This window comes from Enoplosus armatus, chromosome 6 (genome assembly GCF_043641665.1).
Source record: "Enoplosus armatus isolate fEnoArm2 chromosome 6, fEnoArm2.hap1, whole genome shotgun sequence".
NCBI classification, from domain to species: Eukaryota; Metazoa; Chordata; class Actinopteri; order Centrarchiformes; family Enoplosidae; genus Enoplosus; species Enoplosus armatus.
The window spans coordinates 27,278,256-27,422,434 of NC_092185.1; the positions used below are offsets into that span (position 1 = coordinate 27,278,256).

Below are 144,179 nucleotides of genomic sequence, written 5' to 3' on the forward strand. Positions count from 1 at the left end.
AAAATATTTTATTATAAATATCAAAATCTTACAGTTTGCCATGACATTTATTGATGATACATTTCCTCCAACCTCAACCTCAGGACCAAACTGCCCATTTATATCACCTGTTTTGTCAGCTCCATCCATGTTATCCACAATTGTCCCCACTTTTCCCTACTATTTTTCTGGTTCTGATAGAGGAAGATGAGGTCCTCAAAGCTCTGATTGGTTGAAACAGCCGTCAGTCAGAACAGTAGCAGTCCTCTTTGAATCACTGAAAACAGCTGAGATATGGGCAGCAATTCAGAGGTCTGGAACCAGGCTAGGCCTTCCTGCGAGTGACAAACTTTACGTATTAGCCCACTACTGGTTACTACTACACTGCGTGCACAATTATTAGGCAAGTTGTATTCCTGAGGATTAATTTTATTTTTGAACAAATACAGGGCTCTCCAGTCAGTCCAAAATGTTAATAAACCTGAAACCTGAGTATTTAACAAAGGAAAAGTGAGTTTTGGCTTTCTCAGGAGAATATCTATGTGTGCACAATTATTAGGCAACTAAATGAAAAACTAAACATTTCCCATCTCACTTGTTTATTTTCATATATTGGAGTAAGAATAACAAATAAACAACTCAAAATTTACAAATAAACACATTTCAACAAATATTCAGTGACCAACATAGCCACCCTTCTTTTCAATAACTGTCATGAGCAGTGGAATACTTGGATGCATGTGATGGAGCATTGTCCTGCATAAAAATCATGGCCTTCTTGAATGATGTAGACTTTTTCCTGTACCACTGCTTGAAGAAAGTATCTTCTAAAAACTGGCAGTAGGTTTGGGAGTTGATTTTAAGTCCTTCTTCAACCTGAAAAGGTCCAACTAGCTCTTCCTTAATAATAGCAGCCCATACCAGTACCCCACCTCCACCTTGCTGGCGTCTGACTCGAAGTGGAGCTCTGTGCCCATTAGTGATCCAGCCACAGGCCCATCCATCTGGTCCGTCAAGAGTCACTCTCATTTCATCCGTCCATAAAACCTTTGAAAAATCTGTCTTCAGATATCTCTTGGCCAAGTCTTGACGTTTCAACTTATGGGTCTTGTTCAGTGGTGGTCGTGTTTCAGCCTTCCTTACCTGGGCCATGTATCTGAGCACCGAACACCTTGTACTTCTGGACACTCCAGGTAGGTTGCATTTCTGGAATATGGCAGCACTGGGAGATTAATAGGTTCCTGGTAGCTTCACGTTTAATTCTTCTCAAGTCTTTAGCAGTTAATTTGCGTCTTTATTTCTACACACGTTTCTCGCGACCCTGTTGACTATTTGCAACAAAACGTTTGATTGTTTGGTGATCACGCCTCAATAGCTTAGCTACTTCAAGAATGCTGCATCCCTCTGAAAGGCATTTTACAATTTTTGACTTTTCAGAGTCTGTTAAATCTCTTTTTTGGCCCATTTTGTCTGAGGTAAAGAAGCTGCCTAATAATTATGCACACCTTGATATAGGGTGTTGATCACTTTAGGCCACACCCTCCCTCATTACACAAATAGACATCACCTGATAATGCTTAAATCCAATTAGCATTCAAGTTTATATAGCTTGGAGTTGGAAAATATGCATGAAAATGACAATAAGGTCAAGATACTCACTTGCCTAATAATTGCGCACGCAATAATCAGTGAATAATGAAGGAATCTACAGGCAGCTAGTAGGGCAGCAGATGTTTAGTCTTGTTTGAATATTGTTAAAATATTGAGTTAAAACATTAAAATATGTGTTAAATCAAAATATTGGCACAGAAAAATGAGCAGCTTCAGTCCAAAAATAACCTTCAAAAACCCATAATTGTTATCAGGTCCTATACTTATTTCTATACAGGCTTAAAATGCTCCATACATCTGTCATTGCCCCCTTAACTGTAACACACTGAGCCATGTTCAAGGGCGAAATTCTTTCTCAACATGTCTAAGCACTCAGCACAGATATGACAACTTGTTCTGGTAATAAAAAGTAATACATTGTTCAGTATAATTGACAGGGGTTATTTATACCGCATAACCAAAGAAAATAGCATATGTGTATCATGAATCAAGTAAATACAAGTAAATTCAGCCTTTCAACAGATTAAAACTAATAAGAATGCACAGCTTACACAAGCAGAAGCCTTACCCATTCTTGTACAAAAACAAGTATTAAGTTGGACACAGTCTGCTCACTGTCACTGATAAACAAATTAGTGTTGCAAGAACTATCATTGCTGTAACACTGCACCTCCCTACTTTTATACATGGTCAGTTAATATAGAAATGATCAATAAAATTATTAACTTAGATTAATCATCAGGACCAGGATCTTTCTATAAGATACATGTAATTGTGATGAAAAGATGAGCAGTGAATGAAAGCGTTTTTTTGTTTTTTTTTACATGAATTCTATTATACTGTAGATATGAATATTACAAAGACTTAAGTTTTGAGTAGCTGTAATATTACCACTTTCAGGGCTTCTCTCCTTATAGTAATGATTGGGCTAAAGCTCCATCGCTCTACAATGAGAAACACTATCATCCATCCTCCCATCTCCTTTCTATACTCCCTTATCCTGTTCAGGGTCCTGGGGGGCTGCAGCCCACCCAAGCTCACTGGGCCAGGGGCAGGGCACAGCCTGGACAAGGCTGCTAGTCACATTCACACCTGCAGCGGTTCCACTTAGACTGGGTGTCTACAAACCAGAGCACCTGAAGAAAATCCCTGCAGAGGGACTGGCCAAATCCATACGGAATCCCAAAAAAACACAGTGGTCAATGGATGATTACTGTGTGAACAAGAAACAATATGCCCCTTTAAGTCTGCAAATATTTCTATGAGAAAACACCTCCAACTATGCACATCAAGTTAAGTTCATTTGTGTGTTTTCATGTTTAGCAAGAGCAGTCTGTGCTGTGCATTTACAGCTGGCACAGCTGCTGCCAGTACACAGAGACTTTGTTTCCTTTGACATGTGATATGTGTGTTAGACTTCACACTCACAGGCAGAATCTACTGAAGATAAAAACGTCATGTAAAAATCCACAGTGAAAAAGAGTTTGTTTGACAGAGCCCGACACTTCCGCTTTTGCTCCATGATGTTAGCTAGGTGCATAAATATTCTTGGTGAGACGTCACTGTGTTCGTCAGTGCTATCTTTAATCACAGTGAGAATTACGTGGCCTCACAAGGCTGCTGGGAGATCTGATGAGTCATATCCTACAGGGATGCCACTAATCACATCCCTGTGGAATTTGGTGTGTGTGTGTGTGTGTGTAATTATATTTGCAACAGTAATTGCCTGGCATATCACTGTATCAACTGTAAACACTCTTTCTCTTAGTATAAACGCTGTTGTGGTTGAGTGGCAGCTAAAGCCTGACTGTGGAGGTCACATGTGAGCATGACTTTGTCCGGAGCAGTGGCTCCCATGCTTTTATTACAATAAATGCATACCACACACCCTGGCAACCCAACGTATCAGAGGTAAACACCTGAGAGAAGAGAGGAACTGCACAGTGAGTTAGTCAAAACTCTGCTAGAACTTGTACTGTACTTCAAATTTGAATTGAACTATATTGTTTTCCACCAGCAAACCAATGCTGCCTACAAATGGATATGCAAATTAGGTTTGCAACTAGCTGTTATTTTTATTATCAATAAATAAAAAGTTGATTATTATTGTTTTGATTAAAGATCTCTTATTATGCTCATTTCAGCTTTATATTTTTATTCTGGGATTCCACTACTGAGTAGTCCTGAACAGAGCGGTCCAATACCTTAGACAGACTGAGCGGATGAGCGTCCCTGTACTTGGTGGGTGTGCTGTGATTGGAGCAGATGACTTGCTGGGGGTGTGGCTAAGTGCCTTTTTTGTTCAAACAGATATTCCACTTACAATTATATTAAACAGAGAAACAGGAAATTCTCTGGAACCTGCACATTTTTGTCTGTTTTTGTTTAAATGGCTAAAATGGTTAGTGGTTCAGTTTCTGTAGATCAACTAAATCGATTAATCAAGTAATCATGTCAGCACTAATGCAAATCAATAATGGTAACTTGTATGGATCTTCTGAATCTAAATCTAAAGCATGAAGTTAGGTTCATATTCCTAGCTAAATGGGTAGCTACTACAGTGCATGCTGTTAAAAATAATGTATATCAACAGTTATGTTTTCTGCACTTAAGCCATGCTCTCAAAACCTAAGACTGGTTCTACTGGTCTGGCTGTATACAGCAGCACGTCCATCTCGTGGTGGGGTTTGTTTCTTATTGTAGTGGATGACAGGTTAAGTATAAGACATAGAAATGTCTCATAGAGATATTTCCATTTTGACAGCAGAAAATGTTTGAACTATGTTAGACATCAACGGTAAATGTTGGTGCCTCAGGATCAACTGCAAATCTTTGGTTGGTGTGCAGTCCATCTAGTTGAAACAAGTGGCTGTGCCAGTTGCTGTTGCTCTGTACATCACAGAAAAGTCACTTCTCTCATGAGGAAAGATTCAGGTTGAGGTTGTTGTGACACAAAAACAGGTTAATGGCAATGCAGCTATAGATGCCTCTAGCAATGTGCCAAATAATTTTTCCCAAAGATGGGTTCTGTCATTTCAGATAGTTCTTATCACGCTGATGTTTGTTCAAGTCTTCGTTTTTCTGATATAAAAACGGGGTGAAACGTCATGATTGACTGCTGAGATCAGACTGTGGTGTGCTCGTGATTGGGTCGGGCGGATGTATGGGCGGGACCTTGATACCTCTGGCTCCAAATTACTTCGCCAGCGCAAGATGGCAGTGGCCGTATCTGGGATATTTTGGCTTCATTTTTGTACAATGGGAGGAAGTGGAGACACGTTGTCCATCTTTAGATACAGTCTATGGTCTGGACATAGCAAGGGTGATCCATCATTTAGTAATCCATCCCACAGTGTCTGTGGTCAGCTGAGGGCCACCAGTCTCAGTCAGCAGTCACATGGTCTACTACTAAATATACTTTACAACACTTTTTGTGGCATGTTTTTTGGCACAAATATAATTCCATCCATCATGTGGAAAAGTGCTGAGTAAAACATTGATTCGATCCAGTGTTAGCTGTCTGTACAGAGCAGATAAGGTTGTTCTCTTCAGTGGTCTTCATTAGGTAATAACTGTTTCACTTCCACAGGAGTACATCTTATCACTGCTCTGCTCCACATTCACACACATTTAAACTGCCACATGCTCAGCGTAACCACCAAGTGGAACAGCCACTGGAAAATGTCCAGTACACCAACGGCCTTCCATCAGGAATGTACTGATCAGCATGTGGTGGTCTGATTGTCAGCTATTTACAACAGCAACAACATTAAAACTCAACATTTAATTAACTTAATGTATTGATTTTGGTTGATTCACGAAGTTACTAGTGGTTACTACTAGTGAATAAATCATAACACCAAAGTATGTGAGAAGTCATGTGTGGGAGCACTTTGGATTTGACACCATAGAAAGAAAAATAATAGATAAAGTTGTGACTGCTTGTTGCATTTTAAAGAGAGAGACAGAGAGAGAAAGAGATTATTTCTCCTTTGTCTGTTAACAAACCTATTCTGACAGCTCTGAATCACAAAAGCTGCTACTGCCTCACACACTGCAGGAAGATATGTAGAGAGAAGTGTTTTTAATGCTGTATCACACCTACAGCATATGAGACTCTACAGTTGTACTCTAACATTAAATCATGGAGTGGTGGGAAAGTTGAACTAGGAAAACCTCATCTGCTCCTGTGTTTTCTGACACAGATTAGCTGTGTTTGTGGTCTTTTTTTAACGCGGTACGCAGTTTTAACAATAACAATCGAGCAGGCAGACTGATCAGCATTGGGATCCAGTATTCTGTAAGTAGTAAACAACTCCACTTAAAACTAGCACTCTCCTGGTTGTCGCTTGCATTGCGTAAGGGGATATTTGCATGAAGTACATTTTTTCTTACCTTTCCCCTGTAGTGCCGCTGGGCACTCAAACCTCTGTAGCTTAATGGACGCCAGGTCCCATTCACAATGAATAGCAGCCTGTCACTGTCCCAGCTTTGAGTCTGTATGTGTGAACGGCCACTAAGACTGGAGGTAATCCATTGTTCATAATAGCTGATGATGGTTTCCAGGTACATGTGTGATGCATTAATGACTAACAAACTACTTGCTATAAATGTCCACAATTGTCTGTAACGTTGCATCAGAGTGGCTGGTTTTCGTGTTGCTGAAGACATGCAGTGAAACTGTGCTTCTTCGTCATTGTTCTTTTCATTGCTAGGTCTAAACACTATATATATACATATATATATAGATAGAGAGATAGATACTCTGTTTCTTCCACCAAACAGTTGATTAAGGCTGTCTCTAAATCCATTTATGGCTTACTGTCCGTGTGGAGTGGTATGTTTCTGCTTTAGTTTTATTCTTGTCTGTCGTCTTTTGATGCTATCGTTGGAGAAGAAATGAATGTAATTGTCTTTTAGAATGAATTTCACCCTCTGATTGTTGATATCACTGCACAAAGACTGGCACAAAGAATCCCCCTCTCTGTAATTCTGGTGTTTATCTCTGATATTTGACATGCCACTGCTGACACATTTTTCTTCTATTGAACTCTGTTTTGGCTGCACGGGAAAGGCGTCTGTGTGATGCCACGCAATTATATTGAGGCCCTTATCTACACAACTATAACAGAAAACACAACTGAAAACAACATGGACAGAAAATCAAGGTACAGTACATTGTAATGACATCTTTGACAGTGAGGGTTTTAGAAGGTAAGCTTCAATGCTATACAAATGCAGGTTCAATGCAGGACAAGGTCTTTACTGCGACCAGCTCTGTAGAGCAGCAGCAGTTTGACCATGCCTGTAGCTGCAGTGGCTTGTTGTGATAAGGCCCGAGCCTACTGCCACTTCATGTGTGCAGCCAGTGGAAGTGAGTGACACTGCAGCTCTGAGTGCAGCAGAGTAGAAGGCCACAGCTGAAAGCAGGAGGTTGGTTTGGATTAGCAGCTGCTGCGCCTCTCTGTCTCCCTTCGTCTCCCTCTGCTCCTTCTGTCTACTCTGTATCTCTCTCTCTCTCTCCCTCTCCCTTTCTCTTTCTGTCTCCTTCCTCGTCTCCGTCTCATTCCTTCCATACCAGACATAACTTCTGGCCAGCTGAGTTAGTCTCCAGCCGCTCGCTGTACTTCTCTGTAAAAGAACAGCCAGAGTCAGCATTCAGTTGTATAACACATAATTACAACAAGTTGTGGAAACATAGCCCCTTCTCTGCTCCTCTCACCACAACCAAGTGTGTGTGTGTGTGTGTGTGTGTGTGTGTGTGTGTGTGTGTGTGTGTGTGTGCGCGCGTGCGCTTTTTGCATGCACAAATGTGGCTAAGCAGCCTTTGTTTATGTCTGTTGCAGTTGGGCAGCACTGTGTGTATGTTATCTCACTCATCTACAAACAAATACTTTGGTACTAAAAAGTTGTTATTAGAGAGTCCAGTGGCCCACTATATAAAACACACAAAGATTAGGTTTGGGCCGTAACATCGTGATTTAAACCCCCCGTTTGGCGAATAAAGTCTTGTTACTGAAAGTGCAATAAAAGCTTCGCGAGTGAAGATTAGTTTATCAGTATGACCAGTATTTATTTATTTTATTATAATCAGATGATCTGCTTTAAGAGGTAACTTTATCATAGTGTTAATTGTTCCTGCTGCAGGGAAGATTTATTTTCCTCCGGGCCAAAGTTGATGCTGACTACTGCTAACCCCCTTCACTGTTACCCAGCAGCTGGGAAGCAAGACACGGGAACTTATTCATGGGAAACTGCAACCTAAACTGTACATTTACTGCCACTAGACAACTTCACTTCTAGCCTTTCCCTCTGCTCTGACAGCTTGTCTGATCTGAGCCCAGCCACCGTCTCTCTCTACGCACTGAGAGACAGTCCTTAAAGGGGCCACGCTGCTCTTAAACAACTGTTGCTGTAGCCCAACCCTATGCAGGGTTTTATAAAGCTATGTATACACATGGTTCTATTTTATAAATCTCAATTATTGCGGAGCTGGGTGCCCATGCACAAGCCTCATTTCCAATATGTCAACGATAACTCCAGAGCAGCAGTCATTTTGGATGGCACAGCAAAGGTCAAACACAACCAGTCAAAGCAGGTGACCGCCCACCTAGAGTCTGGTTCTGCTCGAGGTTTCTGCCTCTTAAAAGAAGTTTTTCCTTGCCACTGTCGCCATAGTGCTTGCTCATGGTGGGAACTATTGGGTCTCTGTAATAATATTACAGAGACGGTCTAGACCTGCTCTATTTGTAAAGTGTCATGAGATTACTTTTGTTGTGATTTGGCGCTATATAAATACAATTGAATTGAAAGGTCCCTGGCCAGATGTTGGGGATGCATGGTATGCATGTTAACCACTAGACTACAAAGACACCTTAAGTAATCAATCCAAATTAAGTTTATAAACTATCTCATACCATGCAGTGGTAAAGCCAAAGCCAATTGATCCATTGTTAATATAAAAAAAAATATTAGAGCAGTCAAAACACAAGATAGAATTCCTTTTGAAAGATAAACTTTGGTCTCAGAGTTTAAACCTAATATTGTTGATGCCAAATTGTTTTTGCTAAAGGTACATTTAATTTCCCACCTCAGCAGGTGTTTCCAGGTGTTGAGGAGTTTTACTGCATATGTGAAACAAGTAGTATAAAGCCTTTAGTGTCTCAGAGAGAGCTGTGTTAAGTCTGATAAATGTCCTCAAGTGATGTCACTTGAGTCAGTGTCGGTTGAAGACTGCAAGTTTGAAAATGAAAACAATCTGTTGGTGTGGAGTAAGAAAGAAGTGAGCTGACCAGAGATCTGCACTCATCTCTGCTGCAGGCTAGAGGCTTCAGGCTACATTAGCCGCTACTAGCTGCTCCTCCTTCTCACCTACAGATCCCTCCATACCCTTGACCTCTAATACCTTTCAGACCTCCTCCACCCCTATACCCCGTCCCAACTACACAGGAATCGCACTGCGCCGTTCTGTTCTCATGTGTGCATACTGGGTTGAATTTGAAGTCGGAACTCCTGAGTACATAAGTTTGAAAAGTCGATATCGACTGATGTTAAATTTCAGCCTGCTCTCTAATTCTCCTCCTCCTCCTCCTCCTCCTCCTCCTCCAAGCTATCTCAAGCTTCTGTCTCTCAGCACAGGTGATAGACGCTGCCATCTTAAGTGGCCGACCTGTTATCATCACACACTGGCTGCCCTGGAGTCTGCTTAGCTTCCACATGCAGATGCACACATAATAACAGTCACACTGTACATTCAGACACACACACACACACAGTTCAGATGGTCTGGTCTGTAGTCTGTCCATGTGTGGTAATGATTCCAGCAGCTTCCTGTAACGGGGCAGAGTTTAGTTGGTTTAAGTTGGTTCTGGGGTCATGCCTTTCATGATGGAACAGGGCTAATGACCTATTTATAACATCCAGGCCCTGATGGTGTCTGGAGTGTCTCTGTATGAATATTTCTTCACACCAGCACTTGTAGATAGTTACCTGGATGTCTTAACTCTCAGCCTTTACCTTCATGTGCCCAGTGCATTCTGCTAGTCTCAGACATCTGATTGCTGCCAGAATGTGATCTTGGTTTTAGGTCAGATTTAAACAGAGCCTGACCAATGCTGGAGTGTTGAAGCCTGTGCCGATAAGATACTTGAGAATTGTCATTGAAGTTTGCCTATTATATATTATACACACACACAATACTTGTTAGTAGATACATTCAGTGCTGGTTTGAGTCTAAACATGTAATTTGTTGACAAATTAAAATATAGAATATCACCAGCCTTATCCATTGAACTTGATTTGAGAAAAATTTAAGTCAGATATAAAATATAAAATGCTGCCAATAGAATATGTATTGCTGTAATGTCGTTTTGCATATTTGCAAATACAGAGATTATCTGTGATCACCCATTATTGACTGATTATTGGCCAGCTGCTGAACTTGGGCTCTAGTTGAAAATGAAAATTGCAAAGAAAATCACATCCAAAGACATGCTAATTTCTGTTCTCTGAATCCTTTACTTGATCATATGAGGCCTCACATGACGTCATGTCTGTGAGGAAAGAATCTGAAACTCTTTGTTTTGTCTCGCTCTTTCTCTCTCGCTCTTTTCTTACTTTCTAAGTGGAAAATTCCAAACTCAAGAGGCTGAGAAGTCAGGAAAGTAATCATGAAGGTGTTTTGACACATTTTCAGAACAGCTAACATCTCTGAGAGTGTTTTATGAGCTGTGTCCAAGTGATTTCAGTGTGTATTATAAAACCTGCAGCCACCTCTCCTGTATTGCTTCTGCATCAGATTGTTCTTCTATGAACCCCTCCTTCCTATATTTAGACCAGCTGAAGCCTGGTTTATAAAAAGACATGATGAAACGTTTTTTCTCTCTGACTTGCACACCAAGTTCAGAAGGGTCTCTTTACTGCCAGCTCTGGATTTAGAGGCAGAGGGGATGAATCTATTTATGCTGTCTGCTGTATGTGTCTGTAAAGGCCACAACATATTATTCACATCATGTTCATCCCATCAAACCATTCAGGGAACCTTCATGACCTGTATGCATCTATTGCTTTTTTTTCTTTCATGTCACTTGTCTGTGTCTCTCTCTGACAACATTTGACAGAGCCACTGTAAGCTGTGACTGCTTTGTTTACTACCCTTGGTGAGTGTGTCTGTGTTCTGTAGAAACTGACACTAGAAGGGGGCTTTGGAAACAGATTGCTCTCAAATGAACCCCTGCTGTGGGATGAGAGGGTGGGTGGGCTAAGTAGCAGGCACATGCACAGATGTGTACACACACACGCATTCATGCATTTCACTGAGGGGTGAGGATTAGCTCTACAGCCAGACAGACAGAAGGACAAGAGGATCTGCTGCTGTAAACTTTAGTCATCTTAATGGCTCATGCTTAATGTACTTTGATGACTGAGCCTCCTGAAGTTAAGTCTCTGTTCACAAGCTGCCTCCTTCCAAGTCTGTATTTCAAGACCAAATGTGTCATCAGCCATTCATAGAGTGAGTATTCATTACATGCAACTCTTCTGTTAAAAGCTACTTTGAGGTAGCACTTGTCAAGTCACAAAGGTGGGACATATGACATGACCTCAGTGGCTGGTCAAACCGGAAAGTGGCACAGCAAAATTCACTAGTGTGTTCCTGGGAAATATGTGGTGCCAGCCTGACAATAAGTTCACACAGTTCATTCATTTGTACCATCCACTCCTTTTGTGGAGCAGTTTATACTCCAGCAGAGCAGAATTAAATGATGCGACACAGCAAATATGATAGCTTCCTCCATCATTCGGTTCCAGATCCAGTTCTCCCCATTCCCTCAAAGTTCAGCAGTGTCAGGTAGGGTTTGGGCGATGTGACTGTAGAAATGTGTCCACCGGTAGAGATTTGGCAATACTGTTTCCACCGCGGGAGCTGTCCCTTAGTGTCTCTGCTATATACAGTATATTTGCACCAGGCTATGCTACAATTATTATTAGTCTTATTATTCATATTGATATTATTACCACTATCATTACCATTACTTTACATCTCTATGTGTAACATTTTACTACTGTATGCTCTCTCTCCTTCAAGATCAGATTTAAGCTCAGTGACATGGAAACTAAGTTTGACTATTAAACCTCCGTTAACTCTTTCAAACATTGTGAAATTACTATTAAGTAATAACAACCGTGTGGGTAGGTGCAGGTGGGTGTCGTGCTTCACAGCCCTCAGTACAGTTGATATACACTCACACAGTGAACAGAAGTCTTGGCTTGATGTCATGGCTGCAAAGATCTCACTGTTATAACATACAAAGTGACAAAGGTTTTCTTCAATCAGATACCAGCAGACATTACAACTGAGTAAATACACCACGTTGACTGTATGAGCAGCTCTAACAGGCATGTGTCTGTCTTTGTCTGCCTCTATCAGACAAAGTCAGACTGTGTGTGTGAGGAGGGCTTGTTTTCTCCTTTGAGTGTGTGAGGAGGACTTGTAAGGCCCCTCTGTTTTCCTCTGACTTCCTGTTTCCTGTGCATGAATGGGCCAACCACATCACGGCATGTAGAAGAGCTGGGTGGTGACCCTGGCCCTGTGTCTTTTTGACATGTCTGTCATTAGAATGTGCTTTGAACAGTGAGCCAGTCATACTCGCTGCTGATTTCATGTGCATGAGATGCTGTGTCTCACCCTGCACTGACTGTGATTCCACTTCAAACTGTACTAAGCAATGAATCAGCACACGTATTGACATGAACTGACCTGACATCTCTCTAGGGTAATAACTCCTGGACTACTGGACAATCTCTAACTAAAGATTGTGTTTTCATTTGACATAAACAGAAAAATAAAGCTGACCACAGTCAAGTTGTAAAGTTAAATGCACCCAAACACACACACTTAAATCTCTTAACAAACCAAAAAAAAGACAAGTTCATTAATCAGACAATATGTTTCTTAATAAAAGCCTGCTTGCTTCATGTTTGTTTAAGCTGTAGTATCAGGTTTTTGTCATATAAAAGTCTACATTTGCATGTTTCTTTTCATCACTACAACCTTCAATATAACTGTGTGTCCGCCTGTTTGTCACTTTCCCGTGTGACAACTTCCACCTTATTCCTTCTTATTAGTGCTCAGATTTTAATGTCATGTGTATCCCTGCCTCTACCTATACTTCAACCTGTGCAGAGGTCTAATTAGTCAGAATGAGTGAAACACCAGTGTGGCTGTAGGGGCACTTATTTGTGTGGTGTTATTCCCCTGATCTTTTTCTCTCAGTTTCAGTCCTCCATCCACACCAACGGGGTGCTCACATTGCTCTCAGCTAGAAACAGAGCACTCTCCAGAGTGGATAAATCTTACTGGCTTGGTGTTTCAGTGTGTACGGGGGTCAGTCGGGCAGTTATGGGGACAATTTTAGTCCTTTCTGTGATCTCCTATTTTAATGCTGATATAGCCAATCACAGTTCATGATATGATCAATACCAGAGCTGTTTGAGAATGACTGCTGGGTAATGTAGTATTTATGTTTCATCCTCTGACAACAGAAAAGTCTGTAAATGAGTACAACTATATGGTGAATTCAGCTGCATTAAACATAGTGAGGGTGACCACAGAGTGCAGGAGGAGACCGAACTGGTCTAACACACAGTAACCAGCTGTGCCTGTCTCACTGCTGACCAGACGCTGGCTGTGATCAGCAGTTTGGTGGTTCAATTTGCCCACTGAAAAGAGGACGACGAAGAAGAGATTTGAACCATTTTCCCATTTCTGTGCAGACTTATGAAAACAATGAAGACACCTCGTTTTCACATGTAAACAATGTTTTTAAAATGAGACTGTTTAGTGTGGACACACACAGCCACATTTAAAGGTTTGGCTACACTGACACCAGTAAAACAAGCAGATGTGTTTCTAGTTTCAGTATGAAACTGTGTCGGGGGATTCAGACAGCCTCCTTTCATCAGTGCCTGTCAAATGTTGCTGCTGTTGCTGCTGCTGCAGTTTGTTGTTTATGTGGAATTGTCCTTTTATGTGCTTTATATTGAGTGTGTGAATAAATTAATAGAATTGATTGGGTTATTTAATTCATTGTATTTAGTATTTCCCTTCCTCGAGTCCCTGTTTTCTTGCTCCAGTCATTCTATCCCAGCCAGCACTGCTACGTTAGTTAGTTTTGACCATCTCGTGTAGATTGAATGCTCATATCTCTTTCCCTGTGTCTTTTCTTCTAGAGTCCAGCGCCATGAAACTGAATCCCCAACAAGCTCCACTCTATGTAAGTATCTATCATTATCACACAGTATCATCATGGGTCATTGTAGTTAAAGTTGGTGATATTTAGCTGCACTGCTGCGTTTTCAATTTAGATGCAGTCCTCCTCTGCCCCTCTGTGTGTGCTATTTATTTCAGGATTTACTTTCTGTTGTAACTACAGAGCAGAGATACAGAACTAAACTGTACATGAACACAGTGAAGGACTATTGCTAAAAAATGACCATGTTCACTTTCTGGGGATCAGATATTACTTTTTTTCAAAAAAAGTAAACTACAGAGCAGAGATACAGAACTAAATAGAAGTAAAGAAGTAAACTACAGAGCAGAGATACAGAACTAAACTGTACATGAACACAGTGAAGTGACTATTGCTAAAAAATGACCATGTTCACTTTCTGGGGATCAGATATTACTTTTTTTCAAATGCTTTTATCATCTTTCTGTAACAGTGTGTGACTTTTCAGGGGATAACCCCCCAAACTCATGGCTGCTCTGGAGCGGGCTTAGCAAGCCAGGATTGTGCCAGTGTGAAAGCTTTCTTAGCTCAGGGCTAGGGGGGGGGTCCAGATCAGAATCAGAATCAGAAATACTTTATTGATCCCCGGGGGGAAATTATACAATAGATAAACCTTAGACAGCTCAGGAGGCGAGGTGACGTTGGAAAACAGGCAGATTTTTCTTTGACAATTATATTTATTGTTATTTTGTTTCATCAAGCCATAAACAGATGTATCCCAGTCACCCTCATCCCACCCCATGGATATAAGAGTCCTATTACATATAAAATGGTTATTGAGTCTTAACAGTGAGTTACAAAGCTGGTATACAAAAGAAGCTTTACTGTATGTCACATCTTTCAAACTAACTTGTCAAGGTCGAACCTAGTTATTTTCCAAAAAATGTAGGAATTTCCCCCATATTTTATAAAATTTGATAGCAAAGGTTAAGACTTTGAGAGAGGTTTTTAAACCACTGATAGATGGAGGGTTTTTCTGGATATTGTATGTTTAGCTTGAAGAAGAGAAAAAACAATATTTTTTTTCTTGGTCTTATTAAGCCTTGGAATCTCAGAGAACAGACCCAATCATATATCATACTGCAGGAAAGGCATCAACATCCTGCCTTGCAGTGCTTACATTTACATTGCATCACTATTCTAGTTAAGCCTAGCTCCATGTTTTAGTGCTGGCTTTAGTTTACCCCATTTTTTTTTTTATTTTATACATGTGTAATATATTTTCTATAACAGAATATGTGTGCACTGACTCACTTTAATGGTGATATAGCTGGGAGCACATAAGGTCCAAACTTTGCCTTCAGGTAAGCTGTATCAAAAAGGCTGTTTCTTAACACGTGAAGAAGAAACAAATGTTTTTATAATGTTAGAAAAGGTTCCACTTCAGAACCAGTTCTCAACATTTAGTCCTACTTCTGAATTGGTAATTTTAGCATGTTATATACCAAATATGTCAGTTATGTGCACAATGTCCTCATCTTCCCCTGAAGAGCACCTGCGCTGAATAACAAGTATGTGCCATTCAGTGGCAGCCTCAGAAGCAGCCAGGCATCAGTATGTGCTCAAGCAGGAAGTTTGACCCATGCCTGTCTCTGTCTCACTGAGTTTAACAGCAGTGATGTGTGTGGACATCCTTGTTCATTGTATCAGGCCTGTGTGTGTGTTTTGCGTGAGTGAGAGTGATCTGAAACATTCCTGTGTGCTATTGTTAGTCTGTGTTTGTGTGGGTGTGGTTGTTAACAGGCTTTTAACTGCATGTTCAGCAAGAAGTGTGTGTGTTGTGTCATGTTTCACAGAGGGGAGGGGCATAAATACACACTCTAAAGGCTCTGTTCATGTCTTTCAACCCTTAAATGCAAGGGTGTTTTCTCAACCTTCTGCGACAGGCAGGTGAAGATGAACGTTTATTGTGGTCAAAACCAGGCAGAAAGGTAGAACAGGCAAACATACCCAAAAGGGAGTCAGGCAGGGAATCAGAAGTGGCTAAAACGTAAGCATTCGAGACAGCATGGCAGGGAATGAGTGGAAATGGGCTGGCATAAATAATGCAAGGCTGATGAGGGAAATAGGAAACAGTGCAGGTGGGGAAGGTCAGGTGATGGAACTGGCGGGGAAGGGGTTACTGCAGGTCGAACTCTGTCATCAACAAGGCATTTTCATCTTCAGCTGACATGAAATATGTTATTTTCAGGCTTTTCCTGGTAAAACACTAGCAGCCCCAGTGCTTAGGTGTTTTAAGGAAAGTCATTTTCACATATGTAATATTACAAATGTCTGGAAAATAAAATGAAAAATTTAAGTCAAACTGAAATTTTAATTACTGAATATAGACCTTGTTTTGTTTGTACACAGCGATGATGTGTTTTGTGGGCAGAGCGGAACTGGTGGCAGAAAGTGACTGTTCAACAATAGCGGTGTTTAGTGCGAGTGCCAAAATCAGATTTACAACATGAATATGGATCATGCCTTCTCCCATTATTTGAATGGTTTGCCAGCAGAAGACAGGTTGTTTTACATTAATAAGCTAACCCTTAGTAATGGGGTGAGGTTTCCTGACTCATACTCACTGTCGGGTCAATGGGTCAATGATCCAACTAAATGGTCGGGGTTACAGTGGCCTGACATCTTCGTATACCTTGTGGAAAAACCCAGCATCCATTCGAAAAAAAACCCTCAACGCATACAAATCTCTTGACACATACAATTTTGTACTTTGCTTTCATGTCCAGGACCTTGAATACAGAGATTTGCCAAATTATTTTTCTTTATTACGGGCCGACGTACTGCCTAGCCAGCGGCAAGGACATAAAACCCAGCTATATAAGACATGGGGTATTATAAACAAGAGACTTAAAAATAAGCTTACTTTAGATCAATGTGAAACCCTCAAGTTTACTACCAGGGAGCAATCAAAATGCAGGGCCTGGCACACACACAGAGAAGGCAGAACAAGAGTGCCACAGGAAACCATTCCTGCCTGTGGCCATCAAACTGTTCAACTCCTCCCTCTGAGTGTCAGAAGAAACAGAACAGACAGATTCTGGACAAATTTCCCCTCGGTCAACAACTACTACCTTATTATTTATTCTATATTTATATTTATACTTGAACTGTGCACTACTGACTGGGGATCTATAAAGTAATTCTGATTCTGATTCTGAAGTACAAATTTCCACCATTTGTGCAAAGCTGGAGAGCCTACAGACAATGACATTAAAAACATCATGCATTACAATAAGACAGAGGATCTACAAGTACCGGCCGTACTCTGGGGGAGAGAAATGGAGGATACAGCAAGAAAATGCTTCAGTGGAGGAATGAGTAAAGGTCACACTGATTTCTTTGCTAGACTCTCTGGTCTTGTTGTTTACCCAGACCACTTACATCTTGGTGCATCACCTGATGAGATTTGTGAGCCATTTATGTTGTGGGAAGGGAACACTTACTAGTACAAAGCTCCTCTGGACAGTCTGGAGGGAGAGAGTCTGTTGTTGGCTCCACAGTGGAGGACCTTTGAGCTGCACTGAGAGAGTTGGATGTGTTAGGCAGAGCAGACTTGCTGATAGCTTCAGGCCTCTTTCTCTTCCTATTGAACCTATAACCAAAACAAATAATGACCAAGAAATATTAATTAAGATATACTTGCCATTTGGTATGGTAAAATGATAGCAAATCAAGGGAGAAGGTTACCTGTCCATTTTTTTGGAGCTTCCATACACTGACTCTGCCTTGAATAAGTGAACAATGGGGGAACAAAGTCTGGACTTTGTGGATCCATGGATGCCTCCCCTAGACATCCTCCTATTATGCTAATGTTGCTAATGCTCATCAATGGTGTTTACCATTATGAAATAGCCTACTGAGAATACCAGCTTTGTGGTTGCTGCTGTTACTAATTTATCGTTATTAACTACACCATTGATTTTGCCTTTGTGTGTGATGAACAGTGGAGAAAACCTGGCCTGATATGAAATGTGCACTGCAGAGATGAGAATTGAAAAAAATGAAATTGAAAAGGTCATCTTTTTTTGCATTCCTATTCTGACAGTCCTATGTAGTATCATTGGGCCAGAAACATGATTGTCCGCTGAGGACAGCTTTGTTCACTTATGTCCTTCACTTTCGTAGCGAACAACATAACTACTACCTTACTGATAGGTCAATAGGGCGTGCTGGAAAACAAGGCATATTACTTAAAATGGTCCTTTGCGCTTATAGACTAGAATTTTGAATTTGAACAGGCCATTACAGTTTGAATATTAACTTTTTACGCCACATTCAAATTTTATAAAAAAAAGTGTCATACCTACGTCTCACATGTTGGCACAGCATTTAACTCTATGTACAGTTTTTCAGTTAGTGTAAATCATAATATTTTGTTCTCTCAGGTTCACAATGCCAAATGATCAAACCATCTAGGACTTGGCTTGTCCTTAAGAATACAATCTTAAAAGCAAATAATTGACCTATTACATTAATTTAAATTATTACTAGACTCTGCCCAGACTAGGAGCTTGGAGCCTGGGCTTGAAAACCTCCTCCACCTGGCATTCCAAAGCTCCTGTGCTAGTAGTGTAAACACCAGCACTCCCCCGGTGCTCTGAGCTAATGGCAGCTACAGTTAGCAGCAGTTAGCAGTTACTTTAAAGCTATCTGTCCATCAGTAAATCTCAGAGAGTTGAGGCAGAGCAGCCAGAGGACATCAGAGGGAAACCAGAAAATATTTTCTCCATAAAATATAATCCAGTTTCACCAAATTCAGTGAATAAAGTAATAAAAGTTGTGTGTTTTTGTAGGCTTCTAGAAGTTGACCAATCAGAAGAAAGCGGGCTTTTAGGGAGGGGGGCCTTAAAGAGGCAGGAGCTCAAACAGCTTGTTTCAGACAGAGGGTGAACTGAGGGGCTGCATGAAGGGCCAGTGTAAGATGAATAAGGACTTTTTAAAACTGTGAATCATGCAAAGCTACTCTAGTGGTGTCCCAGAATAAAAATATAGAGCTGAAATGAGCATAATATGGGACCTTTAATGGACACTTTTGTTCCACAATGCAACACAGGAGCTGCTCACAGCTTGAAACAATTCAAATGCATTGTGGATGGTGGTTAACAGCACCATAAGAAAACAAAAACTGAAGTAATAAATAGTCAACAAAACAATCTCACCGCAAGGTTTTTTTAGTAGCTGTTCTGGAGCTTTTGAGCATATCAAATTAAATCAAAGTTTTATTTGAATAGCACCTACAGGTTAGTGCTATTCACAGTGTCAAGACTGTTCAAATATAACAACTGGAGACTAATGCACACCAAAAATAGATAAATAAAATCGCAGAATAATGTAATAATTGTTGGCTTTGTTTTTTTTTATGTTTGAAATCGACAGTAGCTGATTTCCTATTTGTATAAAGTACATTAATTTTTTATTAACCAGCTGCCAAAGCTGTATACTAACCAATGACTTAATTCAGTAGACTTTCTAACATTGACATTGGCAATTAGTTTCCCTGCTGCTCACTGTGGGCAGTTGGACTGAGGCTACATGTATAGTCTTGACTCAGATCTGTGAGTCAGTGAACATGATTGTTGATGATTGATGAAGTTGTGTACCGTATGTGTCTGTATGTTCACATGTAAAGCTGATATCACTGCCTCTGTGTCTCCTCTCAGGGAGAGTGTGTGTTGACTGTTCAGCTCGACGATGATGATGTGTGTCATGCTAAGGAGGAAAGGGAAGAGGTGGAGTTTTATCTTTTATTCTCAGGGTCCACCCAAAGACATCTGAGCAGCACACTGCGAGTCAACCACGTCACATTGCAGGCTGTGTGTCCAGGTACAACACGCACAAACACACACACACACACACACAACAATGACATGTCTCTATAAATACATTATGAGAATAAAATCATACATTTAAAAGAAATATTTCAAATGATAATTAGATTATTTACTATTTTAGCTGTTATATTCTATCTATAGTTCCAACTTTAAAAAACATTTCCTCAAAAATCATGACGAGTCTTGTTCTGTTTTGACTTAATTTTTTGTACAAGTATTGAGCGTCTCAACCATTTTCATGTCCTATAGTATCAACAAAACAATGTTTCTCCCCTTAAACTCTGTGTAAGACACAGATGTAAGACATGTAATACTAAGAGTATTAGGACCACTCTAAGGAAAAACGTATATATAGATATATATGTATATATGTATGTATGTATGTATGTATGTATATATGTATATATATATGTGTATATATGTATATATGTATATACATATATATGTATATTATTGTGACTTTAGAAGTATTGAGCGTCTCAACCATTTTCATGTTCCATAGTAATAACAAGACAAATATTCAGGTTCTTTGCTTCCTGTTTGATAAGGAGTTTCTCTTTTAGGGAAAAAGGTTTGGGAATAAAGGTGTAATATTTTGAGGAAAATGTTTACCTACTTACTAGTAAGTATGATTAGATTGCGTCGATTTAATTGTATTTTTAGTTATATTCTTGAAAGATCTTTTTTCTTTTCAAAATACCTGACTTTATTGTCAGGACATTCTCTTATTCTGATATTCTGAATTCATCCTATGATATAAGGACCTTTTTGTCTCGTAAAATTACAATTTAACGCTACTTTGTCTCTTAAAATATTTTTTATATGACCTTTTGTCTTGTAAACTTACTTTTTTTTCTCAGAATCTCTGATTTGGGGGCACTAATAATCCCCCAGGTGTTTGTATTGCGGTGAACAGTCACCGAAAAACAGTCTGATATCTGATATCTGATATCAATACCAGCTCAAGAGTATTATTACTGGATATAAGTCTGTGGGTGGTTTGCATGCTCTGGAGCGAACAGGATTTCATAATGAGCTCTCGATGGTTCCAGCATGCCTAAAGTGATGGATTCAGCTCTAAAGGGGAACGCCACACCTCACCCAGTATTACTGGTAGGTGTAGACTGTGGCGGTTGTAACCACACCCAGCTGTGATGTAGCATTGCATAATAGTACACTGTGAATTGATGAACTGTACAGGGTGTGGCAGAGCATGTAGAAACCTCCAGATGGCAGCGTTAGCAGGATTATTAGCCTGGCTGTAACTACTTGGTCTGCCAGGGCACACAGGACATTTTGGTACCAGCCCCATCAGATCTTCAAAACTGTGGGTATAGTCCTTTAACAGTCCATGAGCAGTAATTACTGTAGCTGGAGGACAGGGAGGGAGAGGAGGGATGTTTGTCCCAGGCTGATGCCTCTCCACCTGCTGCACTTCTCCACAGCAGAGGCTTCCTGCATGAGAACAGCTTCAGTTTAAAGCACAGAAACATTCCTCACTAATGGATTACATGGAAAAATGTACAGCTTCTCAAGGCAGTGGATTAGATGTGTTGTCAGGATAATCAAACCAATCACAACCGTTTCTTTATTCTGACCTGTGCATACTGTCAGATATGTAACTAATGAGCCATTATTATATTATAATTACATACATGTAACCTGTTACACATTGACACAATCTGTCAGCTGTAATGCAGTGATGATAACAGGTTGGTGGATGAACAAGGCCACCTTCAGACCAGAATGTCAACACTTCAGTCAGCATTCTCCTCCCCTTTCGCTATCAGTGTGTTACCGTTTTGCAAGGGCACCGTCGCACAATCCTGCCCAAGACGATTGTGATTGGTTTAAAGAAATACAAACAAGCTGAAGAGCAAGAGGATTTTTTCCCCTATCCCAGAATGATGATGGATTGAGCCAGAAGTGAATTCAAAATAGGCTTTTAGCCATAATTTAGGAATGAATTGGGCAATTCCAGTTTTCACACACATTGACTGGGATGACACAGTGAGTAAACAATAACTAGCACAATACAGGCTTTCCTCCATCTCATCCATTCTGCCTTTCACTTCCTGCCTCATTCTGAACATCGAGCGTCATCTGAATCACATGGCTGCAAACAACATATTGGAGCGCGCCTAGCTAAGTGTGATGCTGTGAGTGAGTGAGTTTCACCTACAGCTCATAGAGAAGCTTCACATCTAAAACTGCTAGGAGAAAACAAAAGCACCACATTTTGTGTTGCAACAGGGCTCTAACGCTAACTTTTTTCCAAAGGAGTACATGTGCTTCTAAATAAAAAAATAAACAAAAGGAGCACAGTGAAAAATACCCATGGCGCACTTTATGTAAACAAGATTATAGAACAATATTTATTCACAAAAAGTGACATTGACGAGCACATCAACTTTATGAAAAGTTTAACACATTTCAACAAAAGGCACCTGATATAACGTTAGCTAAATAGCCAGCTAGCCAAACCCACACCTTGCTTATCTTATCCCTGTTGTCTTCTGTCTTGACTAAGTTAACAGTTAAACAGTTGAACTAGTATTGAGGATCTTGAGGATGTGGGTTGGTGCAGAAACAAAGTGGGCCGACAACGCATCTCTCTCGCTCTTGTTTTAGTATAATGGGCTGCTCAAGCAGCCCACAGAGCGACCGGCCCACCAGGACTTCTCTCTGTGCTCCCGGTGGCCAGTCCTACTTTGTTTAAAACAATTAGCAGTGGGGTTGGAGGGTTACGGTAGTTTGTAATCTTTACTTGCACACTGTGTTTGTAAATCATTATTCCAGTTCGCACATTTCTATTGGAGTAAAAATGAATATAATAAGTAGCTGGCTGGACTTAAATGAGTTGTTAGCTGCTTGGCCGGCAGCTGGTGCTTATGGAAAGCTCTACTGATGTGAGATCAGTGCTGGTCTGAAGGCGCGAGACATCTGAAGCTTATAGGGCTATAGCTGGCACACAGACAAATCACACAATTATATTTAAGTAGCCCCATCTTTTTTGGTCTGTTAGCGCATACTGTAGCGGTATACTGCCTCTGTCTGTCAACAGCTGTTTGTGCTGTGATGAACACAGGAGGTCTCTTCATAGAAAACGAAGCAGCTTTAAAGCCTTTTATTTCAGCTTTGTGTGTGTGTGTGTGTGTGTGTGTGTGTGTGTGTGTGTGTGTGTGTGTGTGTGTGTAGCCCATAATGTGTGTGAGCAGGTCTTGGTGACGTTATGTTGGGCTCGTCCTGGTGGACCAGTGGACACACACTCAGAGGAGACCTTCTGCTTTGTACAGGTAAGAGAACCGTCACTGTGTGTTCCAGGTCCGTCATGCTTCCATTGTTTGCAACGTGTGTGCACAGAGCTGAGCTGAGAAATAGATGGAATGATTTGTAACAAGCAGAAGCTGCTTCGTTATGACCAGTACAGCCTTTGTATTTTGGATGCTACCTGACGTTGTCCCTGGTGGATGAAAATAATTTATTTCTAGCCTGATATAGAACAACATGCATTTCTCTTCGTATCTCAAATCTCTAACAAGCCAATCATGTGGCAGGAACTCATTGCATTAAAGCATACAGACATGTTCAGACCAAACAGAATGGGGAAAAATGGGAACTAAGAGACTCTAAGAATGTTTCCAGCACCTTGTTGAATCCATGAATTAAGGCTGTTCTGGGGCAAAAGGGGGTTCCAACGCAACGTTAGACGAGTCGACGTAATAAAGTGGCCACTGAATGTATGTGCACTGTAAAAATTAGAGCATGACAGATACATTGTTGTTGGCTTATATACAAGAAGTTACATACACAGAAATGAAAGACATTTAGAAACCGTGTCTCCATGTCATCTGATCAATAACCAGTCCTTACCTCTTATCTTCACAGTGTGTGTCCCACTCACTAAATATCTTGATCACAGCTCATTGTTTAACGATCCTTATCAGAAATGTCCATTTATGTTATGTGTTTATGTAAAGAAGAAGGAAAAGAACATCGGCTGATGTATTCGATTTTTTTGCTTTCACATATCGTTATCAATATCGTACTCTTGTAAAAATGTGTGGTTTCTTTTCTGTATTTACTTCAGCTCTGCCTTCAGATGGACTTGGTCACATATTCTAAATTACCTCAAACATATCTGTGACAGTTCTGTGCTGCAAGTAAACATTATGCTTGGCTATCAACAAAAATGAACATTACATCTTTTCCCTTTTATGGGTTTGAGTTTGTCAGAATACTGATGGCAGTATCAATATGTGTGTTGTGTGTAGGACTTGGCTCTCGACATGGCCCAATTCTTGCGTGACAACACAGCTCCACAGGAAGCATTACTATTGGATGATGAGCAGGTAAGTAGGACAGACCTTTTTGTTAAATTGTCCACTGGTCCACTGTCCACCACCAGGATAGAATCCGCATTGTTCCTCCTGTATCTGAGGTTCAACAATCGGTCGGAGCCTCCTTTCCAGCATCCTGGAGTAAACTTTCCCTGGGAGTCTGAGTAGTGCGATACCCCAATATTGGAGCACACCCTCACTCCCCCATTGTGTCCTGGACCTCCACGTGACACTGAAGAGGCGTGTCAGCAAAGACAGCCCAACACTGTCCAGAGCCTTCAGCAAATCTCATCCACACCTGGCGCCTTGCCGCTGAGGAGCTTCTTGACTACCTCAAGGTCTTCAAATGCCTTCTCCATGGCCGCCACGACAGGCACTGACAACCTTCTGGCCACAAGTCCTAGCAGATGCCTCCACAATGGAGGCTCTGAACATGGCCCACTCAGATTCCACGTCCGCAACCTCCCCCGGGATGCACGAGAAATTCTTCTGGAGGTGGGAGTTGAAGACCTCGCGGACAGGGGCCTCCGCCAGACGTCACCCTCACGACACGCTTGGGTTTACCAGGTCTGTCCGGCAGTTTCCCCGGCCATCTGATCCAATTCAACACCAGGTGGTGATCAGCTTTTTCCTCAGCTAGTTAAAGGAATCAGTGGGGCCCAGAGCTCAGAGGGCTGTACTCTGTAGTTATAGAATCTGGAGTTACAGTACGTGGCTAACGTTCTGTTTCTTATAGGCTTGGCCCTCTAAGGTTATAACTAGTGGGATGAGGACGAAGTCCTCCGTGGTCCATGTCCCACTGGGTCCATCCGGTACCCACAAGCACAAAAACACACTTCATCACAAGAAATCAATAACCAGTCCATACCTTGCCAGTGCGTCACAGTACAGTGGCACATCACAGTACACCATATGCACATAGATGGCACAGAGACAGTACAATTAAACTGTATTGAAACTGGAAAACAACATAAAACCTGCTGCTGTGGGAAGTAGAGACCATAGTTACGCACTGTAACAGTCCAGCAGAGTAGCAGAGAAAACAGCACTCCATGCGCCAAGAGGCATCAGGAAGAGCACACAGTTAACAATTACTGACAAAACACTCCAATGACAGAGCAAGGGGACTTCATATCATTAGAATAGTTAAAATTAGAATAAGTTCTCTTTCTAATCAAACATCAAGATATGAGTGGAAAGTTGTTCCTGCAACTGCATTTATAAAATCTTTTTACTCAAACGTAGTTACAAACGACGTAACTATGTCATGTGATATTCTACTTCAGTAAACTTCAAGAACAAATACTGCAGATGAACATTTAATATCCAGTAATTGACATTATAGACACAACCACTGACAACCTGCGTAACAATTTGGCAGCAATATAGCTCATTTACCATACACGGTCCAGCCATATACTAGTTTTCCACCTAGTCTTGTTTCCACTTAATCTCATCCAGTTAAGTAGAGTTAGTCTCTTGTAAACATAATATATCATAGTTTTTATGTATAAGTCAGGTAAAAATGTATTTTGTTCTTATCAGCTAAACCGTTACAATTAAAGCTTGATATTAATAAATCGGGCATATTAGTGTAGGAGAGACCTTGAGGGCTCTAAACATGTTGCATATATTAGGAAAATGATTCATTTTCATTCAGTATAAAATGTTCTTTTTTTAGGCGAGGTCTACACATAATTTAGACACGTTTTTCCTACTGCTTCATTTGTTATCTTAAATATTTGTATTGATATTGGTGATATTGAATTTGAATGAAATCGAAGTGTGTCTAAAAGTAAGAAATGTCACATAACTCAAAAAAACAACATGCACAGAAATGTCTTTAGAAGAGGAGAGAGGACATAGAGGAAAAAACAATGAAACATTTTTGACCTGTCCATATTTTCTGTGTCAGATTCCGTTGAAAGAGTGTGAGAGGTTGGATCAGAGCCTCGCCTTGGCCCTGAAACACCTCACCCTGTCCCACCAAAGGATTGTACCAGGAACACCCGAGACAGATGTGGAAAGGCAGATGGGTAACCAAACACCGTCTGTCACAGCAACAGACAGGGACATAGAGATAAACAAGGAAACATGGATGGACGTCTCCACACTGCTGGACAGCTGCAACGGTGAGTTACAATGCTTTTATTTTGAATGTCACAACCAAGTCCAACAGCCTAACAGGCAGGTTTGTAAAGGTTGGAACCAGCCAGGCCAGCGATGTTACTTGCTCCATCTGAGACCTTTGTCTCTGTACGTTACTCCAAGACTCTACCTACCAGCTGCCAAGTCCAGATAAATGTTTTTATATTTCGGTTACCAATCATTATTTAAACATTTAATAAGATAAAAATAAGAAAGCTGTTTGAAAATGTGTTTAAATTGGATGTGGTGTGTGACCCAGGTAATTCAACGTTAGCATAATAAAAATGAAATCGAACCATATGTACAGAAGGGTGAAAAAACAAATGAAAGCTAATGTAATAACAGGACGTGTTGGGCTTCGAATGCAGGGATCCATTTGAGAAAATGTTATTGAAAAATTGCAGGAGCAAACAAGAAAAGAATATAGAATTTCATTTCAATTTTCACTGACACCTGGATCCATGACTGATAGTTTAAATAGTAATGTCAGTTTTAAAATCTTTACCAGTGAACTCCTCCAGCCCGAGCTTCTTGTGATTTCTTCCATTTCTCTTTCCACCAGGAGGTGTCTAACCTGCTCTGTTCTATCTTATCAGCTCCTTTTCTCTTTTTTCTTCCAGATGTGTCTGAGTGCCAGCAGCTCTCCAGCCTGCTGCACTTGGCAGCCAGTCATGGTCTGAGGACAGTGGCATCGTTCCTTCTGCAGCAGCCAGGAGGCAGGGAGGCGCTGAGGAGGCCCAATGCTCAGGGACTAACTCCAGCATGTGTGGCAGAGAGCAGAGGACACCAGCACCTGGTGGAGCTCTTCACCCAGTGAGTACCTGATAGCACAGCTGAATCAACATGTATTTTAGTGTTTGGTTTGCTTTGATGTTATAATTACATGTTATCAGAATGTTAGGATTCTATTAGTTCTGTTGAACCGTCACCATCGCCACGCACACAGCTTCACTGAGAAAGTTTGTGCTCAAACTCTAGTGAAGAAAAGACTAACTAAAAAATATTCGTCATCAAAGGTTCAGGGCTGCATCGAAAACCCAGAAAAATAATATGTGAGTTTGTTGAAATAAAACTGCATATGGCAGCGCAACAAGATATATACAGTATATATTGTACATGCCTACTTATGTGCAGTATATATTTACTTGTATTTGTGTGGTCATATATGTCATGTTTCTGTTCTTTGTTCTTCTAGTCTAGTCACAAAGCTTGGTGCAACTGTTACTAAAGTAGAGCTTGCGCAGCTGTGGCAACGATGCACTAAATGTAAATATACTGAAATCATCATGGTAGTGCGATTGTGGATGATTGTGTCAGAAATGTGTCTGACACAGCTAGAAGCACATCAGATTGGAGAAGAGACCCAGTCAGTCCCCTCACTTTTTCCCCACAAGGAAAAAGAAAAAGGGATGGAGGAGTGTAAGGACAGATGAATAGAGCGAGGAGAGGAACCAAGAGAACAGAGCTGCTGCACACAGTTGCTGGTTACTGACAGACAGACAGACAGACAGACAGACAAGACAAGACAATCAAGACAAACCTCTTTTTGCTCATAGTTTTGGTGTTTACAGCACATTTACTGCTTAGTTCAGTCTCAGTGCTCTCATCAATCTTGTTGACTATCTGGTGAACATAGTGGAGCTTGTTCTTCAGGAGCTGGTGGAGACCAAAAACATGTTCAACAGTGTGTCTGTCTGCGGCTGCTTTATTAGAGCCAAGTGATGCTGTGAGAGTGAACCAGAACAGTAAAGTTGTAGTTCTGTTTTTTAAATAATATTAATAGCCACCACAGTGTGTGCTGCAGTGTTATCATGGATCTGAGGCAACAATCCCCTGGTGACAAATGATCTTTTCTGTTTTAGTCAATGAAGGGCTCAGTTAGCAGACAGGACTGTCTCTCAGAAACCTGCTGCTGTCACTACGAAGAGAAACCGGTTTACAACACACATCGCTCTCTGGGAATCTGTGTGAGTGTGTTTGTGTGTGTGGGGTTCTTTGTGTCTTTTGACAGTTGTTAATGATCTAATGACCTAAGTACCTGAGAAAGCACTGTGCTGTGTACCAGCTACTCTGTCTGCATTATGTCAACAGTCAATGCATTAACACCCAAGTGTCTACTATGACGACACACTTAGGGACATGTTGTGCTGCTGAGGATAGAGGAGCATGCATGACAGTAACTGAGTCTTTTGTGCACTTTGGTGGTGAGCAGCTCCGTCATGACGCTGAATTTTAGAGGTGTCCTGAGAACAATGAGTGTGTCTGAGCGCTGATTGGCAGCTCAGCTGATGCTAGCTTAGGGTGCGGGTGGATTTGGGGAGGGCGTGGTTACAAAGTCTGGATGAGTGATGTGATGTCATCCACCACACAGGCCGGGTGTTGTGTGCTTGTCAGGATTTGTCGTTCGTTAGTTATTTTATATGTAAATCTCCTCCCTTTAGTGCTTTAGTTCCTAGTCATGCAGTTTGAAACTCAGAAAAATGAAAAATATTACTGACACTCCTCTTTACAAACTGATGTGAACCCCCCCTCATTCACATGTGCAAAAAAGGGTGGAAGACAGCCCTTGGGTTACAGTTAAGAACCTGTCTAAAAATATAGTGAGGTTGCCATTTATGTCTCAGCAATAAGACAAATATGGAAGGGCACAGTACGGTCACACAAGTTTGAGGGTAGCTGTCAGTCATTAGGCACTTGGTAGAAGTTGGGAGATGTAACAGGGAAAACGCCCCTAAACACAGTATAAGATGAACTGCAAAATGGCTCAGACATAAGAAAAGTCATGTTTCAGAAAGGTGAAAGTCAATCCTGAGATTCTGTGACATGACCTGAACAGAAATTTCCTGAAATATCAGTATAATGAAAGAGTTTAGCTTGGGGGAAATGATCTAAAATTCCTCCTGGCTAATGTGGAGGTGTGATCAACACATGCAGGAGGTCACTGCTGTAAAATAAGATAAATATTCAAGCAAAAAATTCAATAAATGCAAGAGTAAGATGATGATGGTCCATTATTGTGACTGTAAGAATATCAGAGCACATTGCTAAATTATGGAAAAATGCAGGGAAATCCAAGGGGTTCACTTACCATTTCTTGGCACTGTAGATGTATTATTGTGTGTCATTACAGGTATGAGACGTCCTCAAATGTCCAAGTGGAACCAAAGGAGCAGCCGCACTTTTACGCAGAAGGCAGAGTGTTTCAGCACCATGCTGAGCTCAATACCTACACCCTAACATTCCCCAGCCTCCATCAGAGGGAGGGTGGGGCAGAGACACAGAGCAGTCAAGACTGCTGCTTACAGGAGGAAGTGAAGGAGCTGAGGAGACTCATTCATCTTCACAGAGACAAAAAGGTTTGTTTTATGTTTCTTTTTCAGGCATTTTTTGCCTTTATTGGATAGTGACAGGAAATACAGGAGAGAGAGAGAGGGGATGACATGCAGCAAAGGGCCAGGGCTGGAATTGAACCCGGGGCGCTGCGGTAAGGACTCAGCCTATATGTTACATGCTCTACCAGGTGACCTACTGGGCTGCTCACAGTTGTTTTCATTTTTGTTGACATTTCCAGAGCTAATTCCTGGCTCAGCTCAAATAATGAGGTAAATGTATGTAAATGTAATCCCTGTGAGCCAAAAGCTCAGGCTTCAGACTGCTCTGAATGCTCCATTCCTAACTTTTTTCAACCACCGTGCCTATCTGACATCAGATAGACACGGATGTCCTTCTATGGTATCTCTGCTCCAGGCACAGACAAGATGTTTATATTTCTGTCAACGTTGCTTAGTAATGTTAGGTTTACAGTTTTCCTTTGGAAATTCTTCCAAAGACTTCCGTAACTTAGCCGGCCAATCAGAAGAGCGTGGGCTTTTAGGGAGGGGGGCATTAAAGGGCTACTAAATCTTGGCATGCTATCACATAAAAACAAAAATATGCTGACAGTCTCTACCGCGTTTTGGTGTCATTTACGGGCAATGCTGCTTATGTCCTCTGTTGTCTGTGTGAGTTTGACACACAGACAATTACAACCACGAAAAGCAAGCAGGCTAGCTAAAGCTTTGTTTATGCTCATGCGAGCAGGCCACCATAGAGAAACCAAACTACGTGACGTGTTCTGTCAGTCTGTTTGTCAATCTCCTCCGCTCCGTTTCAGTGCTTCTTCTTGCTACTTGGGCAATGTTGCCAGGTTGGTTCAAAAAGTAATTATTAGCCAGAAAATAATATCAGTATTGAAAAAAATAAGAAAAACATCTGCACCATGACAAATCAGGCTAAAGTTATGTCAACCCACCCAAACTAATTTTTACCGACATGAAACCATCCTACAGCCACCTAAATGAGTGGAAAATCGCCCAATTTGGCAACATTTCCAGTTATTTTCTGGTGCCGTGTCAACCAATCAGGGGCCACCAGGGAAAGCCGAACATATTACACACATACTGCCGTCGGGCGGATATATAGTTCAGCGTCAGATTTCACCACCACAACACCAGACAGACATGTCAGATGTGTGTTGGCCGTATCCTGCTTTAACGGTTTTCCCCACAGTTATTGTGTTTACATTCATTCATTCACTGTATGACACAGAGCGACGTTGAGGATGTCCACCTTGTGCCATTATTGAATGAGATCATGTTGTGTTTACGTTGAGTGAAAGTACGGTATAGTTATTTTAACCTTTTTCTTAACTGAATTTACAGAACAAATTATGTATGGTGATATATACTGTTATTGTCGTATAAAATGACATATACCACAATATAAGATTTTGGCCATATCGCCCAGCCCTAATTTCTTGTTGTCTCCATGTAGTCGCTGTAGTCTTGACATGTAGTTACATGATGAACATGTCAGCTGTGGCGTAGCTGTGGAGGCTATGCACGTAGACACCGGAGGTACAGTGTACTCCCTTAACACAGAATAAATCAATGTAATTAATGGGCTCTTATTGTGAAGCTGTGTTTAGTAGTGTCACTGTGTCATCAGATCTCAGCAATGAAAGTGGTGAGTAATATGTTATCATAAGAAATTTGAATGATGACCAAAACTACAAAAATAAAACTCCTTAAACAAAACAAACAAACCTCAGAATATTCTTTACCCCAGTTTTCCCCTTTTGTATGCCCATAAGTAGTTCTAGTTCTTTTTTCCCCAAATTCGGTCTTGTCATTTGTTGTAGAAATAATGTATTTAATAATGTATGTATAATAATAATAATAATAATAACATACACAATATACCAGTCCGATAACCACAAAGTTGAGTCATTTGCTAACATGTAGACAGTGTATGAATATTACTTAGATACAGTGTATGCACTTACAATTGTTGGTAAAAAAAGAGTTGTGTTCATTTGGACCAACAAAAAAAAGTTGTGTTGTGTTTTTGTTTTGGGCTGTTTTGTGTTCACACTACAAAGCAAGAGATGTATAGTAAATATGAAGAGATATGGACAGCTACTTCCCTTGAGGAAATAGATGATTATGAGCATTCATCTCATGTGTATGTCGTGAATAATGGTGAACAGGAAGAAACAAGATAGACACCAAGTGTCTTACTGTATTGATCACTGCATTTCACTTAGCTCAAATACATAACAAACCTCTGTTTTAACCAGCATGCATGTGCTGATGCGCGAACGTGTTACCATGGTTACCAAATGAACATGCATAAATATAGGCGATACCTCTAATACAGATGCTTTTTGACAGTTGCCATAGATTAGCTTTTCAGTTCACAATCTCAGTCTGGTTGTTTGGGCCGAACCAGAGTTTGATTGACAGCTTTCACACCAACCTGAACAAACCAATATATATTTGTTCAACTGCACTGACATTTTTCCATCAACGCTTAATCTGGATTTGTCGTCCTTCTTGCAGGGAAACTCAGACTTTTCTGGTACCATCGCACTGACACATGCCTCCACATCCCTCTCCATTGATCATGAGCTGGTCAGCCCTGCCTGTGGGCTGCAGCCGTGCTCTAACGGCCAACAAGAGAGCAAGCAGGATGCAGACCTGGCTGTGGTAACCATAGAGAACTGTAGCACAACAACAGAGGAACAGGGAAGTCCTCCTTCATTGGAGGAGAAAACACAAGGGGAGGACTCTGCTGTCGTCAGTCATACATCCTGTACCAGTGGAAGTCTTTGTCAGAGCCAGGAAGCTGGGGGAGAACAGAAGGGTACAGCAGTTGCCAACTCTCCTGCTGGCCGTAACAGGAAAAACAAAAAGAGAACTACAAAAACCACAAGACAGGCAACAGATTCTTCAGGAAATAATAGAAGCACCCCAGAGGCCAGTAGAGGGACTGCATGGAGGCCAGAGACAGATGGAACTATTTCACCCAGAGAACCAGTGGTGGCATCTGTGATTGGTGACGAAGGAGCCACAAAATCTCAGTGTAGTCCAAGAACAGAAGAGACTCTGTTACCCATAAAGCCAGTTTCTGCACCAGGTGGTGATGGGAAATGTGCTGGCAGAAAGGCTGTTGTCTTGCCTACCACCACCATCACAGAAAAACAGGAAGGAGAGAAGTGGGAAGTTGACCTGGTGATACATGAGCGAGTTGTAGTGACAGAAACGGAGACAGAGCACAGAGACACTGAAAGTCTCCCAGCAAAAGAAGCTCAGTTTAACTTAGCTCTGGAATCAGCTGCAGAGAGGACAGGTAAGTTTATCAGAGTGCTCTCAGTGTGGGACAGTGCTAGATTTAATCACAGAATGGGGAGTGTGATGCAAATGATTAGAACTTTTTTAGGTTTTGATCAAATAAAAAGTTTCTTTTGGTTATTGAAAAAAGACCAGAGATTCTACCTCATAAAACTACGGTTGAATATAATTGGAGGCTCTTTTACCATAAATATCAACTTGTGATTTGGAGAGAGATTAACTGGGCAGACAAAAGACAAAGTACAGGAACGCAGAGTCACACTGAGTTGGTGGTTTTTGGTTGTGTCACTGTTGATTGTTGATTAACTATTATACCCAAGGGGAAACTCAAGTCACAAGCATATCAGAAGCAATTTTTTGCTTATATCACTATTTTAACATAGGAATGTGTAGTTAGTCAGAAAAATGCAATTGTGTCATCTTCAGACACAGGGCGGCATGGTGGTGCAGTGTTTAGCACTGTTGTACGGGGGGTAGAGCGGTTTGGTGGTTCGATCCCCAGCTCTTCCCGTTCATATGTAGATGTGTTAAGAAGTGCAAGACACTGAAGTTGCTCCCGATGGAGGCCAGCACCATGCGTGGCAGCTCGGTCGTCATTGGTGTGTGAATAGGTGAATGAGACCTGACAAAGCGCTTTGGGAACAGTTAAGGTTGAAAAGCGCTGTATAAGTGAAGACCATTTACCATTTAATCAATAGAAATGATGACCAAAATATGAAAATAAGAGCCAAGCAGTAATAGACCGGAGTTACCGTTCTAAGTTTCTTTTGCAGTCCTTAATCTAATCATGTCTCCTTTCAGTAACCATGGGTCAGGAACAATCCCAGGAAAGCCAGTCAGATCCCGAGGAGCCAAACCACCCTGACACCATGAACAAGAGTCCTCGGTCTGGCAGCAGGATCAGCCCCAAGTCCCCGAACACTGAAAGAAAGAGAGGGCTATGGCAGGATGGAGGCTGGATTGGAACCAGAATTGGATCACCCCCACATGGACCAGAAATTGTAGCAAAAACAGTCTGGTATCAAGGTGAAAACCTAGAGCAGGGTGCCAATGAAGACTGGAACAGAAAGGAAGCAAATTCCCAGTCAGTTTGGTACGACAGTGACACAATGGATCAGAGAAAACATGAACAGCTGGAGCAGGGAATGAGAGAGCAGAGAGAATGTGATTTAAGCTCACCCCAAGCTTCTGGTCTTAGTTCTCCACGGCTGTTAGAACATGGTCTTAGTTCTCATCAACTGTCTGCAGCTCTTAGTCAGCCACATACTGCTGGAACACAGCCAGCACTGTCACATGGGCCTGGTGCACAAAGACGGGAAGTACACGGATCACAGCACGAGGAGGAAGTAGGGCCAGATCGGAAGGAGGGAGGAGTGGAGGGAGACAGAGAGGAGGTCAGTAACAGAGAAACGACTTACAGCAGAAAGAGTTCTGAAACAGCAGACATCGAAGACGGAGGAGAAGAGAAGGAAGGGAGCCAAGAGAAAGTAGCGAAGGGCAGAAAAAAGAAAAGGAAGAAGAGGGGGAAGAGAGGAGGCGCAGAGGCCAAGCTTAGCTCCAGCTCCAGTATAGAGTCTCAGAGTCAGATAGATATACAGACACAGAGAGAACAAGTGACAAACCTTAGCCCTCAGGCAGAGACAGAGTCAAAAGCCAAGGATAAAATAGGAAGGGCATACATCCAGATTCCCAGTGCTTCTGAGCCAACCCGGAGAGAGGAAGCTGACAAGGACGCCATGCATCTACCTAGCCAGACCAGGGACGCTCCCGGATCTGACTGTAACATTACAAACTCGGATCCTAGTTATTCTACTTCAGAGTTCAGTCCGACAGACCACGGGAGAACAGATTTGACTGAAGTTACAGCTTCACAGATATTGGAAACAAAGGAATTATCAGTGGATGAGAGCATGAACTTTCATGGACCTGATGACTTTAACCCACATTCTACTGTCACTGCTTCAGAACTTGGTGAAATGGACATCAGGGAGGCAGATATAGAGGAAACTGCAACTGTGCAACCAATAGGAAAGGAAGTATTCGACCCTACAGAGCTTGAATTAAAGGGGCTTGTCAGTCCGGTCCAACAAATAGTGAATAATGTGGAGTCAAAGGTATTGTCAGAAAATGAGGATTTTACAGTTGCTGGTAAAGCTGTAGCATCTGTGGACCCAAAGGAACTTCCTGTCGAACATTCAGATCCTACAGAATTCACAGAGGACTCATTTCTTGTGGAATTTCCTGAACAGAATGCGCAACATGTACAATCTTTGGACTCAAACAAGCCAGTACAGCCTGTGGATCCCATGGGGAGACCCATAGGATTTATGGAATCTGTGCATCCTAAAGAAGCTGGGTTTCTGCCATTTGAAGGTACAGCGGATGTTTCACCACTTCAAATACGGGAAGGAAGGGCTGAGACAACTCCGAGGGAATATTTAGAGCATTGTTTGGCCTCTGAGATGCTGAGAGATCAGCAGCACAAGGAGGAAAAGAGAAATGAGTTGTGGGTGAGTGAAGAGGAAGCGGGTAAGGAGAGAAGTTGGGAGAGGAGTGAAGACAGAAATGACAGTGGGATGGTACATGGCAAGGAGTTATCTTCCATAGACAGAGGGAAAAAGGTAGAGAATGAGGAATTTCCTTCCTTAGAGAGAAAAAAAGAACATAACTACAATGAAGACCTAGTTGCCACAGCGGTAGCAGTTGTAACGGTAGCAATAGCATCAGCCATGGCTCGTATAGAATTGAGCCAACAGTTAGCAGTCAATCAGTTAAAGAGCCAAGATTCTGCCAGCAAAGAACCAGCAAATTATCCACCATTAGCACAGGACACCAATGTACCAACTGATACATTAAACCAGCTGGTAGACAATTTACTTAACACTGTTAAGGCCACACAACTGTCTGCACAGCATGTGAACAAAGAGAACTGTCAACTGTTAGCAATGACTCCAGCCAAGACAGAAAACCAAATAGAACCTTCACACATTGAACCTACTGATCAGTTCACCTCTAAAGAACAAGTTAATGTTGAAATATCAGAGGAGTCTGTAGTGTTACAGTGCAACACTGAGACAGAAATGCTACTTTCAACACAACTAAGTAGCAACCAGCAGGCTAACCTTGACCTGTCAGCAGACACTCCTAGTTTACCACAACTCAACAAAGAGGAAACTACACAAAACAAAGTCTTCACATGTTCACTACCCAAAGAAGAAGACAGCTTACTGCAAGTGAATATGAAACCTTTGCCAGAAGCAAATGAAATGATTGCAACCAAGGTAGACAGCCATGGTCACATGCAGACAAAAATCCAGCTACTAAAACTTTCCTGCCCTGTTGTAGACACAGGACAACATCCAGAGATTTCTGACACATTCTGTCCTGATTCTGATGAGGATCACAGACTAGGAGAGCATAGAGACCCCCTAGATCAGTCTATGTCTCGGAATGAGAGTGATGGACAGCAGTTAGATTCACATATTCAACACAATCAGATATATGATAGCGATGATAGGCACCCTGTAGAATCCACAACTGCTGAGGGTGAGAAAGGAAGCCAGGCACACAAGCAGGACAGTCCACACAGTAAGGCAGAAGAAAGTGAGAGCTGTGAACAAGGTTTCAAGGACATGTCAGACTCAGACTGTCAGGCTAAAGAGCATGAAAGCAATCCACAGCTGGATGGCCAAGTTAAAACACCGTGTGAATTTGAGATTCCCACTTTGCCTCTTTCTTGCGGTTCAACACTTCCTGTTTCCCCTTGTGACTCGACTCCCGTGGCTGATCCCAGTCCAGAGGATCCGACTGTCCCTGTGAATGTGGAAACAGGCGAATACCAGTTATCACAGTCTATCACAGCGGACATGAAGCTTGTCCCTGCCATCCCTCTTGATGATGGCAGGGGCACGTTCCAGAGCAAAGGTCAGGAGTCTGTCGCTATGGATAATCAGGATAGTGTATGTGAAGGGCAGGATACAGTGGATGGATGGAAGGAGAGAGAAAGGAATAAGATGAAAAGTGAAGAGGAAGCAAAGAAAGTGATGGTCACAGTGGAGGACACATTCCAGACAGGTAACTAACTGTTTTTAAATCCATAACTGCTCTACCCTATACAGTATGTCTTTCTATCTTTAATTTCCTGGCCTATTTTCACAACTGTCCTATTTTCCATCCATCCATTCTCTCACACACTAATCTCTTTCGTTACTTGGGCTGAACAATGTGGGGAAAATAAATAATAAATTGCAATTATTCTGACAAATGTGATTATTTCTCACCAATGTGATTGTTTAGTATTATTTAAACTCAAAGCTTATATTGGTGGTCTACTTGCATAAGATAAGTTTGCGCCAAGCATAATCACATTTGTATTTCTATTAGAGAAGAAGAGAATCAGATAAAAATGCTGTTGCTTGTTACTAAGTCTGTGATTCTCTGTGACTCTGTGTCATTTAGTGACCCTTTTATTTTACTCTCCATTTTTAACAGTGGTAGATAGTTTTAGAATAGAGAGAAGCTAAGAGACACAGCAGAAAAATGTATGTGTGCATGCGTGACAGTTGTTGATCCGGCTCCACTGTTTGTGTGGGGCACGGTATCCAGGCAACCCGATGATGTCATCAAGACTTAACAGAGGACAGTGAAATTAGAGGTGGGCTGAGAAATGGTTGTGCATAAAGTCTGTGAGTGTGTGTGTGAGTGTGAGTGTGAGTGTGAGAGAGAGAGAGAGAGAGAGAGAGAGAGAGAGAGTATTAATGTGAGTCCGGCTATGTGTGTGAACATAAAACTGAAAAGTGAAAGAAAATGAAGTTTCTTTCAGCCACTGTGTGTGTGTGTGTGTGTGTGTGTGTGTGTGTGTGTGTGTACACGTGTCTCATTCATTCTAGGTAATATCTGGTAATATTGTAATAGTTGTGAGTCAGTGACTGACCTGCTGAGTGTGTTTGAAGCAGTCTCTGTGACGCAGTGGATCAGTGGTTAACACTGTTGTCTCACAGCAACAAGGTACTGTGGTAGACTCTAACCAGGGTGACATTGTTTTCATCTGTCCAAATGAACTCAAGTAAAGGAGGACGGGCTGAACATCTCCAGACATACTCAGGGTAGATATTCCTGTAGACGAGGTTGATGGGAATTTCTGTTCACATGGTTAAGCATTTGTCATGTACTCAAGAGCTTTGAAATGTGTATCACTTGTTTTTAACATGTTTTTTTAAAATGACTTCAGACTCACTCCCTGACAAACTTTGATGTAATAATTGCCTAAAATGTCCTCGCCCGCCCAACCTGTCGACAAGCACACAAGGCTACTATTGTAGCGGATGGACAGAAAGAATTAGAGATACCGGAGTCTGCTCTCCAAATCTCTTCGCTCTGACAGCAATGGTGGTAACTTCTATTTGTACATCAGTATTTGTATCAGGGAAGGTCCTGTGTGGGTGCTGGTGAAGATGACAAAAGAGATGCTCATCGTCGGCATAATATCATAGACCAAAAGAAATGGAGCGAATCCTGTAAAAATGAATGGCAGTGTGCAGAGGCCAAAACATCATACCAAAAATAGGTTAGTTACTCTAAATGAACTAAATCAGCTCTGAGTGGCAGCTCTGTAGGTATATAATGTTCTAGCATTTTCCAGGCTGGACGGCTGGGTTGAGACGAAGCTTTCCATTTCACCCCCTAATTATTTTAACCAGAAACATTACTGACCTCATCTGATCCTACTTACTCATCATGAGTGGAGGAAACTCATCCCTAACAGGATCCTCATCATCATATTCAAATCTCAGCTCATATCAGATGTGATTCTCCCAAACATTTTGATGTTGCCTCCCTTTTCAGCTCTTAGACCTCGACCTCTGACTGGAATCAGCAGGCCAACAACAGATAAAGTTGTACTGTAGCATCTAAACTATTTCTGTTCAACACATGAAAGTGTTTTGACAGCACTCATAGCCCAATACACAATCAACAAAATACACTTGGTTAATATAAACCAGTGTCAGTCTCACATTTGGATTTTGGTGCAGTATATGTGGCATTTGGTGTTGGCTTATATGTATTATTTGATGTTAAACTTTTTGATGATAATGTGGCAAGTTAAACTACTGTAGCATGTTGTTGATTGAAGTTTTTTGAATATGAGATTATCAAAGCCCACAGGGCATTACTGTAAAAAGGAAAAGGGGGAAATGTCACTAGATATAGATGTCCTGAGCCATTTTAGTTATTAATAAATAAGTTGATAAGAACTTTTCTGAACATTTTAGCCTACACCTTTTGCCTTGACCTAATAATATGAGCCTTTTAGCCATTTAATAATGTAGTCGGAGGTAGAGCCGGCCAGAGCAGGTTGGGGGTTAAATTCCTGGCATGTCGAGCAAGACCCTGAACCCTAAGTTGCTTCTGATGGAGGCCAGCACCTTGCACGGCAGCTCAGTCGCCATTGGTGTGTGAATGTGTATGTGAATGGGTGAATGAGACCTGATTTGTAAAGCGCTTTGGGAACTGTAAAGGTTGAAAAGCGCTATATAAGTGAAGATCATTTACCATAACTCAGGAATCTTTCAAACCATCTTAATGACCTTTGAGTTTTGTAGTGTTCTGTCAGCTAGTTTATAAGTGCAAGGTTTCTCTCTCATGACATAACGTGAACACACACTATAGTAAGTGTTGTAGGCCCATTTTCTTTACCAAGCCTGTTGTTGCCATCCTGCATTGTATCCCCCACCTTGCGTGTCAGTGCATAGCTCCAGTTCTGTTGATGCTACAGGGGCTGTTAGGAAAAGGAAAAGCCTTCATAGCACAAAGACAAAAATGCGTTATCCACTCACTGACAAAGAGGCAAAAAAGTTTTATTGGTACTTTACTCACATTTCCTCTCTTTGACCTGTGTTATCTATGCCTTGATGCATTCTCGGATTGTAATTATATTATTATTATATAAATATAATAACAAAAGTAGCTCACAAATGCATTTTGTCCATGAATGTAAATGAAATGAACACTAACTTGATGATGTCCTGTGATGATGAACTAATGTTCTCTGTCCTCTACAGAATCAGCAAAAGAAGAGTGTCAACAGACCAGGAGAGACTCAGCCAGCACACACTCTCTACAGGTGACTTTATACTCAGAATAGTGAATTTCCAAGATAAAATAAGATAACACAGTACAACAGAGCATTTAGAAAACAGACACAGTATGTAAAACAAGGGGACTGTTTTATAGAAACATACTAGATCCATCCACAGTTGAACTGAAGCTGCTGCTCCTGCATTAACTTTCCTAGCAGTTGGTTAGTTTGTCCATACAACATCTTTAATCTGACCAATAATGTTTTGAGCAAGAACTTTGACACATTTCCACAGCAGTCTGGGCTTACATTAGATATCAGAGGCTGAAAGACTTAGTTCTTTTTATTTTTCCTATAAGCAGCTGAATGAATGGTGGTGCACGTGAAAAGCCTGCCATCACAGCCTCCTCCTGGCTGCATCCCACTGTCTCTCTGACCTCTGTCCAACAACTCTGCATCCATGTGATAAATTGCACAAAAGGGAAATAACAGCACACACCTTATTTAGAGATGCGCGATCCACTATTTTCTAGTTCAGATTCCGATACCTGAATTGGAATATGTTCTGAAACACATACTTGATACCGATATTGGATCGGATCGGCCTCTAACCTCAGTCATTCATTCACTTGGTTGTTCACAGCTAAGGTAACAGAGGTAGTTGTGTAAAGAATGAAAATAGAGAGCTTTAGAGAAAGTTAGAGCTGTGTGACAGTGATTGTTCCATTATATGTTTGTTAGTTAGAAAAACTGTCGAACGTGGTTAGACGATCTGACAAGAACTTCTTTCAAAGCATATTGCTGCCTTTACTCACTCTAGGGAGATTACAGAGTTAACTGGGTTCCCCTTCATTTGTTTTTTGGAAACGTTTAGCTTTTGGCACACTTAAAATATCATTCACATATCAGACAAGGCAGGTAACAAACCAGACTGCAGTGCAAACAAACCAAGGCAAATACAAGCTGTGGCCTGAAGATAAAAAGTCCATTTCAACTGATAAGACTGACTAGAAGAGCACAAGCTGAATACCAAACTCACAGGTTGCATGATTCTGCCAGCTCACTCTGTCCTTCAGATGATATGAACATGAGTTCTCACATCCTCACTGCTCTCAAAGCCTTTTAAGGTTAGACTAGGCCAGACCTGTCCAAACCAGGTCAGGCCAGACCAGCCCAAGGTCACCTCTGAAAACATATAAATCCTTTTACAATGTCTGCTAATGACGCAGCAGTTGGTCTCCTGGAGAAGCAGGTCACAGTTGGAGAAATGGGAATGTTAAGGCCTGGACCTTACTGTGTGTGTGTGTGTGTGTGTGTGTGTGGGTGTGGGTGGTGGGTTACCACAGCATGTCTTGTTTTGGTTGAGCTGCATGATGTAATGTCAAAGACAGAGGGGAGGGAGAAATACACAGGAAACTGCAGCAGAGATGACAGAAGCAAAGTAAGAGGCTACTTTATTCTCAAATGTTCTTTCCGAAAACCATTTTTATTTGTTAACACTTCAAGTAAATGTCACAGAGCCATAGCAAGTGCTGCATTAAGTTCCCAAAGTGGCATTACCAATAAAGAAAGTGATAGTACACTGAAGTAATTACACAAGAAACTACTCATTTTACTGCAGCGTAGACAAGACACAGTGTCAAATAATCTCATATTTAAAGGCTCAAACGAAGCATTTCAAACCATGTGTTGGATTCAGAAGTGTAATTGACTTGTTGATTAAGATAAGATAATCCTTTATGGATCCCCCACAGGGGAAATGTGGGTGTTACAGCAGCACAAAGACAGATAAAAGCAATGGCATGGTGAGGCTACTAAATCTTGGCATGCTATCCGCCATACTGTCACGTAAAAAAAACTATGCTGAGAGTCTCTACCACATTTTGGTGTCTGTGTGAGTTTGACACACAGACAATTTACAACCACGAAAAGCAAGCAGGCTAGCTAAAGCTTTGTTTATGCTCGCGCGAGCAGGTCACCGTAGAGAAACCAAACTACGTGACGTGTTCTGTCAGTCTGTCTGTCGATCTCCTCCGCTCCGTTTCAGTACTTCTTCTTGCTACTTGGGCAGTGTTGCCAGATTGGTTCAAAAACGTAATTATAAGCCAGAAAATAATATCAGTATTGAAAAAATAAGAAAAACATCTGCACCCTGACAAATCAGGCTAAAGTTTTGTCAACCCACCCAAACTAATTTTTACCGACATGAAACCATCCTACAGCCACCTAAATGAGTGGAAAATCGCCCAATTTGGCAACATTTCCAGTTAGTTTCTGGTGCCGTGTCAACCAATCAGGGGCCACCAGGGAAAGCCGAACATATTACACACATACTGCCGTCGGGCAGAGATAAGTGGGCCCTTCGGCACACAGACAAAAACTGTAGGCAGCGCTTTTTTTCAGTCATTGCACGCTTCTGTTATAATGTATGATTTATGTGAGAGTAACAACTTAAATGTATACACACAACACAACAATAACATTAACGATTTTTCGTTAAAATATGTATTTCATAATTGGAATTGCAGGAGGGGTGGGGCTCCAACGGACCACACGCCACTGGATATAAGTACAGATAAATGGAGAAACTAAAATAGATGAATTATAAGGATATAAAATAAAAATATGACTAGAATAAAATAGAAACTATTCAACTCAATACTCCAACTTGCAGGCAATAGCAGTATACATATGGTCCCCACAACTAGAGTTGTACATGACATGACTGGCTCAGTGTTATGACTGTTGTCTATCACAGCCTGATGGCAGTGGGCACACCTAGGGATGATCCGCAACTGGAGCTAATAAACTTACATTTTGCCAGTAACTTGACTGTAGTCTGGTTAATATGTTGTTTACTCAACAAAATATTGTTTGTGAGGGAAAAGAGACATTACTCTGTAACATCACTAATTGTAATAGTTGTGAATGTTGACTGCCAGTATTTGGATCAACTAGTCTGTAAAAAATAAGATTTGTGAGTAAGTATGCTACACTTGTTTGTTTATTGTTAACAAGGTGTACCCCAGAAAGAACTGAACCAGATTTTTTAGTTCTTCAAAGCTGCTTTAAAATCCATCTGGACCTATTGTCAGAGCAACAAGTACCTGCAAAGGTGCAGGCTTACTGACAGTTTGCTGGCTCGTGACCAAGACGTTCAGACTGAACCCCATACATGAACTCATCGTCGCTGTCTTAGATTTATAATGAAAGAGTTGATATAATTATGATTTAAGATGAGAACATGTAGGTTATTATAAAATCACTGTGATCTGTTGGTGTATTATCACAATTAAATATTTTAATAACGAAGAGTTACCTATACTTATACATGATAAAACATACAACAAAATAAACGTATGTACACTAAAACAGAACCAAACCAAATTAGTTTGAGATACTATGAGCAAAAATACTAAACTCAACTAAACTGCAGAACTCACTTTGCTGAAAACTGTTCCTACGATTATACTTGCTTTTAGTGAGGTTTCATTTTTGTAGCTGACTTATGATTATCACTTAACACATACGTAACTCACGTAACATCTAGTAAGAGTGATTCAAGTCTGGAAACAGTGGAAACATTACCCTTATTTGCAGCTAGACAGTTAGCTAACAGTATGAAGTCCTCCAATAAACACAAGGCATAACTTTTCTTGGATATTTAAGGAAGTATCATAACTTTTTTTTAAAAACTGCAACAAAAGCACAAATGGCAAACAGAAATCAGAACATAACTGAGGCACAATGCAAGGCCACACCTGCTAGATACAGTAACTGCTGTAATCTGGTGCCCCAGATGCATGCTGGGAGGGTTCCCAACACACCTACCTCATGTAACTGCAATCACATGATCAGCACTCAACCAATCATATGAATGCTGATCATGGTTTTCAACTCTCTACTCATTTGCCCTTTATATTATAATAAGAGCACATTGTTATTCAAGATAAGTTCATTCACGATCAACAAATCAATCCTCAAACTTCTTTCAAAGAACCAAGATAGCTGGATGAGAATCAACACAATTGTTTTAGCCTGATAACAGCAGGTTCAAATCAATCCAATTACATTTTATTTATATATCGCCAAATCATAACAGAAGTTATCTCAGGGCACTTTTCAGAGCAGGTCTAGATCGTACTCTTTAGTTAGAGTGTTTTCCTGAATTAGTTAAGCCACATTTGAAGAACAGCTGCTCTCAGTACTGTTGTGTTTGTGTATGTGGGAGGTTATGGGTGGGACTGTCTGTCTTTTGCTGCCTCTCAGTGGTCAGAGCAGGTATAACTACTTCCAGATGTCTCTCTCTCTCTCTCTCTCTCTCTCTCTCTCTCTCTCTCTCTCTCTCTCTCTCTCTCTCTCTCTCTCTCCCTCTCTCCCTCCCTCTCTCTCTCTCTCTCTTTTTCTCTCTCTCTGCGTCACAGCTGGATAATATACAGCTGTTACCATGGTTATTGCTGTGTTTGTGTGCTGCCGACAGATGAAACTGTTTGTTTCCACGTATTGGCTTTAAGTTAGTACCCAACAGACCAACATTTTGTGCCAAATGTCCTGACCATTTTCATGCAGCCTGATTATGATTATTATTAAACAGAATATTAAGCCAGTATTAATGAAAGGTAGACTAGAAAACAACAGGGCTCAGGTTTTAGCCCTTAGCTAGATTCCATGACACACCCTGTTTGCAAAACTAAACACTATTCATTAAAAATCATCCCAAATGGACAGAGGAGGAACACGGGGATGACTAAACCCACGGAAATGAGCATTTTACAGGATCAGTACATGTTTTGGCTTTCTTAAGGCTCAGAATGCCTTATCAACATGGCTCGTCTTTCCCTCCATTCATATACACGTATTTGTAGTCATACAAATAAATTTTGCATGAAATTTTGTTATTGTTTTTTCATAAAATGTGTCCTAAAACACACACAGTGCCATTCACATGAGAGGATGATTCGTCACAGACTAAAATATCCTGAAAATACAACTATATGACACACAGCGACAGTGTAAATAAAGGAAGTGAGAACTGTGCACCTGAGTTTGTCTCTACCACAATCACTCATTGATAGAACACTGCAATTTGTTTACATGAAAATCATGTGTATACTCCACATTTCTAATTGTTACAATAATGTGAACAGAAGAGGAAATAGAATTCAGCACAGAGGAATAAGAGGGTTGACTTTGCTTTGATCATGCATTTGGGTGTAACAGTAGATTATAAATTAAGCATATGTAATTACCATACCACAGTTAGAAGAAGATCATAAAGACCTCCATGCATATATGGTGGCTGTTTCTGTTGCAGCAGATAAAAGCTTCTCTCTGTCTCTCAGAGTGCAGAGGCACTTATCAGATAGAGCTCCATTGTTCCTGTGCTGAGAGGGAGCAGCAGCGAGGTAGCAAAGAGATGAGAGGGAGTTTGATTCAAAGTGAGGGACAGATGTGATGGCTTGTGTGTGTGTGTGTGTGTGTGTGTGTGTGTGTGTGTGTGTGTGTGTGTGTGTGTGTGTGTGTGTGTGTGTGTGTGTGTGTGTGTGTGTGTGTGTGTGTGTGTGTGTGTGTGTGTGGAAAATGAGCCTCTCTGCCCACAATATGTGTGTGTGTGTGTGTGAGGAATGGAGGGCCTGAAGGAAAAAAGGAAGAAAGAGTGGGAAGGAGGGATGGAGGGAGGGGCCGCTGTTATGAACAGATGTGGGCAGAGAGGCTCATTTTCCAACCCAAACTGCACTGAGGAAGAACACCAGATACGTAGACTTTACTGGATTACACATCTGACTATGGACATGGACATGCATGGACTATTAGAACCAACAGATACAGTTTTTCGTCTTGGTTTGGAATCTGTGACGATCGTCAAAGTGAATTCAAGTGTTGGCACATTACGCTCATCTTCTGTAGCTAATTAGTGGTACAAAACGGTTCATATACACATATATGTAGTTTCTGTTGATAGGTGGCATTTTTTTCTCTTTTGATGGCAAGAGAATCAGCAGCTTTGGAAACTGCTGGTTGGATCGTTTCATTTTTTCCTGGGAACTCCACCCTCAGCTGCTCATGTTATTTGTTTTTCTGACTGAGTTGCAGTCAAGAGAGAAAGGAGGGACAGTAGAGAGTTGTGATCGTTGAGGTTTTAACCTGCAGAATGGTTCATAGACAGTGTGTGTATTAACACATCGACCGTTAGCTACAGACGGCCTGAAACTGCCAGCATGTATGAGAGACACAGGCGGAGGTACAGCTTCTGTGCCAAAGGAGAGAGGACTGTGGATGTGGTGTTGATTAAGGTAGGTGGATGTGGGTGTGTGTGTGCCTATACAAACATTGATCATATATTGAATAATTGTCAATGTGAAGCTTCAGACCTTTTTAAAGTATTGATCATTTGAATGTATTAGACCAAACATATTTTATTTTTGCTGTTTTAATCCTGTTTGGCTCTCTCCTTTTGGATTTTGGATTGTAAAGTTATTTTATCTGCAACCTCACAGGTCATATTTGATGTGACGTCTCATGAGTAAATTTGAGCATTCTGTAACATATATGGAGGCAACCATTAACCCTTTGGACCCCTTTTTCAGTTTTCATTCCCTTTGTATGCAGGCTTTTAGCAGAGTCACTCCATGTCATGTCATGAGAGTCATGTCACATATTGTTATTTTCAGAATAAGTTTGATGATTGCTCCTCCAAGACCGATTATAGATCTACTGCAGCATCACAGAATGTGATGATACAAATACCACAAATAGACAATTTAAATATGTTTATTACTGAAAGAACAGACCGGAGAGGGAGCAATAAAAACAGCTATAAATACTATATAATATATATATATCCATAATATAATATATATATATCCATAGATTGTTAAAGGTTGCAGGTACAGTATGTCTGTCCATTTATGACTTTTATTCCCGTTTCTATAGGTCTGTCTAATCTACATTACTAAAAAAATGTGATAATATGAATAATATAGTAATGCGGTTTATAATGTTTGTTTGTTCAGATTTAAATGAGATAATTTTGAGAAGGAGGGGTTAAAGGGCTAACTGAGCTAACTAACTAACAGTAACTACAGTTAGCGGCTACTTTAACAGCAAGTAAAGCTATCTGTCAATGAGGAAACTCATCGCCAAGAGTTGAGGCAGAGCAGCCGGAGGACATCAGACTGCATGTTTCGTGTGTTCTCCATCCACAAGAATCTATTTTGCCTGTTGTTGTGGAGTCTTCTTGTGGTTGTTTCGCACTTGAATGAACGAGTGAGTACGTACTTCTGCTTATGCTTCGTTGTGGCCCAGGACGCATTCACGTACACACTGCTAAAAGAATGTCGCCATATGTGGCCCAGACCACCTCCCAATGTGGTCTGAGTGATTGGATCTCAATGTGTCTTGGGTGCCTTTACTGCCGGTAGTAGAGCTGTCCACTTGTGATTGGGTCACAGATATACAGATGGAGATATACAGACGGAGACATGAAACAGAGATATACATGGTAATGTACATACATGGTGATGGTAATATAAAGATGTAGTGGCTTGTCCTACCTTTTTTCAAGTCGCCAGACAGATAGAGGGGGAGTTTAGACTCATGTTCCAGTTCAAACAAACTAACAAAGCGTTTATAATCCACAACAAAAGAAAACAGGAACTACAGTCCCAAGTATAACTGAAAAACAGTAGATGCCGGTGTGTGAAAAGCAGTATAGATGAGTTCAAAGCTTCCTACAAAATAAAGTTTCTCCCTCTTCATTTCTTTCTTTATTCCTATGTGATCAACATGTACTTTACTTGGCTCATAAATCAAAACCTGGTCAAAACACAGTTTGGTGCCATCCTCGCTCTCCCTTCCAGTACTAAAACCCCCCACTTTATATAGGCCTCACTTCGTTTTCCATATCCTGTGCGCATCTACTGTGAAGCCAAACCAGCAGGCCTGAAAATGAATATCAAACTGAATTATACAGATGGAGATATAGAGACGGAGACATATAGACAAAGACATGCAAATGAAGATGTACTGACAATGGCATACGGAGATATACAGACAGATATACAGTAGGACAGACGTATACAGTAGACCACACCAAATGCAGCAGTCTAGATGAGTGGTGTTCTCTTCCCACACTGCTCTCATAATCTTTTTATCTGTAAGATGTCATCATACTATTTATTCCTGCTCTCTGAACACTATGGCCTACATGTTATTGAGGTCTCTCATATCTGACTAGATTTGAGGGTTTGGACAGCTTCTTATTGTACGTGTCAGACTGAGGCACCACTGTAAAAAACTGAACTGTAAAAAGCTCATGACTTGTACTTTTGGCTTTTAGGTCTCTGGCAGATTAGGTTCTGATTTTTTCTGGTATCTTAATACACTTTGCACATGGACTGCATGTGAAGTTGTTGGTAACTCACTGCAATCATTCATCCTGTCTATACTGGCCATGAAGGGATGTCTCCCTAACATGACAGCAGTGTAAGGACAAAATCCACAAAACATCTTCATAGATCAGGCTTGATATTCTATATTTTTCCAAATTCTAATTCAAATGAGCTTTATTGGCATGACAGAGCCAAAGTCTATATTGCCAAAGCATTACAGAAAATGATTAACATTGATTGAACGGATGATTAGCAATAAATATAAAATAATATGTGCATATCAATAGTCCCAGGATACAGGAAACATTAACTACAGAGCTTGTTTCTCTTACTGTATGACAGCGGTCAACATATTGTGCAGCTAATAGAGCACACTGACTTTTCTCTCCACATAGATAGGGCAGTTTCTGAGGATCTGGGAGATGGATAAACTCAGGATGTATATGATTTATTTTTTCAAAGAATACCTCTCTTTCAAATGTATATTTCTCACAGTAAAGTAAGAAGACATTGTACAAAATGTAGCATCATGTGTCATCGAGGGAGAAATGCTAAAATAGAATGCAGCCTCAGTACTTCACAGAAAAATCTCTGACTCTCTTGTTCATTCTGTACATATAGTCTGCTCTTTTCACCCATAATTAAAACTCACAGCTGAATACCAGTCTAGGCATGTTTTCTTAGGAGTGTTGAAGAGCGGGGAACTTCCGGATCACCATAGGGATGGCAGCATAAGGAAAGGTCTTGGAAAGCATTGGTTTATGTTTACTATATTTAGAAAGGGGGCGAAGATTGTGTCTGAGCATAAGAGTAAAAAGTCAGCTCAGAATATCGATAAAAACAATGAGGTCCAGCAATATGACGATGTTAGCTCCCCCACTGCTAGCCAGGACCTTGATGATTCTGGGGAAGTATCACCAGTAATCATGTGGGAATCATGTGAAAGCTGTAAAGAGAGGGACAATTATTTACATCACTACATACAGTGCTTAACAAATTTATTAGACCGCCACCCAGTGTAAGGTGTTTGCCACCGCTGCCCTAAATTAACAGTATTGCTGATTACCAAAATATTTTATGTTTCTGTAATGGTTAATCCACCAGTATGTGCAAGCCAAGCTCTTTAATCAAAATGATATCTTTAATGCTAGAATATAATTATTGTTGTTATTCATGAATTCTCAAATTTACTGTTTTACAAAAAAGCAGAAAAAAATAGTAAAGCACATTATTATTTTTTGATTGAGATGCCAAATTACATTGCATTCCTGAACAGAAAAATTTGTTTTGTGGTTGCAAGAATACAAGCTGTTATCAGGGCCAAAGGAGGTCATACAAAATATTAAGATTTTTGGTTAATATATGTGAATAAGGACTATTTAGTTGTTCCAGTTTGTTATTTGCCTAATAAATAACAATACAATTTTAGTTTGAAACAAGTTTTTGACAGATTTCTATAATATTTGGGTTTTCTCATTTTTATGACAGGTGGTCTAATAAATTTGTTAAGCACTGTATATGAAGAAACTTAAATGCAGAAATTGTCAGATCTTCAGGGAAAATGAAAACAGCTAAAATTGGCTGACAGTAATAAAATAAACCCCAATTTGAAGCCGGAAATAAAAAACTACAGAGTGAAAAACAAAAGAATTATTAAGTAGGGGGCAACAAAATTTCTGGCGTACAAATTATGCAAACCAGTGGAAAAATTTATAAAAAACAGAAACAAAAAACAAAAATTGTCGAATATAAAAGAGAGCTTTGAAACATTTTACCAGGTGCTATATTCTCAACCCCAAGCCTCTAATGAGACCCATATCAACACTTTAGAATTACCCATTCTCACAAGCTCACAAAACGAACATCTAATACAACTAGTTTCCGCCAAAGAATTGGATTCAGCCATGTCTAAATTAAAGGTCGGAAAGTCCCCAGGCTCAAATGGGAAGAATCTTACATATACTTGAACAGGTAACTAAGGACAAAACTAAGTCAATGGTGGTGGGAAGAGATGCAGAGAAAGCCTTCAGTCAGATTGGTATTTCTGTATAAAGTTTTGGGAAAATTTGGCTGTCGAGATGGATTTATTGGAGTAATTCAGACCTTAAATGATAAGCCTTCAGCTTGGATAAAGATTAATGGATACCTTTCTGACTCTTGTTTTGGAGAGAGAGGAACAAGACAGGGCTGCCCAATTTCCCAAATCATTGTCTGCAATATAAATGTACAGTTATGAGATTATCTTCATGATAGAAAGCATGATTTGTTCTCTTGGAGCTATAATAATCAAAATTCTACCATAAGGATTATAAAGACAACATAAGCCTCTTTCACCATAGGTTCTAATTACAGCAAGTTTAAAACTGGACCCAGGTAAGATGGCTGCCATATGGTTTCATCCCGGAATGGCAAGTTATTATGACACGTCACATCTACTGTTCTATATCTATGGTACCAGCAGCCAAAGCAGCAAGTGTTTTTATCATACACGTGCCAAAATATAAACAAACAGGCTACAGGCTAAAGACACAGAGGCACACTGAGGTTTAGGTTCAATACAGTCAGTCAGCAAGGCTCATCCTAAAATACTTAAGTTAGCAATCAGTTTTCACCAGATTAGTTGTTCACAGCAGAGTAAAGCTGGCTGATGTTCCACATGTGTTATTTTTACCTCATGATCGAGGCTTGACACTGTGAGGACAGGAAACTGAGGAGCTGAAGTTAGGGTCCGTCTCAAAAGTGCATACTAATGGGCCAAAGGAGCTTTTTATATTTTTGTCAATAACTTCCTCAATTTTTTGATGGACAATTGAGCTGGACCTCCTCCAACTGTATGCACAATCTCCTTTTTCAAAAAGTGCAATATTGCCCAATGAGCTATTATGGGCTGTTTTTTTGTCAATAGCTAAATACACAACCTCCAGTTTTTAAAGAAAATCGTGCAATATGGTCCAATGCATAAATGCTGATGATTTTTCCAGTAACGTCCTGTTCTGTTGTCACTATTGAGATCCACCAATAACAGTTACACAGCCTTTATTAAGACTCTCCAAAGTATTATCTGCCATTTTTGCCCAATTACATTTGGTGCAAATCTGAATAAAGATGGCTCTATTCAGCATTCAGCAAAAAACTGTTTTAAAGAACTAGATGGAACTAAATAGTTTACAGAAATTAGTCAGGTTTGTCTCTGTAGCCTGTGTGTCAAATTGATTTTTTCCTCAGGGTTTTCAAGACCATCATTTATTCAACAACAAAAGTCAAACATTAAACATTGTCAAAACAAACATTTTTCATTCAGAAAGATACAATATGTATCTATTTTGCAAGAGATTTAGGAAAGAGCAGGGTAAGAAACATTTTCGTTAATGAGCATATGGAGGAATGAAATGAGAGTTCACCAAGTGTTCGAACATTTGCAGCTCGGGCGTAGATTGGTAAATGCTGCCTGTTGTCTCCTACTTGCTGGAGGGTTGCTCTTTTGTGCAGATCTCTCTTTTCTGCAGGATGTTGATAATGAACAGAGCAGGCAACATGGAGCCAGAACAACAGATCCATTGAAACAAGTGGACAAGGGGACAAAGGAGTCAGTGGCTTCAGTGATTAACAATCACACAACTAAATATGAGGTCACTCTGATGGCTCGGCCTACAGAAGTTTCACAACAGACCAGTGGTGGGACTTTAAAATCCATTGCTTCAAACAAATGTCAGGTTTATATGTATATTCAGAATATTTCTGTCAGTCTTTTTCTATTTAATCTGTCAACCGCTCACATTTATACAAAATCAGGACCAGAGGACAGATCTTGTGTGTGTTCTGTAACCAGACTTTGACTTGACTCACTTCACTCTCTTAATCCTTTTCTTGTTTTGGATTGGTTAGTTTGGAGTGTCCCTTCAAAACAAGAGCTCCTGTGTGAGGGCTAGTGTGACAGTAATTCACAACCTTTTTCATAAACTGTAAACCTTACTACTCCCCCCGTGAGTTCGCTTCATTCATTCTGGTCGGTGTTTACATTCCACCGGAGGCCAACGTGCAGGACGCACAGCGCGCACTCGCCGATCAGATACTGGAAACGGAGCGGACCAACCCGGACTCCTTAGTTATTGTCCTCGGTGACTTTAACAAAGGCAATCTCAGACATGAACTCCCCAAATACAAACAGTTTATTAAATGCCCCACCAGGGAGGGGAACACTCTGGATCACTGTTACACCACAGTCAGTAACGCTTTTCACGCCGTCACCCGCGCTGCACTGGGACACTCTGACCACGACATGGTCCACCTGATTCCCACATACAGGCAGAAATTAAAACTTTCTAAGCCTGTTGTGAGAACTTCGAAGAAGTGGACTAGTGAAGCTGCAGAGGACCTGAAGGCGTGTTTGGACTGTACTGACTGGGATGTTTTCAGGACTGCTACCAACAGTCTGGATGAGTACACAGAGGCTGTGACTTCATATATCAGCTTCTGTGAGGACTGCTGTGTACCAACTCGGACCAGGGTGAGTTACAACAACGACAAACCCTGGTTCACAGCAAGACTGCGACAGCTGAGGTTGGAAAAGGAAGAGGCGTTTAAGAGTGGCAACAGAGCGGAGTTTAAGGAAGCCAAGTACAAGTTTAGCAAGGCTGTGAGGGAAGCTAAACGACTGTACTCAGAGAGACTACAAAACCAGTTCTCCTCCAACGACTCTGCTTCTGTGTGGAGGGGGCTCAGGCAGATCACCAACTACAAGCCAAGAGCCCCCAACTCTGCTAACGACCGACGCCTCGCCAACAGCCTCAACGACTTCTACTGTCGTTTTGAAAGACAATGGGACAGTCCTGACACCATCCCCCACACCATCACCCACCAGCTCCAGCCCAACAGCCCCAACCCCCTCATCACACCTGGGGCTGAACTCTCACACCTCCTACCACCGCAGCTGCCCCCCACAGCGCCCCCCACTCCTCCAGCATCAACACCTCTGTCTGTCCTTGAAAGAGATGTGAACAGGCTCTTCAAGAGACAAAACCCGCGTAAAGCTGCTGGACCAGACTCCATCTCCCCATCCTGCCTGAAGCGCTGCGCCGATCAGCTGTCTCCGGTGTTCACGGACATCTTCAACACCTCACTGGAGACATGCCACGTGCCAGCCTGCTTCAAGGCCTCCACCATCATCCCTGTCCCCAAAAAACCAGGGCCCACTGGATTAAATGACTACAGACCCGTCGCCCTGACCTCTGTGGTCATGAAATCATTTGAACGCCTGGTTTTGTCCCACCTCAAATCCATCACAGACTCTCTGCTGGACCCCCTGCAGTTCGCCTACAGAGCCAACAGGTCTGTAGACGACGCCGTCAACCTGGCTCTACACTACATCCTCCAGCACCTGGACTCCGCAGGATCCTATGCCAGGATCCTGTTTGTGGACTTCAGCTCTGCCTTCAACACGATCGTCCCGGCTCTTCTTCAGGACAAGCTCTCCCAGCTCAACGTGCCTGACCCCACCTGCAGGTGGATCACAGATTTCCTGTCTGACAGGAAGCAGCACGTGAAGCTGGGGAAACACGTCTCTGACTCGCGGACGATCAGCACCGGCTCCCCCCAAGGCTGCGTTCTTTCTCCTCTACTCTTCTCCCTCTACACCAACAGCTGCACCTCCAGTCACCAGTCTGTCAAGATCCTGAAGTTCGCGGACGACACCACCCTCATCGGACTCATCTCTGGAGAGGATGAGTCTGCCTACAGGTGGGAGATTGACCATCTGGTGACCTGGTGCAACAGCAACAACCTGGAGCTTAACGCTTCAAAGACAGTGGAGATGGTTGTTGACTTCAGGAAGAGCGCAGCCCCACCCGCCCCCATCACCCTGTGTGACTCTGCAGTGGACACTGTGGAGTCCTTCCGTTTCCTGGGCTCCATCATCAGCCAGGACCTCCGGTGGGAGCTGAACATCAGCTCCGTCATCAAGAAAGCCCAACAGAGGATGTACTTCCTGAGGCAGCTGAGGAAGTTTAACCTGCCACAAAAAATGCTGGTTCACTTCTACACTGCCATCATAGAGTCCATCCTCACCTCCTCCATCACCGTCTGGTACGCTGCTGCCTCCACCAAGGACAGACGCAGACTGCAGCGTATCATCCGCTCTGCAGAGAGGGTGATCGGCTGCAACCTTCCATCTCTTCAGGACCTGTACTCCTCCAGGACCCTGAGGAGAGCAGGGAAGATCGCTGCCGACCCCTCCCACCCCGGACACCATCTGTTCGACCCCCTCCCCTCTGGCAGGAGGCTGCGGTCCATCAGGACCAAAACCTCCCGCCACAAAAACAGTTTCTTCCCCTCTGCAGTCAACCTGACAAACTCTCACTGACCCCCCCCCAGAACACAAACACAAGCTATACGTTATATTAACGTACATCACCCCTGTCCCCACTGCGTTACATTAACGCACCCACCCCCTACTGGACACTTTATCTGGACACTTTACTTTATTCTGGTCACTGCACTGTTGTTATTTATCTTATCTAATTTTTTTTTTATTTTTTTATTTTATTTTTTTTTTTTTTTTTTTTTTTTTTTTTTTTTTTTTTTTTATTTTTATTCTTATTCTTATTTTAGCTTTTATATTCTACTTATTTGTTATCAAAACAATAGCACCTTCAGACCACAGCAAATTCCTTGTAATGTATGTTACTTGGCAATAAACAGTTTCTGATTCTGATTCTGATTCTGAATTATAACAGGGTGTCATTAGTTACTTATACATATGATCAGATCACATAGATATGTATGTTGTTTGCCTCTTATTTGCAAAGTATTCTGGGTCTAACAAATTCAGGATTTTTGAGGTGTATAACAATATTGAGATTTTTTTTAGCATAAAATTTTTTTTCTAGAAGTTATGTATAATACGTTTTTTGAACACAACATTTTACTGTTGTTGTCAGAATAACTGACACACACTGAACAACCACTGACCCATATCTGATCAATCACTGATCACTGATCAGCTCAACTACTAGAATAATGCCCTTCAGAAATCAGAATCAGAAACTATTTATTGCCAAGTAACATACATTACAAGGAATTTGTCATGGTCTGATGGTGCTACATTTTGTTTTTTTAACATATAACATATAATCTGACAGACAACAAGCATGTAACAATATAAAGGTAAAAGAATAAGATAAGATAAATAACAAACAGTGCAGTGACCAAAATAAAGTGTCCAGGTAAAGTGTCCAGTATTGACCAGCAGTCAGAATTTAGACCTGCTCACAGTACAGTTGTTGTGGGTGACGTTGATAAAAAGCAACATTGTGCTGCACTCTTTGCAGATCTGTCCAAAGGTGTCCCACAAGGATCAATACTAGGCCCCATGCTATTTACTTCATACATACATACATAGTTATTTTTCAACTGAACATCACAGTGTCCATTTTTATGCTGATGAAAGCATCTTGTACCATTGACCCAACCAGGCCTTCAGCTTACATTCTGATTCTGTATATGTACTGATTTTGATCTCACTGAGATCTCCCAAATAAACAAAGCTCAACTCAAATGTAACAGTATATAACAGATCATTATAAACTGAAAATGAAATAAGGAACAATAAAAACTATGAACACATCCAATATATTAAAGTTGAGAAAACTAAGTCAAATATATAAAAATGCTGCCTTAAAAAGATCAGAACTATGATAAACTGTACTAAGGATATGTTTTAATTGGGATGCCACTTTCTTTCACACAGATGCAGGAGTCAGGGGTTGAGGGCGATGCCAGGAGAAATGTTTAGGATTTGATTTTGTTCAACAATTCACATCAGCTGCTACTGCAGAATATTGTTCCAGATATGGATCGTTGTGTCCAGCCGTGAGTGTGAATAATCCAGAAATACAGAAGTCTCGTAGAGAACCCCACCCACGTCTCTCTGACATTACACTGAACGGACTGTGTCTGGTTGCAGGGGTGGGACAATCATTTGCTTGTGACCTGCGAGTGTGTATCGCTGTATGTTGGTGTGTGGTCGGCGTGTGGTCGGCAGTGTGTAGCAGTTCCTCTGCTACATGTTGATATGCTCACACTAAACACACAAACATGTGAGACCCCCCCACGCACACACACACACACACACAGGGCACACTGCTTGTGTTTTCAACTGTCACATGTGGAGCCAGTGTGTGTGACGACATGTTTTAATATTAATGTTGCGCTGAGAACACTCACACACAGAAGAATTCTGCATAGAACCTGAAGATGGTTCTTTGGGCTCGTACCACAGCAGATAACGTTAATCCTCTATAAAGAAGCTTTTGGGGTTCCAAAGAACACTTTGAAAACATGAAGTAATCCAAATGACCTTAATTGTGATGGTTCATCAGATGAATTACTCTTATGTCTCTTAGATCCAGAGGGAGAGGGATGTTTTCTACCCTGTCCAGCCCTGCCCTGAACCCAGCACAGTAACAACATCCACAGGTAAGACCCGCAACTATCAAGCTCTTAATCCACTGGTGTGAAAAGAAAGCAAGACGACAACTTACTTACTTTGAAACACACATACACACCAGAGTTTGACTGTGAAATCTGTTAAGTGGTACTTGTCTCAGTATATCTTTACCTTCAATTGCTATGCCAACTTTTCCTGCTGTATTGTCCGCCATTGTATCAGACTGTATCTCCTCCTGCCTATCCCAGTTTTAACGTACTTTTTATTGCTTTAGGTGCAAATGTTGGACACTTCTTTGGTGTTAAAGGTCCCATATTATGCACATTTCAGCTCTATATTTTTATTCTGGGACTCCACCAGAGTAGCTTTGCATGATTCACAGTACAAAAAAGTCCTCATTTATCTTATACTGGCCCTTTATGTAGCCCCTCAGTTCACCCTCTGTCTGAAGCAAGCTGTTTTAGACAAACTGAACAACCTCCAAAAATCTGAAGAGTAGTCCTGAACAGAGCAGTCCAATAACTTCGACAGATTGAGCGGGTGGATGAGCTTTGTGGGTGTGCAGTGCCTGGAGCAGATGACCTGCTGGGGGCGTGGCTGAGTGCGGTGACTGTTTAGTTGTGACATCACCTTACAGAAGTCCTGACAGCTTGTTTAAAGGCACAGTTTCTGAATACGGGCTGTGTGCATTTTTCTGTGGACTGAGCGTTTTGATACTTTCACAGTATTTATATAGCACCTAGACCTGCTTTATAATCAAAAAGTACATGGAAATGTCACTTTCTACAATAGGGGACCTTTAAGTAAAGTTAGGTTTTTAGTTTAGTAACCATGTAAGAGATGACAGTATGGTTAGCAGGCCTGCTGACTGTCTCTGTGGTTTGGGTGATATGAGGTCAACTTCCTGTCTTGGTGGATTGCAACCAGCACTGCAATGTGCCACTTGCCCATTGCACGTGTGCTATTGAAAAACAAGATGTTATGTCTTCCACTTACTCAGCATGTGAAAAAAATATGCTTTTACTTTGATCACTGATGTGATCCCCTGTCTGTCTTTCCAGACTTCCATCCAGAGGATTGTGTGTCGGTGTGTTTGTTGCACAGAGGCAAAGGCAGTCTCCCAGTCAGTGCTGAAGTGGATGACGGTGTCTTTAAAAAGGTATGAACACGCGTGTTTGCTCCTGGTTAAGAGCTTGCAGATTTCAGATTTCCATCAGCTAATAACCTCTAGAGGTGCTGTACATAAACACTGGTGTCAGCACAGCAGCTGACATTCAGAAGGTACTTTGTTCATGTCTGGGTCAGAAATAACAGAGGTGCTGCTGCTTTCTACCTTTGCACTTTTCTAAAATTAACCAGGATGGAAAAGCTCTGCTGAAACGAGTGTTACGCAACAGACTGGGAAACACTTTCCCCTGTGCAGCTTGACAGGAAGCAGAGGAAAACCAGTTGACTGGCTGCTCCACACAACTGCGTGGACCTAAACTCTTAATAACAAGGATATGGGGCACCAAAGAGTGCAGACAAAGGATCAGTAGTTGTAATAACTTTGAACATTTCTACATTCATGGAAGCGTCGACACAGTGCAGTGACGTTCCTGAAAGGTTTGTGCGTGCTGTTACAGAGAAACATTTTGAAGGGGGGTTAAGTTTCTTTGTAGAACCTGAGTGTGATCAGTGCAGCTCAGGGTGACTCACTTGTTCGGGAAGAGGCCACTCAGTTTTCTCATAATCCTGCAACTGCAGAGATGACATGTGGCTAAGCTACATCTGGCTGCCGTTTCCCCCAGATCCCTGTCTTACAGAATCCTTTGAAATCATATTCAAATTTGACTCCAACATTCAACTTTTGAAACAAATGATGAGATTTGGACAACAATAGGAGGGATTTTAGTGGTGGGGTGTATGTGTGTAAGTGTTCTTGTGGAGTACTTGAGTCTTACGGAAACCAAATGTCCTCACAGGGATAGAAAGAATGCTGAAAAGCTTTATATAAACTTCACTCCCATACATGGCTAGTTTAGTATGAGGGCTTTGGTGAAACTTGGACTAAATTTGTAGTAAATATTTTGAGTATTTGGGAAGTCCACAATAATATAGTAATATGAGCATGATAGTGTGTTTCCCAGTGACTTCATGACGTTTGCTGCTGATTGTTCAAGTGTCATTGAGAGAAATATAGTTTTTTAACTACAATAAAGTCTTCATTGTAAAAAATCCATTTCTTATGTCTTATTTTCTTCTCTAGCCCGAAGATCCTCCCCCTTCTGTTGGACACAGGGACAGAGGGGTTCGTGTCTCCCGTTCCTCCACAGATGATTCCTTGGTACAGGGAGCCCTCAGTCCCAGTGAAGGGGCTTTGTCAGTGGGCACATCTGATGCTGTGGCCTCCCGGAGCTCCAGACTGTCCTGGAATTCAGAAACAGATGACAGAGGTAAAGCACTAAGTTTGTTCCTTTATGTTTTAAAAAGAAATCCAGGAAGTGATGTACATTCAAAGTTGATATCAAAACATATAAAACATTCTCTCACCACTCAGCGTTATCATCAGCTCTTTTTCCTTTTCTCCACATTCTCCACTCTGTTGGCCTGTGAAATGAAAGTGTATTTTGAGCTTTCCTTGAGCCAGATGTGATGTAGTGCCAGGTCCTCTGGACTTTGATTTATGTGTTGCACCGTCATTTGTACTTTGCATCTCCTTTATTCTACATGTACATATACTTTTTCCACTTTCATTTAATTTGTTTGACCATGTATGTATATGTAGTATAGTATATTTACTATGTATACTTTCAGTACACACCTAAACAGGGAAGGTGATGTGGGGTCAGGACACATTTGTTGCATAGTTCATGTTGTTTCATAAGAGTCACAGTAGGTAATAGCTTTGTATTTGCATTATGAATCCCAGGAGGAGGAGGAGAAGAAGAAGAGAAAAAAGACCGGCTTCCAGAAAACCCCGTCTCTTCTGCCATCTTGCGAGCCTCCATGCGTTCCTTGTCTCCGTTCCGTCGTCACAGCTGGGAGCCGGGCAGGAACAACGCTGCTACAGATAATGACATCACACAGCACAGGTACTGGCTATCAAGCATTCTGATAGGCTTTCTGAGTTAGGACTGTAAAGTCCTCATGACTCTTCAAGTCAAATAGAGATGACATCATTAAAAACAAAAAAATGTCAAACACATTTCCTCACATCACTTACACAGAGTTAACAGTTAAAAATTCATCAAGTGGCTTTCAGGTTCCACATGAGCACCTCATAGGTTAGTCTTCAAAGATCCATCAAAGGACCATCTTGTCCCAGAGAGACAGAGGGCAAGAGTAACCCCATCTAACTTTTATTTTGGTAGGAATAGCCATTCAATGTGTTTGTGAGTCTGCTCACACACACAGGTCAAACAGGAGCTGAGGCATCACCTGAACACAGTAACATAAGTCACTGGGTTATCTTCTGCTCTACAAGCAGCTCACCTTCTATGTTAAACTCTTGCAGCAAAAAGTACTATTGCCTTTGTGTCTGTGTTATTTGTCAGACCATCAGCCAGCTGAGCTGTCCTCAGCATGTGTGTGTCGTCACTTAAACATGCCTCTCTCCCTTATGCATTTGAAGGAGGAAATATTATAGATCTGGTTGATTCCACATTCTGCTGGATTTACATTTTTATGTTTCCCTCAGGTTCACACTGCATCTTGTCACCTCCATGCCTTACATGAACCCTTTTTCAATCACATCCAATAATGTATTAATGTATTGAGGCAGCGGAAGGGGTTTTAATGGCTCTAACATGAACATATTGCATGTAAACAATGATACCAGCAAAAACACCAGACCGACATTACCTGTTGAGTTCAGTAAGTTCATACTGAGAATCTAAAAAAGCAGTTCTAGCTTTAAAATACAAAATTCACCTCCATTTGTTCAGCTCTTTCAGTCAATCTCTCCCTGTCTTTCCACTAAAAGTCCATTTGTCCCTTCTTTCAGCTTGTTAAGGACGCTGTCAGGAGAGGCGAAGAGAGCCAAGCCCCCCCTCCACAGGAGAAGGTACACCTTTCATCCATCACTGTCATCTTCTTGCTGCTGTATACAAACAGCTGGTCAGAGAAGACACTGATGTGTCAGTGAGTCACTGTCCAGGCCTTTCCACACGAGACAGCCTGTAAGTCAGCTCTGAATTCAATTAGTTCTTTCATGCTCACAACAATGATCTGAGCAGTTCAGACACATGATGGAAACACTGTCTAAAAGACATTCTCAGGCCTTCTGCGTGTATAAAGATGAGTGTGAGCAGGGTAGAGCAGGTTGGGGGTTTGATACCCAGCTCCCCCCATCATGTCGAAGTGTCCTTGAGCAAGACCCTAACTTGCTCTCGATGGAGACCAGCACCTTGCATGACAGCTCGGTCACCATCGGTGTGTGAATATGTGAGTGAATGTGACCTGATCTGTAAAGTGCTTTGGGAACCGTTAAGGCAGAAGAGCTACACTCCGTGCATAATTATTAGGCAAGTTGTATTCCTGAGGATTCATTTTATTTTTGAACAAATACAGTGTTCTCAGTCAATCCAAAATGTTAATAAACCTCAAACCTGAGTATTTAACAAAGGAACAGTGAGTTTTGGCTTTCTCAGGAGAATATCTATGTGTGCACAATAATTAGGCAACTATTAGTGTGTAGAATTATTATGCAACTAAATGAAAAACTAAACATTTCCCATCTCACTTGTTTATTTTCATTTATTAGAGTAAGAATAACAAATAAACAACTTGAAATTTACAAATTAACACTTCTGACATTTCAACAAATATTCAGTGACCAATATAGCCACCCCTCTTTTCAATAACTGTCATGAGCCTTCCATCTATGGAGTCTGTTAGTTTCTTGATCTGTTGATGATCAACTTTTTGTGCAGCAGCAACCATAGCCTCCCAAATGCTGTTCAAAGAGGTGTATTGTCTTCCCTCACTGTAAATCTCACGTTTAAGAAGGGCCCACAAGTTCTCAATAGGGTTTAGGTCAGGTGAGGAAGGGGGCCATGTCATTATTCTGTCATCTTTAAGGCCTTTGCTGGCTAGGCACGCAGTGGAGTACTTGGACGCATGTGATGGAGCATTGTCCTGCATAAAAATCATGGCCTTCTTGAATAATGTAGACTTTTTCCTGTACCACTGCTTGAAGAAAGTATCTTCTAAAAACTGACAGTAGGTTTGGGAGTTGATTTTAAGTCCATCTTCAACCCGAAAAGGTCCAACTAGCTCATCCGTAATAATAGCAGTCCATACCATTACCCCACCTCCACCTTGCTGGCGTCTGACTCGAAGTGGAGCTCTGTGCCCATTAGTGATCCAGCCACGGGCCCATCCATCTGGTCCGTCAAGAGTCACTCTCATTTCATCCGTCCATAAAACCTTTGAAAAATCTGTCTTCAGATATCTCTTGGCCCAGTCTTGACTTTTCAACTTATGAGTCTTGTTCAGTGGTGGTCGTGTTTCAGCCTTCCTTACCTGGGCCATGTCTCTGAGCACCGAACACCTTGTACTTCTGGACACTCCAGGTAGGTTGCATTTCTGGAATATGGCAGCACTGGAGGTTAATGGGTTCCTGGTAGCTTCACGTTTAATTCTTCTCAAGTCTTTAGCAGTTAATTTGCGTCTTTTTTTCTACACATGTTTCTTGCGATCTTTTATTTGCAACAAAACAACAAAACGTTTGATTGTTGCGGTGACCACGCCTCAATAGCTTAGCAAGAGTGCTGCATCCCTCTGAAAGGCATTTTACAATTTTTGACTTTTCAGAGTCTGTTAAATCTCTTTTTTGGCCCATTTTGTCTGAGGTAAAGAAGCTGCCTAATAATTATGCACACCTTGATATAGGGTGTTGATCACTTTAGGCCACACCCTCCCTCATTACACAAATACACATCACCTGATAATGCTTAAATCCAATTAGCATTCAAGTTTATATAGCTTGGAGTTGGAAAATATGCATGAAAATGACGATACGGTCAAGATACTCACTTGCCTAATAATTGCATGCATGCAGTGCAGTGTATATAAGTGGAGACCACTTACCATTGCTCAGTATTTAGAAACATATATAATATCTGAAGCTCTCAAACATGATCGTAATATCTTAGCAGTGTTTTTGTGGCGTCTTTCAGGACCAGCCTCAGCCTGCTCACATGACACACACAGACAGACACATACACACACTCCTGGTGCCATGCATGATATCCAATGGAAAAGTCATCAGTGGAATAAAAGAAGTAGCTCCATACCATCTGGTAGGACTGAGGGAACTAGACTGAGGGTGGAGATTCAGTCTAATATGGTCTCCCTAACTCTAGTGTAGTAACATGCTCGATGACCTTGGACCTCTTCCCAGTGGATGCTGTGAGTAGTTTCCGTCTGGTGTTCACAGACAGCTGATGTTGTGGCTGACAGACCAGCAGAAATATGAAGGTGGTTTGTAGTAAGTGCTGAAGACTCCGGCTAGATGTTCTGACAGCTCAGCCATGTAAGGGAGTCCCACTGGGAGGCTTCTGTTGGTCACTGTTGAGTTAACAGTGTCTGTCTACCTGTCAACGTGGAGTGCTCGCTGAGCATCATTCTGTTGCTTTCCTCACCTACATCAAGAAGAAATCAGGGAAGCCATCCTTGAACCAATATATGATCACCTGTTACAATGTGTCCACTCTAAAGTTCCACACTTACTTCACATGGTGACCATTGAACAGGCTATATTTGCAGAAGTCTGTGAAGTACGGTTGAAAGCACCAAAAGCTTGTAGGTGGCTCTTTAGCTTGGATCGGTGGTGATACACACAGAAAGCGTGCTGTGGATTGTGAAGAGAAAGTTTGTCCTTCGACGTCCATTATCAACATTGAGCAGGGTTTCCCCCAGAAAAGCTGTTAGGCCAGGTGGTAAGTATATGTTGATGGGGTCTGGTGCCCTGCCGCGGGAAATTTGAAAATATGACTGCGTAATGTGTTGTTAGAAATAAGTAATTTATTCAACACACATTTAAAAAAATCAACAACTATAGCAGGTCTTCCAAAGATTCTGACAATGTACAGTCAAAAAGACTGGGTAAGTGAAAGCATTGCTACCGTGTTGCATTAAACTATATAGTCTCCAGTGACTCTGTGTTTACTTCTGCTTGAAAAAATTGGCTGTGCTTCCTCAATCCGAGTCTGGGCCTTGGGGTTAGGACGTTGTCTGTGACATGAAAAGAATCCAACTTTTGCTTTTTTAACTCAACACTTGCAATTGAGTGCACACATTGTAACCTTTTTCTGTCTAACCGAAATAAAGATTAAATTTGTAATGAAATGAAATGAAACATTCTATTATCGTGTTGAATGACACTCTGAGTAGAATAAGGGTAAAGAACACTGATGTCAGACCTGCTGTTTTCCAAAAGGGCGTAGGGCCTTCAAGTTTTAATCAACAGATGTTGTTGGTGAGTTTTCCAACCATTATATATGTGTTGCCAGCAGAGCCGGCCCACTGTAACTGTAGTTTAAAAACATATTAATAATACATTTGAAAAAAAAAAATCCCAGATGCTTAGGCCCAGTGGGGGGTCAACTTAGGCCCTGGGGTGCCGGGCTTGCAATACACTGGCGGAAACCCTGCTGAGACCCTGGAGTCACCCAAATAGCCTGGAGTTGTCTACATGTAGCTGATGATTCAATCAGCAGAATTAAAGCTGATTAAAGCTTCAACAAGTAAACTTAAGAAAGCTTACACACAATGTTCATGTCAACAGATATAAGTAATATCATCATCATTAATCCATCTCCTCATTCTCATTCTAGATTTTAAACATCCCTTTCATCAAACATCTAATCATCTCTCCTCTCTTTCTTTTCCATATTTTCACAACTCCCATCATCCATCCTTCATCCCACTATTTTTCCATTTTTCCAGTATGAGTTGGTGTCCATCCAACCTGCGTGGTCCTGATCAGGAGCAAATAGACAATAGAAGGTAATCAGTACAGGTCAATGATGATAAACTGATTTTGCTTCTAGCTGCTTTTCTGATGGTTTCCATCTGATGAATATTTCAGTTTGAGGCCAAGTACTGACACAGAAATCTTAAACACATTCAGAAATGTAAAGCAGTCCTTCATGTAAAAGAACTTGAAGGAATACAGTTACATGTTTGTGTTGTCTCCTTGCACCCAGCTACAGTCTGGAGGGTCTGGAGCTGGAAAGGGGTGCGGCCCAGGCTCAGTGTCCCGGCCTCAGAGATCAGGAGGAGAGGACCGCAGGGAGGAGTTCACGTTTGGAGAGCCAGGAGAGAGGTTCACTGGTGTCCCTCACTGAGGAGGAGCAGGAAGGAGATGGAAGCAGTATCGATAGCCAGGTGTGTGTGTGTGTGTGTGTGTGTGTGTGTGTGTGTGTGTCTTATTTTAGCTAACAAGGTGCTTCCAACCTTCTTTCTGTTCTTTCTGATGGAACTGACCTTCTTTTAAATTCCCATCCGTTGAATTATTCTGTGGCAGCAGCTCACACTCACACTCACTCACTTTGATGCCTGGCGTGTTCAGTGTTGACTCTGTATATGACGTGAGATGAGTATACACAATAATTTGCCGGATTTAGAAGAAAATTCAGAACAAAAATGATCCAGAGTCAGAAGCGTCTAGAAATTCCTTTATAAATGGATGGACGAACTCCAGCTACTGATGAGGAGAAACAAGGACTTTTATTCATCTGCTGTTTTGTGCTTCACGGAGACATGGCTCCCGATGCGACGCTGCAGCTGGACGGATTCCAGCTACTCCAAGCGGACCGCGACGCACACCTCTCCGGCAAAACAAAGGATGGAGGTATTTGTTTTTACATCAACAGTAGCAGGTGTAACGACGTGACAGTGATCCGACGGCATTGCTCTCCTTCCCTGGAAACCTTTTTCATTAACTGCAAACCTTACTACTCCCCCCGTGAGTTCGGTTCATTCATTCTGGTCGGTGTTTACATTCCACCGGAGGCCAACGTGCAGGACGCACAGCGCGCACTCGCCAACCAGATACTGGAAATGGAGCGGACCAGCCCGGACTCCTTAGTTATTGTCCTCGGTGACTTTAACAAAGGTAACCTCAGTCATGAACTCCCCAAATATAAACAGTTTATTAAATGCCCCACCAGGGAGGGGAACACTCTGGATCACTGTTACACCACAGTCAGTAATGCTTTTCACGCTGTCACCCGCGCCGCACTGGGACACTCTGACCACCACATGGTCCACCTGATTCCTGCATACAGGCAGAAATGAAAACTTTCTAAACCTGTTGCGAGAATATCGAAGAAGTGGACCAGTGAAGCTGCAGAGGACCTGAAGGCGTGTTTGGACTGCACTGACTGGGATGTTTTCAGGACTGCTACCAACAGACTGGATGAGTACACAGAGGCTGTGACGTCATATGTCAGCTTCTGTGAGGACTGCTGTGTACCATCTCGCACCAGGGTGAGTTATAACAATGACAAACCCTGGTTCACAGCAAGACTGCGACAGTTGAGGTTGGAAAAGGAAGAGGCGTTTAAGAGTGGCAACAGAGCAGAGTTTAAGGAAGCCAAGTACAGGTTTAGCAAGGCGGTGAGGGAAGCTAAACGACTGTACTTGGAGAGACTACAAAGTCAGTTCTCCTCCAATGACTCTGCTTCTGTGTGGAGGGGGCTCAGGCAGATCACCAACTACAAGCCAAGAGCCCCCAACTCTGCTAACGACCGACGCCTCGCCAACAGCCTCAACAACTTCTGCTGTCGCTTTGAAAGACAATGGGACAGTCCTAACACCATCCCCCACACCATCACCCACCAACTCCAGCCCAACAGCCCCAACCTCCTCATCACACCTGGGGCTGAACTCTTACACCTCTTACCACCACAGCGGCCCCCCACAGCTGCCCCCCCCCCCAACATCAACACCTCTGTCTGTCCTTGAAAGAGATGTGAACAGGCTCTTCAAGAGACAAAACCCCTGGAAAGCTGCTGGACCAGACTCCATCTCTCCATCCTGCCCGAAGCGCTGCGCCGATCAGCTGTCTCCGGTGTTCACAGACATCTTCAACACCTCACTGGAGACATGCCACGTGCCAGCCTACCTCAAGGCCTCCACCATCATCCCTGTCCCCCAAAAAACAGGGCCCACAGGATTAAATGACTACATACCCCTCACCCTGACCTCTGTGGTCATGAAATCATTTGAACGCCTGGTTTAGTCCCGCCTCAAATCCATCACTGACCTTCTGCTGGACCCCCTACAGAGCCAACAGGTCTGTAGATGACGCCGTCAACTTGGCCCTACACTTCATCCTCCAGCACCTGGACTCCGCGGGATCCTACGCCAAGATCCTGTTTGTGGATTTCAGCTCTGCCTTCAACACGATCGTCCCGGCTCTTCTTCAGGACAAGCTCTCCCAGCTTAACGTGCCTGACCCCACCTGCAGGTGGATCACAGATTTCCTGTCTGACAGGAAGCAGCACGTGAAGCTGGGGAAACATGTCTTAGACTCGCGGACGATCAGCACCAGCTCCCCTCAAGGCTGCGTTCTTTCTCCTCTACTCTTCTCCCTGTCCACCAACAGCTGCACCTCCAGTCACCAGTCCGTCAAGCTCCTGAAGTTCGCGGACGACACCACCCTCATTGGACTCATCTCTGGTGAGGATGAGTCTGCCTACAGGTGGGAGATTGACCATCTGGTGACCTGGTCCAACAGCAACAACCTGGAGCTTAACACTTCAAAGACTGTGGAGATGGTTGTAGATTTTAGGAAAAGTGCATGTATATGTATATATGTATATATATACATATACATGTACAATTGAGTGTATCAGGTCACAAAAAGCTGTTTCAATCCAAGATTGGGACCTAATCTTTCAATAACTGGTATTATATCAATAACCCCATTGCTCATAACATTAATAATATTTTTTTCCCCTCATGTGTGTTTTTTAGACATCACATCAGGTACTGTCAGTGACAACCAGCTATCCTGCCATGTTCCATCACCAAACCCTCACCAAATCCATCTCCATGGTTACCATCAGTCACCGTGATATAGATGGTGAGTTGTTTTTTTGGCAGACGCTATTAGCATCCAGGTGTCAGTAGCCAACAATGCTATTTGCACCCAGGGTGGAATAGCCCTGTCGTCAAAAACCACCCGTGTTCGAAAATAGGCCATCTATGGCCTGCACTAAGCCCCTGCTCTAAACACCCACAGCAGTCAATAACAACCCTCTGTTGACGCTGACCAAGTAGTTTTGGTGCCTAACCCTAACCAAACTGGGCCAGTTTCACAATGTTTACCAAGTTTTAGAAGGCCTTTGGTTAGGTTTAGGAAAAGATCATGTTTTGGTTTAAAATAATAAGTCAACGTTGATTTTTGCTTTCAGTGGTCTCCTGGGTGAAAGTTCTGTCTTAAACCCAGTCATCCACTTTGTCACTCTTTATACTACATCACCTGACTTCCTAAAGCCTTTCTGACCAAAAGGCACAATGGCAAACCTCTCCCATGTGCGTTGAGGCTTGATACCTGCGGCCTAAACCAAACACCTGATCTGTCAATAATCGCCCGCGACCTTCACTCAACATCCGCGGCAGAAAATAGACCGCAGTAAAACAAATATAGACAACCCCAGCCAACGCTCAACACCTGCAGCCTAAACTAAGCTCCGCTCATGCCAGGTGTAAATAGCTGAATAGCTGCCGTGTGACTATTCTCGCCCGGGTGCAAATAGACACTTTTTTCTATTATTGATTTTCAGTTTCTGTTTCCTCATCTTTTACTTCATCCTTTCATCCTGTTACCCTCCTATAAGTTTGAAGTTAGATGTACTCTTGAACTACTACAATAAGATTTTTTTTACTTTCCTGTTCATCCTGCTGCACCCCATCGATGCCCTTTAGTGAGTGGATTTCCTCAATCAAAGCGACGAATCAGCTTCTCTCTCAGTATCGTCCCGCTCCTCCCCAAAAATAGACGCTTCTTTTCTATTGGCTCTTTCTCCAGTAATGATGAGGAGGAGGAGGAGGGAGGGAGTAAGTATGATGAATGTAGCTAAAGTCCCATGTTTCCTCTGTGGTGTCCTGTAACACTGCCCAACAAAACAACAAGTGCTCACTAAATTGTGTTCACCTCCTCCTGGAACTGCAGAATCAGATGGATCGAAAAGACACTTCCTGGTTTATTTGTCATGGAAGCTGTCAGCTTTTTACAGCAGGAGTTCTATGTCTCGTCTGTTGTATGTTAATCTCACCATTCTTAAGCAGCCCTGTTCTGAATGCCTGGTAACTGTCTAAAACATTTTACAAATGACCAGTATCAAAACGTGCTTTTGCACACGTCAAACTTGTGAACGTTTTGACACAAAAGCACAAAATTCTAGTTCTAGTTACTGGTAATCCTTGAGTCTGTCCCTCTTTGTGTCCCCGGGTCACCTTTGTGTTACCCTCTTTACTTCTATATTAGGACCTTAATTCTACACTTGAACTTGACCAGATTTCAATGTGTCGATTTGGCTTTGAACACTTTGTTGCAGGTATCATATAAATAGAGTGTTGCAGGGATGATGTATTTTTGTTCCCTCGACAAAAAACAATGGGATTTTTCCATGGGATTTTGGATTATTGCAGAAAATAAACTCTGTGGCAAACAAAAGTTTATGATACTTACACGTTTTGTTCAGCAAGATAATCTTCACTAATGAACACCACTTTTAAGATTTTTGAAGTGTAAATGGAATCGCCGGAAGTAAAAAGCTAACGTTAGGCTATAAACAAACTACACCATGGTCGCATTACTTCAGCGTCACCACCAGCTTAACTTTTAAGAGAATATAGATAGATATAAACACAACGAGGCTGTAAAGGCGGACTAGTGGGTGGATGACTTTCCGTGTTCGACATGAAAACGTTAATGTCCACGACAACCTCTGTAGTCTCATTTAGCCACTTGTTAGCAACCGCCTTTCTAAGACACGTAAAACCTTCAAAGTTCAATAGTAGAGTATTTATTGACGTGTTTCATGTCGTAGAACAAAGCGTTAAAATCTCTTAAGTTTGTGTTAACCACAGACCGTATTTCAGGCATCTAACCAAAAACTCATTCAAAAATACCCATTGTTTTCGAGGCGAGGGAACCGGAAGTGTAAAACTGTGAACTCATTTCCGGGTTTTAGGTCTCATTCCTGCAGCACATAGTATTGCCGTGCAGTGTAGCAGCTGTGATCAGATGATATCTGTCCTCTTTACTTCCTGTAGGGATCAACTCATTCTCCAGTAACTCCGGGTCACTGGAATACAGGTAAGAAGGGAAACTGATAGAGCTATTATTAATTATTTAATAGGGGGGGATAAAGGCTGGGAACAAAGTAAAGCCTACTACTGTGAGAAAGAGGAGACAGAGGTTTTGCTCTGTAACAGTCCAGCTAGGAGCAGAGGAGGGGAAAAAGGCAGCTCTCCATGTGCTGACAGGCAGCAGGGAGACCAATCACTCTGATAAAACACTCAGTACAGAAGCTCAGAAGTTTGCAAGTTCTTACTTCACCTCATTTACTTTAGAAGGGAAACTGATAGAGCTAATATTAATTATTATGCTGCATTGTTAGACATACTTTGGTTGGTTTCACAGTCTTATAATAATTCAATGCATGGTACCATAATTCTGCTGAGACTTTATTTTTAATGCAATAATGCAATTTCCAATAGGTTCGTAACTATAATGTAATGTCTTTAAATCAAAATGTAACATGTTAGAAGTAATGAGATTTCTTCAGTTAGTTAGTTAGTTAGTTAGTTACCCACTAACAAAAAAGATTAAGTTAGATTAAAGTAAGCAGACTCTTCACTCCTCTTTGTTATGTGTGTTAAAGCAGACTGGCTTTACAATCATTGTGTGTGTTTGTCAGTATTTCAGAGGAGGAGCCAGGCCCTCTGCGGAGCGACACTGAGGGTAAAGGAGGACCTAAAATCAGTCGGACGTTCAGCTACCTCCGCAGCAAGATGAGCAAGAAAGGCAAGGTGAGAACACCTGCAGCAAGGTAGTGCAGTGTACACGCTCATGCAAAAGTACAAAGTAAAACCAGAGGTGTTATAGCAGTGATGGTATTGATGGGACATGAGCTGTTAACAGTGACTATACAAAGTCAAGTCAAGGTACATTTATTTATACTGCCCAAAATCACAAGTTTGTGTCAGAGGGCTTTAAAATCTGTGCCATTCATTTCTGTCCATTTGTGGCTTTTTTATGCATCAGAGAGGTGGAAGGTTACTGACGCTGTTCAAAAAGGCTACAGGAAGCTGTAGCTGCTTCACAAAAAAGGCCTTTTAATAGTTGGTCTGTGATGGAGATAGTGATGATGATGATGTGCCCAACCCTGCAGTAATGCACTAACTACAAGAAAGAGAAAAGTGTAAAAATATATACATTGTTGAAGATGGGCTGAGCCCCGGACAGCCCTGGCCCAATTTAACCACCAGTATACTATATTCGCCATCCCTGGCCCTATTCTCGTTAAGCAGTCGCACATTGTATTCTCTCTTTTTGCCTTCTTCTTGTTCAGCCAAAAACAACAAACACACTTCTTAATTTTTAAGGCAGTTGGCAAACAACGTTATGCTGCATTACCGCCAGACTGACCCGGACCGGACTCAATTGTACTATGAATGGAAGTGCGTGTCAAAGTTGCCGCTTTGCTAAAAGACTGTTTTCGGCTGGTTTCAAAGCGGGGACCTCGATTTGTAAACTGAGAGTACAGATTTACACCTGTTTTTTTTTTTTTTAACTGACCGCAGAGGGGCTCCATACAATCCAGAATAGTTTTATGTAAACTGGTGCATTTAATTCATGCATCCCAAATGAAACTGATCCCCTCTATCTATCTATAAGCCCCGTCCAGCAAACTAAAACTAGAACTGAAACTAAATAAAAACTGAAGTGAAACTAAATATTCAAATAAATTAAAGAGACGAGAATATTGACTAAGCTAAATTATCCAAACTCACATTAAAAAGTCTTAGAACTAGAAGTAGAACAAAAAATATAAAAAACAAAAGCTAAAGAGAAGTGTATCTGGAGTATAATAATCCTACATTTAATGATGCCTCATGAAATATGAATGTTTGTCATCAGATACCAACATACAGTTTGAGGGTTTATGCTGAAATGTGAAGATGAGATGACAAAATACTGCAGAGAAAGAAGAGGAAGAGGAACTTAGTGCTTGTGTGTGTGTGTGTGTGTGTGTGTGTGTGTGTGTGTGTGTTCAGATGTTTGCTAGCTCACTTCCTGATTTGAAAGCAGACAGACAAGCAGCAGCAGGTTGTACACAATGATTGAATCAAAAAGACGACAACATGATGCTCAGACAGCGAAAGAAATCCAGCCAGACAGGATTCACACTGAGGATTAGAAGGAGAGCAGATAGACCGGCAGACAGGCAGACAGACAGACTGGAAAGAGAAGGAGACAAAAGGACAGTTACAGCCATGCTGAGTAAGAGGTTCAATCGCTCTGTGAGGTGGAGTGGAGAAACCAGATTGAATGAGGTAAGAAGATAATGATGGTGTGTGTGAGTGTAGTGTGATGATGGTGAAGATTAGGAATGTTCCCATCAGGTGTTTGTAATGAAGTATGCAGAAGATGTGACCAGAGGTTTGTAACGAGGAGCCGTTTTAGCGCCTCATGTAAAGAGCAGGTCCCTCCCCACGGTGATACACTCAGAGAGCTTAAAGAGACAATGGCCCCAGGGGAATAAAATGTGAGGCAAGTTAGTATGATTCATCCTGTCTGCTGATGATGCTTTTTTGATAACAAAATGTGTTGTTGTGATGTCACTGTACCATCCTGGTGTCTGGACTACAGTGTGCTATTTTTTCACTTAAAGGTGAATATGTATACATTAGGATGGGCAGTTTTACAGTTAAGACCATGATGGATAATATATTTGGGTATATTAGGACATTGTGGGATGTATTGCAAATATGTGACATGACTGAGAAGAACCTTGAACTGAAATCATTTGTTGAGACAAAAACAGGTGTCTATCTATAAACACTGGAATTTCCTGAACATTTACTTTAATCATTATCTGTCGCTGTCTTTTATCGCTTCCAGGAGAAGGAGAAGAAAGGAGAGAGGGAACGCGAGAGTAAAGAGAGAGAAAAGAAGAGTGCAAACGGTCATCTCTTCCTCGCAGTCAGTCCGTCTCCTTCCACAGCCTGTCAGCACTGCACCAAACTTCTGCACAATAAGGAAACTTTCCTCTGCAACAGTAAGACTCACCAACACCTCTTTTTCTTTTCTCCTTCCTTCTTTCATTTTTTCTCCCCTTCTCGCTTTCCTCTTCCCACTCTCTTCTTCCTCTTTTTATTCCTCCTTCTCCTCTGTGGCCACCTCTTCCTCTTGTAGTCTTTTCCTTTAGTAGTTTCACTGTGATGGATCTGCCTCATTTCCTCATTGTTTCTCACAGTAGGCGTCCACATATCAACACTACAGTTGTATTAACACTCGATTTAATGCTGAAGCTCAATGTTTTATTCAGGAGTCCACAGGGTTTGTAAAAAGCACACATAATTTCCAAACCAGTGGGAAAAAAAGCAGGACCTGCTGACATTTCCTCCTTGATGATTTTGCTCTCGGAGTCTACTACTACTACTACCTACTACCTGTAGGAACATTTTTATTATTGTTACTAACAATGAATATAACATGAATAATATCTGTCCATCCACACATTCTTTGTAGTAGTATTGCAGTTGATAGAAGTCAATCTCCATATGCTTCACTTATCACAAATGAAGGATTTCAGTCCTTCATGCAGTCATCAGTCATCACCATTGATGACTTCATGTTTGTCCTCTTCTCTCTGTTCATCACTGTCCCTGAATTTATCACACAAAGAGAAAGGAAGTCTGTCATTCTTCAGCAGTGTATGACGCAGTTAACAGGATAGAAGTTGTATTACTGTTGTTATTATTATTATTATTATTATTATTAGGTCTTTCCAGTAATTAGAAGATAACCAAGTAATCACGTTGTTTTTGCAATGATCACAAATTAAAGTGATCAGCCTTTGATTCTTCGATTTCACATGGGGTGTGATAATGTTATTTTCTTATTAGTTAAGTAGAACCAGCTTTAGAAGAAAACTCATCATTAAGTTAAGCATCATTGTGTTTGACCTTGAGTTAATTGCATTTTTCATTTCAATAAGAAATGGCTGAATGTTTTGAGTGACTGAAGTAAACTGTTAGACAGAGGAGTGGAACTTACCATCTGCGTCTGTAATTTGACAGTAGGATTTTTAAAAGTCCATGAGTGTCAGAAACCTTTTTAATCCACTAGCAGCAATCAGATGACACAACAAGCAGTTGGAGGAATTAATTGTTAGCAGCCATAACTTTTCGTTATGCTATATAAACAGCGAAACCAACAACATGTAAGGTCATTAGCTGACTTCCTGTCTGTGGCTCTTGGCTCTCTGAAAACAGCTCAAAGAAGCACCTTGGTAGGTTACAGTGCATAGTGCATGCCGCATGGTGGCAGCAGTTGCCCCATCAATTTCAGCCAGTGACCCTTGTGGCGTGTCATTCCTTCTCTCTCCCCATTTCCTGTCTACCTCTTCACCTGTCACTATGAAATAAAGGCAAAAACAAATGCCCCAAACTGCTCTCAAACATATAGTTTCATTTTTAATAAAGGCTCAGTAATTTCCTACAACAACTGCTCACTGTAGTTTTTATCAAACAAACAGGAGGAAAATGTGCATTTGTTGGGGACTATTTTCAGCAGTGGATAAATCCACATTTGGTGCTCTAGCGAGTATTTGGGGCAGCAGGTTGGTGTAAATCAGAATCAGAATTACTTAATTGATCCTCGGGGGGAAATTGTAAATAAACTACAGTGTGTGTGTTCATGGTAATGAAGGAACACATCTCCCAGTGCAACAGTGAGGCTCATTGATGTGTTTTAATACATGTTTATGGCACAGAGGAAGAAGATATATCAGGCTGTGATACACACCATTTATCCGACCTACCCATTAAAGTAATTTTTCTTTATTGACCCAGATGTTTTTGACACACACCCATTTGGAGAGTTTCAGATGAGTGACTTGAAGTCTGTGGTTTAGTTGTGTAGAGCAGAGCTCAGGGTCTCATTTGGCTGCACATCACTGATGAAGGACACATCTGAACAGACAGTAGCTTCTCACTCTGTTAGTTAAGTATCAGAACAGTCATTGCTAAGTTCCTGAATCTGTTCAAAACACTGTCAGAATGTAGATATCTAACTAACAGGAAGTTGTAGGTTTGAAGATGTAGACACTCACACAGTCACTGTCTCTATTTAGAGAGCTGACTCAGTGCTTTTCTATTGGAACTAAAGAGTGTTTTAACATGAAGGGTTGAGATGTGCTGGTGTGTGTGGATGAAAGGAGGGACCTTCTGCTAACAGTCTTACAGTCTGTTGCATCACTTTGTGTGTGTGTGTTGTGTGTGTGTGTGTGTGTGTGTGTGTGTGTGTGTGTGTGTGTGTGTGTGTGTGTGTGTGTGTGTGTGTGTGTGTGTATTGTCATTGCCATAGAGACTTGAGCAGTGTTTGTGTGGAGGAACACTGCTAGTTGCAGAGAGAATACTGCAGTGTGTGTGTGCAGGAAATGGAGGGTGAGATCATTGTGTGTGTGAGTGAGTGAGTGAGTGAGTGAGTGAGTGAGAGAGAATGTGACATTGCAGTAGGTTTGTGTATTGGTTTTATAATATGTATTACATATTACATGCTTGTTTCTAATGATCATCATGTGTTGCTTGCAGACTGTGGAGTCCATGTCCATAAGTGCTGTAGAGAGAGTCTGTCTGTCTGTACAAAGAGCAAAGCAAAGGTAAGTATCTTTGAATTAATCACTTCTAATTTGACAGTGGAATAAAGAAATAACATGCAGCACCATTAGCAGCCAAATACTCCATTTATTTATTTATATATTATATCATATATTATGACTATGATATGATAAACATTAGTAATCAGTGTCTTCTTGCAGCAGGGATCACATTCCAACTTTTGTATGTGTGAGGACATCAGAAATAAGTTTCAATCAATCTGCTTTTTTAAAGAAGTGGTATTTTTTAGTAAAAATCAGTAAAAACAAAAACATGTGTCCCTTATGCACAACACAGCACATATTAAGATGCCTTTTATTCAGAGCCCTGTACAGTAGCAGAAGAGCACATATACATGTTTGTATTACTGCCGATGAACATGAGACTTAAGATAAGACAAAGTGGGAAAGAGTGCAAAAATAAACAAAGTAAATAAAATCAGTAAGGTGCAAAACCACAATATACATATACACAATGCCAATAATGTAAACTGGTTAACTATAGTGGTCATGGTATGGATCAGTGGCATATATCTATGTATGTACAGTATCATATCTGAAGTACAGCTAAGTGTATATCATTAATTCAAAATGTTCAATGACTATATACGTCATATTGCACATTATGTTCCATAGTGTCCCCTAAATCAGACAGTTGTAATGATTGTAATGATGACCAAAACTAAGATGTCCAATACTTCAAGTTTTACCTTTCACCTAATGATGTGTTTGTTTCCAGCAGCAGTCGCTGATGCCAGAAGCTGTTCCTGGGTCAGGGGTTAACATGAGGAGTAAATGTAAGAACAGACACAACACAACTTCTAACAATACATATAGAGTTACTGTAAATGAACAGAAGGTCAACAGCAAATATAAAAAGCTTATTGTGAAGAGCATACTTCATGCTGGTGATGATGGTCAGGCAGTCTATTTCACTTACAAACACTTTAAGTCTGTCCATTGCTTTATGTAGTTTGTAGTTCTTTTTCTCTCAAAGATTTTGTATACAGTAAGTGTTAGGCTGCATTTTCAGAATCAGAATCAGAATCAGAAATACTTTATTGATCCCCGGGGGGAAATTGTACAGTACCGGTGCTACTGTACATGATTTTTCTTTCAACACTGTCAATAAGTGAGCACAGTGACAAACAGCAGTAAACAAAGGATAGAAATAATGTGAACGGTGTCATGTCTAACCCAAGCTATTTTCAGAGTGTCATTAAAACAACCCGAGTCTGTGACCATACAAAAATAGTCCAACTCGTTCAATACCAGACCATGTTAATTTAATGCCAGACTTAAATATGTTAAATGTGTTCATGCTGGACACATAAATCTGGTTACACTTATTTTTACAGTTATATGCTCTCCACTAATAGTAAGGAATGGGGATGAACTGTAATGTTGCTACCAGGTCACAACATTAGTTAGAGGTATTCTTTTTTCTCCCTGAATACAGTGTTGCAGGGATGATGTATTTTTGTAGGCAAACTCGGAAGTTAGCATCGCCCCTGACTAAAAGCAAATGGGATTTTATCCATGGGATTTTGGATTATTGCAGAAAACAAGCTCATAAACAAAAGTTTATGATACTTACACATTTTGTTCAGCAAGATAATCCCTAATGAACACCACTTTTATGATTTTTGAAGTGTAAATGGAATCGCCAGAAGTAAAAAGATAACGTTAAGTTATAAACAAACTACACATTGCATTACTTCAACGTCACCACCACTAAGCTTATCTTTTAAGAGAATATAGATATAGATATAAAGACAGATAGATATAAAAACAACGATGCACTTGTAGTGAGTAGATGGCTTTCTGTGTTCGGCATGAAGACATTAATGTTTGCGACAACCACTGTAGTCTCATTTAGCCACTTGTTTGAAGATGTTGTAGAACAAAACATTAAAATCTCTTAAGCTTGTGTTAACCACAGACCGTATTTCAGGCATCTAACCAAAAACCCATTCAAAAGGGAACCAGAAGTGTAGAAATGCTAACTCATTTCTGGGATTTAGGTCTCGTTCCTGCAGCACTCTATTTGAATGGTTTAGTCCATTAGTTCTGTCTGGTTTAGATAACTCACAAACGTCATTGCTGAGATCTTCGAACACGGTGACATCGATACAATAAAGTCTGACGAGTCACGTAAGTACAGTCAAGGTTGAAGCAAGAACTTAGCTGTTCTGTGATGGATTTTTACAAGAGACAGCTTGGGTCATAATTTTACTGTTCACCTTCATTTTCTCTTCCACGGAAGTCTGACTAACCTGTCTCGGCTTTCTTGCCATGTTCTTTTTAATGATGCCACCACACTCTCAGATCATTATTATCGTGGTCAGTACAATGTCGTTACTGATAGGAATAATGGTCAAAACAAAAATGAAACAAAAAGACCCAAGCTGACATTCCCCTTAAACCTTTTCCTTTGAAGTTGCTCTTGGTTTGGAGTAACCCTCCAAAAAGACTGCTAAACCTCCACTACATGTGTGGAATTAGACACCACATGTGAATTGTTTACGTCATCAATAGCTGACAGTGAAATAAAAAGACCCATAATATACCATATGTAATTAATATTTTGTACGTGTTATTAAACAGCGGATCACTTCCCGTTTATTGTAAGACTGCCTGTTTTTATACAAACAGTATAGATATTCCTTAAAACCAAGTGCAGAGACAAAACGTCTCCATTACTCTTCACATGGAGCTGTGTTTAGAAGGGAGAGGGGTAGAGTGAAGTATTCCGTGGATAAAGACATCTCAGTGAGAGCACCTGATTATAATCTAGTAAAAGGAAAATAATGTACACTTTGATGTTTGTATCTAGCTACATCTTCAGCATCATCTGTATCATCCACGTCCTCCTCATCATCACGGGAACGCTGGTCCACGACAACCGCCACTGACGACCAGCTTCCTGTGGTGTTTCCACGGAGACACCCCAGCATCTTCAACTCGCACAGTAACCTGGCCAAGAGCATCTCCACCAGCAACATAGCAGGGTGAGGAACCTCTCAGGCACACAGCACAGACTGACCAACGGTGTCCAAATAACACACATATGTCAGGATGTCACTGTGTATTTGTGGAGCAGTGGTGATGCTGAGCAGTCAGTGGGTCAGTCATGGCATCGACCTGTGTCTTTGAGCACCTTAGTGATACACACATGATAGGCTGATCAACACACCTAGCAGAATTCATATCTCCTCATGCAAATGCAAAATGCAAATTTCCTGAGATGAGATTATGTAGTCATGCTATCCACTCTCTTTTTTAATTTAAATCTGCATTATTATTTATTTTTCTCCTCTGAGTGTGAAGCTGCCTGTATGTATAGTATGTACTCAGTAGAACTAATGGTTGTTCCTTGCAGAGAGTGGACCTTAAAAACTCATCTTCATGGTTTTGTTCCTTGTAGGTTAGATGAGGTTCCACTGAAAGGCCTGAAGTTTCTGTCCCAATCCACTGACTCGCTACATCAAGGGAGCAAAGTCAATGCCTCGACGGAGTCACTCACCGATGAAGGTAGCATCAACACAGAGTGTATTTGATTGCGTGTCTGATCAACAGAAAGTTCTGTCTCTGATGTTGAAGCAGATTCCTGCATGTGCCCTTCTCATTGTTTGTGTGTGTGTGTTTGTGTGTGAAGGTACGGAGATGATGGACAGTCAGCTGATGGGAGAGTTTGAGTGTGACATTAAAGACCTGGAAGCTGATTCTTGGAGCGGCACAGTGGACAAGAAATTCTTGAAAATGCTGAAGAAAGATGAAATCAAGAAACAAGATGTCATCTATGGTAAAATATGATGTAACTTATTTTGGTAGGAAGATCAACTTTAGGTTTAAATGCTCCTGTCATGTCTATACTTGTGGAGTCCTTTCTCTCCACAGAGTTGTACCAGACAGAGTTCCACCACGTGAGGACACTGAAGATCATGTCTGAAGTGTACTACAAAGGCCTTCAGAAGGAGCTTCAGCTCGACTCTCACACTCTGGACAAGGTGATGAATGTACTGAGGAGCACTTTCATCTATGGACTCACACACATGCAATATTAATATTAAGAAGGAAAATAAGCACACATTAAATGCGAGTCTATTGATCATTCTCTTTAGATTTTCCCTGTTTTGGACGACCTGCTGGACACGCACACACATTTCCTCACCCTGCTCCTGGAGAGAAAGAGGGCCTCATCAGCTGAGGGACAAAACAACAACAGCATTCTCATCTGCAGCATCGGGGATGTCCTGGTGAACCAGGTTAGCCAGAAGAAGAAGAAAAGTGGCAGCAGGGATGAAAACACCACCTGCTATGGGGCCAGGCTTTGATATTTATAATATATATATAATTGACATTAATTGTTGAGAGGAATTTTTACATGAAGGTTTTAGGGATTTTTGAGATTGTTGGACTGGCACACTGATCAGTGGGTAGGGATAGGGTCTCAGTTGTGTGCTCTGCGGTGAAATGTACCTGCATGATGTTTCACCACAAAATGTTCTTATTGAAAATGACTGAAAAGATCAATAATCAATCAATACAACTTTTCATAGTACAAAAAGTTCTACAGACCAACTGATTGGGTAGTAGTCAAGCTGAAGATGTAAAGTTTCTCCTGTGGGTGGCACCAGACGAAAGGTCAGGGCTTTATTCTCTGGGGACTCCAATATTCACAGTCGATTCAACAGATTGAATATTGTTTTTAAATTCAGTTTTCAGGCTGTATTGCTGATCGTATGAAGAAGGTTTATGGGAAGTTCTGCAGTCGCCACAACAAAGCTGTCACTCTCTACAAAGACCTGCATGCCAAAGATAAACGCTTCCAGGCTTTCATCAAGGTCAGAGCTTACCTCACACCAGCTCCTTTGTATGTATTGAACATATTTATTGGATTCTGAAGGGACCTTTGTGTGTCTTTGTGTGTGAGCAGAGGATAATGAGCAACAGCATTGTGCGGAGGCTCAGTATTCCAGAGTGCATTTTGTTGGTCACTCAGAGGATCACCAAATATCCTGTTCTGATCCAGAGGATACTCCAGCACACTAAAGGTAAGGACAAAGACAACTCCTATAACAAGTCCCCCAAAGGCTCCACAGTCACAAACAATCTTGTGGACATTGTATTGTTTATTGGAATCAATGTACAAACTTTGCCATGATCATTGAAGTTGTAGCTTTACACAGTTTGGTTATGAAAAGGGAAAATGAACTCTGTGCAGAGTGATGCTGTGCTAAATGGAAACATGCAACTACCTACTTAATAATTCAGTGTATGATAAATGGCCCACTGTAAAGAACAGTGAAACCATGTTTTATGTGGTACCTCTGTGCTCTGACAGACTCGGATGAAGACCACAACTGTGTTTGTGAAGCGCTGCGCTGTGTGAAGGAGCTGATCACGGCTGTGGACAGTAAAGTCAACGAGCAGGAGAAGAAGCAGAGACTAAGGGAGGTCTACAGGTGCGCCAGTCTGACTAGACACTACAATAGACTTAGACTTAGACTTTATTTATCCCACAGCAGGGAAATTTACAAGTCACAGCAGCAAAGACAGAAAGGTGCAGAAACACACAGCAGACAAGCACTGTGTCAAAAAAAAAAATATTTAAAAAAAAAACAAAAACAATATACATATAATAAATACAGATATAAACAATATGGGGAACAAAAATAGATAAATACACGGGGAATATAAATATGTACAAATGTGCAGATGTACAGAATTATGCAGTGCTGTTAAACAGTCGGAATGAACGACCTGCGGTAGCGCTCCTTCTTACACCGTGGGTGTAACAGTCTGCTGCTAAAGGAGCTGCTCAGGGCCTCCACAGTCTTGTGCAGGGGGTGAGAGGTGTTGTCCATGATGGATGTCAGCTTGGCTAACATCCTCCTATCCCCCGCCTCCTCAATGGTGTCCAGCGGACAGTCCAGAACAGAGCCGGCTCGCCTAATCAGTCTGTTGAGCCTCCTCCTATCCCTGTCCGTGCTGCCCCCCCCCAAGCAAACCACAGCATAGAAGATAGCCGAAGCTACCACAGTGTCATAAAAAGTCCAGAGCAGTTTCCTGCACACACCGAAGGACCTCAGCCTCCTCAGCAGGTGGAGGACAGGACAAGAAGGTTCTTGTACAGGGCCTGAGTGTGGTCAGACCAGTCCAGTTTATTGTTCAGGAGAACACCCAGGAATTTGTAGTTCTCCACCACCTTAATGTCCAAAACCTGGATGTTCACCGGTGTGATGCTGGATGACTTCCTCCTGAAATCGATCATCATCTCCTTCGTCTTGCTGGCGTTGAAGCTGGTTGAGCTCACACCAGCTGACAAAGTCGCTGATGACCTCCCTGTATTCCAGGTCGTTCCCCTCAGACACACATCCAGCGATGGCAGTGTCGTCAGAGAACTTCTGGATGTGGCAACTGACAGTGTTGTGTCTGAAGTCCGAGGTGTAGAGGGTGAAGAGGAGTGGAGAGAGAACCGTACCCTGGGGAGCCCCCGTGCTGCAGACCACCACATCAGGCACACAGTCCCGGAGCCTCACATACTGTGGTCTGTTTGTGAGGCAGTCGATTGTCCATGAAGCCAGGTGATGGTCCAACCCCGCTCCCTCCAACTTCACCCTCAGCAGTGCTGGCTGGATGGTGTTGAAGGCACTGGAGAAGTCAAAGAACATGATCCTCATGACCAGTTGTGGACTGGTGGAGTGGAGGGCAGCTCGGGGAGGTGTGAAGAGGGGGCAGGATAGGTGGGGGAGGGAGACTGGGCAGAATCGAATCTGTTGAAAAACAGGTTTAGTTTGTTAGCCCAGTCCCTGTCTCCACTGTCCTGGTGTCTCCCCTCACCTTTTCCATGTCCACAGATCTTCTTACGTCCTCTCCAGACATATTATTTTGCCCCAGATGTTCCTCCAGTTTCCTCCTGTAGCTCTCCTTGCCCTTCCTTATTTGTTGCCGGAGCTGCTTCTGGATGCTCCGCAGCTGCTCTTTGTCCCCCGAACTAAAGGCCCTCTTCTTTTCATTCAGCAGGGCCTTAATGTCAGGGGTCACCCAGGGTTTGTTGTTGGGAAAACACTGTACCTTCTTGGAAGGCACCGTATTCTCCACACAGAAGTTGATTTAGTCCGTAATGCAGAGGGTCAAACTGTCAATGTCCTCCCCATGAGGGCTGCAAAGTGCTTCCCAGTCTGTTGTTTCAAAGCAGTCCCTGAGCCTTGCACTGGCCTCCTCAGACCACACCATCACAATACTGTATGTTGGCTGTGCTGGGACTAGTATATCAGCTCCTAGATCAGCAGATGGGAAGGATTTAGCTCATCAGTTCAGACTATCATAGACTAAAATACTTATTTCTGTTCGGGGGGCCTGACATCCCCTCAACCAAAATACACTCTCGGTTTATTGTCTGAAGTTGAAAGCCCACCTTTTTGTCTGATTTAAAATCGTCAAAGCTGAGGTGGGTGTTCAGAGAACAATCTCACCACAAAGTCCAGTGGTAGCTGATGTCGATGCTATTACTGTTTCAATAATTCAATATTTGCTCTCGTTTAGAAAAAAAGAAAACACTAATAGATAAACCAGATTAATCATTAAATTAATCAGTCTCGTCAAAAGGAAATTCTTTTTGATACATTCACTTCTGCTTCAAAGAAAAACACACAGGCAACTTCTTGCTGCTAAATGAGGACATTTATTTATAGCTAAATGTCTAATAACTGAATAAATGAAGGATTAATAAAGAGTACATGATGAAGAAGGGCAAAGGTTCTGGTCAGGCTAACTCGAAAACTAAACATCGAAAAATAAAACCATGAGGGTTAGTGGTGCAAAAATATAAAAATATAAAGAAATAGCTCTTCAATTTAACACTAAGCCACTCAGAGCCTTGCTTAGAAAAGTTGAATTGTGCGCGGCGAAGAAAAAAAAAGTTTTCGAAAATTTTCTAAGGTAACTAAGAGATGTTGCTTGAATTCAAGTTGAGGACCAGCCTGAAGATTGGAGATCGATCAGGCTATTTTAATACTATGCCAAAACAGGCAGAGTTTGGAGTTGGAGGAAGGTGTTTCACGCTGAAACTCTATTCCTTTGTCTGAAACTTTAGTACTGTTGTTCATGTTTCCTGACTCCAGTGAATTTAATTAATTTAAGTTGTACATGCAAAATTCACAACATCACTATGGCCATGCAATCATGATTTAGGACATTATATAACATAGTAGTTACAAAATAATTTCGGGAACGCATGGTTTTGCAGCAGTCATATTTCAGAATGTCATTCAAGCAGTTATCTAATATTCCTCACCACTAACTATCAAAACATACATTTCCAATATTGCTAATAGGTGAACTGTAAGTTAATACTTAATTTGATTACACCATACAGTATAATAAACTATCATTTTACACACTTATAATTGCATCAATAGTAAATAGAGACTCATTCTCAACAGAGTTGCACTTTTTTTTTTGTTACCCCTTGGAATTCCTGAAAGTGAAGAATCAGTCCTGCAGGATGTCTGTGAATCTGGGAGAGACACTCTCCCCTGTAGTCACTATACTAATACATTGAGCTGCCTCATAAAAGCACAATGCTGTATATAATAGCCTTCTCCCAGGATGTGGGATTCATGTCACATTAAGGTTACAAGAAGGGAAGTAGGAGGATCAGCTGGAACCTTATTCTCAGTCAATGCACTTCTCTGTAACTCAGTGTGGATAAGAGACAAGTGAGTGAAGGTAAACATGGACTTTTCTGTTTTCTGTCATCTCCAGTCGCACTGACAGTAAGTCTATCATGAGGATGAAGAGCGGTCAGATGTTTGCTAAAGAGGACCTGATCAGAGGGAGGAAGTTGCTGCATGATGGAGGGCTGCAGCTGAAAAACTCTGCTGGACGACTCAAAGGTTCAAGATGGTTCCAGTCTTCTTCATCTTTAAACATTGCATTCATTGTTTTGTATGCAGAGAGTATGACACAGAGTGAAAAAGCTCTCGCATACTATCAGACAGCAGATCATCTTTTGCCATCATCTTTTTCTTGTTGTTGCAGATGTCCATGCCATGCTCCTGTCTGACGTGCTGGTCTTTCTTCAGGAAAAAGACCAGAAATATGTATTTGCCTCATTGGTAAGTACCACATTGCAAAACTGGATCTGTTTTGTATTTCATTGAAATATACAGTATATGCTCAGTCCATCATCTATATTCTCATAGAGTGTGATTTGGAACTGTTTGTCCTCAGGACCAGCGCTCTACAGTCATCTCTTTACAGAGTCTGATCGTCAGAGAGGTTGCTAATGAGGAACGCGGTCAGTTTTCTCTCCTTTGATGCATTTTGTGAATCTCTTTTCTTTCTATGCACAGAATTGCTTCCATTTAAATGAAAACTGAGTTGATGTCAAACACTTATTCTGGTATTGTGTCCTGTAGGTCTCTTTCTGATCACAGCTGGTATAGAGAGACCAGAGATGGTGGAGGTGCTGGCCAGCAGCAAGGAGGAGCGCAACACATGGAGGGCCATTATACAGGATGCCATGCACTGCATGTGAGGACACACGCACACATTATGTTCTCTTTCTTTTGTAATAAACTACATCAGAGTCCTTTTAATGGAGGAATCAGACACCTAACAGTGTTCTGTTGGGAGACGACGTGTATGTATCTCTCCAGAGATTATGGGATAGCAGCAGGGGAGGGCTCAAAGGTTTTTAGCTTCGATCAAACAGAAAGTGTCCAGCTGACAGCGGCCTTATGTTTGTGTGTTGACAGGGAGAAAGATGAGGATGAGGGAGTTCCCAGTGAGACGGAAGAGGACAGGCGACAGCAGGAGAACAGAGCAAAGGAGATCCGAGGTGACCACCCACATCTAGTATTATATTATATTCTGTTCTGTTCAACAAATAGCGTCCTTGCATCAGTGTTATACATTCATCTGTGTTTTATTCCAGAGCTTCTACGAAGGAAAGACGAGCAGATCATGTCTTTATTGGAGGAGAAGGTCCACATCTTTAGAGACCTGGGCGACTGTAATCTTGTCCCTGATGATACAAACCCATCAGTCAGGGAACGGATGTTATTCAGGGCCACGCCTGATGATGTCACAAAGGGGGAGCCAATCATAAAGGATGCCCTGAGGGAAGGTGAGCAGGGATCTGAGGTTATAAAAATTAAATTAAATTACTGTGTGTGTCCCAGAGGTGTATAATATTTCCATTTCTTTCCAGTGGAGACCTTGCATGCCTTAGTCAACAGTGGTGTTGGTGGAGCAGGCTGCAGTGTTCCAGTTAGCCTGACAGGGGGCAGTGTGGGACCGGTCTGTCTGCCCAGGAGAGCTGAAACGTTCGGAGGCTTCGACAGTCATCAGATGAACAGCAGCAAGAGTAAGACACATGCACTCATGCACAGGGATACCCATGTAGCTTAGTCAGCACACATTTGGAAAACCAAAAGACTACCAGGTCTGTTGGTCAGCAGTTAAATAAATCCACATGACAGCAGGTGTAATACAGTCAGTTTTGAGTCATCGCTGGTGTACCTTGTTTCAGTTTCCTTTGAGGACTTAATCTTTACAACACGACAACACGGTGTATCCCACATGTTGGCTGAAGATCACCTGCTGTGAGAAAAACCTGACTCTCTTTGTGAACTCCTTCAATCCTTCCTCTCCTCTTTTCCTCTGTCCTCAGATGGAGAGAAGGAAGAAGGGGATGAATCACTGGACCTCCGCAGGACTGAGTCAGACAGCGTGTTGAAGAAGGTGTGTGTGTGTGTGTTGTCTACAGTATGTGTCTCCATAATGCATTAATTATGAATGCATCTCAGTGTCACATCTCAGAGAGTACCTGATAAACAAAGCAGAAATGTTTCAGAGCCAGCAATTCTTATTGATTGAATAGGCGCCATATTTGGGTCCAATATTGACATACATCCATGGTGCAGCCTCACAGAGCTGCTAGCAAGGCTGAAGACTCTTAGACTGGTTTGGAAATCAACACTGTAAATCCCTTTCTAATAGTTCAAATGAGCTCATGCTCCTAATCCCACCCACTTGTAGAAATAACTGTTTGACTCTGTGTTTAAAGAGGATGGTGGACATTTTCTTACAGCCTGTATCTGATGACCATGAGCGGAAATGCAGTCAAAGCGTTTTTGCTATGTCGGTGATATTGATATTAAGTAGTTATGTTGGTCTTGCATAAAGCTAGCTACATGTTAACATACCATTGGTATTTCTCAGTGGGAGACTCCCAGCAGAGATGTCATTACTAATACCACTAACAGTGATACAGTACAAAATAAAGCTAGCAAGAGCATGATGCTAATGCTAGAGTAAAATCAAAGACAAAGTATGTCCCATCTCTTATGTCCCAGCAGCAGACAGACATGTCACAGTGTTGTATCATTTTCCACTCCGCTCTCCACACATCTGCTCCTCTGCTCCTCTTTCCAATATCGCACTGCTTTTCAAGGTGTATATAGACTATTTGCCAGTCACTGTGTATATAACAGTAAGACTGTGTGGAAGTTAAATGTGCTGTAAATGTTAATGTGAAGTGTGTGTGTGTGTGTGTGTGTGTGTGTGTGTGTGTGTGTGTGTGTGTGTGTATGTGTGTATGTGTGTGTGTGTGTGTGCCTCAGGGAGCCACTGCCAGCCTACAAATGTTGCTGAAGAGAAACAATGAGGTAAGTATGTGGGCTTCTTGTTTCACCCTGCTATCTTTTACCATAATATCTGTATGTGATGTAATATCATGTGTGAAAATCTTTCGTCTAGGTTGACAAACTTGTCTACTTCAAAGGGTGGCAGGCTCTTAAAAAGGTTGGAGATGTCATTACTGAAACCTCAATGTGATTTGATGCTGTGTTTTTCCAGCAGGTCCAGCACAGTGTGACACATCTTCATGACCTGCTGGTTTCACTGCAGGTACCAGAAACACACCTACAGTCAGTAAAAAGATGTCTTATACAGTGTGTACACGTAATTTTCATTCTAATTCTTTCCAAACCTCATTGCTCCTGCCTCTAGGCTGTGGTGGTCCAGCAGGACTCATTCATCGAGGACCAGCGGCAGGCCCTGAATGACCGGCTCACCACCAACTCCTCCAGACACTCATCCTCTTCTTCTCTCTCGTCCTCTTCCTCCTCCCGCCCATCCTCCCTCATCGAGCAGGAGAAACACAGGAGTCTGGAGAGACAGCGACAGGAGGCGGCCAGCCTGCAGGTTGACTTTCACTGCTGCTTATTTTCACATCATGAATCCTGGTTGCAGTGAGCTCATACTTGTTCATTAGCTTTGCGTTATATTTATCTATAGGATTCTCTTTACCTCACATTTGTTTTAATCCATTACCACACCTAACCCTAACTTACACTCAATGTAATATCTACACACCTGTGTGGTTTGTTTCAGAAACAGCAGGCTGCACATCAGGAAGAAAAGAGGAGGAGAGAGAAGGTATGGGAGATGAAGGAGAAAGGTCTGGCAGAGCAGGAGGAGAGGCTGAGGGTAGAGGAGGTGGAGACCAGGAGGAGGAGTCAGGAGCTGATGGAGGAGAGAGAGATGCTGCAGAGGAAGAAAGAGGAGTACCAGAGAGAGCTGGAGAGGTTGAGGGATGCCCAGAAGAGGCTGGAGAGAGACAAGGAGGCTCTGAAGAGAGACACAGAGAGACTGGAAGCCATGAAGAGTGACGAGGTGAGAATCTAGGCTCAAAACAAGGGGGACTATATTAGTCCATAGCTGTAGTCAGAGTAGAGGTAAAGCTCTGGTCACAGGACTGGCTGAGCTCACCCAACACTGTATAGTCCAAAGAGTTAAATCTGTAACTTGTGCCACAATAACAGCTAACAGGAGTCAGTGTTTGCATACCCACAGTGATCTAATCAGCTAAAACCAGTGAAATCTGTATAGAAACTGCTGCTAACCTCTTGCCATTTGTCCCCCATGCATAGGACTGTCAGATTCTGAAATTAATTAATTAATGTTTTAAGATAACGGCACTTGTCACTGACATACTTTATTTAGGTATGTGTCTTTGTTTGGATGTAGATATTGCCAAAATATGACTGTATTACTTGAAAAAGCGTAGTGTTTATCTATAAGATGGTGGGTGGTGACTCCACAATCTTGGTAGTAGATAATTCTGATTTATTTATTTTGTAATAATGACCATTTCTTCATCTCTTCTTTGGAAGAGAAAATAAAGGTGAACCAACCACAGATTACAGACCCACTTGCGGCTTCAACTTTGACCTTACTCTAGTTTTCCTGTGCAGTGAGGGTTTCTTAGTGACATTTGAAGTGCATCACTTTCAGTTTTCTCCTCCAAAAGCAGTGCTTTAGGTAATCTGGATAAAAGATGCTTGTCTGGCTGCATGTGTTTCTGATTTTTAGTGATTCTCAGCTGTCAAGTTGTGGATTACAATGTTATTAATACTGATAGAAGTGATGGCCCCAGCTACAAAAATAAGATAGACCTTTTCCTTTAAGTATCTATGATGCTACCAGTGACAGTTCCAGATTGATTGATTGGTCTAGTATCTTGTAAACATGGATTGTTTGCATTTGCAATGAATAAGACAGATTCATATCTTGGCTTGACGAGCATACAGAAATCATTAGCGGCACCATTTAAACCCTATATTAACGACTATACAGCAGGACAACCTCATGGGAAAGAAAGCTGATACTGTAACACAACTCTTCTCTATGGAATAACTAGTCAGTCTGTGAAGGGGACATTATTCATATTGAAGACTTTTCTTATTAATGAAGTGCATGATATTAATGATCCCAACAAAGAGGCAATATTTTATTGGGTGATGTCGCAGTGTACTGACACACCTTTGACACCTGTACGTCATGGTAAGAAGTCAAACCACTGGAGGTCAGCAAAAGATTTCCAGCTGCTGTTAGGTTGCTCTTTAAATTATTTCACTTCAATGTTCACTGCCTCAGGAACTGCTGGTGTGCAGGATTGAGAGGTCTTCATGCCTCTGTGGTTAAGATAAAATAAGATAATCCTTTATTAATCCGTCAGTGGGGAAATTTGCATTGTTACAACAGCAACATAAGAGACATAAGTAGGAAAAATAAAGATATAATAAATAATAAAGACAGTTATAAAAAAACTATAAGAACAATTATAGAAACAGTTTACAAGTTTACAAATTTACAAATTCACAGAAAGAGATGATGGAATTAAATGTATTGCACATAGAGAGATATAGATATTGCACCATTTGTTATACATTCAAAATATTGCATGAAAGTGGAATGTCAGTGTCTAAGGCACACTTCATATAACCAGATCTGTGATCCTCCATGACATGCTGGGGTAAATACAGATGAAACATTGGGTACAGGTCTTTGTAGCTTGTCCCTCGTCTCTATGCGTTATTTACAGTCGGAGCAGCTGCAGAGGTACCAGCGGACTTCCTCCACCACCTCTGAAGACTCCATAAGGTTCCACAGCTCCGGGTCTCTGGATCTGGATTCAAAAGAAGCAGCAGAACAGCCAAAAGAGGTATGATTCACAGAAGGAGAACAAACCAGTGTGTTTGTTGCAATTCAGTAGTAAGTAGTCTGCAATATTAGTCCTACAACAACTACAAGAACTCTTTTTCTGGATGTACTGCAGGTGGAGCTCTCATCCTCTGCTCCAACCAAAGAACCTTTTCTCCGCATCGGATCCAAGAGGATGGGCAAAAACTTCAACCCCTTCTCCTCGTCCTCCTCCTCTAAGCCTCAGGGAGCAGAGAAGGAGTCCCAGCTCCCCACCAGACTGCTCCAACTGGCCAAACCCAAAGAGAAGAAAGACAAGAAGAAGAAGAAGGGGAAAGGAGGGGAGCAGACACAGACTGGTACGATGAACAAAGTCTATCCTGACATTAACAATTTCTCTTGTGTCTGTATCTGTATATTAGGGAAAGAATCTCTATGTTTCTTCAGTCAAATAACACAAGCCTATGGGCATGGAAAATAAAGGGTTATCAATCGACTACACAATGCCAGGTTGTCTGAAGAAATCACAAAGTTATACCATTGGTCGATGGTGACATTATTCTGTTTACACTGTGCAATCAACATTTACTTTATAATGATAAGTTAAAGTAAAAAACTTGTCTGTTGCCACTTGAAGATATGAGTGGAAAAGTTGTTGCAACTGCATTTATAAGATTTTTTGACTCAAACATAGCTTAACCCTGTCATATGATATTCTATTTCAGTAAACTTATTACTGAGACCACTAAAGAAAATTGCAGATCAACATTTAATATCCAGGAATTCACATTATAGACACTACCAAACTATCCATGTAACAATTTGTCCACAATATAGCACATTGACCAAACACAGCTACCCTTAAAAGTGGTTGAAAATGCTTTAAGAATCTCTTATCTATGCTCACCATGTGAAATACGCCGATTTGCCTTCCTGCTGATATTTAGATGTTCGAATTGATACCACTCTCATGTCTGTACGGTAAATATGAAGCTACAGCCAAGAGATTGTTAGCTTAGCATAAAGAGTGGAAACAGAGGAAAGGTCCAAAGGTAACATCCACCTGCCAGCTCCTTTAAAGCTCACTTCACTATTTTACAGGAGATAATGTGCGGGACTATTTATAATGTTTCAGTTTTAATGTCTCTTTAGAAAGAAAACAGATGTCGGATCCTCAGAATGATGGAGACATCTTCTTCTGCTGAGAACCTGAACAATACACATGTGAACTTCTAACCTTCCTGAGGAACCAGACAACTGGCCAGTGCAGCAAAGAGGACCCAGAGTGCCTTAACTCTCTATTTAGAAATAAAATGCCCACGTGTCTTTGCTGACAATCTGGCTTCTGGATACTGTCCCTGGATACTGTCCCTGGCTTCCTGTCAGACAAAAAGGACCATCATGGATGAGAAGCCAGCCGGATTCCCAGGATGACAGTTTGTCTTACCTGTACGTGTCCCAAGTAAACAAAGGTAATGACCTTCTCCCAGAGACACCAGGCGAAGGTATGTTGAGTTGATTCAATCAGAAGGACTTCATTCAACAAATGTGCCAAGAATGTGATGGAAAGCCAAAGAGGATCCAACAAGAGCACTGTGAGGAACACAAGAGGGAGACAGATTCATGGTTTCTTTCACCTTGTCTTAGACCAGATGATCAGATGACGCTTCAAGTCAAATCTCCACAAGACTTTAAACTGTAGCAAACCTTAGCTTTAACATCAACCAATAATAACGGTCATTTTCTTTCAAGTATTGCTCATGCCGACTCTGAATGCTTGTGGAACTGGTGACTCCTGAGTTTCAGTGAACAGTTACACAGTCTGGGTCCCAGGCTGAACAACAGCCCAATCTAATGTGACAAACTGACAAACAAGACGTAAGAAGGAGTAACATATGGCACACGACATGGTGTTTGTAACAGTTAGAAACCCCTGAACGGGTCCATCATTTCTCACTGACCACACTATGTGCTGAGGTCAGTGTGTGGCCACAGACTTTCAGACACAATCAATCAGTGACACATCAGTCACCAGAGAGAGATGGAGGAATCTACAGAGACAGGCCTGTCTCATGGTCTACTGAGTAGTCAGGACAGAAAACGAGAGTGGGAAGGATCAGCAAAGACTGTGGTTTTAATGCCTTACGTCTCTGATATCATCCAATGTCATTAAATGTAATGACATTGGAATGAAGTGCATGGTCAAAGCATATGTTTTTAACACAGCTGTTGTCAGATCATCATCTCTTATCTCTAGAAAGTCATCATTCTAATGTAATTGGTCATGAACCAAATGTACCAGTCAGTTTGGACAACAGCTCAGTATGAATCATCGTTAATCATCATTCAGTGTCATGTCATGTCACTGCAGCACAGCAGGATCAGGAATACAAAGATTTTAACATGCACTTTATATACATTAGAGAGTGATGCTTTATTTTAAGGGTCTGTTATTTCCTAATAATTTAATCAGAAAGAGGAACATTCTTGAAAGAGCCATTTATTATTGCAAACTTTTATTCTTAGTTTTTATCTTGTGCACACAAGTTCTTAACTTATGCTTAAAATGAATATCATCTGTCACGGCTTTGGGGGCCCCATACGTATGCTTGCTTGTAGATACATTTCACATATTTCCACATTTTTGCATGTCCATTTAATTGAAATTATTTAAGTGTACCAATTGAAGACTGTATCTGTTTCCTGTAATAAGTATCAGATAACACAGTTCTTTGTAAAAGTCCTAGTAAATGACAAGGAAATGATTTGGAAATGACAGAGCTGTAAAATAAAGCATTTACCTTAGTACTACTTTGTAGTGGGACTCTGCCAGAATTCAATATTATTGAATATAGTACTTCAGTTGATTTATATTGAGATGATATGATCATATCATGTTATTGATTTACAATATTCTGCGGTCAACATGGATGACTCCAAGCACCTTTGAATGAAAAACGTTCTCTTTTTTGATCCACAGTGAACTCACTTCTGTGCTTCGAACATCAGTTTGACTGAGCTAGACAGTTCAGTCTTGACCTTGTAAACATCAGTTAACAAAGCAATCTCACCTCAAGGTCCATTTAGTAGCTCTTTTGGAGCTTTTGACCACATTGCACAATCAGCAGATTGAGTTTACTCAGACACCATGATGTTCAAACTTGCCATGATTGTTGATCAGTTTGGATTAATTTATAAGTACTTTTACATACATTTGCCTCTTGGTGATAATTGATATTAGAAAAATTGAATATTGTGATGTTGAGTTTGGGCATGACGCCCAGCCCTACTTTGTATAAAGTATTCAAATGAGAGACAAGTGTACATTTACCTTTGTAAAGATGAAGATAACCCTAACCCTCATGTACAAATCTCACTGTCACATCAATCAGTGGCAATCATTAAAGCCAGAAACAGAGTCATTGGCAGTTGGTAATACTGTAAATTGTCAGATAGTGCCTGGAGAATTCATTTAGCTCAGTTGAAGAGAAAAGAAGAGACGGACCATGGTCCTTATAGGTATATTTGATCGTAGTATTTTAGTTTGCTGTTGCTCAACACTTCCTCCATCTGTTTCACATTCAAATCCCTCAGGAATTGGGTACATTCTCCTCCCTTTCCCTGAAGGTCTTTTTATTTAACTTTAAATCAATCAAAGTGAATTCTTCTGAGAGAGAAGATTATTGCTGTTAAAAAGGAAACTCAGAGTACTGAGAATGACATTGACTGATGGAATAATGCTGTGGAAATACAAAAGTACAAAGTTGCCATGTTAGTGCTATGTCAGTGTAGTATATTTACGAGTCATTTGATTTTTCTATGAATATTTTGCTATTATTTCACACCCAGTCGTTTGAGAATTTATAGTATATACCAAAATTAGGTTTAATCTAGAGGCAGACTTGCCATGCTTTTATTTTGGAAGAACAAACCTGATTGAACTGAAGTGTGAACTGAACTCAGGATTTATACAGCAGTATTGTTAGACTTGTTCCAACAGATGACTGTTTTAAGTTGTATTAAAAAGACAATTCATTAGTGCGTTGGACCATGAGTGAAATGAGAGAAGCTAAAAATTATTTTAAAATAGTTTCTCTTACAAGAATACTTGAAATCTACCTTAAATCCCTCTGTGCTCTGCATTGTGCTGCAGATATCCCTGTTATACTGAATGTATGTTTATGAGCAGCATCTGTTAATACCCAACCTTCCTTAAAATCCTTCCCTTTAATCCATATTTTGTGTCTTTTCCTGTACTCGCCCCCTCTCTAGCACAACTGGTATTAATAACACACCAACACACAGTGGATACCCTGAGGCTCGAATTCATCCCCTCTCATCTATCCACAATAATAACTCATAGCTTTAGATTTGCACCACATTGATTTTTTCCTCCTGTTCTCTGCAGAGAAGCCATTCATAGGAGGCTGCAGTCTGAAGAATAATATTTCATTTCCCACCTTGCTGCTGAGAGGAGCAGATTTCTACTGAAACTGAAAGCACAGCAGCCTCTCACTGTGAGCAGTGGTTAGTCTTCCTCAGTCTTTCTGTCTTCTGATTCAAAAGCAGAAACACAGTGTTGTTCATAGTCAAATCCCTGCAGATTCACATCAAAACAGCAGTATATTTTTACAGTATCACACAGCCATAATATAATTTGAATGAGAAATGGGTGATATACATTAGTTGTGCCATATGGTTTTTGTCTGCTACAGCATACATATCTGCTGGAAATAAGAGGACCTGTGCTCCCTTTAAAAAAAAAAGGGGGGGGGGGGGCAAACAGATATTTCATAGTTGTTGGTGTCACGATAGCTCCCTGTATTTGCATTAACCAGTCAGAATGCTATCATTCTCTGTCAACAACAAAGACAACAGTATTTGCATAAAGCTGTAACCCCCACTGTTATTTGTTTGCTGAAATACCACGAAGACACCGCATTTGAACAATAACCTACTTTAGCTTTCTAGCTAATGTTTTCTTCTTCTATGCAAACAAACCCTGTCACACATTGGTTTGATGAACAAGCTTTCAAACAAATATCCACCAGGGAAAAGTATACCACTAACACCAGTTTACAGGCTAGAGAGCTAATTAGCTAGTCAGCTGTGGCACACTGAACAGCTTAAAAATGTACCTGCAAATATCAACATTGTTCAGTTTACATGCTAAATCATGTAGTTGTTATTCTTAAACACCACTGCTAACAAAACACTGTCTGTCCTTAGCTGTTAAGCTACATTTAGCAGCACCAGTCTGTTTATTAGTTTGTTGAGAGGCTAAATTATTGTAATTATTAACTTCTTGACTTTTTTATTTTTAAAGATGAATGATGAATTTATTTTTAAATAAGTACATGAATGGTAAATTATCTCACTTATATTGTGCTTTTCAACCTTCACGGTTCCCAAAGCGCTTTACAGCTAAGTCTCATTCACGCTAAGGGCACGAAGGATTCAATCTTGTGATGTTTTCTTAGGGTAAATCACAGCAGCACTGCCACATGGTAGCAGCCAGCGTCCTGCTGTGAAGGGGAAGATAAGTTTAAATATCAATTTACACTTACCATCCACCCCCTCTCTGATCCAGACAACCCCCTAAAGTGACATCCTTCAGTGGGTTTCATTGTCCTTGAGTAAAATCCAGTTTAATTTCACTGTAGTTTTAATCAGTGGAAATGAGTCCAGTTAGTGTATATGCTTGGCCGTTCATTTTTTTCCCTTGCAAACTTCTACAGTTCAATACACAGTCTGCAGCTTTTGGATCCCTGAAAACAAAATAAGCTAAATCACAGAAACAACATTTGAGCATAGAGTCTAGTGGTTTCAAGAGGAAGTGAAACCTGAAATCTTGAGTGTGTTATGCTGGTCGGCCTGGCTCTCTTCTCCTCCACATTGTTCCCATTCCCTGTGCACTAGAATTTTACTGAAAACATTCATTTTACAAACTCACATTAGACCTTACAGTTTTTGCACTGTGAGCTTTTTGAAATGTATTTGTACTAATAACACAAGGTACAAAGTTTATTTTATGTACAAAGAAAAAAAAGGACAAGGCATACTAATTTTGTAAATATGTTTTATGTACAAATTTGAACTTCCAAAGTATTGATGACTGTGGATTTTGTTTAGTTTGATGATTGTTTTCTTAATAAATAATAAAGCTTTATTTATCTGCCTTCTCCCTGTTTTGAAAATCTGTTTGTCCCATGTATGTTGTGATTCTTTTGATGGAGAGTGGGAGAACACAAGACGAAGAATATGAAAACACAAGATCAGAGCTCTGGTGTGAGAGGAGAGAGAAGAGTCATGACAAAGTGTAAAGGCTGCTGGTGTCCTCTGGCACTACACCAAATTAAAGTGTTGGACAGACCAAACCATATTCTAAAGATTTAGCTATTCTGGCAGTACTTATAGAGCTTATCATTTACATTTTATTCTGATGGGGGTGCTGGAGGAAAGGCCGTGGGCCATGTCCAAAATGGAAAAGGTTTGTCCTTTAAAGGTTCTGCATGGAATTTTCAAGAAGTTGTTGTTTTTAATGACACCGATGGCCAGTCAGCATCCTGTTACTCGTGCCAGCATACTGAAGGTGCGAGCAAGCCAAAACAGTGAAGTGACATACACCAGACAGACTGATTTACTGTGATTCACAATCACATTTAGAATAACGTTAAGTAATGTTACTATATTTTATTTGGAACATTGGCTCTGTGATGCAAACTAGCTTATTTGCAAGTTACTTCTTCTAATGTTAAGAAGCAACCAATGCCAGATACATGCTGCATAGCTACGTTACAGCTAGCTGACTAAACTTAACGTTACCTTACCCCAGGTTACAGTTAGTGAGTTGTCCACCCCAGCCTTGCATCGGTCTTGGCTAGTAGAAAGTGATTGTTAGTTAAAACTCCTATGCTAACCTTTGCCCCTCCCAAATGGACGATCTTGTTGACAGTGCTGCAGGCTCAATGCGATTGACACAAACACCACTCCATATCATATCATATTGCTCTGTAACTGCTGGATGTGTAAATAAGTAAGATTCAGATTCCTTTCCTTGACAAGATGATTGCTGTAAACAGTTAAAAAGATCTCACAGGCATATTCAAAGTATGTTTTTACATTAGCTTTGGTTCATATCACACTGGACTGGAACAGGAAGCCACTGATGGAAATTGTGAGCAAAATCCTGAGAACAATAAGAGGCTGTTGCATTGCTAATGTTTTTTGCCTCTTGTGGCAATTTTATACTGCATATTTTAATTTGCTGCAATATTCTTTACTAACACTCAGGTATTTGAAGCACAAAAATATGAATAAATAAATGTTCCTCAACCTAAAATAGGACATGCTTTCATCCTCCTCTTCACATTCAAGAGCTACACAGTGTTTAAAAAGTGAGTCAATGTTTATTCTCACCAGTAAAAACATACAGTATCGAACTTCCTTTAGTTTTTCCAAATCATTTCAAAAATCCTCAGGTCTTCCAAAACACATTCCTTCTCATGTCTTCTTAAAATTCTAAGGGAACACTGAAGAGTATTTTGGAACATCTCGTCACTTCTGTGCAGTAGCTGAAATCCAACTCCAGAAACCGATTCAACTCGAAACAAATGAATCTCAGAGATTTCCACACTCAACTGTCTCCTCACGGCAGCTCTTTTAACAGTTGGACAGGGGACAAGTGCAAAAGACTTATAACACCAGCAAATACTGTGCAGTACCACAGAGACAATACAATGCATCAGTCATGATGCATCTGTGTCCTGCAGAAAACCTTGTTCATCCATTTTGAGCCATTTTTTTCATATTTTCATTGATAAATATCAAAAATGCAGGTGTTCGAGAAAAAAGGAATTCAGTTTCTTCTTCTCCAGTTCTCAATTTGGAGGTTTTGGGGTTCAGCTTCTTATTCAAATGGCACTTTGGCAGTGATGGTTCCTGCAGGACACACTGCACACACGGCTGTTCTGTGCTTCTCCTATTAGTCCGATAAAAAACACAAACAGCATGAAATAAAATATTTTCCCATGACTGATGTGATACCAACAGCCAAGTAGCCACAGCTCTAATGTTACAATTTCTGTTCCACATGTTCCTTCAACACTAAAACATGCTACTGGAAATACAAAGGTGTGCATGTGCAACTTGAGATGGTAAACTGTCATATGTGCTTTTTAATTAAATCCACAGAGCATGCTCCCAAATGTGTTTCCTAATGCTTTTACATTGAGTAAATTATTGGAAAACGTCATTTAAAGCTCAGCAAAGGTCTCTCAACACTTGGCACTCAGAAAAGGCAAAAGTGAGAAGTAAGTCATTTCAAAGGTTTTTGGGCACGTGGTTTACAGAGGCTCCACCAGGCACCAGCAGAGATCTGTAACTGCATCTCACCATGAGACTTAGAGCTATTTGGCCGCATATTGGATCCAGCCTACATGTTTGTTCTTTATTTACGCCTCCAATACTATTAGTTTTTAGTTCCTCTATATACTGCATCCTTCAACCCCTGCATCCATGACTTTCATGACAGTATTGAAGACACATGATTATTTTGGATATTTTCCTCGTGTTGAGTCTGTGTTTTTAAAATGTGAGCTTGTTCACAGTCTCTCTGGATCACTGAACAGTTAACATTGTTAGTTAACATCACTGCTGGTCAGATATGTTCACTAGTCACTATGTAGCCTACTATATAGTGTGTTTCCTGTGGTGTAGTGTTGTCTGATGGTTAAATGAGAATGATTACACCCTAGTGGACTCATTTATGTCACACAATATAGTCTACTATATAGAACTCCCTGTACAGACAGTCTGGGTGAAATCCAATCACTGTGAACAACACAGCAATGACAGGTTTGAGGACTGGTTTGACTCTTAGAAGGTAACACAGAAGTGAATTCCCCAGTTGAAGCTGAGCAGTGTAATGAGTATTTAGTAATAGGTCACTTCTATGGTCAAAATAACCTAATGAACACACATTTGTATCCATGTTTAGCTCCATATGCAGCTGTTATTGTGTGAACTGTATATTTTCTTAAGGACCTCATGGAGTCCGTTGTCATTACTACAATATTTCTGATGCATCTGCAGAGCCTCTAATATGACAAACACCAGTCAAATAAAACTTGAAACTACAAATACAATTTAGTATTCCACTGAGAATAGAGGAAGTCCCACATTAAAAAAATAATGTTTCCAATCAAATGCTGGTGAGCTAAATATTTTCTTGGTGTATACTTGATGTACTTATCCACCAATAAATATAAACCCATAGAAAATGTGTCTGTCTTTTCTTAATGTAGATGATAAATAGACGGCAGTTTTAATTAACCCTAACCCAAAACTCTCAAACTCAATCCCTTCATTAACATTGTATTGGTGCAGATGTGGTTGTAATACTAGTAAATATAGTCAGTGTGCGAAGTGCAACCTGAAATAAGAACTTGATTTAGGTTCACAGGAAACTTTGATCCTGTTTTCATTTCTGTCTTTATACCAGAATGGTTTAGTAGTGAATTCCATGACTAATAAGACATTAAAGAAACATGGCCTCAGAAGATAGACACACAAACAAAAAACACTCATAGGTTTGTGTGAGTGCTCCATCAGTTAAGGATGGTCAAAGCGTCTGTCTGAGTAGCATCACATCCATTAGGAAGCATCAGATGATCATCAGATCTCTTTGTGTAATAACACCTGGGTGCTTTGCTGTTGGCTTGTTAACCACGCTGCTCAGGACTGATTCAGAGTCTGTGAGGATCAGCTTGTTTTTGTAAGGATTGGTCCTGTGTGGAGCTCCAGCCGCAGCCAGCTGCTGATTGCAAAGTGGAGTCTCAGAGATTCTCCTCCAGCCGGCAGTCTTTTCTCAATGGACATCAACACCTGAAAGATACAGAAAGACAGGAGGGAGACGAGAAAGATTAGGACTATCATCAGTCTACACTGGTTGTCTGTCACTGGTCATGTCTGTGTATATATTTATCCTAAGCAGGTTAAGTCAGTCTGATAGATCAACACAGCAGTCACCACAGCAACAGTTAGGTGTTTCTGATGCATTCAATCTGTTTGTTACAGAAATCCATGCATGGTTCCCTTAGTATCTGTAACAGATTAAAAGTCGGTTCAATAAAAGACACAGAAGCTTAATGGTTTCTTCCTTGTTGCCCATGTGGTCACCCCAGGTTAACTGAATGTTGTCTGGATGCTGCTGCCTCATATTGTGGTTGGACTACGTCTCCACAGAAAGTGTTTCAGAAGCTGAGCATCTTCAAGCTATCTGTTCTTCAGCACACACATTTCCAAGTTTGTTCTGAGTTTGTTTACCAACATTTTTTTGTTTTATAGCAGGTTGAAAATATGCTGGTTGCCCATTTATAGTGGATGTGCTAACAGTATGTCCCAAAAAGTGAATATCAGAAGACAAATCGTAGCATTCCTTCTCTCTTCCCTCAGAGCATTCATTTACACGAGTTACAATGAAGGCTGTAGTGATGAAAAGAAACATGCAAATGAAAATTATTATTATTATTAGAAACAAACATGAAGCAATCAGCCTTTTATTAATGAACACAATATCTGATTACTGTAAAACAAACAAATAGTGGACGGATGTTGTGGTTTATGCTCATCAATGAAGTAATTCATTACTAAAGGCAAATTAAATGTCTTAGTAAAACAAAGAAAAGTTTAAATGTGTGTTTGGCTGCATTTACCTCAAAACTAACATCCATATGAACACCATATCCACCTCTCTTCTGCGCATTTTTGTTTTGTCGTATTATATCACTTCATGTTCTTCTTAATTCTTAATAAATGAAGTAGTTGGCTAGCATGAAATACTCAGGCAGGGAGTTCCAAAGCTGAGGGGCACAGACCAAAAAGGCCCAGTCACCTTTGGTAACAAAGCAAGTGGTTGGAACAACTATTTAAGCAATACAGGGAAAATTATTCATGCTTTTATTTCCTCATGTCTGGACTATTGTAATCCTGTTTACCTGCCTTTAGTGCCTGAGATGTAGCTAAACTTCAGCCTGTACAGATCTCTGCAGTCAAACTTCAAAGGAAGACCAAACGTTCTTCTCACTTCACCCCAGTTTTAGCCTCCTTGCCAATGGTTACCAATTTCTTTTAGATCAATTTTAAAACTAATTTTACAAGGCTTTATGTGGTCAGGTGCCAGAGTACATCAGTGAACTTTTAACCAATAAGCAGGTTTGTAAAGAATAGTAGTATCAATAGAATCCAGTACACATACCTATAGCAAGCTGCCCTGATCTACTATACTATGAACTTTTAAGTGACAGAACTGATGTTAATGTATTCTGTATTGTGTTTCCTCATAAAAATACTTGATTTGAGGAATGTGTGCTGGGCTATTTTGTTTTAGGATCTTGTTAACAGGACAGAAGGAGGAAATGTGGGATGGAAAACTAACTTTCAAATATGATTTTAATATCTATATCTTCAGGTGGTTCCTCTGAAAACACACCATGGGAGCATGAATCATTTTCTCATACAGTTTCTTCTACTAACTCACTATTAAACTGCCTCCTCCTAAGATTTCTCTCTCCTCTTCCTCTTCAAAGGCTGACACTTTAGCTTTATGGGATTCTCTCTCTGTAATATAATCTTGACATGTTCTTAGCCAGCCCTCTGGTACAACTCTTAATCCCTAATGACTCACAAATGCATGGATGGGTGAGCACACTAGCACACATCATGGACACACAAATGCTGACAAACCACCCACTCCGAGTATTCAGATAGGAATAAACATGACCACAAAAATAAAATTAGATGAATGTTTGTAAGCAGCGACCACACTCTATTCTGAAAGAAATGTTTCTTTAGTGTCAGAGTTACAACTCAAATAGTTTGTGTGCAGTTTAATGCACAGATCCAATGAATATAAAAATGAAATTTAGATATATTACAATTTGAGATAGGGAGAAAGATACTTCACTCACACACTCATATGCCTCAGTGCATATCACTTGGCTAAGCTTACAGTTGGGTTTCAGGACACCGACTAAGCTGCTGTCATGCATTAACATAAGAAAGTGCTCTGCATTAAAACTGTTAAATATTGTGATGCCTGACTAGAAAAGTAGCTTTGAGAGCAGAAGCAGTGAAAATTTGAGTAGGATTATTTGTGAGTGTGTGTATGGTGCAGTTGAGATGACAGGCAGACTTTAAAGCAATCATATTCACGAGTGATCTTAACCCTCTGTGAACACTGACAGGGCTTCTTAACCCTAAAGCTGTTGCAGTCACAGACCAAAACATTTTACTTTTTTTACCATGGAATATTTTAATCTGGACTCATGCTATGGGACAAGTATCAGTGTATGTTATGTTTCCTCTTGTACCAGTTGTTTTTTCATTGGCACAGTCCACAGGATATGTAAATGGTCAAAGGCACCATAGCTCCGGTCTCTGACTCCGGGTGAGGTTTAAAATCCCACTGACATTTGTGAAGCTTAGCAGTCCTTTAGGTGGGCACGGAACTTGTTTTATAGTCGCATGTTCCATGTTCCAATCATATCTCACCACAATGAATCTCTAATGCTAGGTAGTCCATGTCAACATTTGGGGCCCTACTTTAATGATCTATAGTGCATGATCTAAAGCAAAATCTGGAACGCGGCTGTCCAGGGCTCAGGTCTCAGGTTTTGTTGGTCTCAATAATTCACCCAATAAAACACAATTTCTTCATAGCTGTAGAGAGGACAGGCCTAAATGAGGTGATGTAAGGACTTGCGAACATCAGAGCTTCTGTACTAAGTGTTTTGTCAGAGCGGTTGATATCAAGTGATTGGTGCATGGAGATCTGCCTTTTTTTCCCTCTGCTCCTCGCTGGACTGTTACAGTGCGACTTCGTCTCCTCTCCCTCACTGCAGTAGGCTTTATTTTGCTCCCAGCCTTCATCCCCTCACAGAGAATGTCAGGTATTCCACTGAATTGCGGCGACACAAAGTTTTGCACAACTGACAGTAACTTGTGACAGACTTAGAAATATTTGTCAAAATGCATACTGTAACAAGAGTCTACAGCAGGGGTCTCAAACTCAAATTGCCTGGGGGCCGCTGGAGGCAGAGTCTGGGTGAGAATCAGGTATTCCACAAAAAAAGCTTTGCTAAAAAAAAATCCAAACTTCTCAAACTACATTACTAACAGTTATTTAACTTCAATGGGTTCTTCTGAACACGAACGTTCCTTCTTAACATGGCATCTCTTGCCTACTCCTTGCTGCCAGAAACCTGGCAGCGCTTCCTCTCACATAGCTGAGCCGAACAGAACAGCCCGGTAGCAGTCGCCTTTCTTTTTGCGCTCGATATTCATGTCTTTCATGATGATATGAACATCATGACATTTGTAGATGGTAGAAAGTACCGGGTTAGTGAGCGCAAAAAAAGGCGAATTCTACCGTGCTGTTGTTGTTGTAAACGTCGTCATAGAAACAAGTGAAAGCATGAAGCCGGGACAGTGGGACGCCATTATCCCATGGAAGCGTTATTTACTGGCTTTTATTTTCTATAATAACTCCATGGATGCAGCAGGAGCATAGCGGCGTTGTCTAATCAAATATGTGGTGTGGCACAGCAGCAGGTACGCCTGGTTCTGTTTCATTAATGTCACACACTGTGGAATCACATGCACGAGCCTCATTTGCTGTCACACAGTGCGCCAAACATGGATGTAAAGGTCTTTTAACGTCCGTTTGTACGTCTGCTATACTCATTAGACCTCAGTGAGAATTACGCACAGGTTCTCCAACAGCTGATCAGTACGCACAGCTGCTGTGGATATTTGGGGCGACTTTACCCAAAATTCATCACGTGTTTCTGCAAACCGTCACCACTGTAAAGCGTCCGTCATCATTATTATTAAACATCAGAAGAACGATAAGTGATGTATTGACAGAGCTCGCGTTGAAACAGACTTTACAAAGTGCTTCACAATAATTAAACTAAGTGATCATTAACGGGGAGATGATGCTCAAATTAAAAGAATGATGCTTTATTAAGGTTTAATAATGCATCTTTGAATTTTACAGAAAGCTGTGTAGCAAAAATAACAACACAATCTACCGTGAGGTGCGCACATTCTCAGCGCACATTGGACGAACAAAAATCGCGGGCCGCACTAACATTGAACTTTTATATCAAGGTGGGGGCCACAAAATATTGTCCTGCGGGCCGCAATTGGCCCGCGGGCAGATTGAGACCCATGGTCTACAGCCATGCCAGCAGCTCTGTGCTCACAATGACAATGCTAATATGCTGATGGTTAGATATAATGTTTACTATGTTCACCATCTTAATTTAACATGTTAGCAAGCTAACATTTGCTAATTAGTAGTAAACAGAAAGTAAAAAAATATATATATATCATTAGTCCTGCAGGTATTTGGTCATAAACCAAAGTATTGGACACACTAAAATGTTATTGAATGCTGATGATGACGCTAAAAGTCAAGAGGCTTAGCAAAGTTATAAGAATTCATCCCGAGGGGAACATGAATGTGAGCCAAAGTTCATGACAATCCATCCAATAGTAGTTGGACCAAAGCGGTGGACCCACTGACCCACCGACTGACCAACTGACAGACAGACAGCGCAGCTAAAAACATATACTTCACCTGTAGACCTACTTCAGAACATTTTCAGAAATCTGCTTTATAGAGACCTGTACCTCGGTTGATGGAATTTGTGCAGCTCACTTTCATTCCTCGTGTTACAAATAAATTATTAATAATATGAGCAAAATCTATTTTAATGGGTTATTAAGTCTTTGCCTCATGTCCTGTTTTGATGATGAATAAATTATACCCATAAAAAAAAGTGAGGCAAACACTGCCTACACTGAGCAGTCAATTCTCAATTAGCCAGGATCAGTAGAGACCCATGGGAGAGGTCGCTGTTACTGCTGCTCTGAGAGCTGGAAGTGGTACTAAATTCCAGTATGATCCACAATCAAGCATTACGTCACAGCTAAAACAAGATAAGGTCAGGAGAAATTAGGACAAACTGGAGATAGGAGAAGACATAATATTGAAGACATACTATTTAAAGTAGTGTATACACAGGAAGTGAATGAATGAATGAATGAAAGACAGAAATACAGGAGCTGTAAGTAAGACGAGATGGATCTAAGAGGAGCAGGCTGCTCTGGGAATTCAGTTTCATAACATGAATTTTTGAAGGGGCAGGGGCGAGTGAAATGGCAAGGAGGGGGCTGACGATGTAGAAGTGGATGCATCACTGGGTATGGATGTAGGATATTTATATGCTGCCGTTGCACTGCACAGGTTCTCTCTACACTTAGGGAGGACAAGGAGAACCTAACCTCAGGAAAAAAGCTTCTTCACTGTTTTACCTTAGAGTAGACTGGTCATTGTGTGCTCCTGAACATACAAACAATAATATGGGCTAATTACAGTTTTAGAATTTCACTGTCATATCATGGCTTATAAAATATTGATTGTGAATTTGGGTAACATTGTTAATCCTTATCAACCATGGCAAGAAACAAAAAGTAAAAAAAAAAAAAATGGACTGAGAGACGGAGAAAAAAGGAGATTTGTCATCAAGTCATATTATATTAAGTTACACTCACTAACTAAAAACAAAGAGTTAGGGCCTCATTTACAGTCTGTAAATGGTTCTACCTTAAGGTACATGCACTAGCAACCCCATTTCCACATTTAATTTGCATGTAAATGACAGACTAACTTAACAGCAGGCTGAAAAGCAGTGTTTTGATGCCCTCTCTGGGCCAAAGTTTCAAGCTTGTTTCACCTCTGACTACATCCAAGCAGTGGTTGGGTATGATCAGAAATGTGATCTATTGCACCTGTAACCACACCTAACAGTGATGTCACAGGGTCCTGGAGTACACATGTACATCACTGCAGCAAGGTGAGAAGTTGAACCACTGGAAGTCAGCAAAAACAAGAATCTCTGTGGGTGATAAGTTTCCCTTGAAAGCAAAGGTCTAAAAAACTGTGACTGATCTCTGGCATCCATGACAGTATTTTACTTACAGTAGAATGTAGAGTTGCTGGAATTTTGAAGATCACTTTGAAAGGTGTACACTGAAATGGTATATGGTCTCACTTACATAGCGCTTTTCAACCTTCACGGTTCCCAAAGCGCTTTACACTCACACATTTGCAAGGTGCTGATCTCCATCGGGAGCACCTTAGGGTTCAGTGTCTTGCTCAAGGACACTTCAACATAACAGAGGGAGCCGGATTGAACCCCCAACCCGCTCTATCCTGCTCTACCTCCCGTGCGACAATGCTAATCACTGTGCCACCAAGCTGCCCAAGTGGACCACAACAACACACCTCTTTAATACATCAGAAATATGTGAGGTAAATCAGCATGGGAGGCCATGGCGAAATATTGCCAGTCCACAGTGCAACAGTAATCTGCAACAGTTCGTGTACTTGTGTCAAACAATAGGGTTTTTATTATTATTATTATTTAACCAAATAATACTGTCTAATTAGGTCTATGTCTATGCACATGTGGAGCATCAAAGTGTGAGGAGTTCTACCCAGAAAGCTTTGGCAGGGGCAGGGGCTCCGTTGTCATTTAGATCTATCGCTTGGGAGCGTTATGGTTTCTCCGAGAAAGTTCCAGAGAGACTAGGCGGAGTGGTGGATCTGATTGACCTGCTTCATCCTCTCGTAGCATCTCTGGTCTCCTCTCCCTCTGTGTATCCTTTGAGTATTGCCTCTTGTGTCTATGTGTAGTCTATACTCTTTACGTGTTTCAGTGGTACAGAGGAGGTTTTGTGGTCCACGTCCCACCAGCTCTTTGTGGCACCTTGAAGTTGATCAACATCTTTCACTCCAAACATTCTTCACTCTGACAATCATCCACCAACTACACTTACATAGCATTACACTTGTTTGTATTTTATTTACCTAGCATAGTAGTTCTGTTTCTCTATAGTCTAATTGTACTGGTACTTCTGTATGTCTGGTACATCTATTGCATGTCAGTCCTGTAGGAGGGATTGTTATGTTTTCGGTACAGAAGGGAAAAGTCCGAATCTGCAGTGAGAGACTGCCTGAATGCTGTGGGGAGAAGGACTCTTCTTCCAGTCTGGTTTGGTCTTGTTCTGCTAATTGTCATGTTCAGGTGACGCCGTCGTAAATGTTGTGTTTCCACAGACATGCGCGACTTCAGTTGAGCAATGTTGGCATATCAAGTCAATGCAAAGACATAGGTGGATGCAAATCTACACAGCAGGAGCTTCAATGCTCCATCTGCGTCTACACAGGATACATTGAGGCACAGTATTGAGTGGAGGTCTAAAGTGCTACAAGTGCAGTACATAAAATGTGAGTGTGTATAACTCTACATGAATGAGCTGTGTAGACAGCTGGATTGATTAAAATAGAATGTCTGTGTGCGTTGTTAGCTTGCTACAGTTAATGTTTAGTCTGTACATTGGCTCTTTGAAGCTAACAAACATGGACTGCAACAAGAACAAATGTGCAAATAATGGAGGGCAAAAAAATCACATTGTGTACAGTCTGAACACACCTTCAGAGTGCTGGCCATGTTTGCAAACACCCACTGATCTCTTATCAGTCCTTCACAATGTACCTGGAAATTCTGGCTCCTGGTGTCTCCCACTTAGGCAGGTAGGTGTTTCCATGTGCTGACAAAGGCGGTGGGGATCAGTGAATAAGGCACAGTGGTGATGGAGTTCCAACTATCTGATGTGGGGTCGTAGCAGTCCAACGTTTTACACCGCTGCGTCCCAAAATAACCTCCAACCACATACAGCTTATTTCCTGAGGCCACGGCGTGGCAGCTCATCCGTTTGGACGTCATGTCACCCACTCGAGTCCACTGATTGGTTTCACAGTCAAAGCGATAAGCAGAGGCAGCTGTGAATTCAGTGTCCCCACCCATGATGAAGATCTGGCTCCCTAAGACAGCAGCCGCTGTGTAACGCCAAGGCTGGGGGCATTCAGCAGCAATATTCCAGCGGTTACCCACAGGGTCATAGCATTGGACCTAGATATCGAAGACACAGGAAGTTCGACAGTTGTTAGGCTGTACTATCGCTGACAGTGTTCAGGTGCAAGCCTAACACTGATTTTAGTATTGGTCTTCAAAGGAATTAAGGCAGGGAGATGTCAGTCAACCATGCAGTGGAATGTGCTAATATAGAACCCTTTTATTTTGTTCTATATAGGTCTTACAATATATTATTCATGCAAATCCATAAACAAGTGGAGCAAAGAACATAAAAATGACAAAAAAATGCTTCATTATAACATTTAAATAAAAAATAAAACCTCACTACATTTAGTTATTCCTTTAAAATACTGGCTATCAAATGACACAGTATGAGCTCAGTCATAGTAGTTTTCTTAGTTAAAAACTGAATTGTGGACTGTGGAGAGCTGCTTTGTAGGGAATTATAAGGAAGGTAAATATACAAATCCACGAACCTTGGAGGCCTTGTCTCTGTGTATGGTGGTCCCTCCAAAAACAAAGAGTTTGAGTTTGGCACTGACCACGGCTGCATTACTGACCCCATCTCTTAGAGGAGCCATCATAGTCCATTTATTACTGAGAGGGTCATACCGCTCGACCTGGGAAAATATTACACAGTGACACTTAAAGACATTTCACGTTTGATTTCACAAAAGACATAAGTCTTAGGAGGTTAAGGCTTTAAATCAGTGCTAATCTTAAACCATCAAACAGTGCAAAGATGCATGTGTCCAAGTTGAACCAAAGTCAGACCAGCAGCAGAGATTTCACCTAAGCTGTAAATACTTGTGCATATGTACACATAACTAGGTTTTAACATTTCTGAATATAGATAAAAAATTGTAAATTCTAAAACTACTCTCATAAAGAGGTCGATGTTTTTCTGACCTGTTTTAGGGAGACAGATGGAGAGGCAGGAAAAACTCCGGCTATGGCTGTATGACCTCCAACAACGTAGAGACTATTTTCCAACTCAGCTGAACCATGGCCAAACCTGGAGAAAAGAATACCCACATTATGTGTTTGTGTGTGTACTTTAGACAACACCAATATTGGTCTTTCACTAAAAATTGTATAGTGCAGTCTACCTCTTATATGGCTGAGATACCACTCTGACTGCAGCAGGTCAATATGCTTAAATGGTCATTATTTTTATAGACCATGTCTACAAGACAAACTGCGGTCACTGCCAAAGCGATGTCATTCATGTGGCACTACAGCCATTACGTTTAGTTGTACCATATACTCATTTTATAGTAGAGCGACTTGGCAGGCAAGCCATGAACTGTGACAAGCGTGATCAAGTAGACATTTGTGTTATGTTATCCCTGTTTATTATCTTGTTTATATCTCCAAAAAACGTTTTATTTTGTTTTAATTATGGATATTGTGCATATGCTAAAGAGTCGGAGTCACTTCATATCCTGGTAAACAAACAACAATGGATCATGAAGCTCTGGTTAACAAGAGACAGGAACAATAACTTTCTTGTCTGTGGTCAGTATGTGACAACTGCATTATTTGTCCATACCTTTGGTACATAGCAAAATGTTTAAGCAGGAAGAAATTCAATCCTATGTGCAACTAGCTGCCATTTCAGTGCACTCAGTTGCCATCTTAGATTGACTGCTGACATTGTGCTGCTCTAAGTAAAAATGAGTGACTGCCTTGCTTTGGTTGCATGTTAATCTCTCACTATGAACATGCTGTGTCATATAAAATAATTTAATGAATATAGTTCACAAGAACGGAAGGAATGATTTTCAGACGTAATAAAATTTGGTAACATCAAGTAACAACTAAGGAGTAATACAATTGTTAAAATTTCCATTTTATTCATTGTTGTCTTAAATACATATTTCTTCAGTTGAAAACTCAAACGCATGCTGTCCACCTGAGTGGACATGTGAAGAACTTTGAAATGAACGCTTGAAAAAAATGAAGTTACATTTTTTTTTCATGCCTAAAGAGAAATAAAAACACTTAGGAAAAAAATCCTGACTGAGGCTGTCATAATTCAAGCATGAAAGGGTTAAGTATAAATTCTAAGATTTGCTTGCATGCCAAGTTGTAGCATTTGCCTTTATTTCATTTTACAGGCTAAAATATTAGATAAGACAAAATAAGCAATAGATCAATTATTTATGAAAAGAAGTGTTACTTGTGGCCCAGCTTAATACAGTTAATTTATGACATTTTTTCAAATCCAACCAGTACAAAGGAGAAAGCACTTATGCTTCCTCAACAGCTGAGGTTGCATCTAAGCAAATGTCAGTAATGCTCCATCCAAGACTCTGACCTGAACAACTGCAGCCTTCCAGTCTGGTTTTGTCTCGTTCTGCTAATCGACACAACCAGGTGATGCCGTCGTAAATGACATGTTTAAAAGTGTTTCCACAGACAGACCCGACTTCAGCTGAACAATGTTGGCATACAGTTTGACACTAATCGTTGTCCATTTTCGTTACTAACCGGGAAACCCTAACAGTGGGTTCAGAAAACAGGCAGAAGGGTTAGGGTAACCCATTCATTCTTCCAATTATTCAATAACTGTCCTTTTTTCCAGAAGTAACTTGCATCACCACACTATTGTATTATCAAAGAGAATTTACTTAAATGTAATGGCATTTTCAGTGATTGTGCTTGGGTTGGTGAAGTTACAGTTACTGTTGGGGGGGTTAATGTAATTACATTTGTATTTATTGCAACCCTAACCTACGCAAAAAAACACTTTTGTGTCATATTTTAAGGGAAATAAACACTCAAGAAATAGTTATTGTTACTTCTTTTATTCTTTTATCTTAAAAATAAAACAGCAGAACTCTTGCATGGCGGCCTGCCACAGTCTTATTTGTCCTGCCACAGTTTCACCATAAACCGAAAATATTTTACACTTATAATAACATAAAAGATCTGCTTGTAACGTAACAAAATCCACAGCATTTATCCACTGGTCCAACGTTAACATTAACCAAAGACATTAGCTGTCAGTCTCCTCTGTACACTGACATATCTGGCTGCTTGTCGTGAAGAACGATGTATAACGTATAACATTATATCTAATTACCTAGTGTTAGCTATTTATTATTAGGGCATGGAGGCCTTATTGTTTCATCTCATGAAGTGGGTGTGTGTTTGTGGTATTGGATGGACCCAGTGCTGGTGGGCTATATATATATATATATATATATATAGCCCACCAGCACTATATATGAGAATAGGTTGTTACTATTCTGTTTACTATAATGTGACATTTGTAACTCACCTGGCTATTAGCATGGGAGCTCCTTTAGACCACTCTTCATGGACAGTGTCATAGATCCAGACGTCTTTAGACACTCCGTTCTCTGATCCCCTTCCTCCTGTCACGTAAACCTTACAGCCGATGGCACAAGCACTGAACTCCTTCCTGGGGCTGGGGAGGTCTGCCTTAGGTATGATCTCCTTGGCTTTATGGTCAACCTTAAAATGGATCAACCATAGCAATTATTTAATTTGCTGATGAACTGTGACTTAAAGCCAATACAAATACACACAAGTATTGTTTAGTCAACTGCTGTTCTCTTTCAAACATTCACTTGGGGGGACAGGGACATGCTCTCCCTACAAAAGGGATGATGCATCAGCTCATTCAAAAACCTCTTCTTGTTTTCCACTCAGAAAGCTAAATCTCTCGATACAACTGCTAACGGGACTATTGGCTTAACTGTCCACAGGTTGAGCTATCCACTCAATCTTCAGGCACTAATTCTTCCATGTTGTGTACGGTATCCTGATTCCTTCACCAAAGCAATCCAAGGTTTCAAGGAGAAGTGATATACTTTACCATTACTGCCTCCATACAGGCAAAAGGGGTAGAAGGTAGAAGGGTGCTTGCCGTCTGTGACCGGTGTCCAAACAGCTTGCCCCATCGTGGGTTTTGGGTTCTGTTTTGGATGCGCTGTCTCACTCACTCTTTGAGCTTTTAAATCAGGTAGATCTAAAAGTGGTCTCTCTTAAGACTGCTCTTTTGATGGCACTGGCATCTGCTAAGCGGGACAGCGATAGTCATGCATTCTCAGTGCACTCTGACTGTCTTCACTTTACTGTAGGAGATGCACGTGTGGTGCTACGGCATTTATACAGCTTTTATTCTGAAGAACCCTACTTTGGTGTGTGTCTCCCTTGACCAAGCAGCCATTTTCCCCCTCCTTTCTCCTCCTTGGAACAGGATCAGTTACATATATTGTGCCCAGCGCCTGCATTATGTATCTATGTGGACAAAAAACAGGGGTTTAGGACAACAGATCAGCTGTTCATGTCATGGGCAAAACCTCATACTTATAAGCCCATCACAAAACAACGGCTTTCTAATTGGATAGTTGGGGCCATCTCTTGGGCCTACAGCAGCAAGGGGTTTCGGGCCCCAACTGGTCTACGTGCTCACTTTACGAGAGAGATGGCGACATCCTGGGCCCTGTTTAGAGGCACTGTGCTCCCTTTGGTACATACCGTGCTGAGTTTGGGCTCCTCTGAAGGTCACAATTGTCAGCCTAATGATTTACTGCTGGTCTTCGAGATATGCTTGTCTGGCAATACGGGAGCCAGTATAACCCCATAGTGAGATACATAGTGAATGTTTGAAAGTGAACTTTAGGTGACAGAGGTCACTTCAGTTCTCTGATAACATGAGTGAGCCATCTCACCAGACCAACCATCTTGTATGAAGCAAGGAAGGGGTGTGAGTATTTTGAATGAGCTGATGACACTGCATCATCCCTTTTGTAGAGAAAGGATGTCCCTCCTCTTGATGCAGTTGTCACGACTGTCAGCCAATGGGGCTGGCGTAACAGTATTGGACTCTCATCTCATCTAGATACACAGTGCACGATTTGGTACAAAAACTATACAGATTTGTGACAATACGAAACACTGTAATTCAAAGCCAATTCAGCTGATTAGGATTTTATATTTTTGCTTTGTAATCAGGGTTCAATATCAACTTTTTGGTCTACCTGCCAATGGCTGGCCAAAATATTCAACCGGCCATAAAACAGCATAAGATATGATATATAGTGATATAGCATTTCTTTTGCAACGACAGGTTTGCTGGGGGGCAGTGTTACTGGAGGGTGTCACTGTCATTTTTTTATGTAAAAACATTTCATTTTTTTCCAGCTTTACAAATGTGAGGATTTCGAATGGATACTCGAACGATATAATACATAATAGTCAAGTCAAGGCATTTTTTTGCATTGAGTACTTTTACTTTTAATATTTTAAGTGGCCTACATTTTCTTCATTATACTTACATACTTTTATTTAAGTAACATTTTCAGTGCATGAGTATTTTGACAGTGTAGTATAAGTGCATGTGGATAGGAATCATGTTGAGAGGAGTCAAACAAAACCACCAACCTGCTAATTAATGGCTAGCCTACTCTATTCCCTGAGCTGCAGCCGCCCCTGGAGTTGAACCAACCAATTGTGATTGTATGAGTGGTGTAAGATGCATACCATCTTACACCCCTAGGCCAAAAGGACATTATAAATACAATAGTGGTGAATGGGTCTAAATAGTTTAGCTGCTGTGTGTAATCTGGCACAAGCAGGAATTGAACTCAATAATAACAGTGAGGAGTATTCTCTACTACCTGAGCTAATGCCACCCATTTAATAACATGTAACCAGGAATGGTAGCTAGGATTAAATACAAAACACTGCAAGTGGATGAATATGTACTTTAAGCCAAGCCAACAGGACACCTTATACTTCATACAGCTTAGTATCTTGTAACACATGAAAATAGGTCATCCAAGTATAAAAGGACTGTGTGTCCGTCTGTCACCTGGTATATCTTGTCACACATGAAGGTCTGGCCTCCCAGTATAAGCAGAGTGTGTCCTGCCTTACGTGGTCGAGCGCATGGACTAGTCACTACTCCATCATTCTGAAGGATTTTCTTCTTACACTGCATTGCCTCTTCTACTATTGACCTGCAGAGGAGAGTTAAAACATGGACTCAGAGATGAAGAGACATTTGTTTAATGTGTTTACTAAAAGCTTGGCCTAGTTCTTTATTAGCCACAGCTGCTAACATGTCTGAATGTCAACAAGTCTCCTTTAAAAACAAGTAACATCTTTTACAGGCTCATCAGATCAGTTGCCCAAATGGAACAGCTCCTCTGAACTCAACACTGAAATACTTGAGGAAAGAGGAGGAGAGGAGAGAAGAGGAATGACACAGACAGATGTGTCATTTTCTTTGGCACGTGCATTGACTGTATGCCACTTCTTGGACAGCTGCTCTTTTGAAGAAGGCAGTCAATCACATGCTAAAATCAGACTGTGATTCAGTGTTTTTTTCTAATCTTATACAGAACAATGTGAAATAAAGAGAACAGAATACAGACGAACACCAGAGCTTTTTAAGGATTTGGAAGGTGGACGATGGAAGGCCCCTGACACAGCCTACCTGCTCCTCTTGTCAGCCATTATTAGCTCTTCACAGGCTACAGCCTCCAGCAGACATTCAGATGGCAGCAGAGCCAACCTGATGCCCCTCAGCAGCTCTGGTAAATGGTGATGCCGACCTTCCAAGTCATATCGAACCCACCGCATCACGGAGTTAAACACAACCTGCCACAAGCCAAAATAAATCATAAACATCAAATATGCAAAAAGAAGCATTTAGCTGGTCTGGTTACTGTTGCTATCACCCCATCCTTTGCAGCTTTAATGGATAGAACTAAATGCATCTGTAAACACAAAAATGTTTTTAAATGATTACTGGTTTTCAATAACCATGGGCAAATAATTTGAGATTATTAGGGAAAGAAATGGGGCAAATAAATTGGTGAATCCCTTGCATGTGTGGGACGGCTAATCAGGAAGCCTTAGCATAAACAGTTTTACTAAAGAAGATTAAAAAAGGAATGAAAAAGGGAGGACAGAAATTTACAAAAGAAAGAGGATCACTCACCTGTTCATCTTCTATCTCCAGCTCATCACTAAGAATCAGCTCCAGCAGTTTCTCTTTAGACAGACCATAGAAATCCTCTGATTCTCTTACCTAAAGGACAAACACTTCAATTACAACCGTTGTACATTAAACCTGTAAATTATAATATCTGCTACACATGGATCTTCTCTTGAAACATCTACTGTATGTCTACATTTCAGCAGCTAACTCTACTTAAGTGATGAAGGGGAGATAATGATTGAGGGAGGACCACTGGCAAACTTTAATGTAGTCGTCTTGGTACCGAGCAGAGTCGAGTCAAAGACTTGTCTCTCCTGTACTGTTTTGTTTTCCCACATGGTTTACAAATGTTTAAAAGGATGAAGACGTCAATATACTGCAAAACAGTTGATGATTAGAGCTGCTGCATCCAACAAACATATCACATATATTACAGATCCAATTGATTAAACACTATTTCACTCAATTTTACTAACAGGGAAAGTCACAGCCAAGTCAATCCAGTCAAACCACTGAAAGATGGATATTACAAAATAGTGAACAAAGTATTTCCCCCTCATGCTTTCATATCCACACACACGCCAAGTTTGTTTTCAATTTCATCATCCAGCAATGGTAAAAGCTGAAGCAAATCTGTGTGAAGTGCCTCTCATAAAGTTTATTCAGTCTCGACTTCACTTTCAAATTACAGTTTTTTTCCCCAATGAATCCTGGTGGTATTAAGGACATTACAAGGCTTGATAAGCAGTACATCAGACAAATTTGTCAGCCTATCACAGTTGGTTGTGGTGGGTACTGCTTGCTCATCTCACCTCAGGCCCATTCCGTCCCTTCAGAAACGTTAAGGTGACATCGACAACACTAAGTCCATGTTTTTCTACAGGAGAAAGGTCAACCAAACCAGTAGTTGTAGAATAAACGTTCACAACTCAGAAACTGGCTGGCAGTCTATGTAAAGTACATGTGGCTGACCCACCGACCCCATTAAGCAAGTATAAATTGATGGACACCAGTATATGATTTAATGCAAGAAGCCAAAAAACGTCAAAAAACAAGTCATCTTCACCGTCTCATAGTGTAACAGACACATCCTCCACGATAGCTCATAGAGTCTTTTACACTGATGAGCGTCTGACAACAGCATCATCCCCAGGCAGTTGGAGGAGTGCAGGTTTTTTTCTAAAAACTCTGCTGCTGCGTCCCGGATGTCATGAAACTGTAACATGTCGCCCGCCTCTAACAATGACTCAGCATTCTCCTCGTTTATGATGACTCGAGAAGAATAGGCAAAGTCCAGCAGAAGCTCCAAGACCTGGAAGAGCATAGAATTAGAGTTAACCACTGACATTATAGTATGCACAACTACATGACACAATGACTAATTCTAAGGCAAGTTATCTGACCATATCACATAGCCAAGTTACTCATACATTTCCAACTAAGAAAAAAAAACGAGCGGGGGGCAACAAGTTGTTTCCCCGCTGAGGGATCAATAAAGGATTATCTTATCTAAATAAAGGATTATTTTAAAACATGATTATGTATGATCAATCTCAATCAATCAAGTTTAGTTGTCACATGTAATCATAAAATCCTAGTGGGGTAGAGGCAGGAAAGGTAGAAGCTCTTCCTGAGCTTCTCAGTGTTGGTTTGGCGTGTCCAGTACCTTCTTCCCAACCACAGCAGAGAGAAATTCACTTTTATTTATATACCGTCAAATCACAACAAAAGTCATCTCATGACACTTTACAAACAGAGCAGGTCTAGACGGACTTTTTATAATGTTATTACAGAGACCCAACAGTTCCCACCATGAGCAAGCACTTTGGCGACAGTGGCAAGGAAAAACTTCCTTTTAAGAGGCAGAAACCTCAAGCAGAACCATTATAGTAGTAATAGTTATCTGGGTGGTTGGGATCCTTAATGATTTTCCTAGCCTTATTCTTGCAGCGCGTGGTGTAAATATCCTTTAGGCAGGGTAGATAATGTACGTTCAGCTGAACAAACCACTCTTTACAGGGCCTCGGGCCTGTTCGGTGCCGTTTCTGTACCAGGCAATGATGTTCCCTGTCAGGATGCTCTCAGTGGTGCGGGGGTAGAAATTCCTCATTATTTGAGGGGATACCCGGAATTTCCTCAAGTGTCTGAGGTTAAACAGTCTCTCTCTCTCTCCTCTCTATCTGGGACCCTTTGATATTAAGGAGGACGAAGTTCCTTTCCTGCTTCTTCACGAAGTCCACTATCAGCTCCTTAGTCTTGCTGACGTTCAGGAGTAGGTTGTCCTGACACCAGCGGGTCAGGTCCTCTACTTCAATTCAATTCAATTCAATTTTATTTATATAGCGCCAAATCACAACAAAGTCATCTCATGACACTTTACAAAATAGAGCAGGTCTAGACCGACTCTTTATAATGTTATTACAGAGACCCAACAGTTCCCACCATGAGCAAGCACTTTGGCGACAGTGGCAAGGAAAAACTTCCTTTTAAGAGGCAGAAACCTTGAGCAGAACCAGACTCTAGGTGGGCGGTCATCTGCTTTGACCGGTTGGGTTTTAGGGAGAGAGAGAGAGAGAGAGAGAGAGACAGAGACAGAGAGATAGACATAGAGACACAGATAGACAGACAGACAGACAGACAGACAGACAGATAGGTAGGCAAAGATGTATGGCAGCACTAACAGTAGAAATAGCTGTAATATTAGCTGAGATTAATAATAGGAGCTTTAATAGTGACAGAACTACGACTAAACATAATAACTGTAGTGATGAGAGTCAGGCAGGCCCATGGCGGCAGCAGCACCCAGGCGTACCAGGACCACGATCCACAGCGACCTACGAGTCGACAAAGCACAAAGAAACTCCGGGGAAGAAATAAAGTTAGTAACATGCATTGGACTGTGATGAATGTGCAAAGATGAAGAGGGAGAGGAGGAAAGCTCAGTGCATCATGGGAAGTCCCCCGGCAGTGTAGGCCTATAGCAGCATAACTAGGGGGCTGGTCCAGGCAGGCCTGAGCCAGCCCTTAACTATAAGCGTTATCAAAAAGCAAAGTTTTAAGCCTACTCTTAAAAGTAGAGAGTGTGTCTGCCTCCCGGACCCAAACTGGGAGCCGATTCCACAGGAGAGGAGCTTGATAGCTGAAGGCTCTGGCTCCTGTTCTGTTTTTGGAGACTCTAGGAACCACAAGCAGCCCTGCATTCTGGGAGCGGAGTGCTCTAGTGGGGTAATAAGGCACTATGAGCTCTTTAAGATATGATGGTGCCTGACCAGTAAGAGCTTTGTAGGTGAGGAGAAGGATTTTAAACTCTATTCTAACTCTATTCTAGATTTTACAGGGAGCCAGTGCAGAGAAGCTAATACAGGAGAAATATGATCTCTTTTCCTGGTTCCTGTCAGTACACGTGCTGCAGCATTCTGGATCAGCTGGAGAGTCCTCAGGGACTTATTGGGACAGCCTGATAATAAGGAATTGCAATAATCCAGCCTAGACGTGACAAATGCATGGACTAATTTTTCTGCATCTGTTTGAGACAGGATCTTCCTGATTTTTGCAATATTACGGAGGTGAAAAAAGGCAGTCCGTGAAGTTTGTTTTACGTGGGAGTTAAAGGACATGTCCTGATCAAAGACAACTCCGAGATTCCTCACGGTGGCGCTGGAGGCCAGGGCAATGCCATCTAGGGTAACAATATCCTTAGATATTGTATTTCTGAGGTGTTCAGGGCCAAGAACAATAACTTCTGTCTTGTCTGAGTTCAACATCAGATAATTACAGGTCATCCAGGTCTTTATGTCCTTAAGGCATGCTTGGAGGTTGGCTAACTGATGAGGTTCTTCTGGCTTGATCGATAAATATAGCTGGGTATCATCTGCATAGCAATGAAAATGTATGGAGTGTTTTCTAATAATATTCCCTAAAGGAAGCATATATAAGGTGAATAGTATTGGTCCAAGCACAGAACCTTGTGGAACTCCATGACTGACTTTGGCGTACATGGAGGATTCATCGTTAACATGTACAAACTGAGATCGATCTGATAAATACGACTTAAACCAGCTTAGTGCGGTTCCTTTGATGCCAATTAAATGTTCCAGTCTCTGTAATAGGATATGATGGTCAATGGTGTCGAATGCAGCACTAAGATCTAACAAAACAAGTATAGAGACAAGTCCTTTGTCTGATGCAGTGAGAAGGTCATTTGTAACTTTCACCAGTGCCGTCTCTGTGCTATGATGAGCTCTGAAACCTGACTGAAAGTCCTCAAGCAATCTATTGTCATGTAGAAAGTCACACAGCTGGTTGGCGACTGCTTTCTCAAGGATCTTGGAGAGAAAGGGGAGGTTAGATATAGGTCTATAGTTGGCTAAAACCTCTGGATCAAGTGTGGTCTTTTTAAGAAGAGGTTTAATTACAGCAACTTTAAAGGACTGTGGTACGTAGCCTGTTAATAAAGACAGATTGATCATGTCTAGTAAAGAAGTGCTGACTAAAGGTAAAACCTCTTTGAGCAGCCAGGTTGGGATGGGGTCTAAGAGACAAGTTGATGGCTTAGATGAAGAGATAGTTTTAGTAATTTGGTGAAGGTCAATGGGAGAAAAGCAATCTAAATATACATCAGGTTTTACAGCTATTTCTGAGATTCCTGTGTTTGAAGGTAAGGTACCACCTGAAGACAGGAGGTGATCAATTCTGTCTCTAATAGTTACAATTTTATCATTAAAGAAGCTCATGAAGTCATTACTGCTGAGGCTTATAGGAATACATGGCTCAATAGAGCTGTGACTCTCTGTCAGCCTGGCTACAGTGCTGAAGAGAAACCTGGGGTTGTTCTTGTCCTCTTCTATTAATGTTGAGTAATAGGCTGCTCTGGCTTTACAGAGGGCCTTCCTATAAGTTCTAAGACTATCTTGCCCAATTAAACGTGATTCCTCTAGTTTGGTGGAGCGCCATTTCCTTTCAAGTTTCTGCACTGTTTGCTTTAATTTGCGGGTTTGGGTGTTATACCATGGAGCTGACTTTCTTTGTTTTATTATCTTCTTTTTAAGAGGGGCAATAGAGTCAAGTGTCAATCGCATTGAGCCTGCAGCACTGTCAACAACATTGTCTATTTGAGAGGGACGAAGGTTAGCATAGGAGTCCTCAGTTGTATTGAGACATGGCATTGAATTTAATGCCGATGGAATCACTTCCTTAAATTTAGCTACAGCACTATCAGATAGATATCTGGTGTAGACTTTTTTGCCTAATGGCGTGTAGTCCAGTAATAGGAATTCAAAAGTTATTAAATAATGGTCCGATAACAAAGGATTCTGTGGAAAGACAGTTAGATGTTCAATTTCAAGTCCATATGTCAGAACCAGGTCGAGGGTGTGATTAAAACAGTGAGTGGGTTTCTGTACCCTCTGACAGAAGCCAATCGAATCCAATAAAGAGGTAAATGCAGTACCAAGGCTATCCTTATCAACATCCACATGAATATTAAAATCCCCTATGATAATGACTTTGTCTGTTTTAAGGACTAAACCTGATAAAAACTCTGAGAATTCAGATAAGAATTCAGAGTATGGACCTGGAGCGCGATAGACTATAACGAATAAGACTGGCTTCAGTGTTTTCCAGATTGGGAGTGAGAGACTCATAACGAGGCTTTCAAATTAGTTATAATCTAGTTTAGGTCTAGAGTTCATCAACAGGCTTGAGTCAAAGATGGCTGCAACTCCACCTCCTCGGCCAGTGCCTCGAGGGATGTGAGTATTAGTATGACTGGGCGGAGTGGATTCATTCAGGCTGACATACTCTTCATGACACAGCCAGGTTTCTGTCAGACACAGTAGATCAATATGATTCTCTGATATTAGCTCGTTTACTAATACAGCTTTAGATGACAGAGATCTGATATTTAACAGTCCGCACTTAATTTTCCTATTGTTTTGGCCTATAGCAGTAGTGGTCTTAATTTTTATTAAGTTTTTATTAATGACTCCTCTCCTGTTTAACTTTGGTTGAATTAATTTAAGTGGTCGGGGGGCAGACACAGTCATTATGGGGTTTTGGGTGGGTAACTTCCTTTCATTATTATCTATTATTATCTATGATCAGGCCCATCACAGCTGTGTAGTCCGGAAACTTGATGATGGCGTTGGAGTTGAAAGTGACTACACAGTCGTGTACCACCTGGGGTCTGCTCATCAGGAAGTCAAGGATCCACATGCACAGTGAGGTGTTTAATCTCAAGTCCTTGAACTTTGTTGAATAATGAAAAATGGCTTCATTGGAAATGGCTTATCACAGCTGAAATCTGTGAAAAAACACTTGAAGCGAAAGCATTCCAGAGCTCTTTGGCAAGATGGCAGAGCAAGACAGCACCGCAATTGCGTCACACCAACTCACGTTATGCAAATCAACGTATTTCCATAATCCATTACTTTGATGAGTCGCCCCAGCCCTATCACAGATACAGATTGATAGAGTGACAAGTTAAAGGAAAAACATGAATATGTGGAAAACCACAACGAATGCATCCGTTTTCATTTTGGTTTCTGTGTGTGTGTGTGTGTGTGTGTGTGTGTGTGTGTGTGTGTGTGTGATGGCTGTGATACAGTTGGTTACATGTGCGGGGTTGGCCCCTCACCACATGAGTGAACAAAGAGAGGCCTACATGTAAAAATGAAAGCCTAAATCTCACCACGTGGAGAAACAAAGGACATGCTGACAGATCTCGCAAAATCACACCTGATTTGATTTGATTTGAATCCAAATCAACGGATTTCATTGAATGGGACCCACTGGAACTCAGGGGAGTTCCATGATGTCACCAAAAATGATCAGCCGCACACCTTTCCACAGCGCCTTTCCAACTGCAACATCCCTGGTTCATGTGTGGCTAAGGACCTTTGTTACATGTCATTCTCCATCTTCCTTTCTCCCCTCAGTTCCCGTCATCTCTATACTTTCAACTGTCTAATAAAGTCATAAAAGAATCCAAGCACTGGGCCCATTTGCAAACAGTGGACAAGTGACTGTCGGCACAGTGGAAAGTCTAGGTGTAGCGATATAAACAGGACAGAATTTGTAGACCACTTGAAACCCAGACTGGTTTTACAGGCTGCTAGACATAGATTTCAGGTTGGTTTTATAAAAATGTTAGAAACACAACTCTTTGAATGCATTCATCCAAAGACCTTTCTGATGCAATTTAATATTGCAGCACTTTGTTTGAAGCACACAGAAGCTTTCATGTTCAATAGGAAATATACAGTATAATTGTCTTCAGTAACAGTGGTAGTACCTCAGGGTGTATACTGTCTCTGAAATTGACATCACTGTCCAGACTTTCTCGTAGCCCTCCGCTGAACATTGCCTCAAAATAACAACTGCACGCTGCCAAGACAGCCCTGCAAGACACAAACACAGCTTTTTGTCAGTGACCAAAAATGTCAAGGTCATAGATCCAGAGGTTATAAAGATGAAAGCACAAAGAGAATGTAAAAACTCTCTAGAAAAGTTTGTTGTTGTTGCTCTCTGTTGTGGTAGTGGGATGATTGTGTCTGTTGAAAGTTACCAGTAAAATGTTCAAATGTTGTCAGCGTATGTTTACCTGTGGCATGGGAAGGAGCGATCCCCAGCCCACAGAGTGACATCAGTGAACATGCACTGTTTCCTCATTGTGTTCAGGTGGGTCAGGACACTGTCAGGATGTGAAGGCTTGTGGAACAGTGAGATGTTCATGGAGCCTGTGCTGGTGCGGGATTTACGATTCTCATGAACAGTCACCGACATGGCGGCTTCGTTTGGCACCTCCAGGAAGTCACTTGGAACAATTTCTCCAACTGTTCAATAACAACATGGACAAAAAAAAAGGAAAATAAGTCACACTGTTGGATCAACAGCAATTATACCTTATGTATGAATGTATACATTTCAGATGTGGTCAACAAGCACACCACATTAACTTGCATGATTAAACCTGGAAATTAAAGGGTGTAATCCCAACAACACACACAACAATAACAGTAAAAGAAGCTGAGCTCTGAGACTAAAGGTGTCCTGTACCCCTTTGTGAGAGACACCATGAATTCTCAAACTCCAAGCAAGACGGAACAAACACAAGAAGAAGAAACACTCACAACTGTCTGACCTCTTTATTTCTCTTTTCCATCTTCCCAAATCTCTCCTCTTCTCTGTTTTTGGCTTGTACTAACTCTTTCCTATACCGCCTTTGAATCTAGTTTGACTCTCCATCTACTTTCTTCTTTACTATTACTAAACTTTTTTTAAATCTAGAATGGAATTCTTTGTCTTTTCATCTCTTCAACATTTCTCATCTCAGTATCCAGGATTCATCATCAGTTTCTACGAATCCTAGGACACCAGAGACCTGTGAATGAATTTCCCTATGTGGACATTAAAGAACATCTATATATCTAAATTGAATGGTATTTGAATGGTATTTGTAGGCAGTAAACTTTTACACTATTGAATTCAGCTGGAGATACAGTATACCAACTTCAAGCAAGACAATGTCATGTTCATTCACACAGTATGATGAAATTAAAACACCCTTCTAGTTTTGAAGATGTAAAAAAGTTAGTTAAGTTACTGTACAATTAATTTACTCACTAATTTTTATGTATGAATTATTTAAGGCCCTTATATTAAGATTACTTTCAGGTTATAATTTGTTTTGTCTATGATTGTTTAACACCTACGGATACACACTCTATTCACAAAAGAAAAAAAATATTGCCTCATAATTACAACTTCCATATCTCATAATTATGAGAGAAAATCTCCAATTACAATCAGGTGTTACACCATGGCCTGATTAAGATATTCAGCTGTATTGCTCAAAAAAATTAAAGGAACACTTTTTAATCAGAGTATAGCATCAAGTTAATTAAACTTCTGGGATATTGATCTGGTCAGTTAAGTTGCAGAGGGGGTTGTTAATCAGTTTCAGCTGCTTTGGTGTTAATGAAATTAACAACAGGTGCACTAGAGGGGCAACAATGAGACGACCCCCAAAACAGGAATGGTTTTCCAGGTGGAGGCCACTGACATTTTTCCCTCCTCATCTTTTCTGACTATTTTTCACTAGTTTTGCATTTGGCTAGGGTCATTGTCACTACTGGTAACATCAGGCGATACCTAGACCCTACAGAGGTTGCACAGGCAGTCCAACTCCTCCAGGATGGCACATCAATACGTGCCATTGCCAGAAGGTTTGCTGTATCTCCCAGCACAGTCTCAAGAGCATGGAGGAGATTCCAGGAGACAGGCAGTTACTCTAGGAGAGCTGGACAGGGCCGCAGAAGGTCCTTAACCCATCAGCAGGACCGGTAGGAACAGGAACAGGATGAGCACTGCCAGAGCCCTACAAAATGACCTCCAGCAGGCCACTGGTGTGAATGTCTCTGACCAAACAATCAGAAACAGACTTCATGAGGGTGGCCTGAGGGCCCGACGTTCTCTAGTGGGCCCTGTGCTCACTGCCCGGCACCGTGGAGTTCGATTGGCATTTGCCATAGAACACCAGAATTGGCAAGTCCCCCACTGGCGCCCTGTGCTTTTCACAGATGAGAGCAGGTTCACCCTGAGCACATGTGACAGACGTGAAAGGGTCTGGAGAAGCCGTGGAGAACATTATGCTGCCTGTAACATCCTTCAGCATGACCGCTTTGGTGGTGGCTCAGTGGTGGTCTGGGGAGGCATATCCATGGAGGGACGCACAGACCTCTACAGGCTAGACAACGGCACCCTGACTGCCATTAAGTATCGGGATGAAATCCTTGGACCCATTGTCAGGCCCTACACTGATGTAGTGGGTCCTGGGTTCCTCCTGGTGCATGACAATGCCCGGCCTCATGTGGCGAGTATGCAGGCAGTTCCTGGAGGAGGAAGGAATTGATACCATTGACTGGCCCCCACGCTCGCCTGACCTGAATCCAATAGAACACCTCTGGGACATTATGTTTCGGTCCATCCAACGCCGCCAGGTTGCACCTCAGACTGTCCAGGAGCTCAGTGATGCCCTGGTCCAGATCTGGGAGGAGATACCCCAGGACACCATCCGTAATCTCATAAGGAGCATGCCCCGACGTTGTCAGGCATGCTTACAAGCACGTGGGGGCAATACACAGTACTGACTACCATTCTGAGTTGCTGCAATGGAATTTCAGCAAAATGGATTAGCCTGCCGCATAATTTTTTCACTTTGATTTTCGAGTGTCTTTGAATTCAGCCCTCTGTAGGTTGATAATTTTCATTTCCATCAAACGATGTGGCATCCTTTCGTTCCTAACACATTACACAGTCCATATCAGTATAGATATCCTGCATGATTTTTTCCCCATTGAGATCTGATGTGTTTTCAAAGTGTTCCTTTAATTTTTTTGAGCAGTGTATTTAGATAGGAGGTCACAAATGTTGATAGCAGTGATGTATTTCTGATGTATAACTTTGTATAAATGAAACATCCTGTAGTGATTTTGCGGCTTCTAAACAAACAGAGCGACTCTGAACAGAGTGATTTAATCCACCTGTACAATTCCAACAATTTTAGGTGTCTGCACAGTGATATACTAATTGTTCTGCTTGTGCTGATAGGTGATTCACTCAAGGCATAGAATATCACAATAATAATAATACCATCCACATTACTCTGTGACATAATATCTCCCAATGTCTCAAATCAAGAAGAAGATACAAGCAAATGAAATCAGGTAACGCTATCATGCCTCTATCTTCTCAAATAGCGATGACTGATAACCACCCCTTTTCTCATAATTACACGGTTCAAATCTATTCATTAATTCTTATTATCTCAGAAGAAGAATTAATTACGAGATATTTTCATAATTATGAGGTTGTAGCTCATTATTACAAGATACAGTCTCTATTTTTCCTTTGGTGAATGCAATGTGCTTCTATAAACATCCCTATTCATCCTCCCCTTCTGCTATCTGTGTGTTACCGTTTTTCAAAATAACTACACCTAACTATAAACCTAAATCATGGCAGTCCACCACTGCTTAATTAATACCAATCATTCATATCAGGTTGTGTTGTTCATTACATCCCACAATTCTAAAGTCCTGGATGTCCTAATACTGGTTTGAAATCAGCCCTATTACAGAGTCCTTCATTAATATATTCATATGTTTCACCACAGCACTTACACCCTTCAGGCCAGCAGATCCTTACAATAGATCAGCAATATGCACATCCAATTCCTTGGAGATGTTACTGGCCTGGTTCAATTGGGTGGTATTTAGTATTACCAGTTGTGAAATCTACCAGTTAAAAATGAGAAAATCTGATTTTACAGCAAAAACTAAATGGACTAAATGGAAGTATTAAGACAACAGTATAAGCAGACCATACCAACTAAAGTCATGCAGCATTCTCCCACATCCATGGTAAAAGAAACTATAGGAGACACGGTGACATGTTGTTACACATCTTCACAGGCAGATGAATTAACGCACACTTTAACTACACACCATGGATTGAAGAAATGCTGTTTCAGCAGCCTCAACACTGCTTTTGTTTGGGTCCGTGAGTGTGTGTGAACGTGCACGTGTATCCATCTACATTTGCTGACATGCTGTTTTAGACCAGAGCCACAATAGATCAGTCACAGAGTGTTTGGTGTTTAGTGTGTGTGTTTCACAGATCACAATGCAGGCTTGACAAGAACCTCAACGTGACTGGATTGTGTTGTATTAACAACAAAAGATGAGATGCATGAGCACATGCACATTCACACAGTTCACTGTGGGCAGGCACACACACACATACACACACACACACACACACAAAATGTTGTTGATGGCAGACAAGACGATGCTCAGTGTGCATGTCTGTGTGTGAGTATATGGAAGTATACAGAGTATATAGAGAGCAGCAACTCCCTTTATTAGTTGCATGGCCTACCAGAGGAGGAGCTGGTAAATAGTAACAATTCTGACGCATCACAGAACCAATCATCTTTTAACGTTTGTCGTTACCTAAGAAAGAAGGACGAGCAGCTCTTGCCGGTATCAAGCTGTATCTAGAGGTAGGCACTATGAATGGTTAGAGCTTTGAGAGGAGGTCAGTCAGAACTGACAGCGATCCTTATGGACAGTTAGTGGTCTGTGGTAGTTTCCTAACACGTGTACTTTATGTAACTATATGTAGTTACACAACAGAGAGTAACATTACACATCATCTTCGTATTCAAGTGATCCATAGTGAATTGTGATGCACAGTGTTTGTGTGTTAAATAACAATACAAAGCCTTTATTAATACTATTTTCATACACAAACCCTGATAAAAAGCCAAAGTTTTACACACATTCAACCCATTCACATCAGACTGCTCTTGCAGATAAGAGGTGATGATCACCTTTCAAACACACACCAGTCGGAAACATTAGTTCCACACACATAATAAACCACAGAGAAGTAAAGTGTCTGTTGTTTCCCTGCTCCCACTCTCCCTCTGTCTTTATCTTGGTCTTCTGTACAGTAGCTTAGTCTTATAGTTGGTTAGAAAACTTAATTTAAACACCAATTCCACATAACATGGCTATTGTTGCCAGATTGCTTATGCCCTACAAGTTTTTTTATTTACAAGGATCTGTGCCCATATAGTGCCCTTAAACATACCAAATTTAGTTGAATGACACTGAACCAGGAACTAAGGTAAAAAAAAAATGCCCAGACAGCAGCATTTCAGTTTAAAGTTCATCCTCCTTGAGAACAGGCCAAAGGTTAGCCAGTGCATCAATGCCCATGTTTACTACTGTTGGTGTGACAGTAGGCTTATTTTTCTGGGTAATTTGAAAGTAAAATATTAGAAAAATCCTCTCAAAACTAATACAGTTAAAATAGTTAAAATCCTTCTGAGCTGAAACAATACTAAATTGTAGATAAATAACACTGATAGGCATCATTGTCTGAGAGGGATCATGCTCCGGTTCTCTTTACAGGAAGTAAATGCTCACATGCTCATACATACATACATACATAAATACATATAAAACAGAACAGTTAGGGCTTCAACTAATGTTATAAAATGTCAGTTAATACTGAAAAATGGCGACGTCTTCGAATATCTTGTTGCGTCAAACCAACAGTACAAAACTATATTACAACCATATGAAAGAGACATAACGAGCAAATCCCCACATGTGAGCAGCTCAATTTTATCATTTTTTATATTGTTTATAATCCAAGATGGCGCCACGGATGGCTGCCTCGGTCTGTTGGAGCGCATTGTTTTGCCTTGTTTTGTTTGTAAACAATGTTTTTTGTTTTGGTTCACGGAGCTCTTTCACCAGAGAAGAGCTCATGAACATCAGGGGAACATCTCCAGTGGATTTGTTTCCCGAATTTCTTGCACCTTTAACTGTTTTATGGGACATTCTGGTCAAAGGTGCTCTCACCTTTGCAGCTCTACGTCGACGTAGAGGGAAACGTGCCGGTGCGCTCGTGCGTCTTCGCCGGCGAGGACAACGCACACTGCTACCCGGAATATTTCTCTCTAACGTGTACTCACTGGGGAATAAGATGGACGAACTCCAGCTGCTGATGAGGAGAAACAAGGACTTTTATTCATCTGCTGTTTTGTGCTTCACGGAGACATGGCTGGGGGAAAGAACTCCCGACGCGGCGCTGCAGCTGGACGGATTCCAGCTTCTCCGTGCGGACCGCGACGCGCACCTCTCCGGCAAAACAAAGGGTGGAGGTATTTGTTTCTACATCAACAGCAGCTGGTGTAACGACGTGACAGTGATCCGACGGCATTGCTCTCCTTCCCTGGAAACTTTTTTCATAAACTGTAAATCCTACTACTGCCCGTGTGAGTTCGCTTCATTCATTCTGGTCGGTGTTTACATTCCACCGGAGGCCAACGTGCAGGACGCACAACGCGCACTCGCCGACCAGATACTGGAAACGGAGCAGACCAACCCAGACTCCTTAGTTATTGTCCTCGGTGACTTTAACAAAGGTAACCTCAGACACGAACTCCCAAAATACAAACAGTTTATTAAATGCCCCACCAGGGAGGGGAACACTCTGGATCACTGTTACACCACAGTCAGTAACGCTTTTCACGCCGTCACCCGCACTGCACTGGGACACTCTGACCACGACATGGTCCACCTGATTCCCACATACAGGCAGAAATTAAAACTTTCTAACCCTGTTGTGAGAACTTCGAAGAAGTGGACCAGTAAAGCTGCAGAGAACCTGAAGGCGTGTTTGGACTGTACTGACTGGGATGTTTTCAGGACTGCTACCAACAGTCTGGATGAGTACACAGAGGCTGTGACTTCATATATCAGCTTCTGTGAGGACTGCTGCGTACCAACTCGGACCAGGGTGAGTTACAACAACGACAAACCCTGGTTCACAGCAAGACTGCGACAGCTGAGGTTGGAAAAGGAAGAGGCGTTTAAGAGTGGCAACAGAGCAGAGTTTAAGGAAGCCAAGTACAAGTTTAGCAAGGCGGTGAGGGAAGCTAAACGACTGTACTCAGAGAGACTACAAGACCAGTTCTCCTCCAACGACTCTGCTTCTGTGTGGAGGGGGCTCAGGCAGGTCACCAACTACAAGCCAAGAGCCCCCAACTCTGCTAGCGACCGACGCCTCGCCAACAGCTTCAACGACTTCTACTGTCGCTTTGAAAGACAATGGGACAGTCCTGACACCATCCCCCACACCATCACCCACCAGCTCCAGCCCAACAGCCCCAACCCCCTCATCACACCTGGGGCTGAACTCTCACACCTCCTACCACCACAGCTGCCCCCCACAGCGCCCCCCACTCCTCCAGCATCGACACCTCTGTCTGTCCTTGAAAGAGATGTGAACAGACTCTTCAAGAGACAAAACCCGCGTAAAGCTGCTGGACCAGACTCCATCTCCCCATCCTGCCTGAAGCGCTGCGCCGATCAGCTGTCTCCGGTGTTCACGGACATCTTCAACACCTCACTGGAGACATGCCACGTGCCAGCCTGCTTCAAGGCCTCCACCATCATCCCCGTCCCCAAAAAACCAGGGCCCACAGGATTAAATGACTACAGACCCGTCGCCCTGACCTCTGTGGTCATGAAATCATTTGAACGCTGGTCCTGTCCCACCTCAAATCCATCACAGACTCTCTGCTGGACCCCCTGCAGTTCGCCTACAGAGCCAACAGGTCTGTAGACGACGCCGTCAACCTGGCTCTACACTTCATCCTCCAGCACCTGGACTCCGCAGGATCCTACGCCAGGATCCTGTTTGTGGACTTCAGCTCTGCCTTCAACACGATCGTCCCGGCTCTTCTTCAGGACAAGCTCTCCCAGCTGAACGTGCCTGACCCCACCTGCAGGTGGATCACAGATTTCCTGTCTGACAGGAAGCAGCACGTGAAGCTGGGGAAACACGGCTCAGATTCGCGGACGATCAGCACCGGCTGCGTTCTTTCTCCCCTACTCTTTTCCCTCTACACCAACAGCTGCACATCCAGTCACCAGTCTGTCAAGCTCCTGAAGTTCGCGGACGACACCACCCTCATCGGACTCATCTCTGGAGAGGATGAGTCTGCCTACAGGTGGGAGATTGACCACCTGGTGACCTGGTGCAACAGCAACAACCTGGAGCTTAACGCTTCAAAGACAGTGGAGATGGTTGTTGACTTTAGGAAGAGCGCAGCCCCACCCGCCCCCATCACCCTGTGTGACTCTCCAGTGGACACTGTGGAGTCCTTCCGTTTCCTGGGCTCCATCATCAGCCAGGACCTCCGGTGGGAGCTGAACATCAGCTCCCTCATCAAGAAAGCCCAACAGAGGATGTACTTCCTGAGGCAGCTGAGGAAGTTTAACCTGCCACAAAAAATGCTGGTTCACTTCTACACTGCCATCATAGAGTCCATCCTCACCTCCTTCATCACCGTCTAGTACGCTGCTGCCTCCACCAAGGACAGACGTAGACTGCAGCGTATCATCCGCTCTGCAGAGAGGGTGATCGGCTGCAACCTTCCATCTCTTCAGGACCTGTACTCCTCCAGGACCCTGAGGAGAGCAGGGAAGATCGCTGCCGACCCCTCCCACCCCGGACACCATCTGTTCGACCCCCTCCCCTCTCCCTCTGGCAGGAGGCTGCGGTCCATCAGGACCAAAACCTCCCGCCACAAAAACAGTTTCTTCCCCTCTGCAGTCAACCTGACAAACTGTCACTGACCCCCCCCCCCGCCCCCCCCCCAGAACACAAACACAAGCTATACGTTATATTAACGTACATCACCCCTGTCCCCACTGCGTTACATTAACGCACCCACCCCCTACTGGACACTTTACTTTATTCTGGTCACTGCACTGTTGTTATTTATCTTATCTTATTTTTATTTTTATTCTTATTTTAGCTTTTATATTCTACTTATTTGTTATCAAAACAATAGCACCTTCAGACCACAGCAAATTCCTTGTAATGTATGTTACTTGGCAATAAACAGTTTCTGATTCTGATTTTGCTTCATGAATGATTTAAACTTAGTTTGCCTCATACTTGCATGTGATTGGGATTGGGCAGGTGAATTTTGTCCCAAATCTCTAAAAAGGACAGATGTGTAAAGGTAAACCATCAGAAGGCCCTTTATACGAGAGACACTGCTGCACTAGTAAACTGGCTGATGATGCATGATGGGAGGGGGCAGGCAGAGATGACTAAACAAAAGGAATAATAAAGGGTTTCAGGACTTCATTCCAACTTGCGGTGACAGAGATTGCTGACCGAGGCACAGGCATTCAATAAGGAGGTGGGGGCTCTGCATCCCTGTACTGCTACACGGGACTAATGACCACAAACAGATTTAGGGAATATTCAATGCACTGTATATAACAATCAGAATCAGAAATCCTTTATTGAACCCAGGGGGAAATTGTACAGTACTGGTGCTCCCATTCAAGCGTAGAAAGCATCAATACATACATGGGAACTGTTGGGTCTCTGTAATTACATTATAAAGAGTCGGTCTAGACCTGCTCTATTTGCGTAGACACGGTTGAGCAGGTAGATGATGGTGGAACTGAAGGGGGTCCAAGTGTGGCTTGACCATGGGCCGGAGCTGCACCAGGACGAGTCTCTCCAGAGTCTTCATGATGTGGGAGGTCAGTGCCACGGGTCTGTAGTCCTTGGAGCCACTGTGCGTCTTCGGCACAGGAACGAGCATGGGGACCCTCTGAAGACTCAGGCTCATGTTGAAGACATGGTGAAGTACTCCACATAGCTGGGGGGCACAGGCTTTAAGCACCCTGGGGCTGACACCATCAGTGAAGCACACTGTAGAGGTGACCGGTGGGGAGGGGTGGAGTCGTCAGGTTGAAGAGTGCCGTCAGCCTGGGGACTGGGGAACGAGGTGAGAGGAAAGCTCCCACAAGGGGGTGGGGGGCAGAGAGGAGCAGGAGGGGGAGGTGGAGGGGGGCAGAGCCCACAGTGTCAAATCTGTTGAAAAACAGATTCAGTTCATTGGCCCGGTCCACACCGCCTTCAACTCCTCTGCTGTTGGTTGGCCTGTAACCCGTGATGGTCCTCATTCCACTCCAGACCTCTCTGATGTTGTTCTGCTGGAGTTTCCACTCCAGCTTCCTCCTGTACTTCTCCTTAGCCTCCCTGATCTTTACCTTCAGTTCCCCCTGGATCGTTCTCACCTCCTCCCCGTTGCCAGCTCTGAAAGCCCTCTTCTTTGCATTCAGGATGGCCTTGATGTCCTTTGTCATCCATGGCTTGTTATTTGAATAACAATGAACAGTCCTTGCTGGGACAGTGGAGTCCACACAGAAGTTGATGTAGTCCGTGATGCACATGCATGTTTTGAGGTGACTGACTGGCAGGCACTCACTCTGTGAGCCGCATGGAGAGGACATTGATGGGCTCACAGAGTGAGTACCAGTCAGTCACCTCAAAACATCCCTGAAGTGTCTCATAACCTTCCTCCGACCATCTCCTCACTGTCCTTATGGTTGCAGACTGGCTCTTCACCAGAGGCACATAACAGGGGTTGAGGTGCACTAGGTTGTGGTCTGACCTACCCAGAGGGGGGAGGGGAGGGGAGCTGTGCTATGTATCCTTCACGTTAGCATACAGCAAGTCCAGGGTCCTCTCCTCTCTAGTAGGACAGCTCACATACTGAGTGAAGGTGGGAAGTGTCACCCGAATGCATTTGAGTCTGTAAACGGGCCATTGCGGAGTGAATGACGTCACACGCCAACGCCAGGTTGGCAGAGGGAGGGATGTAAACAATCACAACAACGTTATGTGAGAATTCCCTGGGCAAATAGTATGGCCTGAGTCCAACCGCCAACAATTCAATGTCCGGGCAACAGACACGATCCTTGATGGTGATGTGGAAGGATTGCACCACCTGTGGTTAACGAGAATGGCAAACCCCCCTCCTTTACGTTTACCGCTCCCAGTGCAATCCCTGTCGGCCTGGATAGTCTGAAAGCCGTCGATGGATACGTCGTCATTGGAATGTTCTGGTGCAGCCATGTCTCCGTAAAGCACATTAAACTACACTCCCAGTACTCCCTCTGACTCCTGGCCAGCGCCGTTAGCTCATCCATCTTGTTTGCCAGCGATCTCATATTGCCCATGATGAGAGAGGGGAGACACGGCTTATATCTCCATTTCTCCATAAGCCTCTGTTGTCTCTACCCACCTCTCTTCCCTCGTTGCTTCGTTCCTCCTCTGCATCCTCTGTGTGTTTTTCTCCAGATTTCAGCGGGGATCTCCAATGTTCTTGTCTCCAAGCCGGCCAGCTTCAGAGCGATCAGCTGATCTCTGGAGTAAACAATGCGGCCCAGAAGTTGTTGCGCGACTGTCCGATATTTGAATGAAAGTAATTCCAGAGTGAAAAAAAGTACCAGAACTCTCTCCACCAGCATGTTTGGAGAGGGCGCAACTTCAAAAGTCAGTACTTTAAAACGTTCTGAGTTAAATAAGGAATAAAGGAGAAAAGTAAGAAAAAATAAGAAAAGAAACGGGAGCGACTGTAACAGGCTGCATGCACGGTCGGCACATGCGCACATATTCTAAAGTAGTAAGGGGTATAAGGGGGGAAAACAGAAATTGCTATATCATGAATAGATCACCTGAATGAAATTGCAGACCAGCTGCTCATCGTTTGGTATTTTCCTTACACAGGTTTTACCTGAAGGGTGACCCACAGATGACATAGTCAAACAATGGGAAAGATGTTTTCCTACTCTAAAGTTGCTTCAAGAACATGCAGGTTGGAGCCTCCAGTGATTTAATGTGTAGGAAAATAAAAAGAAAAAAAACATGCATACATACATATACACACTACAGTAACTTCTGGTCTGAGAGTTTTACTTCTGCATCAAAAAAGACGAATTGGACGTGGCGTAACAAAAAGGGAGAGCAGCAAAGTTAGTGCCAGTTTATCAATAAGAGGTATGGATCCCAAGGCAAGTTTTGACACTGATGAGGTTGTAAATGTATATTCATATGCATATGACGGACCAGAGCTTTACACTACAGTATATACTACAGTATATATGTGAGCCTGATAGGTGTCCAAGAGACCAGGAACAGACCAGGATTGAAAGTCCGAAATTCACTTTTTGACTCACTGGCCAAGGGATGAAAAAATCCACCGGCCAAGCATATTTTTACCGGCCAAAAAGTTGGTAATTTTCAGGAAAGGTTAAGTATAAATTTATCTTTATCTTAAACTCTTCTCTAACACACACACATACCATCCTGTCTTGCAGTAGCACAGCTCACCAGTGGAATATCAACAGAGCAGCTGAATAGACTGAGGCCTTGTAAAGAGGCTGGTAGTCAGTAGGCATGAGCTTGTTTACCCACAGCTAGCATAGCTGCACCACTGGACTTGTTGCCCGGGGCCACTTGGTGAGTGTGTGTGAATTTCTGAATGAGAAAGGGAGCAAGTTTGAACAGACAGCTCAATGACAAGAGGCCCATTTCTGGGTAAGTCTTAAACTTTAAACTCTCTCTAGTTTGTTGCTTGTTTGTTTCTTGTTTCTTGCTATTCTATAAACCCTTTTCAGGCCTCGATGAGTAATTACTGTATTCAAGTTGCCTTTAAAAATGTCAAAAAGTGTCTGAAGTAAACGCTACTGCACTTTCTCAATAAACAAGGCAGTGTGTACCCTAGAATGGAGTTGTAGCGGCGAAGGTGAAGAAAAAATTAAAATGCTGGCAACAGAAGTATATACAGTATCTAGAGCATCACTTCTCTCTCTTCTTTTGATCAGCCAGTCAATTTAACACATCTAAACATTCTAACATGTAATTTGACAAACAAGCTATTAGATCAAAAGCCTTTGGCTACCTAGCTGTCATTCATTCTTCCAATTATTCACTGTTGTATTATCAAACATTTACTTCAATGGAATGATATTTTCAATGATAAAATAACTTAGTTATGACATTTCTTCCTATCCAAACAAAATGTAACATTGTAAATATCTCTGTGAAGGAGTCCGTCAGGTGTCTTTGAGATTGTCACGGTAGCCCTCTGCATACTAAGGCCCATCTCCAGGAAGAAGATAACAGGTGCACGTGGAACACCTACTATCTTTGTATGAAGATGGATCTGCTAAATGTTGTATATTTCAGATATGCATTTCCTTGCGTATTCCTATCAAATTATTGCATTTGCTGTAACATTACTGTGCAATACTGTCGTGAAATTGCAGGACTGAATGATAATCCTGGATCTGTGATCTGTATTGCTTCACTGCTGACGTCAACCCACTGCTTGTTGTTATAATCGTTGTACTGACATTAGGTGAGCGCAAAGTTTCTCCTTTATATGCTTTATTCACAGGTGTGAAGTGACCTGGATATGAAGTGTCCGGAGCACAGAAAATAATATAACGCTGGTTTCTAAAAAGATAAGACAGAGCCCTCTCCATCTCTCTCCTCTCATTCCCTCTCCACTCTTAAAAACAAAATGCATATAGGGGAAACACTGCAAGGACATTTTCTGCTAGTGGGTCGCAAAGCATGAATTGACTGATTTGGGGAGTTAACACATTTTTAGTGATGAATGGCACAAAATGCACTACTGCATGGATCTGATGCTGTAAATTAAATTTCAATATTCTTCAGTAGGACAGACTTATTTTCAGCAGTGTGTGCATGTATCCTGACCACAGTGCAACAGACAAAGTCTCTCAAGTTTATCTTGGTGACAGGCCAACCTAAGCAACCCTGCAACCCTTCACATCTCATCATGTCTCTCATCATGTAAACAATGTTTATATATTGTCAAATCCTTAATGGTTATAGTAGTTTCAGTGAATCATGACAAATCATTGAAGTACATTACATTATTATTATTATTATATTATAGTACATTTAACAACACTCCCAAAATAAAATGAATAAAACACTATTTTGACCATATTAGAGGAAAATATGAATTAAAATGGATTGCAGAATCAATCAGGTACCTGGGTATCAGCTTGTCTAAAGGTATCACAGAATGACTTGACCTTAATTATGGTCTCTTGAATGCACAGATACACCAGCATAGAGGGAAAGAAACTGAAAGTGACAGAAGGGGTGCATTGGCCACTTAATTAAGGTCAAGTCATTCTGTGATACCTTTAGCAGCGATGATACAACAGATAATTAATCACAAAATAAGATGGTAAACAAAGAGAACACGTGGACTGACATATTATTGAAAACGTGGCTGGAGACAGTAAAATAGTTTGGGCTTAGTCGACCAAGTTTCCATTGGCTGGTTCGTCGCAGTTTGTGCGTTTCATGTCACGTCATGCCAATTCCATATTTTCAAGAACCATGGATTCGAAAAGACGTGTGAATTTCAATGCTGCTAATGGGTTCCTGACTTTTGCATATGCAGTGAGCTTTTTACAGTCCATAAAAGTTGCACTTATCTGCCAGGACCTGCTACACAGACCTAATGTCACGTGATTTGTTATGCAGTACGTCAACAAAGCATGTGAGAAGAGACACTTCTGTTTACATCCGGGCCCATGGCTGACCACAGCAAAGGCTCAAAAGTTTGGCTTAACGTTACTAACAAAAGATAACAACGCAGCAAAATGCAACACCTGCAGTAAGGACGTTTTGTGCAAGAGGGGAAGCGCCTCAAATATGATGAAGCATATACTTCAACACGGCGTGAATCTGAAGGAATGCACCGTGTTTGATGTGTTGTGGTCGCCCCGGAATACAGCTAACGTTAACATTAGCTACACAGTAACATTCACCTTTTATATAGAAGGTAAACGAATGATGTCTACAAATCATGCTAATGTATATTTTCCTTAGATACGAGTTGAGAGAGCACCCCTCCACCTCCGGTTCTTCCCCAGAGACCCCCACTAGTACAGAAACTCTTTCAAAGATAAGTAAGGAGAAAGTGGATGATTTGTGGTGAAGGGGTTATATTCCTTTACTATGCATTATTGCTATCTGGTTATTCACAGCAATAGCCATTGACTTTAGCCTCTAGACTTTTCCTGTCATGGCACATCAGAAACAGCTGAAAAATATTGGAATCGTAACCATGATTCAATAAGAATCAGATTCAATGAGCAGAATCAGAATTGGAATCGGAACCTATGAAATTGAAATGATACCCAACTCTAGCCATATGACAAAAGCCTCGATGGCTTGTTCCCATGGAACACAGGAGCTTTGGACAGCTGGGATGAGGTTTTCAGGCGTGGGGCGAGGGGACCCAGCAGGGAATGCTGGTGGGGAGCGGCACCAGATGGGCACCAGAACCGGAGCCAGGAGAATGGGCAATGGAACTGGGCTCAGCAGCCCCCCAGTGAACATGGCCGAACTGGGACAGAACACAGCCACCGAGACAGATGGAGGAGAGTTTGACGACAGGGAATACAGTACCAAGGTTATTTACAGCGGCTCCGACCAGGACTCTGACTCCAGGGACGACAAAGACATGGCGGGGACAGGAGAGGTGTGAAGTGGGAGAGGAGTGAGAGGCAGGTCAGGTATTAGCCAGCGGAGGCCTGAGCAGGGGTTACGACGTGGTCAGCCCTAGCCAGGAGCCAAACCAGGCAAGAAACCCACCTCAGTCAACCACACAGTTATTGTTGGATTGATTTGTAAGTATACATCACCCATCGTGTTGATCGGTAAGTCTGTGAGTATTTGTTTCTGAGAAGGTATTTATTCCTGTATTTTGAAAAACGAGACTGTAATGTCATACTGTGTTGAAATAAATTAACCAAATGTTCAGTCTCCTTGCTGGTTGTTCCAACACATTCAGAATAATTACTTTTAAAAAGCAGAATAATAATTGCTTTTGCTGTTACCATTGTCGTTACCAGGCAACTCATTATTACGGTTTTGTATTTCTCTGTAAAGTACCACAGTGTTAACAATGTTACTTATAACGTTCTTTTTCCGCCCTGGAACTCAAACCATTTTCTGATATATATTTAAATAATGAAATTAATCTCATCAACGTGTGACAACTAGACGACTAATAGCTTGAACTAATGACTACTAGCCGACTACAAAAATCTTTGGATGGGGACAGCCCTAAAAATGATGTGGATTAGGTGATTCATCTTTACTGTTATGGTGGTGTGCTTACAATACGGTATTTGAAACAAATAGATCTGATAATAGATTTCAACTAGAGTTACCCTCTAATATAACCCTGTCCTTCACAACCATCATGTCACTCATGCTTATCACATCTGTTTGCTATGTTAGCAAGTTAGCTAGCCAGCTATAGTTTGTCAGTGCAGTCAGTAACGTTAAGCATCAGAGCATCTCTTCCATTCATTCTGCAGCTCAGCAGATGACGGTGCGGTGATGGTTTGAGTCTGTTGAGCGTTGCCCTGTTGAGTGCAATGCTGGAAAGTAAATAAACAACGTCCCCATATTTTACTCTCCTGTGACAACCATCATGTCACTCATGCTTATCACATCTGTTTGCTATGTAAGTTAGCTAGCAAACCTTGTAGCTATTTTCATACCTTGTCAGTTGAGTGGAAGCTAATGTGTGAGCATCTTAGCCCATTCTGCCTATACATTATAACATTGATAGGAGTGTAACAGTAACGTTACATGACTTCACAAAATAGTTTTGTTCAAGACAGTTTGGTGCGCCCTCCAAACCGAACAATTCCAGTTGTTGCATTTACCAAATGTAAATGTCTGGTTTTTCCACCGGATACGTTGAAAGTTTCCCCTGAACTTTTTTGCAGAGGCGCTGTTCATATCTTGACCCAGCAGCAGCCAACCATGAGTTTATGTTTGTGACCGTTATACATTAACAGCGAAATATTGCTAAAGATTATATTTTTTTCAAGAGTTCGATCCATTGAGATAATGGTTCAGAACAAAGCTGTGGCATAAATCTCAAAATGGCTTGATAGAGTAGAAAATCTTTGTAGAGAGGACATCAGACATTTTGTCAGTGGTTTCACTGTTTTTTTTGTATGTTATAAAGATAAATTCTTCATTACTGAAAATTAGGCTATTTAGAATAGAATATAGAATAGAACATGCAGTGCATACTAGTTTGGTTCCAGCTCACATTTATAATTATATGTATATACTGTATATATATGAAGAATATCTGCCGATATATCGATATCAGACTTTTTTACTCCCCAATATCGGTCTGGCTTTAGTTTACATAGAACACAAATGTGTTCTAGGACATTTTAAACTTTAAAATTACAGTGTAAGTTTGAGGCATAGCCTACACTTACCTCATATGACACTGCCTACAACAGCTGATTTCTATGTAAAGGACTCGGGACAAATTTTCTGAGAAAACCCAAAGGAGGTGACGCCATGTGCCTTGCCCAAGCCTCTCCTCAGCTCCATGTTGAGCACCAAAAGTGTGCGACACTAGCTAAAATTAGCTTACAAATGGATTACGCCAAAGTAATTTTACGTTTATGTTATTTTGCTAACTATTCATCCAGACTCCCAGGGCTAATCTGATTGGTAAACTGGCTAGCTTGCCATTTGCAAATCACTTCATCAGCAAACAATACAAAGCAACCAACGCATGACGTTAGAGCCAATATATTTTTGGTGGGTTAAAGGGTTTATTTCAACCAAAACAGAGTTATTGATTGTTGGAATAGTGGAAAGACCAAGACAATTTTGGTGAGTTTTAGTTTGTTTCTGTCATGTGAATGAAGTGTGTTTTACGATGAGTTAACATGGCAATAAGCTAGTCTTAGTTCTGTGAAATAGAGAAACAGAAGGTATGCGGTTGTATTTTTCAGTTTGATTAGGAAAATAGGTGTAAGAATAGAAAAGAAAAAAGAAAATTATTTATTAGACAAAAAGAAAGCTAAGAGAGCTTATGGAACGTAGCAAACTTGCCGCTCCATGTACATCTCCCAGCTGAAACTATGGGGGTCAGAGCACACACAAACCTGTGTGAATATATCGGCAATCGCAGGTTGTTAAAATTTAACATTTCGACCAACCCTAGTGTATAACTAACGATTGCTTTCTACTAGCCAAGAGTGATGCAAGGCAGAGGTGAACAACTCAATTACTAAGCTAAGGTTAGCCAGCTAGCTGTAACTTTTTCAATTTCTTCAATTTAATTTTACTTATATAGCGCTAAATCACAACAAAAGTCATCTCATGACACTTTACAAATAGAGCAGGTCTAGACCGTACTCTTTATAATATTATTACAGAGACCCAACAGTTCCCACCATGAGCAAGCACTTATATGGGAAATGCAGTGCTTTCTGTGTACTTTTAAATGCTTACTGCGCAATCGTCAAGTTGCTGTTACTTTTTCCAGTGTTTTCCGGAGTAGCCCGTCTAATAAGCCCTGTCTGTGCAATCAATGCAATTGTTAATGTGTTTTGTCAATTATTTTTCTAATATTTGTCAAACACTGAAGACCACTCTTCACTCTCTACTCTGCAACAGAGGTGCAGTGCTATTTGTTTAAGTATCAGAGCCACCTATGAATTAAGTTGGGGTTCGTTTCAAAGGTTATGTAACCGCTATTCTTACAGTGGGAAGTTTACATACATTAGTCAACTATAACTCACCATGTGACTGACTTTATGAATAGTGTCAATGTTTGGAAGATATGTGGCTTGTGAAAAATGGTACCATATTTACTTTGGTGAATACCGGGCAAAATAATCGGTCCTAATTTGTGCTCACATTTACTTCTCCAACTGGAGTGAATAGACTCAGGACCTGCCGCTAGTCTCCTGAAGGGGTGAGGCAGTGGCGAAAACCATGTGACGGCGCAACTTGGAAATGACTCCAAGTCTCCTTTCTAAACCGTCTCTGGCAATACCATGGATGTAGCAGGTTGAAATTAGCGTGGCATTAATCAATGTAGGTGAATGAACACAAGTAGTTTGTGCTTTGACTGATTTCATTTATTTACTTGAGCTGAGCAAATGAAGCCACATTGGAAACATCCACTGCTGCAGTGCATGCAGAGGCCAATCTCATCTAATAGGCTAGGCTATGAAAATGTAGCTAAGCATATCAACCTTTCATTTCCTGCAGGCATTGTGGACGCAGCACAAACTGGCCAAATTTAACACGCTGGCTTTGTTAATGTTTCTTTGAAACCATCAGAAGAGTTAAGGAAACGATGCTTTGCTGCTCCGGAGCAGGTTATGTACTAGATAACAGATCAGCTTGGATAAAAGCACCGCCCACTGACCAATCAATTCTTTTGGAAAAGGGCATCACCAATTTGAATTTTGTTTTTTTAATTGGTTTTTAATTTGCTCCAAAGTCCGTTTGAAACACTGGGGTTGCAGCTGACAGAATAAGACTAAAATTGTCATGATACACATTATAAAAATACATGTAACACATTAATTCAATGGAACACACAAATGTAATTATAGTCAGATCTCCTCGTGCCCTAACGATGGGGCAGTGATATTATAAGCGTTTATGCATTCACACATTGGTGATTTTTTGCCAGCTGTCCTTCCTGCATTTGGCAGCTGCAGCTGTGTTGCTTTTAGCCTGGATAATGTGTTTAACTTCTTTGTATTTGTCGAATATTATAGTTTGCTCTTTGGTTGTAAAATATGCCGCTCTGCTGCCAGTAGACAGGTCCATGTTTGCAATTGATGAGATGCTGCAAACACTGCCTATTTTAAGTGAATGCACTCATGGCTAGATTGGGAAACCCTGGGTTCATTTACCGAGATAACCACTGTAGTGTGACCGCTAAGGTTGGTAGGGTTAGTGAAGCCAGATAAGGAGAAGACATACTGGGTATGTTGAACTTGCTTCATAGTACAGGCCTCTGTAGTGATGATTGGATCCGCAAGCGCTTAAAAAACGTATATGAATTTCAACTGGATTATGCAAACTGCAAATATTCTATTCCCTCACTTGGAGCGTTGTTCCGGTGCTCTCCGGGAGCACTACACCTATGTCGGCAGGACAGTCAACTGAGCACGCACTCACACATATTCATATAGAGCCTGTGGGTGGGTGGACTGATACAGACATTTAGACAGGTTTCTCTGTCGTCATACTCACATTGTTTTGAAGCAGAGGCTAGTGGTCATAAAATGTACACGCATAGCAAATCGCAACTCAAATCTATTTTATTAGACTCAAATATGAATATAAAAAGAAGCTGGCTGGACTTAAATGAGTTGTCATCTGTTTGGCCGCCTGCCGGCTGAGGACTGTTCGGGTGTGCACTGAATTAAAATTCCATGATCAGTCTTCTATTTAAATATATATTTAATATACATAAATATATATATAACGGTTTCCTCTCTCTGTTTATTTCCCTGCCTGTCTCTTACGTCATCTCCCTCTCTCTCTTGAAACAGACATTTCTGTCAGTTTCTGTGTAGCATCTATTAATTAAGATTTTTCAACCTTTTACATTTAGCTAGAAATAGCTGGAAGAAATGATAATGAATTATACTTTATTGCCAAGTAACATACATTACAAGGAATTTGCCGTGGTCTGAAGGTGCTATTGTTTCGATAACAAATAAGTAGAATATAAAAGGTAAAATAAGAATAAAAATAAAAATAAGATAAATAACAAACAGTGCAGTGAAGTGAGATTAGGTGAGATGAAAGAAGCAGATAAGGCATGTTAATGTAACTAAGGACTTCAGAGGTTATGACATATGACATTTTCAACCAATCAATAATTCAATGCACCTCAACACTTGAGTATGGCCTCAGTGCCAATACAGTTCACAGTTTGAAGGAAACTGTATTTTGGAAATACAATTTATAGTACTAGACTGCACGGACTGACAACCAAGAGTTTTCAAGTACAACAGAATTCAGTTAATCATACTCCTTCATACATACACACACAGATTGTAAGGCACACTTTGCTCATTGGCACATTGCTGTACCTACTGATCTGTTTGTTTAGCTCACTGACAACTAATCACTGAAACTCTGAGCTTTGTAAACATGCACACTGATACTGAGGAGGACACGAGGGCTAACTGCTGGACAGTATTTATTTTACATGTAAATGTACCAGGAAAGCAACATTGTGTTCCATTATCTGTGAATTCACATGTCCAATAATAAGTCCACTCTTCAAAAAGTACAGAGAAAAGTACACATGGAATCAAGTGTGGAATTAAATTCAGTCATCACTGTCATTCACATTATTAATATCATTAATTTCTTTCAACAGCCTTAGAGGATGAAAGGGATTTTTAATGGAGGCGACATCATGGCCCCTAAACAACTCAGTTTACATCAACGTCTGTGTCTGTGTGTGTGTGTGTGTACCCATGTAGCTCAAACAAGATCCAAAAACTGACATATTTTTTAAGATCTCATTTGTATGCATGGAGATCCAACGTTAAATAATTAACCAGCACGGTTGCATAATCGGAGAATGGCGTTACAGACACGAAAATGCTACTATAAACCAGATTAATAAACAAAGGGTGAGCAGCTATGATTGACAGCAAACCGTGAATGAAATGGGTAAATTTCACACATTACTGATACAAGGGC

General features: G+C 41.5%; 2 protein-coding genes across 2 annotated transcripts in view; one reads left to right on the forward strand and one right to left on the reverse strand.

Annotated features, from left to right (window-relative positions):
• Positions 1 to 13,829: 13,829 nt before the first annotated feature.
• On the forward strand, positions 13,830 to 91,506 carry LOC139286366 (A-kinase anchor protein 13-like). Its single transcript, XM_070907121.1, has 48 exons — positions 13,830 to 13,862; positions 19,541 to 19,703; positions 22,910 to 23,007; positions 23,986 to 24,063; positions 25,967 to 26,183; positions 26,820 to 27,012; positions 29,330 to 29,555; positions 32,079 to 32,868; positions 33,672 to 36,944; positions 39,932 to 39,993; positions 56,738 to 56,810; positions 57,843 to 57,940; positions 59,030 to 59,216; positions 59,693 to 59,855; positions 60,767 to 60,826; positions 64,714 to 64,773; positions 64,974 to 65,154; positions 67,750 to 67,858; positions 68,704 to 68,835; positions 70,057 to 70,099; positions 70,704 to 70,815; positions 72,911 to 73,067; positions 75,607 to 75,674; positions 76,239 to 76,244; positions 76,411 to 76,468; positions 78,508 to 78,682; positions 79,099 to 79,205; positions 79,330 to 79,476; positions 79,572 to 79,681; positions 79,796 to 79,939; positions 80,393 to 80,518; positions 80,611 to 80,728; positions 81,019 to 81,139; positions 84,444 to 84,574; positions 84,720 to 84,796; positions 84,912 to 84,978; positions 85,100 to 85,214; positions 85,439 to 85,521; positions 85,618 to 85,809; positions 85,894 to 86,049; positions 86,356 to 86,426; positions 87,308 to 87,352; positions 87,543 to 87,593; positions 87,696 to 87,890; positions 88,080 to 88,361; positions 90,073 to 90,194; positions 90,285 to 90,529; positions 91,323 to 91,506. Exons 1-48 carry the CDS (start codon positions 13,830 to 13,832, stop codon positions 91,373 to 91,375), a joined length of 9,573 nt encoding a protein of 3,190 aa, XP_070763222.1. The 3' UTR covers positions 91,376 to 91,506.
• Positions 91,507 to 97,589: 6,083 nt separating this feature from the next.
• enc2 (ectodermal-neural cortex 2) overlaps positions 97,590 to 144,179 on the reverse strand; it is a 47,330-nt gene continuing 740 nt past the window's right edge. Inside the window, exons 2-12 of the mRNA XM_070907200.1 lie at positions 122,761 to 122,992; positions 122,452 to 122,557; positions 116,227 to 116,472; positions 115,161 to 115,250; positions 114,654 to 114,817; positions 114,027 to 114,174; positions 111,465 to 111,661; positions 109,088 to 109,193; positions 108,655 to 108,798; positions 107,798 to 108,214; positions 97,590 to 100,055 (exon numbers count right to left, since the gene is read on the reverse strand). Coding sequence (XP_070763301.1) covers positions 107,828 to 108,214; positions 108,655 to 108,798; positions 109,088 to 109,193; positions 111,465 to 111,661; positions 114,027 to 114,174; positions 114,654 to 114,817; positions 115,161 to 115,250; positions 116,227 to 116,472; positions 122,452 to 122,557; positions 122,761 to 122,942 — 1,770 coding nt within the window. The 5' untranslated portion in view covers positions 122,943 to 122,992 and the 3' untranslated portion in view covers positions 97,590 to 100,055; positions 107,798 to 107,827. The remainder of the gene's footprint in view (positions 100,056 to 107,797; positions 108,215 to 108,654; positions 108,799 to 109,087; positions 109,194 to 111,464; positions 111,662 to 114,026; positions 114,175 to 114,653; positions 114,818 to 115,160; positions 115,251 to 116,226; positions 116,473 to 122,451; positions 122,558 to 122,760; positions 122,993 to 144,179) is intronic.

Bases quoted from the DNA above. Each gene is read 5' to 3' on its own strand.
- LOC139286366 (XM_070907121.1), top strand. From the start codon at position 13,830: ATGAAACTGAATCCCCAACAAGCTCCACTCTAT. The intron at 70,816-72,910 runs GTGAGAACACCT...TATCGCTTCCAG, and splicing joins AGATGAGCAAGAAAGGCAAG to GAGAAGGAGAAGAAAGGAGA. The intron at 80,519-80,610 runs GTCAGAGCTTAC...GTGTGTGAGCAG, and splicing joins GCTTCCAGGCTTTCATCAAG to AGGATAATGAGCAACAGCAT.